Source organism: Sebastes fasciatus, chromosome 5, assembly GCF_043250625.1.
Source record: "Sebastes fasciatus isolate fSebFas1 chromosome 5, fSebFas1.pri, whole genome shotgun sequence".
Taxonomy (NCBI): domain Eukaryota; kingdom Metazoa; phylum Chordata; class Actinopteri; order Perciformes; family Sebastidae; genus Sebastes; species Sebastes fasciatus.
In genome coordinates, this window is record NC_133799.1 from 14,317,257 (window position 1) to 14,439,152 (window position 121,896).

At 41.5% G+C, this 121,896-nt stretch overlaps 1 protein-coding gene across 29 annotated transcripts; it reads left to right on the forward strand.

Annotated features, from left to right (window-relative positions):
- Positions 1-2,810: 2,810 nt before the first annotated feature.
- On the forward strand, positions 2,811-121,600 carry adgrl2a (adhesion G protein-coupled receptor L2a). Of its 29 annotated transcripts, none has more exons than XM_074635184.1 (26): positions 15,775-16,735; positions 37,777-37,963; positions 58,654-58,867; positions 74,388-74,497; positions 81,580-82,380; positions 94,218-94,514; positions 95,314-95,417; positions 95,914-96,099; positions 97,557-97,595; positions 99,621-99,804; positions 101,448-101,570; positions 101,986-102,191; positions 102,838-103,011; positions 104,565-104,774; positions 105,511-105,731; positions 106,353-106,419; positions 110,254-110,345; positions 112,346-112,390; positions 112,666-112,692; positions 113,358-113,526; positions 113,736-113,864; positions 114,594-114,690; positions 116,287-116,415; positions 117,093-117,110; positions 118,310-118,348; positions 119,001-121,600. In XM_074635184.1, the coding sequence occupies exons 2-25, from the start codon at positions 37,888-37,890 to the stop codon at positions 118,345-118,347; spliced, it is 3,756 nt and encodes a 1,251-aa protein (XP_074491285.1). In that variant the 5' UTR covers positions 15,775-16,735; positions 37,777-37,887; the 3' UTR covers position 118,348; positions 119,001-121,600. The 29 variants fall into 29 exon arrangements, with proteins under 29 accessions (XP_074491268.1, XP_074491295.1, XP_074491285.1 ...); XM_074635183.1 differs by having other exon boundaries at positions 118,310-118,362; positions 119,001-119,141; XM_074635182.1 differs by having other exon boundaries at positions 117,093-117,144; positions 119,001-119,090.
- The last annotated feature ends 296 nt before the right edge of the window (positions 121,601-121,896 follow it).

A 121,896-nucleotide genomic window follows, 5' to 3' on the forward strand; every position in this document is an offset into this window, starting at 1 on the left:
CTTAAAGGGAGATTTGTCAAGTATTTAATACTCCTATTAACATGGGAGTGGGCAAATATGCTTGCTTTATGCAAACATATGTATATATTTATTATTAGAAATCAATTAACAACACAAAATAATGACTAATATTATCCAGAAACTCTCACAGGTACTGCATTTAGCATAAAAAATATGCTCAAATCATAACATGGCTAACTGAAGCCCAACCCGCAACAACAGCTGTCAGTGTGTCAGTGTGCTGACAGCGTAGCGTTACTTTGGAGCGTTATTTAACCTCCTTTGCGACGAGCTAATATGACATGGTTGGTACCAATGGATTTCTCCGATTTTTATATATATAGTTTCATATGATGCCAGTATCTTCACTCTAGCTTTATAACTGTGCCCGCTACATCCTCCAAAAGATTGATTGATCGATTGCGTTAATGCATTAAAGAAATTAGTGGCGTTAAAACGAATTTGCGTTAACGGGTTATTATCGCGTTAACTTTGACAGCCCTAGTCAAATTACAATGTTATTTATATCTTCTTTTTCTTCCTGAATCTGTTTTACAATGTTTAAACCACAGCTTTGGCGAGGTTTAGTGTTTGGGATTAAAAGCATAACCAGAGTGCCCCTGTTCAATCAAACTATATCAAACTATATACGGTTACATTGACACTTACAGTGATGAAGCGTGTAGATATTCTGTGCCTTTCTGAAGGTAACTTTGAAAGAACAAAGTCTTGTTGTTGGGATTGCACACGTGACCTTCCCGTTACAGGACAATCTCTCTTGATGGAGAACAGGTTTGCCTGCGGAATTGAAGCAGCAGCTGCTTACACTCCTCGTCCAAAACATCGGTTTGATCGGCTTTTTGTTAAGTCTGGCGCAGTCACACTGATGAATATTTCAATTTGTATTTGGGGACTAAATTCAGCTCTCCTTGTTAAAAATGCATGATTTCATAACAGCTCCATGATAACAACATTAACCCATTCAAACAAAGGCTCACCTTTGCAATTACACCAATCAGGAGTGATATCAAAGGGAGGGCATGCTGATGCTGGTCCATCTGTATTCAGGCTACATCTCCATTTCCTTATCATGTTGATTTCCGGTGATCACACCGGGTTGCCCTTTAAATGTGATATTTATGGCTGTTTGTGAACATCACTTGAGTAGAAAATTGCTGCTGCCTCATCTTAGTGCTCGCCTGTGTGGCAAGGGTAAAAAACTAGTGGAGGTGGTGAAGGCAGACAGATAGAGATGGCGGTCGAGGTGAGTGGTCCTCCATCAGTACCAGGTGATGAGTTTATGCGTCCTCACTCCCCAGAGGCCCCAGGGCCATGACCTCCCATCCATCCCCTTACGCTCTCATTCATTTCACTTTCATAAGCACCAGTAATGACTTCGCTCCAATGAAAGGGAGAGAGAGGAGGCAGAGAGACACTTGTTGGAGAGAAGTGGAATCTTCTTCCTGCTATGGCAATTGGTTGTGCTCTGAGAAAACCCTGCAAGGGGATATATAGCTATTACCGAGGTCACGCAGGACAGGAACAACAATCATTTTCACCTTCTCATGTACACACACTTCTTTATGCAGCTGACACTCAAACAGATTGACACATGCCTAAACGTACACATGCATGCACATAGACCGATAGCACACACAGTCACACGCGCTCACACAGTGGCTGATGGACCGGCGGCTCTGTGCATTGTAATATGCTTTGGAGCCTGTACGGGGATTAGCAGCTCATTTCAGTGGCTGCACAGTTGGCCTTCACAGTCTCCCAGAGGAGGGAGACAGCTGTGCGGGGGTGCTGTTTGGAGAGCGGTTAGCAGTGTGTGTGTGTGTGCTTATGTTGAAGGTGGGGGGGGGGGTGTGCTTATCTGACACCAAGGGGCAAATTTGAGATGGTCCAATACCAGCTTAACCAATACACACCACTGCACTTAACTGCAGCGGGACCGAGCAGCTGACTCCCACCTCTCAGGAGATGTCTTATCATATTGCTCCTCACTTTAAACAAACTACAAGTTCGTGAGGATTTAGAGAGGCTTCAGCCCAGGCATGTGACGAAGCATGAACGCATGTGTTAGAGAGGATTTGCGATGATTAAAAAAAAAGAGACCCTCAGAGATCCGAGTTAATTTTAAAGTCGGGTTCCAGCTAATTCGAAAAGATAAACACAAACATTGGTTTCTTTTTTCAACAAAGTACTCTGGGGCGCACAAGGCCCCGGACTTTGTTGTGATAATTACATGTGAAACCACTAACTTTAATTACATTTTGCCCAGACAAGCTGCTCTGGTGACTTCTGGTGATGGGATCCAGGTGGACCTTGTTATGAAAATGCGAGAAAGGTCTTGAGTGACGAGGGGTCATGTGAAGATGTGCGGTCGTGATCTCGCACAAGCTGGAAAGAAACAGGACGTATCTGCAGACACCTAAACAGACACCTAAACGCAAATAAATATTTAAGTGGAAGTTAGCTCCTCTCTCAGCTGGAGACTGGGTTTCTTGACTTTGGGCTTCTGAAGTGACGAGGTGTGAATTCTGGGATTTGATGACCTGCGCGTGAGTCTCTTTGGCTCTTCCTGCACCCATTCTCTCTGTTTATGCAGCTTTTATTTGTTTTTAAAGCCATGCATTTGAAAAATACTGCTGCAAAACACTTTCCTGATGAGGATTAAAGACAAGTTTAAATTTTACCAACCTCTTTTTTAGCATTTAAGGGCCAGGTTGTCATTGTTGCTATTAGCGTAAATGCTGATCGTATCGACTTTGTTGTTACAGGTTAAGATTTCATGCCTGCTGGTGGGCCGGCTTCCGGAATCCTAAAACGTCAACTGTCAGCTCCAAAGCAAACACCGCCGACTCCAGGACGGAAAGGAAAAAGGAAACAGAGAACAAATCCAGAGTTCAGCGCTCTAAGAAAACCTCCAGCAGGGTAATACACTATGACATGAGACAGGCGCTCACTCCTCTGGTTATTTCCCAGGTGCTTTTAGAGTTTTACAAAAGTGAACAAAAAAGAATAAGATAACACCAACTGATGTCACTTTCTGTAATTTTGCAGACAAAGGAACCTTTTACTGTGTTGTATCCATTCTATTATGTAGGGCACCATGAGCTGATGTTGCATTTACATGAGAAATAGGACTGGTGGTGAGCCTGGGCTCCATCTCAGTTAGTTGTCTCTCTAATCCAATCTAGTGCAATGGTGTTGGCATTGCAGTACCAAGGCTGCAGCAGCAGGGGACTGCTTTGTGAAGAAAGGAAGGGCGTTATAATTTTGAGACCCCCAAACCACGGAGCGGTCATTGGCTTTGCTTTTTTGGCTTCCTCTTACTGTGTCGACATGAGGCGTGGGATCGAGTGGGATTTTGAATTCAAAGGCAAGGTTGGCTTTGAATCACTTGAGATATACAGATGGGAGATAAGACGATCAAATAAAAATACTAAATGTTTTCTCCATTTATTGTGTACTTTGTGCAACAAGAAAGAGGCACAGTTTTGGACTGGTGTAAGCCTATTCAAATAAGACCTTCCTGTGTCTAATATCTCTCAAACTTGGACACAAAAACTTATAAATATTTACTAAGTCCTAAGAGACAAAGTTAAGATACAATTACTCGTTGTCAGATCCCCCCTACCTTCTGCTGAGGTTTTTAATGTTTGGGTGCTGGAGAGGTTTGAGAAGAGTCCCAGCCTCATTGTTCCGAACACAACAGCTGTGACTTAATGAGTCCATTCCCGAGTGCTCACCCTTTGCCCAAGTCTGAGCTGCTTCCACTGCTGCCTCCTCATTGACCACATGACCATTGTCATCAAGGTATTCACTGGGTCTTAATGGTAAGACACACAAGAATGCAGCGGTGGCTGAGCCTTCGCCACCTCGGAGCGATGGTGGGAAAGCTCCTGAACTCAATTCCAACGGCTTATGTTTACCATGACAAACCAGTGACCTATGGGTTCACTCTAGTAATTTGGGGAGAACCTCCCACACACACAAACACAGACATACTCGCCCATCTCTCTCTCTCTCTCGCTGCAGTTCTATTTAATCAGCCTCGCTGTGTTTTGGTCTCTGTATCCTAACAAGGACATCTGACTACATTCTGGTTTACAATCATAGACTGTATATAAGAAGTGCGTAGTCACCATGACGTCACCCATTGGTTTGTTGACTTCGGTTTTGAAGTCTCGAGTTCTGCATTTTGGCCGTCGCCATCTTGGTTTTTGGCAAGGCCTATTGAAAGAGGGTCTTGGGTACAGGTCTTGGGGTATGGGGTTTAACATATGCGCAGTGTAACCGGAGCTGCAACCGTGCGTTGAGATTGGTTCAATTTCAGCGAGTGAAGACCAGATTTTACTGTGCATGTGTTGTACCCCAAAGACATGACGCGTTGAGGACGCATGACATCTCCACTTTCCACCCTCCTTGGTTTTTGGTCATCACCATCTTGGTTTTGTGTCGTTGCCATTTTGGTTTTTGGCTGTCGCCATCTTGGTTTTTTGGAACCAGAAGTGACTTGAGAGGGTGGAGCTAAGTACAACCGAACTGAACAAGACATTTTTAGGTGATCAAAATGTTATAATTAACTTTCATGAACTGAAAACGTGCTGTGAAATGGGTAACACTCTGGTAGTGACCAGTCAATCACGAGGTAGCCACGCCCTAAAGCATACCCTGCTTTATGGTCTATTTGACTCTAAATGGGACCATCATTTTACTAAATGAACATCATGCTGTATTGAAGAAGACTTGAAACTAGCGATTGAGACCCTAAACTCATGTTTACAATGTTTACTGAGGTAATTAAGTGAGAAGTAGGCTCATTTTCTCATAGATTTCTATACAATCAGATTATTTTTGCAGCCAGAGGAGTCGCCTGCTGGCTGTTAGAAAGAATGCAAGTTTAAGGCACTTCCGCATTCGCTTCACTTTTCAGACCCGGAGGTTGCTGCCGGTTTAAAACTGTGTTTGTTTACTTCATTTTGAGAGCTAATAGTGTCTGAAATGGAATTCAACATTCTCCTTCAACACAGACAAATTCTTGGTGCTTTTTCTGTCAACGACATAATAATTTTATCTGAAAAATGCACTCTAACTGAAACTGGGTCCTCTGTGATCTTGGCGGCTGCAGTTTGAAAGGTGAAAAGGAGCAAGATGTAATGTAGTACAAACCTCGCAGCCTGGCAAGGCAAGTTAGGATGTTGCCATAGCAATTGAGGGGAAGCAGCCATAATATTAAAAGTCCATCATTAGACAATTCTTGTGGAACTGTGATTTGACTGGGACTGCTGGAAACAAGCTTTTTATGAATGAATTATTCACACAGATGTGGTGATCATGGTTCATAACGGAGTTTCAAAACAGTCTAACATGACCATAAACCCTGCTTACTGTCTTTTATTCCACATTCACTTCAGCTGAGTTATACTTATGTTGAGGCTAATCGCGTTGAGTCTGTGGTTCCCGTTTATCCTTGAGGAGGGAAAGAGCGCCTGTCAGTCGGCCGCATATGCATACAAAGTGGTGTGCTTCTTTATTAAAGACTATACAAACAAGACTGTATTAAGAGCCGCGAGCAAAGATGGTGCTGAAGAGCCTGGAGATACACACCCTTAACCCCAGGAATAGCACAGCATGGAGCTGGTGTCATTATCGCGGCAGGTCTGAGTTCTTAGTGAAGGCTGACAGCTTTATGATTTGATTCACTTGTGCTGTGAAATAATTAAAAAGGAGGTTAGCATAGGAAACTCTTGAATATGAAAAGAAGACACCTGAAATGGTATTCAGGAATTCTATAGTGTGATGATCTATGGTATATGACATATTTTTGGATTAATAGAAACGAATGGTGAGCCTTGAATCTGTTCTGTTACAGCATGCTTAAACAATATTTATAATTACCATTTAAGACATTTCAATTAACCTTACCATTCTTCTATTACACCATCATTTGAGATCATGCTGTGAATTGAATTCCAGTCATGTGTCCTCCGTATTAGCTGGAGCACAAGTCGGTGTGTTTGACCCTGGACATGAACCTCCGGGAGAAAGAGGTTGTTGAAAACCAGACAGGCCAGATTCCTGATAACCTTATCCCCCCACTCCCCCCACCCGAGGTTGTGCTGGCGAGGTACTCCTCCCTCTGTCTCTTGGACCTGCCATGCAAAGTGAATGACATGATATTAAAGCACTTCCTCATCAAGATTGAAAGGCGTACATTCTTTTTTGCCTTCAAGCAGTCAATTATTTGACAAGTACACATAATGAACAATGCAAGACTAGTCGGAATTTAATCAAAAGGCAGAGACAGGGGCTCAGTGCAGATGGGAAATGATTAACACAGTTAATCAAACATCCCAGCGTTAGGTTAAACATGGCAAGCCTATCCCATCATCTGAAAAAGGGATGGGATCCATCGCACATTTCCATTTTTTCCATTTCCTTTTGCCCGTGGAACATTTATTGCATTTATTATGTTGACCCCTTATTCTGCGTCTTTCATAAAGGTATTTATGTTAGTCCTGACGTCTCTGACTAATTTCCTTTTAATGCAGAAGAATGTGAGGTAGCTAGCTTTGAAGAATTTGACAAATGCTGTCTAATCCAAGTGGTATTTATCTAAAGATTATTTGATTCTCAGAGGGTTGCTATTGAGAACATTTTGTGAAAAATCACCCACACAGAGTTTATAACACAAGCTCTCTGGAGGAATCAAATGAAGGCAAGTCAAAGCACAATAGGTGAGATACTATACAGACACTGAGACATTTCTCTTTGATCCATAGTTTTTCTTTTGCATCATTGACAGAAACTCATAACAAAAAGGGCTTTGTCTGATGTACCAAAAACTGTATCTCATCACTATTTCACACTGGCAGTATTTGACTGTAATTATAAAATAGGTAGCTCAAATCAAGCAATCTGATTCATAGCATTAATATAATACCCACATGGATGCGTAACCTTTGCATTTTCAGTGTCAGTCGGCGTCTGAGAAAAAAAACGTTGGAGTAATGTGTTGTCATGGTTGCTTAGCGACAGGGTCACGGAACAGGATACGGATACAAAGTTAGCGGCTAAAACTTCTATGGAGGAGTGGATTGAGCCGTGCCCATCTCCAAAAAAACAATCCACATGCTAAACGTCATGCAGCGCTACGTAAAGAGGAGGTTCCACAATGTTGCCCCGAATATGCAAGCAAGCAGGAAAGCAGCAGAAATACACTTAACCATTGCCTCTGCAGCACCACTCTGATGCGGGTCTTGACACCAGAGAGATTGTGGCTGTAAGTGGATTGGCAACCGGAGAAAAGTGGAGCAACATCGTCGCCACGCCAAGCTACAAACCTCCACCTAAAAAAAAAAAAAAAGACAAGCCTAGTACAAGCAGTTATTAAAGTCATCCTTCTGACGCTGTACAGTTTTTCAGTGGTTGAGCAATAAATGTCAACATACAATAATGTAAATAAAGGGCCAAATAATGAAATCAATATAACGCTAGCATGTGTTGAAAAAAGACCTAGCTGCTAGTGTACGTTCCATAGCAACTACCTATAGCAACTGCCTCACTATGTGCAGGCAGGAGGGCTTATTTTATTGTGAACATTATTATTTATTTATAAGGCTGTCAAAGTTAACGGGATAATAACGTAAATCGTTTTAACGCCACTCATTTTTTTAACGCATTAATGCAATCAATATTTCGGAGGATGTTGCGAGCTGAGTTTTAAAACTAGAGTGAAGATACTGGTAGCATATGAAACTAAAATACCTAAGGAATCCATTGGAATCTATGTTATACTAGCTTGTCGCAAAGGACACTTGCACTACATTTTGGCGAGGAAAAACTGTCATGGCCATTTTCATCACACTGACACACTGACAGCTGTTGTTGCCTGTTGGGCTTGAGTTTGCCATGTTATGATTTGAGCATATTTTTTAGAGTATTAAATACTTCTCCCTTTAAGGTACATTTTGAACAGATACAAAATGTACGATTAATTTGCAATTAATCACAATTAATCATGGGCAATCATGTAATTAATCATGATTAAATATTTTAATTTATTGACAGTTCTATTTATTAATAAAAAAATATTTGAAATGGAGTGTGTCTATAACTTTCATATTGCCATTTTTGGTTTCGTGTTCGCCGAACAACGCCTCTTAGCTGTGATATAATCACAACATACACATTGTGAGCTATTGCATAATGATATATCATCAAGTACCATACTTGAGTACAAATTGGAAGTACTTTACTTGAGTGTTTTCATTTCATGCTACTTTTTACTCCACTACATTTATTCCACAGCTTTAGTTACTAGTTAAGCTACTTAACAGATTTTACACACAACATATGATCATAAAAAATGACTCACTGTTATAGACATAATGTGTTCTACTGTATGTAAGAGTAGCCTGTATAAAATAGTCCCTTTGGGTAACATCCAACACCTCGACCAACTACAACAATTAATGGCAATTTACAGGTTAATGAATCAGTAATAATAATCCATTGATAGCCCTTTTAATACTTTAATATTGATATTTTGCTACTAATACTTGCATACTTTTACTTAAGGCATCTTTTCATTGCCTTTACATGTAATGAAGTGTTTTTATATTGCAGTATTGACACTATTTCTTATGTAAATCATGTTAATACATCCTCCACCACTACACACTGGTATATTTAATCTGTAAATGAATTAGTGTCTGATAAACTCCTGAGGTAGAACTGTGTGCAGTGTGTTGTTCGGAATATAAAAAGTTGAGAAAAATGAACAAAAATCAATAGAGATTTGTTTTTATTTTGGTCCTCTGCAGTGTTGAATGTGTCTCAGGTGTGCAGTGATGGAACTTCTGTAAATCTTCAAAATATCTCTTAATTTTGCAAACTCGTGGAAAGTCTGGAACAACGACTATTGTTCCTCTCCCACTTTACCATGCAACAATAATTAGCCGTGATTACAAAGTATCTCTTGAGAAATTGGGACAGAACAATTTAGTTCATTGTCCTCAGAAATTGGAGTTGCCCTTCCTTTCCCAGTCTTTTTTTTCTCCCCCTATTGGATTCATCTGTTCTTCAGTACGCCAGGAAGAACACACCACTAATCAAGCAAACTATTTGATTGGCTTGGAAAGATTTCATTCGGACTAATTTGGCTTAATAAACAGTTCTGTCAAATGAATTGGACGAGTGCAATTCCAGACCTATTAAAGGATGTGTATTAAATAATGTGCTTCTGGTATTGGCAGTATTTACATACGACCTTGCACATTTGCAAAAGCTTGTGCCTCCTGAGGCGTGTGGCTGGAAAACACACCTCTAAAAAAGTAATCAGCCCTCAAGAACAAGTTGTTTACTCATATGTGCAAGTTTTGACAAATTGAAAGACCTTCAAAGATTGTTGTTGACTCGGTAATAAGCATCTAGAGCAATAGCCAGCATAAATTTGGCCATTTTAAATGCTTTGGTGAGCAGCCTCAGTATTTAGAACAGTCATGTCTTATGGAAATAAGCTATATGTATTTAAAACTTATAATTGTGTTCCTTTATACTGGCACAAAGCAGTTACTTTTAAATTAGTGGAATTAATCGGAATGCAAAATTGAAGGGAGGAATGTCTGTCCACAATGATGAATGCTTAAGTAAGATTTTGCTTCAATTAAAAATTCAGGCAATTATTCTAAAAGATTATTGACCTCTAAAGGGACTGGTGAGGTCACGTATTTCCCTCTGTCTTTGCAGTGTAGTATTCATCTTCATTAGAGAGAACAATTGAAGGCGTTTTCCTCTTCCTACTGGAGGGTATTAACGCAGACAGATTATCCTCGGCACACTTCACTAATAAAGTTGATTTCTATTATTGTCTGTCCAGGTAAAGGCATTTGAAGCATTGTCTTCTTCACACTGACCTACTCCTCCTCTACATCAGTGCTTTTGAGTCTTTCTTGTCTTTTGAGGCGTAGGAAGGTCATTTTTGTTTTGATTTTGTTTAGTTCCATCAGAAACTCATTATTTAGGGTTCTTTTGAGTTAATGTAGGGCTCTGTTGAAAATGCGTGAACATTAATCATGCTATGAAGCCTTATTTTCGCTAAACTGAAGACATATTTTTTTTTCCTTTTAATGCATTTGATTGATGCATTATTGCAACTGGCGTAACACATCTGGAGTTCTACACTTTCCTGAGCGCTGGGGGAATATTATGGGGATATATTGTTTTTAAATCTGTGGGAGACAATTGAAAAATAACAGCGCAAAAAAAAATGTTAGCTTATTATTTTTAGTGTTCCTTGAAAAATATCGAAGTGAAAAGAACATCACAGATGTTCCCTGTTGCCGAACAACTCGAATTATAATATGTCAACGTGATGGATTATAATTGTGATAACATTGGGCTGGACAGAAAGCCCTGTAGTTTCAAATGTGTTGCAATCACGAATAAATGGATCTTTCTTTCAGCCCAGTCATTTTGAAAGTATACTGAGCATTCGCTTGGTTTACAGTGAAAATGCCACATCTTTTTGTTTGAAAAATACGTCCACATTTACACAACGCAGAGCACGACACGGCAAAGTGAAGCAAATTGGAACCGCTGGCCTCTGCTGAACCTTATTACTTGTGACCATATATCATTTTTTATAGGTCACAAGTGAGGCACATCTGTTTCCACTTGGCTAAGTTTCCATACAAAACAGTCGAATAGAGATTCCTCACCTATATCCTAAGCTTGTTCAAACCAACATGTGTCTCATACATCAAACCTCAGAAGGGAGCAAAAGGCTGTTTTGTACCAGAAAGTCTATTTCTGAAAAGGTTTGATTAGAGAACACAGTTTAGACGACTCTTTAATGTTTACTCCGTGACACTGTTTTCTGAAAAGGATTTGTTTATGTAGTGTGGTCTTTTAACACTCAACTTATTTGACAGTTGTGCAAGCCAGAGCCCAACATGCCCACGCTGGACCTTGCTTTTTTCAAATTTGATCTCAAAGCCCCTCATGTGTTTGACTTCTTTTTAATTGCTTCCTGTCTGCTGGGTCAATTATAAGACCTGGGCCCTCTTAGGGGGGACCGGCTATGGTAGCGTTTTTGGACAGACGGAGTGATTAAATAACTGAAATTTGAGCAGAATGATGAGATCACTCATTGGGACTTGATTTGATAATATTTTACTTGGTGTGCCGCCTCACAAGCGTTCACATGTTGATTTACATTTAGACAGTAGTTGATTGCTTGGGCTGCCTTTCTTAGGTCTGTTTAATGAGAAAAGGGGGAGGGAGACCAATACAATCTGACTCTTTTATCCATTATTGATTTTGGGTCAGATACATCGCCGGTGTAAATACCCTATTGATATTGTATTTAACTCAAAATATGAGCCTTGAGAAAAAACGCTTAACAGATTAACAAGTAGTCAACGAGCAAATTAAAAACACATAAAAACATCTTTTCATTAACATATGGCAATCCATTCATTTTTAATTAACCCCAACAGCAAAGTCAAAGCAAAATAATGTCTGTGTCAACCTGCACTCTGTCTAGTTTCACGTACTTGAGTAAAGCGGATAGAATGAAGGTAATATTCAGCGCTTGTCAAAATCTATATTTAAACGCAAGACAAAGAACAAAACATTAGTAGAGAGCTTTAAATTAGGGCTGTCAAAGTTAACGCGATAATAACGCGTTAATGCAAATTCGTTTTAACGCCACTACTTTCTTTAACGCATTAACGTAATTTGCGATTTTTAGGTTGTAGCGGGCTCAGTTTTAAAGCTAGAGTGAAGATACTGTCATCATATGAAACTAAAAAACCTAAGGAATCCATTGGTACCAACCATGTCATACAAGCTTGTCGCGAAGGAGGTAAAATAACATTCCAAATTTTGGTGAGGAAAAACTGGCATGGCCATTTTCAAAGAGGTCCCTTGACCTCTGACCTCAAGATATGTGAATGAAAACGTGTTCTATGGGTACCCACGAGTCTCCCCTTTACAGACATGCCTACTTTATGATAATCACATGCAGTTTGTGGTAAGTCATAGTCAAGTCAGAACACTGACACACTGACAGCTGTTGTTGCCTGTTGGGCTGCAGTTTGCAGTGTTGATTTGAGCATATTTTTTATGCTAAATGCAGTACCTGTGAGGGTTTCTGGACAATATGTGTCATTGTTTTGTGTTGTTAATTGATTTCCAATGATAAATATATACATACATTTGCATATAGCAAGCATATTTGCCCACTCCCATGTTGATAAGAGTATTAAATACTTGACAAATCTCCCTTTAAGCTACATTTTGAACTGATAAAAAATGTACGATTAATTTGTAATTAATCACGATTAATCATGGGCAATCATGCGATTAATCGTGATTAAATATTTGAATCGATTGACAACCCTATTTATTAATAAAAAACTATTTGAATGACAGATTTTACACACAACATATGATCTTAAAAAATGACTCACTGTTATAGACATACTGTTCTACTGTATGTAAGAGTAGCCTGTATAAAATAGTCCCTTTAGATTACTTTACTTCTTCCTTTAAGTTACATTTTGTGCAGATAAAAATGTGTGATTAATTTGTGATTAATCATGGACAATCATACGATTAATAGCGATAAAATATTTTAATCGATTGGTAGCCCTACATTAAATTCTATATTATTTATTACCACATTAGCCCCAGGTTAAAATTCAACATCATCATACACAACTTACAGAAAAGCTTATTCAAACTTACAAAAATAACATTATACCTAATGACACTGCAGTTTTTTTTTTAATACGCCTATGCAAGTCCTGTTGCTTCCCTAAATAAGCTCTGTGCCCAGTTCAACCAGTGCAGGAACAGGGCCGCTCCTCGAGGTGCTGCAGGAGTCGGGTCAAACCCCCACGCTGCATAGTTGCCCATGGCTACATAAATATTAACCGAGTCTCTCCGCTGTGTAGAGAGGCCTTCTTTGATTATGAGTCTACTCCGAGAGTTTGATATCCAAGGAGACCACTACAGCCAGCTTGACTAAATTGATGAGAGAATACGGAGGGATGTCGGCGTAGTTGTGATGCGGCGGAGTTTCACTTGGTTTTGGAGCAGATCAAGCTGCTGGGTTTCATGCAAACGAAGCGGGGAAAAGAAACATCACTGGTTCGCAGTTCACGTACTTGAAGCTTCACTTTGAACTTTTTGCTCTGGCGGCTGGGAGAGATGTGACAAAAAGAAATGCAGCCTTGTTCTAAAGCTGATTCGCAGCGCTTTGCACAGCACCATTTAGTAAACTGTAAGCTTAAAGGTGCTATTGATAACATTCAGCCACTAGATGTCGCATTCTCCTTCACCCGTTCCATTGCATTTACTTCACAACAAGTCGTTGATAGGCACTTACCGTCAATCTCAGCCATTTATCCGTTATTTCCACACTGGCTACCCAGATAAACCACGTGATACCAACGTCGTTTTGCTATTGGCTCACAAGCTTTGTTAGAAGTGGGAACCAAACGTTAGATACCTTCCACAGAGGTAAACAAAACATTCATTTTGGACCCGCCAACATTTTTTTAAATGATTATTTCACAATCAATTTTTTTCAGGAAAAAGCCATACTTTTATTCTGCACCTTTCTAAAGGCTCTGTGGATGTATTCTTTTTTTTTTCTTTTTTATATTCTTCTACATCAAAATGTTATCAATAAGACCTTTAAATGATGCCGCTGTTAGAGGAGCAGTTCAACACATTTTGATTATGTCGGTCACGTCGATAACACAAGTACACGACACAAGCAAACTCTGTTCGTGTATGTCGAGGTCAAGCCCAGTAAAATGTAACAGAACTTCAAAATAAAGGTCAAAAACACTTAATGAACACATGATTGAGTGATCGAGGTTGGACGTGGCTTTGTTAATTGTGCTCTGAAGCATATAACCTGGCCAAATCTTTGTCCGTCATCTAGCGAGAGGATGATTTGTTGGTGGGGGGATCAGGAACGGTCCTGTGACTGGTCATGTGTGCCTGAAATGTCAATCATGTGCAAATATTTTGGGAAGGAACCAATAAGCATTGTTAGGTGAACAATTGAAGGTTAAGAGGCAGACTCGGAGCCACATGGGAAACGGGGGGGACATGTTTGCTCTCACCATGGATGACTGAGGTCCGTCCAAAGCATCTGCCATCATTTTCAACTGATATAAAAACAGAAAAACCCTGCGGTTACATCTTTACTATCCTGCAAAAACACACTTACATTTTCTTTTTTGTTGGAGTTTATTTTGAAATGCTGTCATAATTCCTGTCCTTGTTTTTCACCTTCTATATGTTTTGTTGGGCTGCGCAGAGGAGCCAGCATTTCTCATGCACCATTTGGTGAGTGATTACGTGCAATATTGTGCCGCTTTTGCAAGATATGATTATATCACAGTTTATCATAAACACTTGCACATAAACAATTTATGAGCAGCCGCTGCGACTCGTCAAAGAAATGACTGCACAGGCTAGGGTCACACACACAAGGTGGCCTATAATTAGCAAAATAATTGTAATTACTGTGCGATTCATACTGATATCTCTGTCTTCACCTGTTTATATTTAATGTGCCTGCGAATTTTACTCTTCAATGATTTTATGCTCATTCAGAAGAATATGGCAATACAAGTCTAATGCCCTCTGTTGACAATCTGAGGAAGCAGATTCAAATGAATTCATGCAAAATGGCAGTTTAAGCTGTTCAACACTGCAGCCATAGAGACACCACATGTGTTTTTAGTCTCGGCTTATAAATAAACATTTCTCCAGATATGGACGCCTGCCACCGGGTGACCTTTTATTACATCTGTTTTCTCTTTTTTGTCCCTTGCAAAAAAAAAAAGAACGCCTGTATTATTATGTAAAATTATGCTTATGAAAACACAAGTCTGCCCCTCCGCTGCGTTCACCTTCACCTGGCGAGCATGACTCAACTCCACATTTCCACATAGTGGGTGAGAGACAGTTTTTATTGAAGCCAGGTGTGTACCCACGTCCTGCCTGATAATGTTTCTGGACTGAATTCCTCAACCAGATCATAACATGCTCCGACTCTTCACCAAATGCAGGAATGTTTTGCTTATTTTTTTTTTTTTTCATATTCTGATTTAAAAGATAGAAAACCCTATAATGAAAATATGAAAAATAGCAGCTTTGTTGAAAATTAGATTTTCGAACTTGGGAGTCAAATATTTTGAGCCTTTACGAGCGGGGAAACTTAAATCATATATTACAAAACTGGGAACGTCCCGTATGGACATCTTGTACTGATCCAACTGTAATCACACTGTGAATATGAATCGTGGACCACCAACGTTAACATACAGTATAACGAGTTAAAGGGGTCAAAGCCGCAGCAGCTTGACAAAAATCCCCTTGACTGCTGAATGGTGTCATGAATCATGTAGAAGAAAAAAAAAATGCAAGGGGGAAAAAAACACACAATTTAAGAGAGAGAGCTTGGCTCCACACACACCAGCAGCAGCAGCGGCTTGACCACTACACTGCCCGGGCCAGTGTGTTATCCTGTGGGGGCCAAATGGGAGTGAGGAGTGGAGTGTAAAAGGGGGGGTATGTCTGTACTTGCATGTTCCCTTTGATGCTCGGTACTATTACAGTAGAATAAGTCCTCTGTCATTGGTTGAATAGGCTGGACTGCCTACTGTGACAGAGCAGTGGGCCTCTCTCATGCTCCCAAAAAGGAAGGCGAAGGCAGTAGTGCGTCTTTTATGCACAGAAAAAAAGGGGACAAAAATGTATTGATAACCTCCTCTTCCTCTCTGAATGACGTATCTCTTGAGCTGCTGGTGCATGATGATAATAAGTTGATGTGATTAGTCTCTCTCTGCCTCACACACACACACACACACATAGAGAGGAACTAGAACTCCAGAGCCAGCGCGGATGTGGACTCCATGTCGTGTTTTGGTGGAGTCCTCCAGCTCCAGCTCAGACGGCTCCTGCAGACGGGCAGCCTGCTCTCCTCTCCTCTCTGCACTGGCGCTGTTTACTGAAAGCCCCGCTCCTCTGCGCTGCTTCCACCAACCGAGAAGTGTCTCAACACAACACTGTGAGCGGGATTCTTCTCCAGAGGCGAGCCGCTGAAACTTACCCACAGAGGAGAGCCGAGAAGAGAGCGACATCGGCGGGTTAAAGTAGAGCAGGACACATCGGTCTTCTCTCTCTCTCTCTCTCTCTCTCTCTCTCCACTCTCTTTTCAACAGACACTGAAAAAGCCCCACACTCTCTGTCCCCTCTCAGTCACTCTCTTGTTGTGGGTCCCTTCTTCTTCTTCTTCTTCTTCTCCTATTCTTCTTGGAGTGAAAAAGGAGAGGAGCTGAGAATAGATGAGACGTTCAGATGTGGTGGTGGTGATGATGATGAGTCAGGACTGAGGCTCCAGAGCAACACCTTGCCATGGAAGAAGTGTGTGTGTCCGGTGCAGCAGGGGAATGTACGGGCTGAGAGTTGGACCTGCAGCCTTGAGAGACATCCAGACAGCAAACCAGCAAGCCAGCTTGTGTCCCAGATAAAGGGGAGCATGCCTCAGACCTGCAAACCTGCAGAGGACTCTCTTATTTCCACAATCTGAAAAAACTTTTTTTTTTATTTTATTTTTATTTTTTACAATTCACCCCCCCCTACTGACTGACTTCATTTCAACCTGTTTGGCTTCACTGCTTTTCCAGAAAAGGTAAGTTTCCTTTTTGACACCTTTGTAAGCCTCATCACCACTTAAATAAATCAGACCCCTAAGCAGCAGCAGCCAGCAGCAGCAAGCAGCAGCAGGCTATTTTGACAAGTTGGTGTGAACTTTTCTTTCATTGCTCAGGCCACTTCACAGCCTTGCATTTTTGCTTTCTACACTTATTTTAAATAATAATAGAAACACATCACTGAAGTGTATTTTAGCTACTTTAAAAAAAAAAGGTCATATTTCATTCAAGGTTTGAAACACTGAATAAAGGCTTTTAAAGAAAGCACTTCCTTTTGTAGTAATTTAAATGGATAATTGAAAAAAAAAGGTTAATCAAAACATAACCAGATGTGGATTGATCTGTTTGGGTTGAATGGAAACTATTAAAAAAAAGAAAAGAAGAAGAAGAAGTGTGGGAGCAGAGCAGTTTGTGTGAACCAGAACATGTAAAGCACCATTTAATTGGAATGTATGCCTCCAGAGTTGAAGTGTAGTTTGTTGGTGGTGCTAGTCATGAGGCTTTTTTTTTTCTTTTTTAAATCCACTGATGGTCTTGTTGGTTTGAATAGGGGATTTATGCTGGAAGCTGTGACCTGAGAAGCGATGTCGGTGTGATTCTTGAGAGCATTAATCCATTCTAATTGGGGCTAGTCTATTTGTCCAAAGAAAGAAAGAAATCAGTCAAGGCTCGCCTACCAGTGTTAATACTTAGTTTTGGCCAAAGCTTGTGATGTAGTAGTGCTACAGGCGTTGGAAATGTCATAGAAATCATTTAAAGGGAGAAATAAAAAATGAAAACATGCAAAAAATTGGGGATATTTGGGTGCTTAGACTTAACTCAAACCCAATTGGCGCAGAGTGGCTGTAAAATTAGATCCTTTTACTGCACATTTATTATTTAGGCCTACCGATTCCGAACGCGTCTTGTCAGCCATGTGTTAAAGAGTAGGCAGCAGCAGGAGCGCACATGCGGTGCGGTGTGTGTGCCTCTCCTGGCCCCGAGAAAGAGAAGCACACCGCGGCCAGCCGCTGATGCATGGCAGCCCGGAGCACAGCAGCAATCTGCAGGGATCGATCAGGGGATTGGGATAAATTTAGCCCCGGTCTTCACATGCCCCCTCAGCTTTTTTTTTGTTTTCGGTTGTCTGGTTTTAAGAGAGGGAGCTACAAATTCCTGCCTGGATTAGAGTGAATGAATGTGTCTCATTGGTCTCAATTGAACACAGTCATCATAGCTGTTCATAAGAATATACAGTAACTTTAAAATGTGAGTTTTTTATACGCATTTAAATCCAGTCCTGATTGAATAGACGCAACCTTTTCCAAGACTATTTCCTTGAAAAGCTGGAAAACAAAAGAATAGTGTGTGTGTGGGGAGGATGAAGTGGCTTTATCTCCCTCGCCATACATAACAAAGTGACATTCAGCTAAATACAAAGGCAGCCTATTTGAGTTTTCAGGAATGTGTAAGAAATAAGCTAATACACGCTTCAATCGGGGCTCCAGGAGAGGAGCTACACACTTCTTATCCAAGCCTCTTTTATTAGGGGGACTCCATTTTCACGTGTTTGTGCATAAAAAAATTTTTTTGGAATTAATGCAAAGTGCAAATTCCAGCTGTTTGGAAGGAGCGCATTAGCATATCAAAGTGGTCAGAGCCTCTTTTACACAATGGAAGGAGTCGTATTTTCTGCCACTGGTTTTGGCTGAGGCTGAGAGGCTTGGGAGTGAGTGTGTGAGCTGGTAACTTGTGTATATCCCTTCTTTCTTGTAAGTAGGTCCGTATGACATCTTGTGTATATCATAATCTCACTTGTATTTGTTTGTGTGAGAGAATATGTACAACTGGGTAATTGTACAGTGACTCACAAAGAGTAACTAGTGTTGGGGAAAAAACATTTGGTTATAGCGGAATAATAGTTGTAAATTCTTAAACATGCATTGGAGAGCATTAATTATTACTTAATACGTAATTGTTTAGTTTGTCAGCGCCTGTGAAAACCGCTGCTCATTGGAAATAACACAAACAACTTGTGAATGCGGTTTAAAGAAGGATCTTCTCAGATGTCTCAGTGTTTGATACCTCCAGCTCGAGCATGCCATTATGAGCGTTTTACCGTAGAGTCCAGCGTGAGAGAGAGAAAGAGAGTACCTTTCTCAGTCTATAGCCTCATTTCAGTGGAAGTGCGTCCGGTTTCAAAGAACTGCAGCTGCTCTTGATCTGCCAGAGCACCAGATTGCCCCTCTTTGCTTGTGCGTTCATCTTCTACTCGCAGATCAATACAGTCCAGCACACTTCTATATGGGTTTTGGGGCAGACGAAGTGCTACGTATCGCTCTATTCTCTTTATGTGACACTCTGTGGCAGCACAGGAGACCCTTAGAAGGCTCAGTGAGTGTGATTGGGTGAGTGAGGGTTGAACGCGTCAAAATTTGTGACATTATACGGACTGTTGCTTCATATTCTGCTGCCATATTTCTTCCCCCCTTCACCAGAACTGCTGCTGAGGTTTTGTGCTATACGAACATCTGACTGGTGCACTAAACAGATCATAACGAACGCGACTTTCATAGCCTTTATTAAGCTGATTTGGTATTGATTTAATTCAATAAGAGTGTGCACACACTGACCAGTTTGCTCACTTTGTTTTTGTGACGCACCCTCTCACAGGCGTGGATATCTGCCTGTTGTCTTTGTCTGTGCAGCGATTGTCAAGTCCATATGACTGATTTAAAGGTTGCACTGTGGCTGAGTGGATTGTCTGCGCTATAGTGTCACTGTATAGGGATGTTGTGCCTTTATTCACCACTTTAGCTACTCCATAGCACAAATGAAAGCAAGTGATTGTCGGAGGTTGTGCGAATGCGTCAGAAATGGCGGATTGCAGGGAGTTAAATCACTTAGATTTACATCCCATTGCTTATTTGGCGTGTGAATTGTGGGTTTGTGTTTTCAGATGCAAGTCCTTGCTGTTGCTAAACCACCTACATGGAGTCATACTGTGCAGATAACTGCTCCCTATTAGAGGGAAGAAACAAGGCTGTAAAAGAAAGCTATGGCCAATTTGATATAACGCGCAGGCCTTTGGTGGGCCAAGAAACCTCCCCTTTCATGACTGATTTTATTTTACGATTGGCAATCAGTAAAACGCTGTGCGCCAGCGTGTTCCCCTCCCTGCCATTTTGTGAAACATTTGTTTCCACTTGCCAAAGGCCTCTGGTGCGGCGGGGGATTCGGTGCCCCTGAAATGGCAGGTGAAACTTTCTGCTTGCCTAAATAATTTCCTAGCAGAACATTACACAGCAAGGACATAGGCGGCGGAACGTAAGGGTCAATTCAGACTCCGGTGACAAGTAACAACACGGATATTAGCCGGTGGCTCTCGCTCAGCTCTCTGTGTGTGTACTGGTTAAGTGGCAGCCTCTCTGAGCCTATCTGGCATCTCTGTTTTTGTACTTCTCTGAAAAGGCGTTTAGAAGAAAAGAAAGTGCAAAGTGCAAAAACTGGGTCGTAAAATAACTGTCCTCTGGTCATAAAGCGATAGGGTGCGACACATTGGCCTGGTTTCTGATCGGAGCTTGTGTGGTTTGCATCATGTTGGGTGCCGGATAAGATATGCTGTGTGCTATTAGCAGGGTGTGTATAGGTCACTCCCAATACGTGTGTCAATATTGCAAATTTACCACCATAGTGGGATTTTTAAAATTATTTTACAGATAAAAACTAGAGCAGTCACATGAGTTACTATAATTTTTTATTACTTGGATTTTTTTTAAGATAATAAGGAAATTACAAACACAATTATTTTCTTAATTATATTTCGTACATGATAGTTATTTTTTTGCTCTCATTTAATTTTTTTAGATTTATTCTTTTTATAATTAAGACAATTAAGACTTGTCTAATATAGACAACACACACACACACACACACACACACACACACACACACACACACAATGACCCTGTCTCACTCTTTGTGCTCTGTGAACAGGACGTGTCCTTATCTGTGCACAGCTGCAACACTATTTGGGAAAATATTCAATTTCTGTGTGACAGAGGAGAACCTGGGAGGCAAGGCTCTGAGCAAACAGCAGTTATTGCGGCTCTGCCTCAGCAGCCGAGAGCAAGGCCTGGCTGGGAGAGAGGGGGGATCTGCGGACGTCTGCCAGGGGAAGGAGTAATGTCTCGGCTGGATTATAGGAGAGCGGAGCACTTCCACACTTAAAAGCCCCTTTTTTCCAACAAGACAGGGCTGTTATTTAAGGGATGGTGTGTGTAAACACACCAGAGTAATATATTTCCTCTATATAGGCTGCTGTTGTCCTTGACAATTGTGACTCGATGTAAGTGAGATAAGTTTTACTCCTTGTGCCTTTTTATTATTTCCAAGAATAATTTTATGTTTGGCTGTGGGCGTTCTTTAGTATATTCAGACTGACATTGTTTCAGTGAAGTGCAAAAGTGGTAAGCAGTGTTCAACATTAGAATATCATTTTACTTTTGTTCAAATTACTTTTTTATTTATGTTTTTTTTTTTTTTTTTACGGGTGCTGTACTTAAGCTGTAGCTGTGGCGGTCTATCAAATAATTTACATACCTTTTATGTTGAGTTAAATATTATTTAGCAATTAAGTAGACTAAAATACTCTCCCAGAATGCCGGATGCAAAAGGAGGAAGTAGCAACGACCAATAAAAACTATTTAAAAAAAAGCACCAATAGGATATCTTCCAATGGGTGACATTGGAGCGAAGAGCGGGTTGTGATTCGCTAGTTCCTCTTATGTGTGTGAATACTGATGTACTGAGAGCGCTTTAATTCAGGACGCTACCGTAAGCGCTCACATATATTGAAGTTTGTATGTTGGAAAGCGGTCTTCAAAGCAACGTTGATTTTGAACGATCAAATACGCCAAACAGTAGTCAAACTGTGAGAAAAACACATGAGACATGCGAGTAAATGCACTCCAAAGCTCAGTGTGTGCTGGCTACTTTGCAGTTGAAATCCTGCCAGATGCATATAACATCTAATGTTTGCGCTTACTTTTTAAAGTGCATGCATCGCCGCATATTTTGCTCTATATGCTTATTTTGTTACGTGGTTTGGTTTGAAAGTCTGAGTCTTTTGATAAATGATATTTTATTGTACAGTATTTAGTTGGGGGAAGTGTGGAAAGCTTTGTTCTTGCAATGGGAGCTGCCAAGTCAGATGGAGTTGAGCGTCTGGTCTGGGAGTTTCAGAGGAATATCACAGGCATGGTAACTTGCTAAAAACTAAGCTAATCAACAAAATAATTGTCTGCTCAATTGCTACCATGCCAGAGACATCAAACACAGCCGTGGTTGAAAAAAAAAAACAATCAAATTATCTCTTAATGATTGCTCACGCTGACAGACGAGCGCTTTAGAGTTGGTTTGTGTTCGCGGGCGACATATGTGAGGAAGCATGAACTTTGAGGTCGCTCGCTCGTAAATCCTGTGTACATGCTCGTAATCTGCATAGATATCCATCATCACCTGTAATGAAAACAATTTTATCTTGTTATGTGGTTTTTGGCGTTGAAACAGAGAGAGCTGTATTAGTCTATTAATTTCCTGCAGTGAATCATGAATCCTGCTGCTTTTATCCTCGCAGCACCCTCCATGTGTGGTCCACAAACATTTTTTCTGTTTCCTCTATAGACTAAAGTTTGGCCCCTATGTCTGCTCTCTCCTCTCTCTCTCTCTCTCTCTCTCCCTCCCTCCCTCTCTCCCTCCCTCCCTCCCTCTCTCTCTCTTTCTCTGTCTTTCTCTCTCTGCGTAGATAATGTCTCTGCAAATGATTTAACCGCCCTCGTTGAGGCTCCTTCCAGTAATTGAACAAGCAGAGACTGGGTGCTTTACAGGAAAACAATAGTCATATTATCTCAGATCTCCACCACTCTGAGATTCAACAAAACACTACCTTGGATTGGACCTTGCCGACTACTTCGAGGGTCTGAATTGAAGAAAGGAACAAGGTTTGCTTTCTCTCCATTCACACAAAAGAAAAAAAAAAAAAAAGATGCCATTCATTTTCCGTAGGCGCGCGATATATATATATATTGAAAGTGTCGCATGATTGGAATGCATGTCTTGCAAGATGCACCTGAGGGGTAAAGTGCAGCCTTGGGTGGCACTTGGTTGACTTAAGAAGCATGCGCACGAGAGAGGCTTGGTAATAATTCATCAGAAATGTGTTGCAAACAGTGACAATGCTTGTAGCATTAATTAGAACAAAAATGTGTGCTAATTATGTTATTAGAATTATTAGATAATTTTAAATAAACACATTTATGCAGAATTTACACACAGCTATTATTATTATAATATTCTGATTATTAATATTATTATGCTTCAGACAAATCCCTTTACATGAGAATATGGCCTATGTTTCAGGGTGATTGCTCCAGGTTGGAATTCGTTTTGTTTTTGGCAGAGCAGGGGGAGCTTTGATTGTGTTGCTGTGGAGCAGAATTGACCTTGTGTGTCAGAATGAGGTTTTTCTACGCCTTGTTTCATACAGAGCACTCTTAGACTGAAATGGCCTTAGGAGGAGCTGCTCTTGACAGAGATGCATTGTTTCAGGCAGCCAATAAACCACTGCATTGAGTGGCTACATCTGTGAACCTCATCTTGACTACAGTGCGGGGCTAGCAACAACACGGCAACTGTCACAGCTGCACCTGCTGCTGCTGTCTCAGTACAGAGCCTCCCTCTCTGTCGAGCCATAGAGCCGCATCACTCTCCGCTCCGTGACAAGCCAGAGGCGATGGTCTCTGCTTGGGTCAACTGGAGAGGAGCTTCTTGGGAAAACATGTGAAAACAGGGGGGACGAAATGTCAGTCCCGAAAAGAGATGTTAAAATAAAAATTTGTGCCCCGAGGGCCAGGATTTGGTTCAGTTGGAGCTTGGGTATAGAACTCTTGTCTGTGAAACATGGTGGGGTTTAAGAGCGCTGGCTGAGTAAAACCTGACCACCACCTCTTGAGTGTTCATTCTCCAGCGCATTTGTCCAGCTACAGTAGCAGTCTGGGGTTTGACATGACAGCAATGTCTCTACCTAATACTGTAAATGATGAATAGAGATAAATGGAGCTGACTCTTGTGTACACACACGCCGCCATGCTCGTGTATTGAGGCCATTCAGAAGATGATCTGATCAGCTAAGAAGAGATTCAGGAGCATTAAAGGCTTTTAAATTTCATATGTGCTCATATTTGCTACGCTGCAGTTAGAAGTCACAATACTGGAATTACCAAACCTCCATTTTTGCGCACACTTTATTTGGTTCAGTGAAAAAAAACTGTTGGATCATGATGCTGTCTAAGGGAGGGGGAACAATGCCGAGAGGATTTTTCAGCCAGCAGAAGTGATGCAACATGTCCACTTTCCTGCCAAATTGAACTTAGGAGTGTGAAAAGCAATGCAGAGACACGAGGAGGGGGGCAGACGTGAATGCAGATAGTGTGGGATTAACACAGGGGAAGATTGAGCGACAGTGGCCGGTGACGTCTCTTTACAGCTTTGCTTGTACAGCTGTGCCAGGCCTGGCGTTCACTGCTGCCTGTTGGATCCAACTCCTCCTCCACCGCCGGGGGGTTAGGTAATCAACATCTTAAATACTGCAGATAAGTTGAGCTGTGTGTGTGTGTGTGTGTAGATGGAGACATCAAATTATTCATGTATTTATAATGAAAATTGGAAAAGCTTAATATTGACACCTCAGTGTGTGTATGTATGATTTGATCTTTTTGGCATTTGCACAGGAAAAATACATATACAGGCTGCCCTAATAATTCATCGTGCCTCCTTCTAAATGAGGTGTGAGGCGGCTCTGCTGGTGTGAATTCTGCCATAAATCACACGTACCCTGACTGCTTTATCCATTAGACCGACCTGTTTGTCTAATTCTGCTACTCAGTTCCCCAGCAAACTGGATTTAGTAATTAAGACGAGTGTGAGAATTGCAGCTTTTACTTGACACCTGGTATGTTAGCGCTGGGCGCGAGACACATAAATGTGGAGAAACAAGAAAAAATGGCCACGAAATGACAATCCGGTTGAGTTTAAGCTGCACTTTAGATTCCGCTAAATCAGGGCAAATGTCATGGTTATTATTTTTAGCCACTTTTTGAATCGCTGGTCACCTTTTATTTAACGTAAGCAATGGTAATAATTTAAAAGATATTCAGGGTATCATAATTGCGTCGCTGTCCTATGAAGTTTGTTTTCAGCTTTGTGACGATGCATTTCTTAGGTAGACAAATTATATTTTTAAATGGTTTATTTAGCTGAAAAAGTCTATAAAGGAAAACTTCAGTTCATCCGAAAAAGTCAAAATCCCCAAATTTTTAGATTTCTTTAGACAGCAAGATTTTAATTTTTTTTTATCTCATCAGTGTTCGTCAAAGTATTTTTTATAATAAATTAAGGTGTTTAATCAGCCCCGTAATGCCGTGACCCGTCTACTGAGCGGTAGACGAAGTTCTTGGATTCACTCGGACTGCGGAAATGTAATTGCAACTTGTTTAACAAAAAGTCATGTTCCAGGTTTTACAGACTGTTTTATGTAGCTGGTTGCAACTTCATAAAACCAGTCTATAAACCTTGAAATTACTTTTTGAAGAACCTTCCTTATGTGGAGATGGATGACACCGATTGGCAGACATTGCCTAATAAATCCAATGCCGAAAAGCTAAAATCGGCAAACTAATATAACATTTTTAATCTTGATCTACAATATACGTGTCTCTATGCTCTCATAAGAAACCTCAAATAGGAGCATTAAGACAAACATGTTTTTTTTTTTCTTCCCCTATGAATCACCCAATGATAAAATCAAAGCAAGGTTAAGTGATGACCAGACAGAAAGCTCTGAGCAAGCTGCACACATTCTCAAGTAGTGCATCTGTGCCCGGCAACACATGATTCATTTTTAGCTTCAGCATCAGCAGCTGAACCAATGTGATGAGTGCTATTCTGTAGTAGTTGATGGAAATAGGAGAAAAGCAGTGTAAAGAGGACAGTCAAATGGGGGGGGGGGGGGGGGGCAGAGACGGGTGCATTTTTGTCGTTGCAAAAAGTGGAGCCAGTGGCATTTCCGTCATTCATCAGGCCGAGTTGATTACTAGTGAGTCTGGAGTGAGCTGACAGGATGCGGCTCCTGCAGCCATTACCATCAGAAATAGGTCCGGCAGGCCCGGGGGTAGGCGTGGAGCGGCAGCTCCAAGAGGCCGAGACCTGCCTAAAGGATGGAGAAGTTTCATGGTTTGCTCGATCACATCCATACGGTATAGAGGTGAAGATGTTAAGATATTTCGCGTGACTCTAACAGATCTGCCGACGATGAACCCCGGGAACTTTTGCTCTGTAAATGGTAGTGTTGAAATGCAGCTACCAGAAACTGAAGCCGAGTCTAACAATCAGCGAGAGACTGTGAACGCTGCAGACACTGCAACGCCTACTCACTTTACCGCGAGGGCCAAAAAAGCGATCTTTCATTCCCTCACCTGAAAAGGCTCGTGGGCTCCTGTGCATAATGGAAGCAGTGTAGCGGAGGGAGGGGTGTGCAGTGCACACATCACCCGCGGGACAATATTCTAGAGATCACTGCCACGACTCTCTCTCTCTCAGCTGCATAACTTGGTATTTAACAGAAGTTAAACATTTTGTGCCAAGACAGAAATGTGTAATGAAGCTTCCATAACGCGATTCATACAACTGGAGCATGCAGCGATAGCCCCCAAACAAAAGTGCTAATTGACGCTGAGGATATTTTGGTGTATAAAAACATAGAAGGATGACAGAGATGGAAAATATTCACAGGACAGGGCTGAATATTTATTAGCTAGACGAGAATATCTCCTTTGAAGTTACAGTGAATCACTGCTTTTAACCTGTGGTTGTTATTCACAAGCTTTCTTTTTTGTTAAGTCACATTTTAGTAGAGTTTGTGGAATGCAAATCAAGACGTTGCTTTTAAAGCGTTATGTTTTTCTATTTTAATTCAGTAAATTATTAATGTATGCATTTGTGTTTCAGAGTCTCGTAAAACACATAGGATGCTCCCCGTAGTTCGAAGTGTTGATCGGCTTTTCATGTATCTTGAAATCGAACCTGCCCTGGTTGACAGTAAAGTATAAACATGTTTTTATAATTGAGCATCAAGCAAACACAGTCTTATCACACTTAACTAGCTGGTGCTTTTCCGTGTTTTGCGATGACAGGTTTTCTAAAACGCAGCTGAAAAGGGCGGCGATGGCAAAAGGTCCAACTCTAACTATGTGTGTGAATTCAAGGAAGTGTCTTACAAGGCATCAGATTGCACTGTAATTTAACAAGACTATATTAATTATGTAAAATGCAAAACTCATTAGAAAGTGCATCTCCTTCTCATGTGTCTCTTTTATGTTGTATCAGATCACTACAGCGTATACACAAAGACATTAGTTGTTGGTTATGTTAACAGGAAGAGGTCAAGGAAAGGTACTTTATGATATTATCTTGAAGCTCTTTTTGGCAAATAAAACATCATCTTTCATCCTCACGGCTCTGAATTCGTGCAAACCGCCTCACAGAGGCGCTTGTTGTTGTTCAGAGGAGACTTTTCCTCCTCAGCAAGAGCCCTTGTCGAAGCGCGGCGTTACCTTCTCTCCCAACGTGGGACTCTGTTATCACACTCACTTCATATTCATAGTGAGTCTTATTCTCCTGTCATTATTTTGTGTAACTTAGAGCTGTAGCAATTACACTTCAGTGGATTACCTATGCAGAGATACAGAGATTAGAATCTCTGCTTCGTTCTACCTCCGGCGCGGCGGTTCAAAGGTGCGACCCCGCGCCGCAATCCGCTATCGTTTGGCGGAGCACGAAATTGGTCAACCTTTCAGAGTTTGTTTGGGAATTTGAATCCCTTTGGTATTCAAAACAGGAGGGCCTTATGACAGGGAGATAATTTCCTAGTGAATGTTTTATCGCCGTCTGCTTGACAGTCTCCTGTATCTGTGTGCTCCCTCTCTCCTTGTGTCTTTAGATTCCCTGACTTTGGTCCAGCTATTCAGAGAGAGAAAAGAAAAGAACAAAAAAAGAAAACCCTGTTTGTCGTCCGCCCCCCCTCCTTGTTATCACAAAAGAGCAAACACATATTAAACATACACAAGGTGCAGGAGCAGTGATTGCTGTATCTGCTGTCCTACTGTGGGTGGCAGAGGACGATAGCATAAGCCACACACCCATTTACATATTTTTCTTTAATCATGGCAAGCCTGAATCATGGTCAGCTGGAATGAAGCGGGGCATATTTTTGAAAAGAGGTATTTCTGACTCGAACAAACCGTTATATTTTTTAGCCTACTGTCTGTTTTTACCATCTTTCTCCTGTAGTATGCCATGTGTTTAGATTCGGGCAAAGCTTTCACTCTCTTCTACTGAATGGAAGCCAAGAAATGTTTGCTTGATGACATCTCTCACATCCAAATTGAAGTTGAAACTTATTTAAAAATCTACTCTTAGTCCTAAAGAGGCTGATCCATTGTACAGAAAGGAGTGAGATCCTATAGCACCTTAGTTATTAAAAAGGGGGTGGGGGGGTTGAATGAATGAGCCAATCTGAGCTTGTTTGCATCACAATCCCCGACTCAGTGCTGATGTTATGCTAATGAACACTGAGGAGAAGGCTCAGCCCCAAAACTGTCCGCTCTCTGTCACAGCTGAAAGTGGGGAGAGGGCAAGGAGTAGTGACACTGGAGCCGCACGAGGAAATCTAACGACGCAGCCCGAAAACTCAACACAAATTACTCTATTTTGTCACGTTGCTGTGTATAAATGTGGTATTAGATCCTTTTTTAAAAAGACCATTTTTCGTTTCATGTTATTGTGCAGCCGAGCGTGTGAAGCGATCATTTCTAAATGCCTTTTTAGACATTTTCTCCGTCTGGAAAAACCCCACAAAAACAAAGGCCAATGCACCGTCATCAGGTTGAACAAGCACCATTACCTGTCAGGGCAGTATACTGATTGAGGATTTAAGGGCTGCATTCAGGAAAAGACTACACCCACTTCTTTTGTCTGCGCTTCCTGACGAGACACAGAGCTATACCTTGTTTTAGGTTGACATACGCCGCCCCCCCCCCCCCCCCCCCCCCTCACCCCCGTCTCACAAAGGCATTCATGCCATCTTTTTAGATTGAAAATAGATACGGCAGCGCTGGGGTAGAAATGTGCTAAGATGAAGTACATCCACTCCACTGCTAAAATATGTTGTGTAGTATTGCTATGAGGGTAAGGTCTGTGTGCTGTTTTCTATTTTAGTGAGGACTGAGATTATGTGGTGTCCCTTTTTTTTGGCCCTGTTTGTCCTTCCTCTGGGCCACAGAAAGGTTAAAAGCCTCAATTAGACGCTGAGCCAAGGTCGGCCACGTTATGCACAATGCCTCCAATCTGAAAGAATTAGCATCCTTCAAAAATCAAAACACCGCTTTCCAAGCGGCTGCAATTTAAGCATTTTCCGAGCGATTTTAGAAATATTCAAAGTCTTTTTCGATGCTTTTTTTTTTTAGCAAATGTGTGCTGAGAGAAAAATATATTCCGGGGTGCTCAAGTGCAATGATGAGGTGAATCCAGGTAAAAGCTAGCATTAAGCCATTGTTAAATATACCAGTCACACAGGAGGAGCTGTAGCTCAACAAGCACAGCAAACAAAGAGGAGAAGGATTTTGGGAGCTTTTAGATGTGGATTGTGCAAAATAGACTCAATATCAGGATCGCACATTCACTGTAAGCCAATGATTTACTTAATGACACATCTTTCATTCAAGGTGCAGTTGAAACATATTCCCCCAGTCTTTTTGGTCCCAGAGATAATTGCTCAGTTTCTCATTGCTGAAACGAGTAAAGACGTGGATAAATGGCTTATTCTCCTTCTCGCTCCGCTCCCATTTTAAACGTGTCTCTCACAAGTCATCTTCTCCGTTACCTTCTTGGTGTTTTTTGTTGCTGCCCACTACCTTAAAAATTCATCATCCTGTTTAATAACGCCTCGCGATCACAGTGCATTATTGATAGCGAGGTCCTTAATAGGAGGATGGAGCAGGGGGTTTTTAACCATTCAGCTGCTCATTTTGAAAAGCCGGGTGGGGGGGCACAAAAGCTGCTTACTGGTGCGTATCCGAGTAAATACAGCACATTATTATCATAGACTAAAACCAGTCCCTGTTGATCCAAAAGGGCTCGGCCCCCTTCTCTGCAAACAAACATGTTGTTTCAGATGAGTGGAAACGCTAAAAATAAATAAGTGACACAAGCTGCCGAACTTAATGACAGTTTGTCAACGAACGTGACCACAATGAGCAAATGTCTGACCTCAGCTGTTTATTTGTTAGTTCAAACAACATGAATGACTCGGGACTCTTTTACCGGCCGACACTCGTTAGTTCTGTGTGCAGTTGTTCATGTTTTTGCTCGACTTTGCTCGGCCACATTGTGTTATTTTTGCATGAGCGCAACGATGATCGTACTCGGGCTGAAAATTGAGAAGATGAGTTTGGGAGAGCGTCTGGGCCAACTGCCGAGCTCGGTTGTTATAAATAATACCTGATCTGTTTTGACTAATTTAACCATGGCAAACTGGATCACACAGCAAACGCTTCTTTCCCGGTGTCCTAATGTGCTCTCCGACCAACGGCCCTGCAAAGTATTTATGTGCACGTACTAATTGGATTGGGTTTCTTGGACAGGAGAGTATACGCTACATATTGCATGCGCTCTGTGTATTCCAAGGTGAACCGTGCCGTGTCAAGGACTTATTGGACTTGATTGGCAGGTGCTATCACCATGAGATGCCCATATAATGGCAGGGCTCCCATTCCTGACCTTCCTATTTATCTAGCTGTATTAATGTCAGCCTATTAATTCCTAAGCGGAGGAACATTTGGCAAAGACACCGTTTAACGGCCCTGGCTGAATCATTCTTATCGCAACAGACCTGAAAGGAATAGTTTCGTGCTATCAGCAAGTGGAAATGACATTTTGAAATTTCATTTGAGATAATCCACTTCACTTCCCAGTAAAACATCAAAATTACACCTAAAAACGTATGGAACCTGTATTAAAACTTTGTTACCGTGGCAAATCATCTGGCTATAATCCGTGTGGACAGACAGGTGTAGGTATCTTTCAGCGCTAATAGGATTTTTGTTGCATTGCTAAAGTGATTATGAGGCTACGGATTTAATATATATTCAAGCAGAGGGCAAAGTAGCACTCAGCGCCTAGGGATACAGTTAAAAACATGTGAGACCTATAAAAAAACACATTATTTATAAATGAGGGAATACTCACTGATAAACGTGGCTTTCTCAAATTTAAAACTACACCTGAAATATATTTTTTTTTTCCATCTCATTGTTCTTGACAATGCTTCCATTTTTTTGTCTCCATAAATGTATTGATGAGTCAGAGTGTTCCAACGTTTGGCTCATGATTGCTTTATTTAGTAGCCATATGTCCTGACCAGTGGGGAGTACTCTAATCGATTAATTGAGTGGCTCATAAAAATGATCAATGGTGCAGACACTAAGAGCTATGAGCATGACAAGCGCCACGCTTATGTCACACGCTCCGGCTCTCTTGCATGCTACTGTATTTTCTGTGGAAGTGCAGCGGCTTGCATAAGAGCTGGGTAATGACTCATTTAATCCAAACGTTATGATCCACATATTCAAAAAAACAATTGTTTTTATGTACTCTAATATGATGAAATGGGTTAGGTAATATCTGAGAATGACAAGTAACTGTCAGCCTGCAACACAGTGTAAGTACAAGGGATGCCCGTCTTAATCAGATATCTCTGGCCATAATATGTTTGAACTATCTGAGATATTATTTTTTGCTTATGGTATTCTGATAAAAAGTTATATAACAGCTTTAAAGGTGCTCTATATAATACCCAGAGCATTAATATAGCAGCAAACTATTTGCTGTCTAAAGATATAGAGGAGTTACCTCTACCTGAGCAGAGATTGAAGTCACTCTCCCTCTGTGTGTGTTGTAATCGGAGCTTCTCTGTGCTTTGTTGACTTAGCTAGGCTGGCCTCGCGTGCTTTTAGTGCATGTCGTGCATGTCGTGCATGTGAGTGTGCCCCATTGGCTAGCTCACAGATCCTTCTTCGCACTGATGTAATACGGCGGTTACAGCTGATAACGCCGTCCCAACCGACGGCGTCGTTGCAGAAGCGTAGCAAGTAAAGCAAGTAAAGGAGTAAAGTCAAGAGGGCACACACAGTAGGTTCTTCTCATTTATTATACAGAATTCAGACTAGCGCCACCTGCTGGTATGGAGAGTTATTCCCTCTCACGCAGGCGGAGAACGTACGTGGTAGTTTGCCGTTGGCTGTAGTCTGTATTCTGTATAATATTGTGTGTTTGGCCAAGACACAGGCGATGTGAGGTGACGCAACAGTCGTCCTTCATTGCCGCTATATTTCTTTGACCCCCCCCTCATACTTTGCTTTGTTTCCCCCTTCTCCCTCTTTACCTCCCCCCCTCCCTCCCACAACTAGCTGAGCAGTCCCGTTGTGCAGCATGCGTGTTGACCTGGTATTTCCCTGGCTGAGCTCCCGTCAGGGTCAGGGCCTGCGTTTGGGGCGCCAGCAGTCACACAGTGTTTGGTTGGGTGTCATTCAGCTCCTCTGGCCCTGTGCTGCTCTCAATCATTCCCTCAGCAGAGGGGTCAGCCTCTGATTCCTCCCTGCCCCACATCTGACTCAGTGGGGCGCCAGACTCATCCGATCACCAGCCCAATCTCTCCCCCTCCGGAGTGCGAATTTTCTGATTTACGCTTGCAAATTGTACATCTTCAGCAGTGTCAAAGCAGGAACACAATCTCTTTTGGGAATATATTTCCTCCACGGCTGAGGCTGAGTGTTCTGTGACTGAGCCCTGTGTCCCCAGGTAGTTCAGTTTTTCCCTCAAAGTGGGTAAGAGAAACAGAGATAAGAGGAGTCTTATAGTATGTATGAATTCATGTATGAGGATGCTGTTGGGAAAACCCAATAGAAACCAAATGTGTTCCCTCCATTCAACATGTGGTGGTCCGTTGGTTCTGATTTCCATTTCAGTGAATCTCCGGCCCCATATTTCCCTTCCTTTGCATCCCTGTGATGTTCCGTGACAATTAACATCCCGACTCTTTCTTGAGGTTTGTTGAAAGCTCAGGGGCTAATTCGAGGGTCAAGCAAGACTTGCAAGCTGTCAATCTCTCATTGTAACTCGACCCCCCCTCCCCCATTCAGGTTCTTTATTCTTGGTCCCCCCTCCATTCTCCCAGACCTCGTTTTATAGAATAGCCCAACTCTTCTTCTATTCTCCTGTGGCCCTCTAACAGCTAGAGAGGGACAACCAGGAGCTTTGTCTAAGGAGCCCGGCATTCTTTGACATCTGCCTCTTGTTTTCAGACCCCCGCCGCATTCAAATTTCAAACTGTCCTTTTCAATCAGCCCCCCTCCCCTCCCATCTAATAACCCCCTTCCTCCCGGTTACTAAGCCTTTTATTTTTTTCGTTCTTAAGAGGGCCAACTGGGATCCTGCAATTCACAATTTTGTCACTCAGTTGTCGATTATAAAGCATTCTGTTGTATTGTGAATATATCAAGCACACATATGTTTGAAGCCTCTGGGCCCATACCCCCGTGGCTTCTCCATTTCTCAGAGTACTTAAACACATGTCTGCAATGACTTCATATTTAGCCAAAACAGCGCATTGCCTGTTGACATTTTAGCAATCTGTGCTTAACAATCACAGAAAATTGCCTTCATCGCTTGTCTGGTGCATTAGAAGCAGCCGCGTTGATCATGATGCTCTTCATCATCTGTCTATCCCCCCTCCCCGTATAAACTCCTAACCCCAGCACAGCACACGTTGCCGATGCTAAAACCCGCTCCGAAATCACACCCAAGTCGAGGGCTATTTAAGAAAACAGCCAAGGTGCGATCTCCGTCGGATTCTGTTTCAAGGCGGAGCGAGAAAAGAAACCCCCAGCTGAGAGGGGAGACCTCAGCACGTTTAATGAGAACGGCAGTCTCCCTTCTAGTCTGCGCCTTTGGTGTCTCAGCATGTTAAACACTCACAGCATGATGCAAAATATATTAAAGTATAGGACTGTTATCATCGATTTACAGAACACCCATCCCCATGTACTAGGGATCTACATCTGCATCGTTTTTTTCGTAGCGGGGGGTCTCGGCTGCCTCGGAGGCAAAACTGCGTAAAGGCATTTTGTCTTTGTCTCCACGTTCTGACACAGGAGGTCTGTTGAGCACGCCGCCTCTTTTTTACACTAAGCAATGATGACAGGGGAGCAAGAATAATCATATTGATTCAACGCTGTTATCTCAGGCAGAGACTTATAATAGTTTGTTTACATATGTAAACACAAGCACCCGCAGCCACCAAAGACACACAAATATAGTGAAATGCATGCTTTTTTACCTGTTTCAGATGTAATTCATGTTTACTCAGGTATTTCATTTGCAAAACAGAGGAATAAAACACTACCTTGTGTTGATCGTTTTGGGGTTAAGAAGGCAATGTGGTATGACAGAAGACAAGTTTTGGGTTAATCTGTATTGGGACAATCAGTGTGTGCACGTGCACACTCTTATCATTTACAACCAGAGTAAGGTAACTAATTATTGCAACTACCATATAAAGACCATAACCAGGTTATCTATCTGGTGTCAAGGTCGTAAGCCAAGCAGGCATAGCATCAGTCTTTGAAATTGCACTTGGCAGGTATATCCCATAGTGTCTGTGTTTTGATTCTGCGCACGTACCACAGAGGTCATGGAGTGAACCACATGCAAAGTGGGACTACATTTGATAAAAGAATGACAAGGCTAGGCATGGTGGGAAAATAAAACTAATATTTCTGAGTGACAGTGAAGCGAATTTAATGCTACAACTAACACCTCAAGTGATAGTTCCTGATGTGGGAATCTGCTTTGTAAAAACGTGATGCTAAAAACAATTATCACCAAAGATGTCGCTCCATTTTCCTGTTATATTACTATTTCCTGTTGGTCTTTATATGAAGTTAGATACCAAACAACTCATGTAAACTTACTAGGGAAACCGGGCCATCGTGATCCACGTAAACACCTTAGACAAACTGTTACTTTAAAGGTTCTCGATACAATATTAAGAGCGTGTGTATGACTGATTTAATGAGACAGAAATAAGACAGAAGTGTTAATAATCTGTAAAATACTACAGCTTTTTTACTGTTGATGTACAGAGCAGTAATCTTGGATGTTGAGGTCGTGGTCGGTGAGGCTCGTCCGACTTTCCGAGTCGTAAAATCCCATTTCAGGGGGCGTTCCAGTTCAAATTTCGGACTGGGAACTTCAAATGGAATGCAGCATTTTAGTGCATGTGAGCTCACGGCCTTCGCTCTGCACTGCTCTCATACGGAGGTTACAGCTGATAACGCCGTCCCCAGTTGCGGAAGTGTAGCACCCACCCTCCCGTTTCCACCCAAGTTAACACTGTTAGCTCTGTCAGCCGTTGTTTCACTGTTAGTGTTGTTAACACTGTTAGCGTTGTTAACACTGTTAGCTACGAGCCGCCGGCTCAGCCGTCACCATGTTGAGAGCTCTGCGGAGGCAACAGAAAATGCTCCCAATCCCAATTTAGCACATTTAAGCTGAGTAAATTATTTTGTGCATGACAATATAATGACTGACTGGGATTATTATCACTCGCATGTAAATGAGTGCGTGATCTAAGTGTTGTCTGTCTCACTAAGTGGACAAAACAGTAAGACTGTGTGCACGGATGAAGCCCCTTAAGCCTATATGCTCACTATGTTCAGCTTTATAGTGGAGCCAATCTGCTTAAGGCCTCGTTATACTGTATGGACCTCGAGTGTAGGCTGATTAGTCGTAGCCTGATAGACTTAATTGGTGCCACATGCTCTGATCATCTAAAAGACATGGGTAAGCGTTTTGTTGCAATCCAATATGTTTGGTCTCCGTGATCAACTTTCATTTGTCAAGTCTCATGACTGCATATTATTCCATAGAAACTAAATACACTGTGGCTGCATGTGCTCTGCTCCTGTTAACCTCTTATAAATGGCTCTAAAATTAGAGGTCTCAGGTGAGACGTAATGTCATACTAGATGAGCTGATTATGGCAGGCTTAATTATAACTTTGTTGGCTAATGTGTGCGCTCCGCATGTTTTCTCCGTGATGAATTATTACCCTGTCTGAGATCTCAGACAAAATAGATCAAAGACTCCTCAGGCCGCGGATATTCTCCAGAGTGGAGGAACCAGCCGAAGCTGACTGTACGTGACAAACAGAATTCCTCACCGTCTTTTCAGTTCTCTTGTTAGCTGCTCGCATGACGGATAACACTCTGTCCCTTGAATCTTAACAAACAACTGCAGGGCTGTACACACACACACACACACAAGAAAATGGCATGTTGTTTTTGAATGTACTAAAAAAGAAGAGAAAAAAAAAAACAGTTTCTAATGGGGTCCTGTGTGCCTTGTTGCCAGAGTGATGCCATATCCCATGGTGAATGTGCTAATGGTTCATGGGAGTGAGAGGACCGAGCTTAGCCCAGCAGTGTAAACACACAGACAAAAGGGAGCCGTTAGGAGTGTGAAACGCATGCCTGGGCGCGCAGGTAGGCATTAGGTTTCACCCTACGCAGCTCCAGCACTGTATCCATGACAGGGAGGAGGCCATTTGCTTTTGTAGCGAAAGAGAGCAAAAACAAACATTCAAACAGACTTAGTACTGGAGGGACAGGTATGGATGAGCTGGGGAGAGAGGAATTCTGGTTTGTAGAGATGTGAGGCAGAGGGAGGGGGTGGCAGGGAAGAGGCTGCTGGGGAGATAAGGTGGTTTGTGGTCAGTCACAACAAAGAGAAATGACCATTTGCTCGGTAGTGTTTCTTTATTTGTTTGTTTGGCTGGGGCGCGGGGGTGGAAAGAGTCACAAAGCATCAGTCAAGTAGAAGTACTGGTTACATTTGAACCTCTGCTGAAGTAGAAGTGAAGTACCAGTAGTAGGAAATTCGACTTAAAAACACTATATTGTAGCCGATTAAACCGTGGATGCTTAATTAGCCATGTAGATGTTCTAAAAATAACTAATACAAATAAAATCTTGATCAAACAAGACATAGCATACATTCACCTCTATTATAAAATATATTTTTTTCCATTTAGACACCAACCAAGCTAATGCAAACCAATATGACTGTAGCAGCAGGATGAAAAGCTTTTTGGCTAATGTTCACCAAGCTATTACCATGGATATTTTTAGCATTTAATGTTACTGTCAGTTAATTTAACATTTCCGCCAAGTGGTTGTAGAGTTTTGACTTCGTGTCAATTTACAGTCGGTCAGTTCCTCCTGATGCAACTCTTCTGGAGAGTCGGCAGAATTTTTTTACCATAGGGCTGATTTGAACTTTCACTCTGCGGGAAGCTTTTGTTCCACAATACAGTGAAGTCAATCCACATCACTTTAAAATCCCTACTGATATGTCCCTTTGTGTTGTAGGGAAATAAAAATCTTACATAATTTAGATTTAAAAATGCTAAAAAATTTATAAATATGTTATTTTACTATACTATAATTTGACACATCCCTGATAAGGTTAGCATCATGAGGAGATGGACCTTATCTGTTTGATGACAGCGCTGGTCCCGCCCCTTCCCGCCTGCGAAATGGTTAGCATTCAGCAGCCATTAAGTAATTTCCCTTCTCAGGATTATTGACTTTCTGGGCTTATTTCAGTGGCTTTGCGTGGGTTTGTAGCATTTCACAGCTTAAGGTTTGTCACATTTCTGCAGTGGAATGTAAATGCAGCATCAAGTGCCTTGTGGCAAGAGTGTGACAGGGTGAATTCCTCTGTGAAATCACACAGGGACAGAGCTCTCACCACGTTGGAATAAATTTCATCCCTGAACTGAACATCTCTCTTGGTCTCTGCTCCACAGGTGCGAGGATCAATGATGAGCATCTCTGAGACCGGTTGGCTTGGACTTTTTTAATCAGAACCCTTTTTAGTCACGACACAAACCTGCCACAAACCATCAACACCGGGCGCCATGGCATGCTCCCTGCTGAATCTACACACCTTCTGCTGGTTTCTCATCACACTAGCCCAAGTACACTCCACAGAGGGTAAGTACATATGTTGTGTTTGTGTTCTCTGAAAACATATGGATTTGTTCTCATGCCAGTATAGCATCCTTTGAATGAGGCTCAATGACAGCCAGTGCTAGAAAATATTGTTTGGCTATTGTCTTATTTAGGAAGATAGCATGAGCAGTGAAATTGTGACTCCAGCCAAAGCTGCTCCTCAGAGTGCAGACGGTGCTCGTGTAAGTAATGCAGCTCTGAGGACAGTGGGCACAGGCGGATGGGGGATAATCTTGAGTGGTTTCATTAGTTGGTAAATTGTGATTTGTCTGAGATTTTCTGCTTGAAAGCGTCAGTTGTTCCCAGTGGCATCAGAGCTGGATCCATTTGTAAATTCCTCGCTAAAATGTTCTGTCTCGTGGCAGACACACACAGATTTCACACCTCGAAAAATATAAAGCCCGAATGTGTTTTAATCATAGTGCGTTTAGCTTTCATTAAATCACTCTCAGCTGTCTCGTAATTACAAGATTTATGCATCCAAACCATATCTCATAAACTGTATCCTGTACATGTTAGTGTTTAATCATGTGAATGGAGGTGCATTGCTTCAGATGTTAGAAAAATGGATTTTGATTAAACTAAAGTTGGCATCTTTTGCAGTGCAATTTATCAAAAGAGCCACTGCAGATTGGGCTCGTTGGTGCCAACTGTTGAAGCTCCAGCCAACTGTTCACTATACCTGCTTTACTGATTTTCAAAACACTCAATAATGTAGGATTATTGAATCGAGTTTGGAAGGTATTGATTTATCGAGATGCTTGATACGCTGTAGCGAGTCACACTGCACTGATTTAAGTTACCATATGTGTTTTTCATATATCATCTCGCTTGGTTTTGATCTTTCATGTAAGAAGTGCGTGGTGTGTGTGGTCTCTCTAGGCTTCAGTAGATTGAGGAAATGCAGAAAGTCACAGAAAATCACTTAAATGGCTATGCATAATGTGTACTCCATATACTATATTTTGGCGCACTGACATATCGTTTCACAAATGTCATGTAAAGATAAAATTTTTCAATTTCAAGGCCTAGGTATATAGAATTAAACATATTCAGGGGACAGGAAAGATAGTCACTACCCCGGAGAGTTTCTGTCCCCGGTTGCGGGGATTCTGGGTTCACCAGGCCCTCCGTAGAACTCAGCTGGTAGTGTTTGAAAGGTGGGAAGCCAGGTAGGGATCTTGGCGTTACACTACTAACTCCTAATGGTCAGGATGTATGGTTTGGCTTGGCTTGACTCAACTCACTTTTGGTACCAGGTTTTTTTCTGTATTTCGTTTTGCACTGTGGATAGTACCCGCTCAGTGTATGTGGGATTCTTAGCTGATCGCCATAGCGATGCCACCTGATAGTGCTGTGACATCATCTTCAACGCGACACTCACTGGATCCTTTCATTGGCAACCAAACAGAGGAACGTCTGCACTTCTTCAATTGTGTGGGGTAGTGTAACGTTACACAGTTAAATGTTACATAGTTTAATGTCACATAGTTTAACGTTGCAAAGTTTAACGTTGCAAAGCTTAACGTTGCATAGTTTAACGTTGCATAATTTATTGTTGCGTAGTTTAACGTTGTGTAGTTTAACGTTGCGTAGTTTAATGTTGCGTAGTTTAACGTTGTATATTTAACGTCAGGTAGTTAAACGTCACGTAGTTTAACATCACGTAGTTTAACATCACGTAGTTAGACTTCACGTAGTTTACCGTCACCTAGTTTAACGTCATTAATTAAAACGCTGTAGTTTTGTGGGCTGCCATTTTTAAAAAATAAGGGTCAAGTTCATATTAAAATTGCGATGGCTAATTGGCGGTAGCTTAACTGCCTATTCTCTCTCACCAATCAGTGGTCTGCAGTGTTTTAACTCCACCTTCTAGTATCAGCTCAGCTCGCTTGGAACCTCCACCGAGGTGGTACCAAATAAAGTACCAGGTACTATCCACAACTCTTGCTAATGGAAAACCAAAAAAGAACGGTTCCAAGCAAGTCGTGTTGAGTAGAGCCGTGAGGTACCATGCATTGGAAATGTGCCATTGGTAGGATACATTTTATGAGACTTGCTGACAGGTGACATGTGATTCGGAGGTGACACTCCCCAGGCAAACAGAACGAGTAAGCAGTGACCGTAGATTAGATTCAACTTTATTGTCATTGCACAAAGTACAGGTACAGGTAGTGCATGAGGAAATCAGGAGAAAGAAGGAGTAAACATACCAAAGTAATAAACCCATTTACTGATGACATTTGTTATTCACCTTTCTGCCTCTTGTTGGTTCCCCTCCGCCCTCACCTCCCTCCCATTTCACATCCCAACCGCAGAGATCAGTCCAGAAACAGTTCATTACAAACAATATCCCCAAGTAAACATGCTTCATTAAACTGCGTCTACCCCTAATATCTTTTTAATGCATTTTTATAATTGAATTAAATGGGTTACTGCAATGCTGTAAATAGTCTTAAGTTTGGTTCTTTTTCCCCTCGTTTTTTGTGTTTGAAGGAAGAGATACTCACAGCCAAGATTGAAACCGTAGCTGTGGGGGATAGTGTTCCTCTCTGACCTCCTTCTATACAATACATGTCTCATCCTCCACATTTTACTGCATCGGTTCCACAACTACACACGACTGTATTATCTGCATTGGCTCAGCTGACTCGCTGTCATTCCAGGCCTTTCATCTCCCATTTCCCTTATTTTATTCACGACTGAAAAATTGCTTGTATGCATCCACGACCCCAGCAGCCTACTCGGTGACATTAGTTTCTACAATTGATTTGGCTTATTATTTCAATTATGCTATATATATATAAATAGTATACTGTATATGCCATAGTGCTATACATATCAAAGGAGCCCTAGGGCTTAGAACATTTGAACCTAATGATATGGATATAGAATTAACCATGCTATACTGGAGATATCATTTGTTTGTTTTTTTCCATCGCTATTGTGAACCGCGTCTCTTTAAGTGCACTATTGTTTACAGTCATGGCACAACTGCTAAAATTCTGATAATTATTTTGTTATCATACAGTAGTTTCATACACTGTGATTGTTTTACGATCTTGGAGCATACATTTAAGCCAGTGCCCTTGTTGTATGTCCGTAAACCAACAAAAGCCCAGGAGGGCCTTGTAGTGACATAGATACTGTAATCAAAATCAATATCAGTATGGACATAATGATAATAAGAGATTAAATATCATCTGGGGTTTTCGTCATAACATACAACCCAAACATTTTCCCAGTTTTAAAGGGTCTGCAAGATTTCCCAGATCGGAGGAAAACAACCAATCAGAGCCGAGCTGGAGCCTGAAAATGAGAAAGTGTGTGACCCGGCAGCCATGTTGAGATCAGTTGAGGAAATACCAAACACCGCCCACCAACCAGAGCAAACTTTCTAATTTTACAGCTAAATAGTACACTACAAGATGTTTCTAAAAACATCTGAGGCAAGAAATAGGCATTACAGTAACAGAATATTGATTCATATTTTCTATCTCTCTGAAATGACCTGTGATTGGCCAAAGTCTCCCATCACGGGCTAGATTTTTTAAAGCCTGAAAACATCGCCATGAGGAGGTGCAGAAGTCTAGTTTTCTCTCAGAACACTTGAATTACAATATGCTAAAAGCCTATATGGAATTTTTGCCCAGTGATGCCAAAAACATTCTGCCTACTGCAGGTTTAAGAGGCACCGATTTTAATTAATTTTACTCATCACATGGTGCACTATCCAGGCTGTTAAAACAATTGCATCATGTCTTCTGTGGCTCTGGAGGGAGATTTGCAAAGTCTGATGATGCCATCAGGGGTTATCCTGGCTAGGGCTTGAGACGTTTTCTTTTCATGAAACTTGACATTTTAAGTCTGCATTACAAACTGTGTGTGTGGAGTTTGAATGACATGGGTATTTAACAGGCAGGGAGGGTGTCTAACAAAAGATATTAATGAGTTGCATCAGGGAAGGGGTTGGAACCAGTTTCTTTGGAGCTTTGTTAGGGAATAAAAGACCAGACATCTTGGCCTTTGCTGCATCGATTTTAACTTTTTTTTAAAATCTGTGTCCTGCAAGCTACTTTATGAAAAAGTGAAAAACGGAAATTCTGGACTCCCCCTTTAAGTCATTAAACAGCATTCATTTATTAAGTAGTTTTAAACACAGATGAGGACTTTAAGGTAGGCGAGAGAGGTCAGGAAGTACCAGACATCTCTTTCTATCACTTTAATCAGTATGCTTTACTCCGACCTGCTTTGATATTGTTTTGCATCAACACCGGTTTGCCCTCAGGCATTCATGGTGATCTTTTTTGAAGCTGCAGGTTTATTTCCTTTTGTCCTACCGGTGTCCTCTGTGGATGTCACCATAGCAACCCCACCAAAAATGAGATGAAGGTGTAATTTATGAAGTAATAATGTTTTTTTTGCAAAAATGTAAAAAAAAAAGAAAAAGAAACGTGGCGATTCCACCTTGCAATACATGGTTAAATTGGCTCACATGTCTTCCGAAAATAATTTAGTCAAGTCTGGTGGGGTTGGAGGGATTTGTCTGTATCAGCGACAGAATAACAATTCACACCTAGCTCAGCCACACGCTCTCTTCAAAGGCTTCCCCCGAAGATTGTTAGAATTACGGTGAGACAGAATTAGAGAGCCAGAGCAAGGATTCTGTGTCGAGAGGCAGGGAGGGCAACGTTTGCAACATGCCAGACAGAGTGCCAAGAATAAACCAGCAGAAAATGTGTCAGCGATCAGAAAAATATGATCAGCTTCCTTATCATGCGGCTTTACAGTGTGCAAACTGCTTTATAGGAGTACAATAAAAGCAAAGTAATGTTAAGTAGGTCATGGGGACTTTATGTAACAGTGATTCAACGACAATTGTTCTCCCTAGATTGCATGTTGTCATTCCATCGCTATGGGGCTTATGGTGGTTATGTCTGTGAGGTTGAGGGTACATAAAGAGTTGGCCATGATATAAAAGCTGCGTTTCAGTGGCAGAACTTGTTTGAACAAGTCTGACACAGAGAATTTCTGTTCCCTCCGTACACCCTGAAACCACACTATTGTTTCTCCTCAAAAGCTGGAAATGTTTGAAGTACTTGAGATTTCTCAAGGGCAACAGGGAAGGGCACCTTTAAAAGTCCTCTTTTTGTACCATGTGAAAGGAAAAAGAGGAGAGACTTAAAGCCTTCATCTCAAAGTGAATGGAGTGAAATAGACAATCGAGGTGTTCTGAAATGTAATTACTGGAAGTAAAAGCCCTGGGCTTATTGTGAGACCGAACCTACAAGAACAGGATCCAGCACCTCCCAGTGCTGTGCCACCACCCATTTGCTCCTGTTAGCCTTTTCTTGTAACCATGAAAGCATATTTATAGTACTCTCTGAAAATGGTCATTCCTTCATTTTTTTTTTTTACCTTTCCTGCGCTCATTCCACAGTTAACTGTATTACGGCAGGCTGATAGTGGACACGGAAAGCAGATTAGTATCTAGCAAGTAAATCCCATCAGGTGAACATCCAGATATCATAAGCCTATTATTCAGAGGCAAAGATACTGCATCTGTGCTGACCAATAATCTGCTTCTAGCTCTCTCCACTAGGGGGCCTCTTTCTCAGCAGCTTTGCTTGTGCATCTTAAAAAGAAAAAAATTAAAATAGTATCCATCAGTGTGTGGAACCGCGGGCAGTAGGCCTGTTCTTTTGAAGTACTAATTTGTGCCAGAGTTGTGTCCGTGGTACCCCGCTGGGCGCCACACTCCTGTTCCCTGACCACTTAATTTGGTATTTGAGGTACTTTGAAAAGGCTGGCCCTTAGCTAATTTGTTAAAAGAAACAAATAATTTCTTAGGTAATTACAATATGAAACGCTTATTTGCCTATTAAGCTAGGTTTGTACAGCTTTCATATTGGAGACGGCACTAAAACAGTTAAGGCTAAAAGGGTGAGTCTTTCCTTTGTCTCGTGTGTCTTTAGTCAACAACTTCTGTCGGTTTTGTCTTTCCACCTCCCGCTTGATGTCATCCTGGTTGTTTGCGGCGGCAGACTGTGGAATCTGGCTCCCCGTGGAGCCAAGCAGGCGTGGGGCCTGTGTACGAAGGCCCGCCATGCTGTCACGTCTCTTTCATCGCCAGCCAGGCTTGGCCAATAAGGAGATAAGGAGACAATGACTGGGAGAGCAAGCAGTGGCAAGGTGTAACCACAGCCCCTGGGTCTCCTCCCTGCCGAGCACTTCAAATCCTCATTAGGATTTTCAGCAAAGGAAGGAGGGATTTTCTGGATTAGGGCTTTGTCACCGGTGGCTCCAGGTTGGTGTTTGTCATGCAAGAGCATGGCGGAGCTCTTGACATGTTGCCACCCTCCTCCCTCCCACCCAAACACAGGCCCTCCCTTCACCTGGCTAGGCAGTTAAAAGATGTTCCACTAACCCAGAAAGCATGGAGCTCATAATTATTGCCCTTGCCAAATGTTTTTACCGCCATCCTGGTGGCCTATGTTCGGTGTGTGGGTTTTGGGCTGCTGCATCAGCATTCTTCTTAATGGTTATTTATGCAGAGATAACCTTGGGAAGCATCATTAGTTTGTTGTGTGCTGTCGCCGTCCATAACTCATGCTGGGAACTCGGCCATGACACCGATGCAGCAGTTCAGACAGGAGACCCGACGCCTTGTTTCTACTCCAATTGCTCTCCTCCGTGTGTTAGTTATAGCGGGGACACTGTAAATGGTATTTTATGAGGCTATTTATCCCTTAACTTCTCACTTATCTCAAGGTTCCTGAGTTGTGTTGTTTTTCTCTCTTGCAAGGATGTGGCCATTTGTTTAATTAAGTCATGAGTCTTGCAGACTTCTCACACAAAACAACAGTGTTTCACGACATGGCGCTCAACCTCTAACATGGTCCTTAATTGGGTTTCAGACTTGTCTGGGAGAGTGGTTCAGCGTGACAGAGCCTCCGACTTAGTGTGAAACCTACCTTCTCCCATCATTCTCGGTGCTGATCTTTGTGGATAATGGGCATTCACACGGGTCTCACGAGGCCCTCGCTGGGTGGGATCGCAGGCACCCTAGATTAGTCACCTACCCACATGTCCCTATCTGCCTTGTCTTTTACCGTCATGCTTTGTCTCACTTTGTTCCCGCTCAGGTAGAAACATGTGGGCCCCTAACAAGTATATCCCAAACAATCTACAAAATATGTTCTGATAACCCATCCAGTCTCCTCTCTGAATCCCAAATACAGAACCTTATCAATCTCCAGTGCAGTGGTCTATAACCAAAGACCCATTATTCATGGAACATTTATTGTGTTGTGCTTTTGTTGGTTGTGTCTGATCGGACCGTAGCAGATGTGACTAGCAGTATGTGGGCATCTTTGTATGAGCAGGCTTCAATTTGTCAGAGATATGCCTCCAGTTTTAAAGTTTCTGTTTTCTCCTGTCTTCTATATTTGTTGCTTGTTGTGGCAGAATAAAAATGTGTCTTTAACTTTAGCTCCAGGAACAGATTTTAACGGTTGTGGTATATGTGGCACAAAAGGCGTGTGTATTGAGACAATACCACAGTCTCTTTAGTTAGTCTAGAGCCTGTGTAGTGGACATCAAGGACTGCAGACAGACCTCACGCAAGGACTGCTCGTGAAGTCTGGAAGGGGCAGATGAGGAGAATGTTTTTGATTATCCAGTCTAGATGGTATTTCAAACAGGAACCAGCATGTTCACCTTCGCGCCAGACAAATGAGCCAGCTCAGCTGGTCAAAGGGCAAAATGTAGCTTGGTTTCCTGTTTGCTACTGTAATACTGTGGAATTTTAAGGTGATTAGTCTGCAGCGTTCAGGTCACATGGAGTGCAGCATTGCAATATTCACTTGTTACCTACATAGACCTCAGCTTTTTCTGTGAATTCGAGACTGGTGCCAACTGTTATCATGAACTATGCCTTACCGGGCATGCTGTGTCATATACTGTGAATTACATGCTTTTATCAATATGTGCAATTTAGTCCCTCTGCACCGTCTGATTTGAGCAACCGAGGGGTGAATGCATTGAAGTGGTTTTATCAGAACTGCTATTTATGGAGCCATTGACTCATGCCTGTGCGTTTTCCGTCCCATATCAGCTGAAATACCCAATGTAAACAACAACAATCTGCAGGTATTCAAGCGGTATGTAATCACGTTTTCATTGTGAGGGTGCTGTTGAAAGGCATGTTCACTGAAGCACAGGGAAAGTGTGGTTATGGTTTGGATGCCACGCAATGAAAAACTGATAACTGAACTAGTAATGACAGATTCTCTTATAAGAACATAATACATCCGGAGGCTTAAGATCTCACAGATTTGAACAGTTCACGCTCGAGAGTCAGATGCAAGATATCCCTGTTTGCCCTTAGTGGAATCCTCTTTGTCCTCTTGCTTTCAGTCTTGATTTAGAGCAGCTATAAATCCTGAAGAGGCTCCTGTAAACGAGGGGTGGTGAAACTACGCCCATAAATATAAAGGATTTAGAACCAGCGCCTTTTGAAGGAACTCTGAGTGCCCATTTATGAAGCTTGTTAACTTGCAGAGTTTCACTGGTATTTTCCCCTTTTGCTCAAACTTCTTATAGCCTTTTCTTTGCAGTAAAGAATGTCCAAAAGCTGCTTTACCAAAGCCAGGCTGCTAAAATATGCCGCGAGACAATAATTAAGTTGTTTAAACTCATTGAACCTTTTGTCGGTCATAATTTAGAGAAGTCATGGAGTGTGAGTTTATCAAACATAACACACGTCGGGTGCTGTGGTAGATCACTTCGACTTGACCGCGGGAGACTCGGCTTTTGACCTTCTGAGTCATAATGACCCCTGAGTGCGTCCATATGTCAAGGGCTTGGGCCTCTGCTCTTAAGCCCCCCTCTCAAGTAAATAATGGGCTGAAGAAAATAGTCGTCAAAGACAGAGTTCCCCCGTGGAGACGTTACAAATCAATATCAAATGATATGTCGTTTTGAATCAACCCCTCTTAGTATATAAGTTGTCTTTTATAATACTGACTCAGCCCAGCTGGACCATTGCCTTTTGCTTAATAGTTACTCTTGTATTCTAATTTCCATCACACACACGCAACCCCCCACAAGCCCCCAAATTATTTTAAATGGCCAACAAGCAATAATTAAGGCCGATAAGCATGAGAGACATCTGATAAATCCTTAAATGAGAACTTCAAAGTGCCCCCGCTGTGACATGTGAGGGCTGGAAACAGATGGAGAAGTGAAGCAGGCTTATAGTCTGTGGACTTGATTCAAACGAGGTTAATCCAAATCTGAAAGTTTCTAATAAAAAAATGTTGGGGGGAACCTTCTTTTGAATGTTATAACAATCAGTACACTGAAGGGGAAAAATGCATATGAGATGGAAGGTCATCAAGATAATATCCAGCCTCTGGATTATAATGAATAGCAGCCAATAAATCCTTGATGAATTGAAACAAGAGTAAAATTAAATTTTCGCTTGGCCAGCTTTCTCTCCCAAGTATTATGAGATGGAATCCTTGAACCGCAGGAAATCTAAAGATAATAGTCCCTTGATTAAAAGAAAAAACTTATTCTTTCATCAAAAAAAATAAATACCATTGTTTCCTTTGTGTTGCATTTGTCTGAGAAGTACCCTGTAGCTGTGCAGGATATGTGCATAACCTTGAGTGAGTCCTGTGAGGAGACAAAAGCCTAGGAGGCCAGTGTATCCGAGTTAAGTAGGATTGTGTCACATAACAATCCACCTAACCTAGGAGTCTGCGGTGTAGTCTGAATAAGAGCTGCATAAAGAATTCAGCTGGAGCAGCAGTCGTGTCATCAGGGCATGACTACCCGGTTGGTCAGGGAATTTAAATGCCAGGTGGGGGTCAGTTGAAGCACTGGCTGAATAATGTGGCACAAATGCATACACATGAGTCCCGGGAAGAGGGACCACTGCTGTGGTCTGCTTGAGGAAGTGCACTTTGGGAATGCAAACCAAGCAGATGGACCCTTCTCATTTGTGTGTACTGCCACTGGTGACCCATTGGGAAATGCTTCCTTATTGAATCGAGGAGCATCAAACGCTTCATTGGAGCAGAGAAGGAAGTCTGGGCTACCCGATGTATCTCAGTCCACTTTTTTTTCCATCATTTGTAATGGAAACTGTGGAAATAATAGCAAATTCAGTCTGAAAAAAAAAAAAAAAGGAGAACATATGACTCACATCCTTATCACCTTTAAACTCTGGGTCATTTGATATCTTCTGAAATTGTGTCACTGATAAGGCTGAGTAATGAGGTCCAAAGAGCTCGCTGCTGCTAAAAGGCACCGTGACTCTTAGCAGGGACTGCATTATATCAATTCTCCTCAGGAGTGACTCATCGGATCAGTCCACTACTAATCGAACAAAACACATTTTAAAGCGCTATCAGCTCACTTTCAATTTGCGCCATTTCAAGTGTAAGGTTAAATTCTATATCATTTCTTAATTTAGTGAAGGATTTTTCGAATTGAACCTAATTTACCTCCACACCGCCATAATAAAATTGGCACAAAGCCTCGACCTATCCTTGGTAATCTTTAAAATGCATTGTAATTTAGGGCTGAAATCTACCCATTTGTTAAGGACGAAATTTACTGTTTGATGGTCATCGCAGCCATTTCATTACCAGAAGATGTCCTTGCGTTTTTGTGTGACCTAAAAAAAAGCACTCCCCCCTCTCTCTCTCTCTCTCTCTCTCTCTCTCTCTCTCTCTCTCTCTCTCTCTCTCTCTCTCTCTCTCTCTCTCTCTCTCTCTCTCTCTCTCTCTCTCTCTCTCTCTTACACACACACACACACAAACACACCCGCCGCCTGGCCCCAGGGCTATCCGATATTAGACAGTGAGATGACATTGTGTGCTTGTGCGAGTGCAGTCAGCCGACATGTGCAGATGATGTGAAGTCAATAATGCATTATGAAAAAAAAAAGGGGGATTTATGACCTTGATGAGCCCATAGAGCTTAATTAGGCCTTAAGGTTGATTTACATACAAGTGTACATGGAATTTGATGAGGCTGTGTTTTCCTGCTGGTGCGGTGCATTTTCATTTTGTCTGGCGGCGGCATCACTTGATGCCTTGTGATTTGTTCAAATTCTTCCGGATTAGAAAGAAAAAAACATAAACCTTTCTTGGCTACCAGACTTTGCTGGTGTCCATGTTTTTGTTTTTTTCTGAACACAGTAAAATCATCAAGTACTAAGCTACGGGATCATATTTTTTTTTCTTTCTGTGCAGTGATGGCATTTCCTGTACAGGCTTATGCGTCTACAAGTGCTGGTTGAGAAAGAGGAATAGTAGAGTGTCTGACAGGGTAAATTTCCGCTTAAAGAAGCCCACTTTAACACCAAAAGGTGTGGGGGGAAAGGAATCTTTTTTTCATGCCGTCTATTCAGAGAGAAATGACAAGATCTTTTTCAGAGTCATGTACCTATATCAAAGATGCTCCTGATAGCCCCCCTGCTGTTGCTATGGAAGTAGCGGAGATGTAAATGAACTGGAGTGAATTGGATGGTGGAGAATACAAATGAGGTTGGAATGCTCGTTCCCCTGCTGCTCTTTGCCTCTTCGTCTTCTCCCAATATCTCTCTCTGCTCCTGTCTCCCTCTCTCTCTGCAAGTAGGCTTCAAAGACCCAACATTAACTAGTATTCCACATATTTTGAAACTATGTAATGTGATATATGGGGTGTTTTGTTTTTTAAAGGCTTCAGATCAATTTTTCTTTTCAAATATATATTTTTAGGGTGGGGGGAAAAAAACGATACAGCATGGTACCGCAATATTTTGCGTGAAAAAATTGTATCGAAACATGGACGTCAAGTATCGATCTTTTCTCATACGAACTATTAACCTCTTGACAATCAAGGTTCTTTATTTGTCATTTGTCAATTCCAGCAAAGCAGTCATTGGCAATGAAAATCTTCTTCGTCTCAGGTTCCTTCAACAATGCTCATAAAATATGTATATATAAAAAGGGAAATCACACAAGTAAATGTAAAAGCAAAATGATAACCTATGGCATGAAATACTGCAGTTAAAATAAATATAAACATAAGTAAATATAAAATAGTAATGTAAATTTGTAATTTTGTAGAAGACAATGAGAAATACTAAAAATATATACAGAGATGTAAACAGGAATGTTGTATCTATAGAGAAGTAGTAATCATATATATGTAAATATACACAGAGGAGTAACAGTTTGTAAAACAGTGTGTTAAGTATATAAGGTGAATAAAGGTAAAGTGGGAATGTTAAAGTGGTAAATCCTGGCCACTTTTCTGTCTTTCAAACGTTGTATTGGGCTCAGTCTTAAAGCTAGTGAATACACTGGTCTCGCATGAAACTGGAAAAACCTAAGGAATCCATTGGTACCAACCATGTTATGGTAGCTTGTTAGGAACAACGCTAAATAACGCTCCTACATTTTGGCGAGGAAAAACTGGCATGGCCATTTTCAAAGGGGTCCCTTGACCTCTGACCTCAAGATATGCGAATGAAAACTGAGATGAACAGAGTGAAAACTATCTTATTAGATAAAACAGATGTTGCATAACGTGCAGTTGGAAAAAGGTAATAAATTACAGTATATGTTATCGTAATACTCAGCATATCGCAAAATGTTTAAAATCACAATAAGATCGTATCGTGACTTAAGTATTGTGATACTATATTTGTATCGTTGGGCCTCTGGTGATTCCCACCCCTAATGGCTTTGTGCAAATTCCTTTTTTTCCCCCAGTCTGGCACTGTGCACCGTGCTGATGGATGGATGAAATAAGAACAGGAAAATCAATGTTTTTTCCCCTACAGAATAACTTTGGCTTCTTGCTGATCATCTCCGATATAAATATGAGCTAAGATGTCGTGTCAGTGTAATCCCTGCCGCATAAGTCATAGTTTCAACATCGGTTGTCAAAGAGTTTAATAATCTACAGATGTTATGGGCTGAATTACAAGGGGAGAAAAAACCTCTACATAAGTGACTGTCGTTTGCTGTTAGCCGTGCCCAAAAAAGTGACATCAGCTTTCAACACACAAAGTGGAGAAAAAAAAATAGAAACACTGTCTTGAGTTGAAGTTAATGTTAAGAAATTCAAAAGAATAATATCTGTCAAAGCAGTAGTGTAATTCTTTTTTTCAGAATGGCCACACAAAGTCAGCGGTCTACCTCGTACCCTGCTGTTTGCGGGATATATGCAATATTTTCTTTCTTCCCCTCCTCTGTGTGGACCTGACTTCTTAAGAATACATGCTGTTGTAAAGGATATCTCTGGATTATAGAATCAGCACTGTTGGAAGAGTCTTGACTTAAAGGTTTCTTTTCCTTCACAGACTTCCTTTGCTTGTACCATAGAGAGGAACGAGGGAGGAGGGAGTGGGGGGGTGGCAAGCTAGACTCAAGCTGCGTTTCCTGTGGCTCCAAGCTAATGCTGTAGGCCACACTTTTCTTTCACCCCAAATCCCCCCAGCAAGCGACCTTGTCGGCTCAGGAGTGCAGAATAATGGCGGGGCCGAGCAGAAATGCTAGCTCATTTACAAGCAGCTGTTTAGCTCTCATCAAAAACAGCGAGGAAAATCAAAGGGCTGCGTTAACGGCAGACGACAAGCATCGCGGAGCGTCCCCGTCACATTTCTCATCGGCTCTCGACAGAAAAAATTATCTGGTTTCGCATCAAAATAATCTGGAGACCTCTTTTGTGCTCTGGCCACAATGATGGCAGCGTGAGTGGCTGAATAGGTCTTTTGATCAGTCTCCGCTTTGCCCCTGGACTAACTCTGGAAGCATGTGTAACTCAAGTTACAAAGGGTCATTTTAATATGAAAACCTTTTACTGGAAGCAAGATAGTCCTGATGAAAAGCAGAATAGTTCCTCTGTCATTTATGCTGCATAATCAGCACCAGGCAATAATGGAATACTTTTATTTAATTGGGAAAGTTTGTTGCCCTCATTAAACGTACAACTGTTTTCAGAAGCTGAATTTCAGCTGTGTATGCTCTACACGCTTTTTATGTCTGTAGTATGTTTGTCCCTTTTGGGTTTGATCATAATGTGTCTAGTTTCATGGGACTACATGGGAGAAGGTCCCTACATGGCTGATGAAGATCCTAATGACTCCTCGTTTGTGTGAAATAGGAAGACATTTTGTTCATTACCTCTGCTTCACTGACACTCATATCCTACCAGATGGTCACTTTCCAATTGATTTGGCTCATCTGTGGAGAAAAAAAAAATGAATTAAAACATTACAGCACCAAAGAGACGGCGCATAATGGGTCCACTTTACATACGGGAGTTTCTCGCAGCTCTTCAGCTGCAGATTCTGTATGGGCCTAATGTAATCGCAAAGGTTACACATGGTAGTAAATGCCAGTCCGGGACACTTTAAACAGAGGTTCCTCTTTGGTGTAATAAAGCGCTATAACCCATGGAAATAGAGGTCCTGTGCACCAATCAATGTCAATTACTAGCATGTGATAACAGCATGTACAATAAGCACGTGTTAAAAGGTTGAGTGATCATGGGCTTTAAAGAAATCGGACAGCTGTTTTCTAGTGCAATGGTTCCCAACCTGGGGTCCGGGCCCCCATCAGGGGGGCGCCAAAGATCACAGGGGGTGCACCACGATTTGTCTGCTCTGAGGTTGTCAAATTAGATTTGCTCATGTATAACTAAAATCACAATAGCCCTTTTAAAAGAATAATTTATACAAAAGTCTGTATATAAAACTTTTTCAATATATATATTTGTTTGCTTCTTAGCAGGCCACGTTCTGTTTAAACCCGGAATCTGTGCACAGTTGCAGATAAAGATCAGGCTACACTAATATTATTAGTATTATACTATTTGTAGAGATATATTCCAGTGCGTAGGATTGTTTCCGACTCATGGGATCCAAACATTTCCAAGAAAAAGATAGATGTAATCATTTCCAAAATTCACATGTTTTATTAGGGTTGTCAATTAATTCAAATATTTAATCGCGATTAATCACAATTTTTGTATCTGTTCAAAATGGACCTTAAAGGGAGATTTTTCAAGTATTTAATTCTCTTATCAACATGGGAGTGGGTAAATATGCTTGTTTTATGCAAATGTATTTATATATTTCTCATTGGAAATCAATTAACAACACAAAATACTGACAAATATTGACCAGAAACCCTCACAGGTACTGCATTTAACATAAACAAATATGGCCAAATCATAACATGGCAAACTCAAGCCCAACAGGCAACAACAGCTGTGCTGACTTGACTATGACTTATTACCATAAATTACATTTATTTAACCACAATTATTATATTACATTTACTATTATAGTGTATTAACTTAGTCCGTTTGGAACCATTGTTCTAGTGGACAAAACAACAATTGGCTCTAATTGAAATTTCAATGTGTTTGTTTGGGTGGCAGAATATGCCAGTATTTTTCTTCTGTGGGTGGAAAGAAAGAATAGGGCTCCGACTGCTTTGCTATTATTGTGCAATGGCACCGATCATTGCTCTGCTCAATGCCTGCTACATAGCTGAAGAGGAATTGAAATGCTTTTCTAGTGGTGTTGGTGGTGGTGGGTGGGATGGGTGACCAGAATGCCTGATTAGTGTCAGCATGACCATGATAAGAATCTGACCAGTAAATGTCTCTGCTGCACCGTGTCGCCATGGTCACAAGATTGAGCTTTCCACGTAATATTCCATTGGTTATGCCTTGATCCTTTAATTAGTGCAGAGAATGCAACTAAAACTCTCCATTTTTCAGCGTTCGATTGACAAGCATCTCTCTCTCCAGCCCCTTGTCATTGGTTTTGGATGCGCTATCACAGAGTGAAAGTACATCAAAGCTAGTGAAATAACATCTCATATTTCGAGGAGGTGTCTGAAGTATGTGCTACCTGTGAAGAGGAGAGTGTGCTGAGTTTCCCCCCTTTGAGTCTGAAACAGTGTCTCTATGTGTGTGACAACCTAAGACGCACACAAGTAAAAAAAAAAAAAAAAAATTCCTCTCAGTTGCAGTCACGTGGTTCTGTTTTTGCACCCGTGCACCAGTGGCGTGCGCTATGTGTGGCGTCATTTGATTTGCTCTGCAGCCTTTTCCCAATTGTAGAAAGCTCAGGAGTAAAAACACAATATAGCAAATAGTGCTTCAATAAAACTGTTGAGATGTTTCTTCGGTGTAATTTTGGAAGACTTATCAGGAAGAGTGAGTGTTAATATATTAACACACGACACATATTGATATTCTTGACATGGTCGACTGTCACCATATGGAAAGTAAATAATTTTCATATCATGCATTCCCTGAATAATTATGCTAATGACCCCATGAGCAAAATAATGATTACTTTTCTGGCTCATTTGAATAATGACTTTATTTAGTTAAGTGAGATAGTAAGCATTGGATTTGTGCTTATGTTAGATTCACTGTGATCACATTATTCTGTTGTAAGTTGTGATGCATTTTCGTACCTGAACATGATTGATGGTGTTGTCGTGTCTTCATAACACCTGTATAAAAACTGAGGAGGAGGATTCATTTGAAGTAGTCAAATAAAACCCTCAATTATACGGTACAATACAAAATAACCTTTATAAAACAATTATAGCAGGAGCAGATTTGTCGGTATCGCATAATTCTCTATATGAACATTGTAGTTGAAAATTATTTCCCTGGATCGCACCACCACAGAGTGAAGAAAGATATTTTCAGGGGAATCATAAAAAAAAAAAATTAAATAATTGTACACAACATTATAGAAAACACCCAAACATTGTGGACTTCATTTAGACACATTGTAGACTTGCACCTATTGTTATCTGGACTGAGTGTCCTGTCCCCGTATGGATTCTTCTGTGTCACTCATCTCCCCATGTACCAAAAATACCATCTGACACCAGGGTGAAAAGTAGTTCAGCCTCGGGCCTAATCAATGGAGAGAGGCTTTTGGAGGTTGTTTACGAGCGTGCTTTTGGTCTGTGATGCACAAACCCAGCTGGCGAGTAAAGTGTGCTCAGAGGACGGCAATTTTGTTTGATTTCCAGAGATTTGAACACGAAAATGTACCGTTATTACGGGGGCCTGTCATCAGCATGGTTGAAAAGTTGCTCAGTGCATTTCAGTGGGAGTCTGTGTGAGCACACATTTATCTCCTCGTTGCTCCGGTCTCTGTTTTCCTACTTAAGCAGAGAGAGACTGCATCGGTTCTAAATCATAAAACCAGAAGCAGAGATTGTAAAGGCTTTGCATGGGGATTTAAGTGTTCTAACAGTGTTCCTGGGACACGGAGCATCAGTGGGTTTGGCCGTGGATTTGGAGATCAAACTCTTGGTCTTGCATATGGCCAAAGAACCAGTTCATTTCCAGCCACAAAATAGGCCAGTGCATGGTAATGTATCCCACCCAGCCATATGTAACTGCTGCCCAATTGATCCATGTGAAGTCTGTTTGACCTCTATAGTAAGACAAGCTAGGATTCAGTCCATTTAATAGAAAGAAAGAAGAAGATACTCATATACACTGTATGAGTATATATATGCATGGACGGGTGTGTCTTTTTATTATAAATCTGCCATTTTTTATGTCATGTTTTGAGTAGCACAATTATAATGTGGCATTGACTGATGTTTTACATAGGTTCTTATAGTTACTACACATTGTATTGCTGCTGACTTGTGATGGAGCCGTGCTGAAGTGCATTGACACGACCTCAAGATTGGCTGTCAAGTCCCGCTCCTGACATGCCTGTGTTTTCATTTTTTCCCCACTTGGTCTTTTTTTTCCCTCTCAAGCCAACATCTCTGATAAATTGTTTATCACCTTAAGCGTTTCTTTTTGACTCCAGAGAGAAAAGGGGGGTCTGCAAAAAAAAAAAAAAATGAAATATGGCTGAAACCTATCATATTTGAAAGCCTTTACTTTTCCATGCCTATTGGTCACATGAGAAAGTTTGCTGTCAGAAAGAGCAAGTAGAGGAAAAAAGATCCTTCCCTGATGATCGTATGCTCCCAAACAAATAAAGTCTTATAGAGGTTAGATAGGCAAGCTGCCCTCCTCCATACAGATATATCCTTTGTTTACCCGCGGCTCCGTAGAAGGACTTTCACCTGATTGGTGCACAAACGGAGGATCAGGCAATACAAACTGACATTTATCTTCCTTTGTAAAATACCACAGTAGTAGTATTTCCTGGCGAGGGACACAATGCAGGATGCTAATCTCCTGCCATTATAGCATATCATTTAATCAGACTAAGATAATTATGTTGGTAGTTAATTGATGAAGGATCCAATAGGGTAAAATGAACCAGGTCAATTTAGCAGAGCTGAAGTCTGTGGCTTTAAGTAAACCGTTGCCACACAAAGAACATCTCACACGATGACTCATGAAAAGAACGAGAAAAAGTGCTTTGTAATTATAAACAACTGCACCTATGGATCGGTCCGACTTCTTCCAGGTGCCAAACAAATTAGTGCACGAGAAGTAGTAACGACACTCTTGTTTTCTTCTTTCTCCTGTGACTGTGAACTAAACCTCATTAGGGAAATAGAGGCTTTGGGAACACTAACAACATAGTCATCAACCAAGTTGCAGGTAGCAGCAACACCATTATTTAAAAGGTTCAAAGAGGTGACAGAGTCAGCACTGCGTGCGAGGAGGCTGCGGTTATTATTCAGTGCCGTCAGTGGTTTAGTCAAAGTCCACAGAGGGGCAGCTGGCAATCTTTTTAAGCTCGATGCCACTCTCCTTCCTCTAATACTTGACATGTAACAGCCGTAGGAAGCTGCTCTGACCAAAAAAATATTCCACATTTGGATTGCTATAGTTTAGTCCACTTTTAGTTTAAGTGTGGCTTTTGGCATTGTTCACATTTGTAGAGCAGAAAGCCACACCAATGATTTATTTTCTATGGCCCTGTTCAGACCTGGCATTAACATGCGTCCTGAGAGATCCGATGACAAGTGGACAGCTTTAAGTACGCCTATTCACACCTGGCATTAGAATGCGTCTCCACATGCGTCTTGAGTGACCACTTGTGATCCAATCTCACTTCCCTGCTCTATATGCAAATATACACGTAGTAAACACATGGATAATACTGCAGACGTTGTGACGTAATATTACAGGAATGTCCGTAGTAATATCCTACATATTCGTGAATTTGGGTAAGTTTTATTGACATCAAAATAAAAGGTTATTGCACCGGGCGGTCGCCGTGGACCTCCGCACGCACCGCTGCCTTTGCCAGGCAACAGCTGGGCACAGAGCTTCAGAGAGGCGGGGATGAGAGAGGGGAGGGGGGAAGCAAGTGGGCGGGTATCGGCTCCGTGCAAAACAACAAACAAAAACACCGACAATATAATAATAATGCACTTTGAGTGCCTAGTCTGATAGATATGTAGCTTATAAATAAGATATATTTTAATAAAAGACAGTTGTATTGACAGAATACAGTAGAGCACAGATGCTGTTTCCATGCTGCGAGGCAGATGACCGCTCGCGCTTGCCTGTTTATTCACTTGAGGAGCGCAGAGACCCGCAGATCCCAGCGGGACGTCAGTCGAGAAGGCGGTCCTTAATGTGGCCCAGGACACATTCACGTACACACTGCTTAAAAAACTGTGGCCATATGTGGCCCAGAGCACCTCTGAACATGGTCTTAACGATCGGATCTCAATGCGTCCTCAATGCGTCTTGAGTGCGTTCACACCTGTACTTAGAGCTGCCCACTTGTGATCGGATCACTGAGGACGCATGTTAATACCAGGTCTGAACAGGGCCTGTTTTTCCTTCCCCCACACCCTCCCTGACACACACACACAACTTCCTCTCAATAGCCCGACCTTCGATTGTCAGCACTGCAAAGTGGATTAAATTACACTCATGTTGTACAGATGCTTGTTGTACTTTTTCATTTTAGGTAGAAAAGTGAGCTTTGCAAGTAAACCACAAGTCTCCAATGATAGACTGTGTTGCCATACTGAAATGAGACACATGACAGCAGTATGACAAAGGGAAAACTGTGGTGGCAGACTGTTTAATAAATAAAAAAAGCATTACAAAATAAATTCTTAATGAAGTTATATATATATTTGTACCAGCTGTTGTGATGGTACAAATATATATATAACTTCATTAAGAATTTATTTTGTAATGCTTTTTTTATTTATTAAACAGTTATTGTATCAGTGTGCTTACTGTACATGGAGGGCGTAAGGGTTCACAATGCTCCAGACATTTTGGCCGACAAACTAGACTTTAATGACAATTATCGATTTTTCTCCAAGACCAGTTAGGCACGGGGATGACATACTAACACCATTAGCCCACTGGTGCGGTTGAGATCTGAAATGTTCACTCAATATACTGATGTATGTCAGTCTAGTAGTCCAATCCAAAGTTCACTATCCACATATCAGCGTGATACATATCAGCGTGATTCATCTCGCTGAACAGTCCTTTTGGATATAAAGGAATGAACATGCACAAAAAGCTGCTTTTATGTATATCCAGCACATCCAGCTCTGATATCCTGTGTCTCCTGCCTTTCATGCCGTCTTCCTCTGTGTCAGCTCAGCTACACATCTCCCTTCGATTTGCACTGATAGAGCTCTTTCTCTCTCTTTCTCTTCCTCCCTCAGGGTTTAGTCGAGCTGCCCTGCCATTTGGCTTAGTACGGAGAGAGCTGTCTTGTGAGGGTTACCCCATCGATCTGCGGTGTCCAGGAAGTGATGTCATAATGATCGAAAGTGCCAACTATGGCCGAACGGACGACAAGATCTGCGACGCCGACCCTTTCCAGATGGAGAACGTCAACTGCTACCTTCCAGATGCCTACAAGATCATGTCACAGAGGTAAGACTGCAGACATCTCTGTGCAGCACCAAAACAAATGATCACAAAATGAGGTATCTGCCAAAGTTACAGGGCCCTTAGAAAATAATTGACAGGGCTCAACAGTAACGGTTGCCTAGTTGCCCTGAGCAACCACATATGGACCACTGTCAAGCATTTCATTTTGTCTGGTTGTCCCTGTTGGCATCCATTTTTCCTGCGCTTAAAAAAATCCTCTGCATCCCTTTGCCTTTGGAGTAAAATCTTCCGCCAAGGAGAATAACACGGCTGCCGTCGGATTGATTTACTCCATAGAATATAGCAAAAGTGAATGCAAGTGTGGAGTAAAAAAAAAAAAAAAGAATAGGCAAGAGTAGGCTGTCAGCATCAATAACCTACAAGACGTTAATGTTAGCACCTACGGAGGCAGCTGAACCCGAACAAAAGAGAATTAGAAACTTCACCAGAACTCGAGAGGTGAAGCTGATAAATAGAAGAGAGCAGATTTAAAAAAAAAAAAGAAAGAAACCAGAGTCAGAAAACAAAGCAATTTAATAGACACCCAAATTCACTTCTCAAAATATGAACATAACAAATTAACCTTTCAACAACATTCACACAAACAAAGGGCTCTTTTCAGTCATTCCTGATTTGACACGACTGACAAACTGCAGATCTGATCCGGCATGCAGGAGGTAATTATTCTGTCTATTGTAATTTACTCTGTTGAATACATTACCTTGCAAATGTGCTTTCTAGATTAAGTATGCTAACATTAGTCTATCACTGTTAGCTTTGGTTTGCCTTTGTGAAGCTCAGCCACTTGCTCTTAGCAAAATCCATTTAATGTGTACCTGTGTGTGTGTGAGGGGAGTTGCAGAGTAAACGGTGTGTGTGTGTGTGTGTGTGTGTGTGTGTCTGTAACACAAAGAGATAAAGCGGAAAAAATAAGTTTGTGTTATGTAAAATATGTGCAGCCATTTTTTTTGGCATTAAGTAAATATGTTGTCAATCCAATTATAAATGATTATAATACAGCAACCATTCTCTCAACGTTGGCCACCAGAAACTGATGGCCGTTTGCCAGCCACTCAAACGTCCCCGCTGACTCTTGATATAAAAAGTTGACTTATTGTGGTGATGTTGAAAGGATAGTTGGCCATCTACTATAGCTTTTATAGATTAGGACATCAGACAATAGGGATGGGTATAGTTAGGATTTTATCGATACAGCTACTCTTATTTATACCCCTTATCGGTTCGGTTCTTTATTGATACTCTTATCAGTTGTTTTTCATTACTAAATAATTGCTTTTTAATATATTATTTAAAAAAAAAAAAAAATTCAGAATGTATTTATATTTTAAATATAACTTAATGTTGTTTCCAGAGCAGAAACAGTGATGTTTACAACAGCAGCTTATCAATACTACAGTCTTTAATAATTTAGCACCGGTGCCTATTTAATACCTTGTTTCGTTACCTATCCCAATCAAACACTGAGGATACATATTAGGTATTGTCTTGTTTAATGCAAAACATATAACATTTTTTTTTAATAAACATTAACTATTTGGGTTCCAGATGCAGTATCATTATTTACCTATATCTGGCAGTACAAAATGTGCTTCATTCGGAGCATTTCCTTTTGGTGGAAAGTATATTTACTCAAATACGGTAGATAAGTACAATTTTACTCCACTACAATTCAGTATTAAGTATTTTACTTTTTCCTACACTACAATTATTTAATAACTTTAATTTGTTTTCTTATTTATATTTTACTTACAAAGCATATGATCAGTTTATAAAAAATATTGATAAACTACCCAGCAGTGTATGCAGTAGGGGTGTAAGAAAATATTGATACACTTGAGTATCATGATATTATGTTTTGTAATACTGTGTCAATTCTCAAAAACTCTAAACCTGATTTTAAATTAATTAAAATTTAAATTAATAATTTACATGCAAAGATTTGTGGCTCAAATTGCACAAAAAGTAGTGCTATGATGATGGATGTTACAGGGACTGTTATTAATGCAGATCCCACTATTCTGATTGCATAAAAAAATTAACTACTTTTCTACTCAGATTTTATGCATATTGTGGTGTGTTCTTTATACTATGACAGTTTTCTTAAAATCTGATTTAAAAAAAATCTCAATATATCGCCTTGCTTACAGTATTGCAATATATCGCAATGTATTGAATTGTAACCCCTGTATCATGATGCGTATCGTATCGCCAGATTCTTGTCAAAACACAGCCCTGGTATAAAAAAGTAAAAACTTGGGTAACACTTTCTAAGACGCCCATAACTATAATGCATTATTAAAATACCTATAATGAGTTATAATCTCCTAATAGCACTGTATAATTATAGTCATTATAAAATGCTTTATAATGATGTGTTATGAGTGTTGTTAAAAAGCATATATTTATAAGTGCTTATAACTACAATTATACAGTGCTATAAGCAAATAATCTGCTTATAGCACTGTATATTTATAGTCATTATAAAATGCTTTATGCTTATTGATATAAATTAATATTTATGAGTGCTTATAACTAGAATCATACAATGCTAAGCAGATAATAATGCATTATAAGTATGTTTAAATGTATTATAGACTTGAGTGTCACAGAACATGTTACCAAAACTTGCTGCTTACGTGTTGATGCATAAATTATAATAATAATAAATAATATTTTATAATATAATGTAATAATTATAAAAAGTAATCAGCATAATGACTACTTTTAAATGTGATACTTCAAGTACATTATGTTGATTAAACTTCTGTACTTAAACTTCAGTAAAATGTTGATTGTAAGTACTTTTATAGCATTATTTTGCTACTTTTACTTAAGTAAATGCTCTAAATACTTCTTCCACCGGTGGCATTCCCTTTAATTTAACTTTAAGATACTGCTCTTCTGTGTTGGCCTTTTGGTAAATCCTGTTGGTCAGATTAAGGGCAGGCTCTTGGCAGGCCCGACTTACAGATTGATCACTGGCATGTCCCACATTTTAAAGCCCCTGTCTCTGTAGCTATCACTCATGTGCAAAGACGCGTGATTTATTTTGGAAAACATATCCACGGAGGTGCACGGACTTGTGCAACTCAGTAGGGTTCCACTGGTAACACTGTATACATGAGACCAGTTGTCACATAGGGATGCCATCTGAGCCAAAGTGCACAGGATGGAATGACATATGAGTGCCACAGAGAGAGAAATTGGACGGTATGAGACCGTCAGCAACTCTGGCGAGCCGCCTCGGGAAATAAAAAAATAATGAAATAAAACAGTAGAGCCCTTGTATTCAGGGGGTTTATTGTCAAGCCCTATTTGATGAAGTCAGATAGCTGACTCACATTGTCTGTCTTGAAAGGCTGCAGCCCGCCTGCTCCCCGCTTGTGGCCTTGTGTATTACTCTGCCCTCAGCCTCGCTCGAACAAAAACAGCCCACTGAAGCACAAATACTGACCCAGCAGGAGCCACCTGACAACAAATCCCAAACAGTCTCATAGAAAGAAAGCGTCTGCAGAGGACTCCGGTTCATTCCACATATGCATATCCTGAGAGTGCCAGAGGCCGTAGTTCAGATGTTATTTTAAATGTGTTTTTAGCATTTCAATGTCACTGCTGAGCTATTGTACTCAGAGAAATATGTGTTCGAAGAAAAAGTCGTGTGATACAAAGGGTCTGTCAGGTGCGTGGGTTCAAAAATCACACAAAAAGAAAACCTCACAAGAGTTCACATCTGATACCGCAAGGAAGAAAAATCCAAACGACATCAACTGATATAAAAAAGTGACTGGCATATATTTACATAAGGTGGCAAACACAGATCATTTCTTTGTCAGTGTGAAAGTTCTTGTGAGATATATCACCACAGAAAGTGTGAGAGCAGATTTATGTGAAATGAAGCCAGATTAATTCCTATGTAGGTCTATATATCATAAGAGCAGCGTTTGCGTAATCAGGGCAGAAAACAGTCTGCTGTCATGAAAATAGATTCAAGGACAGCTTGACAAACGCCCAAGATTGCATATGGGACTAATTAGTGATTTTATATCTCTTGTCCGTTTATTTACGGGAATTGACTAAAATAGGAAGCAAATGTAATGCCTCTGCTGCCAAAAATAATAATCCTCAAACGAGAAATGTGGTGGACCTTTTTTTTTTTGCCTATTTGGAATGCAATGTTTGTTTCAAGGTCCTTCACTTCTCCACAAGTCAAAAGTCTGGTCGGCGCTCTGGCTCCTGCTGAGGCTAGCCCAGCCGAAATGTTCCATATGTGGGGCAACCCACCGCACACACACTGTGCGTATGTGGAAAAAATAGTATTTCCTACTGTACCGTCTCCATCAAGAAAGGACCGAAGAGCCAAAATTATTTGTTGCCATAATTACCCTGGCCTGCTAATTTAAGTGTGTGGGACAAATCACATTAGCACTTGTGTGGAAAACTGTGTTCACTTTTAAAACATCCGAAATTAATGCGGCCCTGAAGTGTGGAGAATTGGATTGAGGCTTCACTGAGTTTGATAGATCCTGTTGGCACTCTGAGTTGTTTTTATATCTGGCTGGCATATTATATTCATGAGCACAATGATTTTTAGGAAAATAGCCTTAGGACGGTTGTGGCTCAATTAGAACATTCAGCTGCAAGCAATTAGTCGACTCAAGTGGGTGATAATCTGTGCAGGAATTTTTCACGTGGACACCTCCCCAGCAGATGTGAAACTGCATGGCAGTACAGTTTGAAATAATTAATTCATTGATAATAATATTCGGCGAGGTGATTTTTTTATGTCCTCCTTTTCAGGGTTTTCATTTCTTAATAATTACATTTCCTCATCTGCACTGATGATAATGATAATGATAATGACTGCAACCACAACACATCTTGGAGATTAAAACTGTAATTTAAAATTGTATTATTTGGTAATACGTCTAGTTGTACATGCACTAACCATCTGGTGCTTATTGATTTAAATCTGACCGGCAGTCCTTATCGCAGTAGCTTGAGGAGTAGTAAAGATGACAATGACACATCTTGACTAATCATCGTCACAAAAAGGACATATTAAGATATGCAGTATGAATAAGTGGCTTACATCTATTGATTTCTCCCTGACTAATGAGCTTCATCGCGAGTATTCGATAACAAGGTCATTGATTGCAGTAATATAACATGGCTGGGTCCTGTCATGCCGGTGGATCACGGGTTTTCCAAGCAGCATGTCACTGATGAGAGTGATCAAAGCCGATAACTCTCTAACAGACAATGTGAAATTCATTAGTGGGATTAGAAGACAGCTAGTTGGTTAATCATTATCATTAAAATGATCATTACCATTCACCATTGAAAGGTTTTATTTTGCAATGATATCATCACCCGGAATGTCACCGATTTTTACAAACATTATTAAGTTAATAGGGTTGTTAACAGCCGACTTGTAATGTTGAAATGACCCGGTAATATCAGCATGCGATTGTCAATAAACGCGAGGCAGCTTTGGCGACTAAATGATGCTGCTTACACTATTTATATCAGTGACAGGGCTGCTTGCGAGGCTCTCCGAGGAGCTCCATCGCTGCCGCCTGACAGCACACCGCCTTGTTCTTCCTCTCTGTTAGTGTTTATTTAAAGCGCAGCAGATTAAGATTTCATAAAGATCCAGATTAAGCTTGGGGTGTACACAAATTCATGAGCCATGAAACTGCTCTCTGCTCTCAAGACTCTATTGGTGGTGGTGATGATGTGCTGAATTTAAAAGTGCATAAACTGTCATCAATATCCATCAGTGATCCTCAGTAGCCAAACAACTGCTTGTACCAATAAATAAATAATAATAAATATATATCACTTACAGAATAAAATAATACAAATTTTTTTTTTTTTGCATATTAAAATATGGGGTAATGGAATTTGATAGACTTACTGACAAACATGCTATATCTTGTTATGTTACTTACTATATATTTCTTACATGACAGTGTATACTGTCAACAGTCATACCATTTTTTTTTACCATGGTTGCGATCACTTTAACATTTCTGGATGTACCATTGTGCATAGTTTGCTTTATGGTCTTATTAGATTTTTATAGGATGTTTGCATCAATGTGACGATGTACTTAGATTTGTATTTGCCCAAAACAAACATGCCCATCCAGTTATTTTATCCATAAACTCATTCGGGTTTCCAGACAATTTACGTTATCATGATATAAATCACAATGTAAAATTACACCTCCCTATTTGACAATATTAATAGCATTAATAAGGGCTGCCCCCTCTTAGTCAATGAGACGACTAATCAGTCGTTGTGGTTTTAGTCCACTAAGATTTCTTGAGTCGATTAGTCGTTATTTATGATTTTTCATGCTGAATGACTTAAATTATGAGCACATCTCTGGTAAACACAAGATTTAAAGTGGTGCTTTTGTGTGATTCTTTGTGGAGAAACTCAGTTTCACAGATCCGTCGATTAAATCAACTAATCGATTACTCAACAAGATTGTATTATTTTTAGTCGACTAAGAATGTTTTTGGTCGTGGACAGCCCTAATATTAAATATGTCTGTGAGTTGCAATTTTTCCACCGATGTTTTTTAAATTATACCCTTTAAAATTTACAATCTGCAAATATTAATCGCTCATGATACATACAGTTTGATGAATCAGACATCTAAAATCACTATTAAATGTCTTTAACAGCATTGCATTCTGCTTGTGTTTTAAAAGGTCACATACAGGGCTAAAAATGGACTATGACCTGCCCCAAACTGCATGTGATTATCATAAAGTGGGCATGTCTGTAAAGGGGAAACTCGTGGGTACCCAGAGAATACATTTTCATTCACATATCTTGAGGTCAGAGGTCAAGGGACCCCTTTGAAAATGGCCATGCCAGTTTTTCCACACCAAAATTTTGCGCAAGTTTGGAGCGTTATTTAACCTCCTTCCCGCTAGTATGACATGGTTGGTACCAATGGATTCTTTAGGTTTTCTAGTTTCATATGATGCCAGTATTTCCACTCTAGCTTTAAAATTGAGCCCGCTACAACCTCCGAAAGATTGACTGTGTTAATGTGTTAAAAAATTAGTAGCGTTAAAACGGATTTGCGTTAACACATTATTATCACGTTAACTTTGATAGCCCTAAATATAAGCTTATAAGAATATGAAATGGAAAATACGTGTTTGCAGAAGTATTCACCTTCTCCATTTCACTTTTTAATAGATGCACCTTTAGCAATAATTACAGTCTGGACTCTGCACTTCTTCTCCGTTCTTCTTTGTTAAATAGCTCAAGCTCTGTCGGGTTACACGGGGATCGTGAGTGAACGGCCTTTGTCGAGTCCAGCTACAGGTTCTTGATCTGGACCCAGACTCGGCCACTCCAGGACATTCACATTGTTGTTTTTCAAGCCATTCCTGTGTGGCTCTGGCTTTACGTGTGGGTGTGCTAGCATTGCACTCTGCCATCTTATAAAGGTCACATTTAGACCTGCAGAATGTCACAATGGCTTTTTCCATTGACTTTAGTGGTATGGCAATATACCTTTGCTGGTCTAAAAATCAATAGGTGAGATGGACGGATGTGAGTCAGACAGCCTTCCTCCCTGTAAGTCTGTAAGAGCCTGGAATCCCCCCGTTGAGCACCATTGGCAACTCCAGTAAATATAGCATAAACACAAGCATATGACAGTAATTACAAGTTTCTGGGATGCCTTAGCCGGATATTGGGTCAGATCTGAAGTTGAAAGCAGGATGCTAATGGTTAATTTCTAACGACCTATTTCCTGAAACATTATTGGGCCACCCCCTTAGTAAAATGCTCTGAATATCTGCTGTTATTGGAGGTCATTATACATCCAGTGTGTGTGTTTGTTGTGTGTCCTGCTTGCAACAGATTGTTTCTTTCTCTGCCATTTTGTGGCCCTGGAAATGATTTAATTTTCAATGGTCTGTCTGCCATCAACAGACTTGCCTCTTGAGAGATATGTCTGCCTTGATAATTGTGCCATGAACCTCATCAACATTTCAGATGAAATGGAGCTAGACGGGTCACTTCGAGTTTAAGAGACGCTAATTTGATTGAAATTCAAACTGGGAGCACCAGGAAGTAGATTGTGCCTTTTTCTGTAATGTGCTCCCCTCACTCATGTCGCTTTCCTCCTCCAGTTACACGCCGATTGTTTTCGCTGCTGATGCTATTTTTTATATTCTGAATTACAAATGGCTGCTTAGGCTTCCTGAACGCTATGGAGTGTTGAGGGATAGAAAATAGAGCAATGGGGACAAAACAATCTGGGATTCGACAATCAAGGAGAATCTTGCACTTAGTCTAAACTGGCCGAGTCACATGAGCAGCACATGACGCGTCACTTCATGAGATGACGGTCTGTACTGGTTCAGTTTAAAAGCAGTGCATTCAAAGCCATAAAGACTATTCACAATGATTTTTGTCCTTAAAATTTTGATGAATGCTATCAACCCTTGACTTGGTAGGTCAAGCCTTTTGTCTACTAAATTATATTTAGCTTGACTGATACTGGATTTTTGGGGTCAAAACTGACAATTTGAGAGTTTTAAAAATGAAATGGTTACATGTTGATATTGGCCAACTCTGACCGTGATGTGCGCTGAGCATTTTACAGTTAAAATAAAAACATGTGTGTGTTCTCTAGTGGGCAAACTAGGTAAAGGTGATGGTGTTCCTATTTACCTAAAACATTTCTTTGGCATTTCTGTACTGGAAGTTTTTTTGTTTCTCAGCTGACATTATATAATAATATATTTGTGATAAGCTAATATTGGCCAGTGTGTCTACTTCACTAAATACAGTATGTTTGTACATTTCATTAAAATAGTGTGTGTGGGGGGGGGGGGTGCATATAAATAAATTGTAAATGAAATAGGGCTGGACAATATGACGAAATATACCGTCAAAACAATATAAAAATGTCTATTGTAGAGAGAGATGTTCCGATACTATTTTTTCCTTCCCGATTCCGATACCTTGAACATAAATAAATGAAGCTAGGAATAAATAACAATAGCGTATTCTCTTAGCTATCTCCTCAGTGAACAGCCTGTATGCTAATTTGTCCTGCAGGGTGCAATATTCACACACCCTACTAGGGTGCTTAAAACAGAAGAACTTACATACTGTACATATCGCCGTTTTACTCGTTGGATATTTAACTGTGAAATGTTGCCAAATGGCTGATATTTTCCTCGCTCTGACTACCGTGACCATTACACTCTCTACTAGCACCATGCTGTTGTTATTTGCTATCAACACGTGACAAACTACCTGCAATCAGTTCTTCTCCGCTGCTCTAAAACAGTAGTTGCCAGTGGCAGCCTGGATAAATCCAGGGCGACAGCACAGTGAAGGCTACTGTTTCAGAGCAGTGAAGAAAAACTGATTTCCAGTTAAACAAGTTTTTGTTCTGGGTTAATAGATTATTGTATATGGTTTTATATATTTTTCTATATTGTTTCTATCATTAACAGGCTGGGCATATATTTATTTCTTTTTTCTCTATAGGCTAATTTCACTTAATCTGTTATGTTAAGAAATTAGAAAATACTTTTCATTTGTCAAGTATTTAATTCACACAGGAGTATACAATGATAGGCTTTACCTTGTGTTTTTTCATATAGACTATTTATTTATAAAATTACCAGAAAACATGCTATATCGTGATATATATGGTTATCAAGTTATGAAATGACCTATATTGTGATAGAAGACTTTGGCCATATCGCCCAATAAATGAAAAAAACTTCAAGCTTAAATTGACACAGGTTAGAGTAGTACGTCTAAGCAAAGCCCGGTTGCAAGCAGCATTGATTAAAATGACATTTTCTCTGTTCTTGGAGATGGTTTAGTGAAAAACAGGTCTAGATTATAGTCTTTTATGGTTTATGCAGGCTTTAGACCTAAGTCACATCTTTCACTACGTTTGTTAGTGGAAATAGAGTCTTTTATACTCAAGTCAATTTATTATTCATTTAGCACATTAACCTCATGTCCAATTATTCCTCTGACATGCTTTATGATGGCAGTGGTAAAGGTTAAATTGCATGTGGATACATGGTATCAGGAGTGCTATCAGTTACACCTTGTTGGCATCTTATCGCGCCCCTTCCCGCTGTCAGCGGGGAGTGCTCATTTTTAAAGGAGATTTGCATCAAATTCAAGCAGCATTTTCTGTGACACTCTAATTGTACTGATGTCTGCCTCTCCCAAAAGGTCAGAGATGTGATGGGATTACATTTGGAATACTTCAGTGTGATTAACAGGCTGGTCGGGGAAATGGAGGCAATCAAGGCGGAGAGTAGCTCCATCCTGCCTTTATTTTAGTTTTACTTCAAGAAAAAAACATATAATATATACTATTTTTGACACTGACAATTCTGACTATTGTTTATTTTAAGATAAATATATTACAAAGTAATACATTTTAAGGATTTTAGCCAATGTGGAATTTAAACCTTTAGTCATATTCAGGGTGTGGAGCTCTGGAAACCAAACTTTCAATTTGTACTTGTTAACCTTTGTTAAATGATGTCACGGATGCTATAGACATAGTTGTACCAATTTGTTAAAATAAATAAAATACATAAGGCATTGTATTAGAGCTGCAACAATTAATTGATTCATTGATTAGTTGTCAACTATTAAATGAATCGCCAACTATTTTGATAATGAATTAATCAGTTTTAGTAATTTTTAATGAAAACAATTAAAAATACTCTGATTCCCGCTCCTTAAATGTGAAAATATTCTGGTTTCTTTACTCCTCTATGACAGTAAACTGAATATATTTTAGTTGTGGACAAAATAAGACATTTGAGGACGTCATCTTGGGCTTTGGGAAACGCTGATCAACATTTTTCACCATTTTCTGACATTGTATAGACCAAACAACTAATTGATTAATCAAGAATATAAATATCGTCAATTTAATCAACAAAGAAAATAATCCTTAGTTGTAGCCCTACGTTTTATATTTTCTTAATATAAACTAATACAGAAATATTACCAAACAACTGGGGAATGTCGCTCCTACAAAAGGCATCTTTACCTTATACAGATCCCCTTTTCCATACGGCTAATTATTCTCTGGCATTAAAAGATGAAATCAATTAGTACTCTTTTCCCATTGAGCAGTCAAGGTATTTATAGAAATAGAATGTCTCACTCTGGAGGAAAGTGGAGGAACACTTCCTTTTGACTTAATATTCATTATGTACATGATTAATTACTATATAGCCTCAGACTATCAAAAGATAGTCAGAGATATCATATTTTACATGTATTTAATTAGTGTGCACTTTGAGACCTGTGCCCTGGCAGGCCCAAATGCTGAACTTTTTATGGGGGGGTGGATTTCAATTACATGCTCCCTCTCAAATGGAGGGCTAGGACTATGCATAGGAGAAGTCATTAGGGCTTTCCCAATTGGTCTCAGGAGATGGCCCAAGGTTTCACAGATGAGACGGTATCAGTCACACAATCCCATAGAACGGGACGCTCCTGTTCCACCGCTCTAAAATTAGGGCAATATATCAGAGAGAGCTATCAACACTTATGTCAACATTGTTTCAAAAGAAATATGGGGTGTTTTTTTCCCCAGTGCTTATGTCCTGTTGTTTAATACATTTGCCTGAGAAACGATGGCAGGTCTGTGTCTCATTAGTGTCATGAATTTTATTTTTGATATCATTCTGTTTCATATGCCTAATATAAACCAGGCAGTCGTTTCCCGGTCTCATTGGAATCTGTTAGATAAAGCACTGTAATTTATATTGCTCCTGCATGATATGCTTATGCATGAGCAAGGAGAGAGAATCATCAAAGTGACCATATAATATATGGAAAGTGCTGCAGAGTCATGAAATATTACCCACAAAAAACAAGCGGCGCATTATGGGCCCAGCATGGGGTGCGTGTTTTAATTCCAAAACAGTAATTCATGGAATTCATTTCCATAAAAACAAATACAATATGCTGATATTCTCATCTGTTATTATCACACATGAGGGTCATTAATAAAGTGGGATGGCCCTTGAGACCTTCAGTAAACACAGATGCACACAGATATAGACACAAATATGTGGCTCTGTGATACAATACACTGCTTTATCAAAAATAAAAAAAATAAATATCCTTTTATTTCTTTTGGTGAAATTAAAAAAATGTTCTCTATCAAATGTATTTTGAAAAAAAAAAATGTGTGAAGTATTTTAATTGGCATACATGCTGATTGGGGAGAAATAGAACAGGAGGAAGAGGGAGATGAATTGCTTTTGTTCTTGAAAAAAACGTAATGGCTAATTTCGTTCCCTGCCGTTATTATGATTTAGTGTTTTTTTTAATTTTTTTATTTGAACACAGGAGCCTTTTGTTTAAGCTGCTGTATCATTTTTTTGTGCTGTAAACCATCATACATGGTATGCAGCTAAAATGTGGTTGTTTTCAATCTGAAAGCTAAACAATTTTCCTGCCTCTGTTCAGTGCTATACATCCCAACAGTAAGCTACTCTCCACTGTTCCACTGCGCTGCCTAATATTATATTAATAACATTTGGGCACAGAGCGGTGATTACCTCAGCGGCCCAAAGCAAAGGCAAAAACCCAAAGCACAATACAATGCAACCCCGTAATACATTTTCCAATGATCTGCAGCAAATGGGCGCACTGGTCTGTGATAAGAAGAAACAAATATTATCTCTGGTCCCTGCTAAATCAGCAGGACAGAGTTATTGATCCGGCTCCTCACGTTGCCAATAGAATCTCAAGTCCCCTTGGTAGCAGAGATGGCCTGCTGGGGGTATAGATGTCATTATCATGATTTCAGTACAACGAAAGGGCGGTCACCTGCAATTCCCCGGGCTTCAGAGCACACCACAGCCTCAATTAGAATGTCCGCTCTCCAGATGTTAAAGGCACTGACTGAAATTAACTTTTGACACTGCTTCACATGGCTTCTGAAATGAAAAACTAAATGTATATATGTGATAGGTATTAAAACCCTAAAGGTCCTCCATGTCTAATAATCATGTAAAGGTAAAAGAAAATTCACACATTTTGCTAAACACAGAACTCATTTTGATTTTTGATTTTTTTTTTAGATGCCTTAATTAGTATCTTGGTATTTCTGCTCTTCCGGGATGGAGAATTATGGAGAGTGCAGTAGAAATCATTAATGAGACCTTTGATGGCATTTTGGGTGCAAATTCAAGAGCCTCATCTAGCTACTCAGCATGTAGACCCATTCAGAGAAGGAGCACGCTCCAATCAATAAGTCGGGACATTTGAGTGAAACACACACTTTGTTTATCCCGTGCGAAAGCGCCCCACTAAACACACATGTGGGGGGGTCAAACTCCAAAATCACATGAGGTCCCCCGTGCAATTGTAGTCTTTATCTCTTATCCAGCGATATTTGTTGCATTGATTTCTGTTGTTCATGTACGTTTAATTTAATGCCACATTTAATTGTACTCACAGAGGTCTAATTGCAAGAGAACAGTTATGTGTATAACAACACACACACACACACACACACACACACACACGCACACACACACACACACACGCACACACACACACTAGCAGTGTAAGAAAATATAAAAAAATACAGAATATCACAATGTTATATTTTGTGATACAATTTTTAATTAATAGTTTACATGCAAAGATTAACTCAGTCAAGACTTTATTTCATTTGCAAAGAGATGCTCCCTCTCACTGTATGTGTCCTCTCAAAGCAGTGCTATGATGTTGGATGTTGTAGGGAGTTTGATAAATGCAAACTGTTCTGATTGCATAAAAATTATATGAATAAAAAATTTAAATATATGGTGATGTGTTCTTTATACTGTGACAGTTTTCCTAAAATTAGATTTAAAAAATCGCAATATATCGCCTTTCTTACAGTATCGCAATATATGACAATATATTGAATCAGAACCCCTGTATCATGATACGTATCGTTTCGCCAGATTCTTGCCACTGCATAGCCTTAACACACACACACACACACACACACACACACACACACACACACACACACACACACACACACACACACACACACACACACAGTAGACAGCTCTGATTTGATTTGATCGAAACCAGCAGTGACAAAGTTAAAAAACAGACGGAGCACAAAACTGTGTGTAACTTGCGAGATTCATTCAGAAAACCAGGAATATAATACACCGTTGGCCAGTTATTGACTAGACAGGTAATATTACATTATGGCGAGGGGGAGGAAAATGTTGCAGAGACTTTTTATATTCTTTCATTGTCCTATACACATTCAGACAGATTATCCAAGCTCTTGAAAAAGACACAGAATAGCACAGTTCACAAAGGACCTCTTTTACATCGTACAGGTAGAGGAGTAGACCCAATAGACGAGCACTGAGTGAAAAGCAATGGAGCTGGACCTTTAGCTAACAGACTAAATAGCATTGCTACGTGGTAACGGCAGTATTTCTTTTTGGGGGAATTTGAATATTTCCCAGCCTGACTATAAGATCACGTGTTTTGTTGTATACAGTGTTTTAAAGAGGACCTTTTATGCTTTCAGGTGCATACTAGTATTTTGTTGTTTACATGCTGTAATGTTCAAAAAATGGAATGGAATAATTTGCCCAATTAACTTAAATCAATTACTTCTTTCAATGATTTCAAGACTTCTTTGCTGACTTATCTTACATCTACTTGTTCTTGTTTTGATTGCATTTGCCTTTGTTTTCAGTTTATGAACTCAGTATTTTGACATAATGTTATTTTATTATTATTTTCATCATTATTTTCATGTTCATTATTTTCATGTTATGTTGGTGTGGTTTGGGATGGGATGGAGGGAGAGGAAAATGAAAACGAGATGGTGCATCTCAAGGGGTTTATCCTCTCATAAATTTTGAAATGAAATTAAATGCTTTACTTTTCTCATACCGGCTGTATTGCAGCACCTCTTTTCACCCTCTGTCTAAAACGCTCTGTTTGAGCTCTGATTGTGCTCTGATTGGTCAGCTGGCCAACTTTGTTGTGATTGGTCAACTGAACCAAACTCTTCAGACTCCGCTGCAGCTCCGCTCTATCTAGCTTTGTTTGAGGGCGTGCCAAACTAGCCACTAAGCAGGTATTATGCAAATATGTTTCTTGGTGACATCACTACGTTACAGAAGAAAAGGCGGGACTGAAAGCAAGGCGTTTCAGGCAGTTCAGGAGCAGTGTTTCTGTGGGGGACAGTAACTCCCTTTGGTGCGGACTTTGGGCTTTCTAATTTTGCAGACCTTTTACGTGAAAAAGAAACTATATAACACACTAAAGGGAATGGGAAAAGGCACAAAAGCATAATAGGTCCTCTTTAAATTTTGTGCGTTTAATTCTTTTGACTATTTATTTTGTCTGAAAAGACTAGCATGGATGTATTTTAAAGCACCGTTGCTAAGTTTGTTTCCGTTTCTTTGTTTTTCTTCCCTGTCAGATGCAACAACCGGACCCAGTGCATTGTGATCACGGGTTCAGATGTCTTCCCTGACCCCTGCCCAGGGACCTACAAGTACCTGGAGGTCCAGTATGAGTGTGTGCCCTACAGTAAGTTTGACCCTTCTGTCATGAATTGATAACTCTCCCTCCTCTCCTTCCTCGCCCCCCCACACACTCCCATCCTCCTCTTCTCTGCCCTCTCACTCTCTCTTCTATATCATACCATAATCTTGTCTCATTCCTTCCTCCTGCCTTGTCCAGACAGTCTGCCCTCTTTGTGTGCAACACCTTCCAGCACCATTTTCCTCTGTCTCTTCTTCCATCTGTGTCACACCATGAACTTTTCATGAAATATGACCTGCAAACCCTTTGGTCCTCCTTTCTGTACTGCCTTTATTATTGATGTGCTCGCCATGTTTCCAGCCGATCGACGAGCCTGGTTATGAGGTAGCAGAATAGAGGGAGGGGGGTAGAGGATGTCATGCTGACTCTCCACGATGGCAAGCGAGTGTTTCATTACTCAAGTCTTGCACGGAGAAGTCTATCAGGCGCAAAGCACAGCTCACCTTGATGGCTTAATATACATCCATACAACAGGTGTTGAAATATGTTAACAGATGTTTCATTATGTAACAGAACAGAATGGCTCCACTCGTAAGTCAACAAGGTAATATTTCATCTAAAGAGATAGTGTTAACATTTTGTCTGCTGCTTGGATGCTAAAATATTCATTGCTCCCAAACAATCTTTAGATTGCCCTTTGTCCTTTAAGCTGCTGTTCATTTTGCAATTTGTGAAGGAAATTCCCCCAGGTAACCTTTACAAACTGATTAATGACAAAGATTTAGATGAATTGCCAGAATCACTAATCAGGTGGAACTGAAATAATTAGAGTGGGAGTGATGGGAAGATAGTATTTGGCAGCTCTTGTAGATTCAAATGAGTGTTTTGTACACGCTGTTGTCTTTAGATGTGTTTCACTTTTGATTCGACTCAAAAGGGAAGTTTAGCTCAACTATAAATAATGCCTCTTTATTCTACAGCCCTTCTTATATTCAACACATTTCTTCTGCATTGCTCATTACCAGTATAGCTGTCCAAGCTGTTCCCCTCAGTGTTGAATCAGAATGCATTAGTGAACATCATTAGATGGTGAAACTCATTACAACTTAAAGGTTAACCTCTCCAGGGCTTTGAGGACCTGTAATTAAAAATGGAATAAGCAATAATGAGTATTTGAGTCCACCTTATTGAGCAAAGCCAAATCCTGCAGCTTTTACCTTAAACGCCTAACTGCTTGTTTTTTTTGTGCTTTTGTTTTTTTTACTCGCCTCATAGTTAAGTGAAGTATTGATCCCATGTCTTGCTGTGTTACCTCAAACCTTAATAGTGGGATTAGCCTCAAGGTGCACTCATGTCCACCCACTGTTATGATTGTCTTTTTCCTCCTTCTTGCACCGAGGAAACAAGTCAAGGCTGACGTAGCGTGGTGAAAAATAAACTTCTGCCCAAGGACTCTCAGTCCTGGCAAAGTATATCTAACAAAAACAGGTCCTCACTTTCACTCCAAGCAGTTTCAAACATGCATGTCTGTAGCCCCATCTTTTTGCTTCTCAAGGTCCATGCCCAACCAGAATAGGACCAAGAACACAGAATGTATCCTATCGCAACTGCCCCGGTAAGTGCTTAGTGTTCTCCCAGTCTGATCCAGTCCGCACAAGCCCAGTCCAGCCTTTCCCACTCAAGTCCTGTTGTAAACTGTGATAGATCGTGATTTATAGGCAAGTTCCGTGTTATGTTTTTTCCCTCTTCTGTCTCCTCTTCCCAAAAAATAAAATCCATATACCCTAGATCATTTTCTAGAGTCAGACTAACGCAGAGCAAGGCAGTCATAGGGGAAGATTTACTGAGCTTTTCCACACCGCAGCAAACCCTCACTACAGTTTTCAGATGGGCTAGCAAAGACCTTAGTACAGTTTTCTAGTTTTCACATGGAATAGATCATATGCCAAATGCCAAGATTTTGTGATTAAAAACATTGCAGTGGTTCAAGAGCTTAGGATCCCCTGGATTTGCTGGGATACAAGACTTGAGAAGTTGTTTTTGCAAGACAAAGTATTAAATCCCCATTAAGCTGATCAACGACTGGACAAGTGTCCTCATTTTGACTCGTAACTGCTGCCCCTCAAAATCCGCCTGTGCCATGAAATAAAACCAGCAGTTTAATAACAAAATATGATATAAACAGTTGTTTTCCGTCTCCATCACTGACTGAAAGTAATGTACTTAATTAATTTGTTCTATTGTCTGAGCCTTTGCATAATCACACAAGCAATTTGGGATTTCCCACTTCTTGTGCAATTGCCCTTTGCAACAAGTTGACTACATTTCCACCATTCCCATCCTTTTTGGCTTCATAATTTGGTTCTTGTCATGAACTGCCCTCATTAGCAACATTATCTTCATGTTCCAGCCAAGGATGTAAATTTTGCCTTCACCTGGCACTGAGTCACCCTCTGAATTGGCTCTAGTAATTGCTTGAATCAGGCAACATAAAAGCAGAGACATTTCTTCATTAAGACTGCTCTGTGCGAGCTATTTTTGAAAAATGCCGGGAAAAAGAAATTCCATCCCTATTCTACCCTTGCAAAAAAATGTTGAGTCGCTGCCAGTGGGCATAAACAGTCCTCAATGCTAATATTTCCATTTTCATCCCATTGTAATGCCAGTAAACCCCCAGCTCCATGTGACAGGGATGGCCAGATTATGAGAAGTGAAGTTAAGCTGTAACAGCATGATTCTTGGGTCCCCTTTGGTGTTTTCGTTTTTGTGTTCAGTCTGTTTTATTCAGTGTAGCTTACATGATAATTTAAATTAAACTGGAGCCACTAGCGGAGTCTGCAATTGACAGCAGACATCCATTCTTATCCAGTTAGAGCACCTGGTTATTAATAGTCATTATAATTTGATTAGTAATAGTTAATAGATTTCCCTAGAAAGTCTGTAATGTCTAGTGGAGAAAGTTTTTGGGGTCTCTGGGGTTAGTGTGGGTTGGCATGTGTCTCATGTTTGTTTGTTTTAATGTTGCTGTATTAAAAGTGACTGACTCTCTTCCCTTCCCCTGTGCAATCTGCAGGAAACCTCCTCGGCTATCTGACTCACTCTCTTCATCCACTGACTGATTTCTGATCACACTGATTGCTATTTCTATTTTTTTTTTACATTTCTACTAACGTCATCAGGTCTTCCGTCATGTGTTCTCCTTTCCTTTCCAGGTTTCCTTCACGCCATCTCTCTCTCTCTCTGTCCTCTCCTCGCCTCCTCTGTTTTACGTGGCTGAGGCGGCTTCTGAGAACTCAACTGTTGTTAATTTGTTTGCTTCCTATCTGTGTTTGATCTCTTAGTTAGCTGCATCACACTTGAATTTCTTCTGCAGAATGGCGTGCATTCATTTACGGATCCTTCTGAATCTCTTGTTTCCACCGTTTTGTTTTTTTCTGCCACTGAAGCCTAAGTCAGACTACAACAATTACAACAGATTCAAACTGTAATATGAACCTGCACTAATTGGAGCTGGATGGTTGCAGGATTCAAAGGGAACCTAGTTTATGATTGCTCACATTGTCCCACGGTGCAAACTGGGCCCAAAATGTGCACATTTAGTATTTCAACATTGATCGTCGCGGGCCCGCTGTGGTTGAGCCTTTGTATTGTGAAGCCATCCGAGACTGAAATCTGAGAAAGACAAAAACCAATAGAAGTGTAGATCAAGGGCAAAAGAACTGGCGCATGCAGTCTACTCTGTATTTGAGAGATGAACATCTCCATCAGTAAAACATTGCTGTGTTGTTGAAAGAATACATTTCAAATTAAATCATATTTAATAGTGATGTGTCTGAATTAGTCCATATTAATAGACATTTTCTTAAGAAGTTTAATAATAATGAAATGAAGTAAACTACATTTCTCAGTTAAATGTGAACTGTAGCTTCAGTGCCAGGCAATAAGAAGTGGTTAAGCATTTTTATGCCTTCACGCCGACGACAGCTGTGGCCGGAGGCATTATTTTTTTGGGTTGTTCGTCTGTCCATCCTTTCGTCCGTCCCTCCGTCCCTCCGTCCGACCCATTCTTGTGAATGCGATATCTCAGGAACGCCTTAAGGGCATTTTTTCAAATTTGGCACAAACATCTACTTGGACTCAAGGATGAACTGATTAGATTTTGATGGTCAGAGGTCACTGTGACCTCATGTCAGACCCATTTTTGTGATATCTCAGGAATGCCTTTAGTTAATTTCTTCAGATTTGTAACAAACGTCCACTTGGACTCAAGGATGAACTGATTTTGGAAGTCAAAGGTCAAGGTCACTGTGACCCTACAAAACAGTTTTTTTGGCCATAACACAAGAATTAATTTGCTAATTGAATATTTTTTCTGTGATGCCCATCTTTGTCCCCTCACATCTGGTCAACAACCTGAAGTGTCCCATTTGGGAACAACATGACTTGAACAGTCTTGTAGTCTGACCTAGGCTTTAGACTAACCTGAGAAAAATGTCTTTTCTGAAGTATTTTTGTAAATTTGTTATTAATATGTTTTTAAAAGTCTTAAGTCTTGTTGTGCTAACGCATATGGCATTCTTTTTTTTTTACTTTTTAAGTCTCATGATATGTTTTATAATCAGCCATTAATATCTCAGATGAATGGACTGGGTAATGCTTTTTAGCACAGGTGCCTTGTTTGAATGTGCACATGTTGGCTAATTTTATAGCAGACAGAGGAAAGCACAAAATAACAAATGACTAGCAGTGTTGTACTGTAATTAAATACACGTTTCAAATAACGTAATTTATATTACTGTATGTTGCTCCAGTGACTTACAATGATTACCTGCTTCCTTAATAAGGCCACAGTTAGTTTGTTTTCTGTGTACATGTGGCTTCATAATTGTACAAGTGGTAAAGTATGATTAGAGTGTTACGCCAAGACTTTTGTTGGTATTAGTCATAGACTGTGTATAAAGATTGATGACGCGTCTCCACTTCCTCCCACCAAATTGACACATGTTCTATTACACAGACTCGTGATGGTTATAGAAAGTTAAAGTTACACCTCCTCTCTCTCTTGTACAATTCCCGAGCTCCTGGCTGTGTGACTACTTCACTCAGAGCAGCTGTCAATCATGACGTCTCACCCCCTTTTTATACCATCAAATAACTAATTAAAACCAAACATATCAGAAAAATGAACACTTGAACATACACCAGCGTGATAAAAACTACCTAAAATGACAAAAAAAAAAACAGGGGAAAAACGTATTTACAAATAATAAATAATTATAAATGTACGTGTACTTTGACTTTTTACTTTGGCCCATGTCCCATCAACTAACATGGATGAAGTGGGATTTATGACTTATACTGCAGCCAGCCATCAGGGGGCGATCGAGATCAGCTTCACTTTTGGGGACTTGTCATGTCGTCCATCTTTATATACAGTCTATGGAATTAGTCAGGTGCTACATTGTCTAGAATGCTAAGATGACATCTTAATTGTATTCAAATATACATGTATTTCAAAGATATAACAAAGAGTTTTCTACTACTCTGTATACTTTATTTAAAAAAAAAAAATTAAAGGACAAGTGACACTTTTTCTTTATTTACGTTATTTTCTATCTGGATTTCAGAATTACCTGCGTATGTATCAAACAAAAATCAAAGCTGTTTTATTTGTGAATATCACAAGTTATGCCATTTGCAATAGCGCATACTTGCAGGTAGTCTTTCAAAGATAAAATCCATCCACCACTGTGCCATAAACCAATTGTGATCCTTTTTGATGTTCTAATTTAACCCCTTTTCTAGGACCTTGATGGCTGTACATCACCTTTCTAACAACTTTCTTTCTTTCTCTGAATAGGCCTGCCCGTCTTTGTCCATGTCTCATAACATGTGTTTCTGCATATGTAATCATAGCGATGACAGTTAATTCATATTAATCTTTTTTCTTCCCCTTGCACCCCTTTCATTCTCTCTTCCAACGCTTAAAATAGAAGTGGAGCAAAAAGGTAAATAACAGACACGATCCAAACCCTAGCTCCTTGTTTTGTGGCATCTGGTTGTAAACTACCTATTTTCCCATGGTGGCCCCAACAAACCCATCGCAGGCGTTATCTTCAGAACCCCCCCCAAACTGTAATGTTAACGGCCAGTGTAGAGCAACAGGGGAAGTGAGGCTGGCCATAAAGAAAGACACCACACAAGCAGCCAAAAAGATGTAAATGGGGGCGTATTGGCTGCAGTCCATAGGGGCTTCCTCTCCTCATTCTCCCTGGGTGCTTTTGCTACTTAGCAGAATCTCATATTGCCTGGCTTCCAAACCCTTTTCCATAGCATGCCATGGTAACAGTGTTTCTTGGCCCTTTTTTTCAAGCTATTGCTTTCTACTGTCCCGCCCCTTCCCCCTTTCTCACTCTTCTCCCCATTATTCTCACCTGACCACTTGCTGCTCTTTTCTCTGTTGATTCTTATGCCTCCTATGCCTCAGAGCACCAACCAAAACACCTCAAGAGACCCTTACTGAAAGTTTTTTAAATTTTAATGGCTGTGACATTTGCACCACTTCGTAATGACAAGCCTCTCAGGTATATACCGTAGAATAGGTGGTGGTGGTGTAACCGAGACACGTCTAAGTGCACACAAACATTTTGCAGACTGTGCTGACTCCTGCTCTCTCATAACCTCTCCCGTCTGTTGCCAAGTGACTTTAGTTGGCTGCATTTTTTTTTATTGTTTTGTTTACAGGACCAATTGTTTCGTTCCGTTTTGTTTCTGTTCTATTTCCCCTCATTTGTGTTCTACTCCCAACAGTAAATGTCTATGAGGCCAAGCTTCTTTTTCTTTCAGACTACTTTATATATTTAAACATTATGCTTAATAACATTCCTATCTCCTTTTTTTCTTTCTATGCACAAAACCAAAATCCTTATTCTGCTTGTGAATATTGGCTATAGATGTTAGTCGGCCACTCTTTAATGCGTGTCTGTCCCCACTCCTCGTGGACAACCTGTAAAACAAAATGAAGATGTTAGAGATAATATGGCTATTACATGTAGTTTTGTGTGGTTTTATTTCTCACCTGTTAACCTGTGTGTCTGTTTCTTATTCTACTCTTCTCCCATTGCTAGTTTTTCTTTGTCCTGGGACTCTGAAAGCTGTCGGTGATCCTTCCTTTCTATTTGAAGCGGAGCAACAAGCCGGCGCCTGGTGCAAAGACCCGCTGCAAGCTGCCGACAAAATCTACTTCATGCCTTGGACTCCTTATAGGACAGACACTCTCATTGAGTATTCCTCCCTGGACGACTTCCAAAACGCCCGACAGACCATCACCTACAAGCTGCCCCACCGGGTGGACGGGACTGGATTTGTGGTCTACGACGGGGCCGTGTTTTTCAACAAGGAGCGTACCCGCAACATTGTCAAGTTTGACCTGCGGACTCGAATCAAAAGTGGCGAGGCGATCATCAATAACGCCAACTACCACGACACGTCGCCTTACAAGTGGGGCGGCAAAACAGACATTGACCTGGCGGTAGACGAGAACGGGCTGTGGGTGATCTACGCCACCGAGCAGAACAACGGCATGATCGTGATCAGCCAGTTGAACCCCTACACGCTACGATTCGAGGCTACCTGGGACACCACCTATGATAAGCGCTCAGCCTCCAATGCCTTCATGGTTTGTGGAGTACTCTATGTGGTCCGCTCCACCTATGAAGACAATGAAAGCGAGGTCAGCAAGAGCCTGATCGATTACATTTACAATACCAAACAGAACCGTGGGGAATACGTTGACATCCACTTTCCCAACCAGTACCAGTACATTGCAGCTGTGGATTACAATCCGCGAGATAACCAGCTCTATGTGTGGAATAATTTTTACATCCTGAGATACAACCTGGAGTTCGGCCCACCGGATCCAGCACATGGTAAGAACCCAGCCCCCGACCCCTAATCATTTCTTTTCCAGACAATATTGTTAAACTGCATTGCTGAAACTGTAATTCTAGTTGCTGTCAAGTTCGCTTTGATATTCCTCTGGTATTCCCCCATCTATGTATCAAGTGTCACAGCTGACTGATTTTTAATTTAGAATCTAATATGTGCTAGATATGTTACGGAAGCTTTGGAGTGTAGGAAAGCATCTCGGGGGGTGAAGTGAGTGGGGCTCTGTGGTAAACAACACCTCGAAGCCAGTTACCATATCATAAGGGATCAGTATCTAGGGGATTTGGGGAGGTTTACCATCCGGGCGTTCCCTGAGTCTCTGGTGCTAAGGCTCAAGGGACCCCTGCTAGCATATCCCTTTTTCTAGAGAGAGTATGACAGGGAGAGAGATATACTTTCACCTCTGGAAACATACATGCCCGGACAGGTGCAAAGTCTGGCCCGGGGCAAGGTTAGATCATTCCCCAAGTGATGCTGAAACTCCAAATCTCCATCGGCCATTAGAAAAAAAAAAGTAGGTAGAGTGTGAGGATTCAAGGTTCTGTCTAAGAGAGAAAGAGACGGTAGACACAAGGGAGTAGGATCAATCATCCAGGGTCACATCAGCAGCGTATGTTTTTAATTTAGCTGTCAAGAGCTGAGGGGAAGCTAGCCGATAGTCCTTACCCTGAGAATATAATAACAGTAATTATCCTAATCCCCTCCACAACCAGAGTCCTAAGTCCACGTAATGCTCAACGCAGTCGGTGATGAGCCACGGAGGTCAAGCAACTTTTCCACAGATTATCCGAGAGCTCAATATTTATTAACGTGTTTGCTCGTCCACTTTTTGTATCGATAGGACATGGGCTGGGGCTGATAAATCAGGTTCAGCCAGTGGAACAGCATCAATCTAGCCAGACCAAGGCTGTAACAAAGAGCCTAGTCCAGGTTGGAAAGCTAAATTAAGATGCAGAGTAGAATACTGCAACAATCATGTGGAACAAGATAAAAAAAAAATGTTTTATTTTCTTATTATTTTTCCAACTCTGAATAACATGTTTGAAGTTCCTCCGCTGCCAATAAGACAGACACGAGGACGATTTTTTTAATTAAATATTTGCATATCACAAGTAAATTTGGAGCAATTGAGGAAGACGCTGCAGCCAAAAGGTGTTCCTTATTTTAGTCATGCACAAAACATAATGTCACACAGAGAGAATAGAAATGAGCTGATTCTAAGCGACACCTAGCATTCGCAGACAGCTGCAATAAAAGTGTTCACCTTTTTCTGCTATCTAATAAAGTAAATTGGAGCATGTCTTCACATGCCATCATGTGTTTATATACAGTAAAGTGATTATGAAGCAGTCAAGCAACGGCCTCCACAACAGCCTTTATATTCAGCTAAGCTGTTATGGATTCTTGGAATAATCTGTGCATAGGCGGGCTGCATGCTCAATTGATTTATTCATTTGCTGAATGGACACTGATTACTGATAGAGAAATCAGAGGCTTTAACAGGATCCGCCCTGAAATAAGACTACATACTGGTTATTGCATGTTTGTGTGTGTGAGAGAGAAACATACTTTACGTAAAAGTGTTTCTTCACACAGTCAGACCTCCCAAGCACCCAAAGGAACCCACTTCCCTTCGTGTAGATTATGTTTAGAAACACTCACCACCTGACTGTACTGTATTTGCTCCTCAGGGCTTTTGCGTTCACACGTCTTTATTTTAAACGCCAACGAGGACTCTCGCCTTGACAAATGAGACGTGAGCCCGGCCCTGCCGCAGACTAATGTATGTTGAGTCGCAGTCGATGAGTGCGAGGCAGAATGGTCCAGGATGATCATCAAGATGTCAATAAACTTGTCCTCCCACATGGCTGATGTTGACACATAAATGATGGCACTTTTTTTTCTGGCTGTCACTAGATGCCCTCTCTGTGATATCTTGATGCTCGTTTCAGCGCCTGCCTCACTGAGCACTGAAACAAGCTATCAGAATTTTTAGAGTGTTAAAAGTTGAAGGTACGTGTTTTGAGCAGCACTAGGCTAAAAACAAAATAAAAAACGAAAAGAACATTTCAGCTTTGCTCAAATCATGGCAAGCACATGCAAAAACTGTTGTTTGTACAACAGAGCATGGGTGATTATTAATGTAGATGCTAGAGCTGGGCTAATTGTTTACAAAAAAAACACAGATTTTTCTTCTTCAAGAGAATCTCAAAGCATGTACACTGTCCACTGCACATCCCACTTCCTTTTTCCCCTGAATTTCTCAAGTGCACAAACAACTCTGTTACATGATTCGCTCCGTCATGGAATGCAATCACATCAAAGTGATGTTGGGACCCTGTGTGGCAGACAGTTGAGTTCTTGTCGAGTCCAATAACGTCGCTCGTGTCGAGGCGAGATCATCTCTTGTAGGATTACGGGGGAGTGGATGGGGTCACGTCCAACATGCGGCTCCACTGGAAGTGGACATTAAATGGGTCAGTAAGTCCCACTCTTGGCTTTGACCAGCAGCGCCATATAATCCACTCATTTAACCATGGCTCCATGCCTGTTTTCCTCTTTGCATATAAGAGCTCATAAAAACACATATTCCTTTGTCGCATCTTGTAAGCGAGATGATTAAATTGATTTAAATGAGGTATTCCCAGAGAAAACTCATTATGCACCCATTTCTATGGGCCGTTTATTCATGCCAAGCTCTGGTATTTGGCCTCAAACCACTGAGTAAGCATATCAAAATCTATTTCTTACCAGGAGGATGCACAAACAGACTCCATTCACCGCCTCAATGGGACACAGGTGAGCCTCGGAAACCTTTTATTTATCCCCCGTTGCAAAATTAGATTCCGAATCACTTCCGTATAAAAGCCCCCGGCGCTGCAGTTAACACCCACACAAATCAAGACCTCCTCTTTAATTGTTGAAAACGTCAATACATTTGCATACAATTTCAATCTTTGCCGCAACCCTGAAATTATGCATTTGCGAGCGGGGATCGTAAGGAAGAGAATGACCCAATTTGTTTGAAATTATAAGGTAGGGCTCGCTGACGCGACTTGCCAATTAGCTTACACAACTCTGCATGTGGTCAAAACAATGCCCTGTAGTTTGTGTTACGAAAGTGCTTTGCAATGCAAAAAAACGCTCAGCTGTTACAGATGCTCGTGAGTCATGTGCATTAGCAGTCACCCCAGAGAGCCTACCTCTTATAGTCTGATGAATATACGGCTCACTAATAAGCACTGCTATGATTCATTCCTGTCTTCTGCGGTGCTTACATAGAGGTCAACCTGTGCATGGCAACATTTAGAGAGAAAGCAGAGAAAACGGAGAGAGGAGGAGGAGAGAGGTATAGATGCTTTAAACGTCAACATCAAGCTCTCACTGCCATCTGATGCGCTCGGGTAAAATGGCAGAGACTTCTTCCTCCTACATGCTCACCAGTGGCGCAGGGATCAGGATGTGTTAAAAACGGCCAATTTGTTTGTTTGTCTTGACAACAACCCCCTGTCAGCTGCCCAAGTGGACACAGCGGTGTGAAAGGAGGCTGTATTGATGTGGAAAATCACCCTTTTTGCTTTTGTTTTTCTGTCCTGTCATATTCCTCGTTGTTTCTCTCTCTGTCTGCATCCATCTTATTGTCTCTCTCTTTCATTATCTCTCCATCGCGTTCAGTCTTGCTGTTTCTGTCCGTCTCTCTCTTTTCACTCTCTGTCACTTCATGATTTTTTCTTTTACCCTTCTTCAGCCTGCAGACTCCCACTGCTTTTTCCTCCTCCACGATCATCCATGAACTGTGCCTTAAATCTGGTTATTTGCATTTTATGTGCGTGCGTGTCTACACATATATGCGTCTGCTTGGCTTCTCTCTCCTGAAGTCAGGCTAAAGACTGCTCAAATCATGCCCGACAAGAGCAGTGCACACTAAATGAAAGGATTTAAGTAAATCCAGAAGCTGTGCCTTCTGGGAAACTGTACACACACACACACACACACACAACAAGACAAAGACGGCCTTCACGCACATGAAGATCAGGGATCACACACTACCCAGTGGTGTCATTCAGAAATATTGGTCCACTGGGGAAACAGTTTATAACAGTTAGGGCTGTGTATTGGCAAGAATCTGGCGATACGATACGTATCATGATACAGGGGTTACGGATCAATATATTGCGATATACTGCAATACTGTAAGCAAGGTGATATCTTGCGATTTTAAAAGTCTAATTTTAGGAAAACTGTCATAGTGTAAAGAACACACCACCATCGGAGTAAAAAAAAGTTTTTTCGATATGTTCTTACAGCCTTTATAACAGTGTTTAGATTTTAGTGACAATATTCCGTTGAACAATGTAGCATGAAGCTGATTTTGCCTCAGTTAGGATTGATCCAGATCCTGCCAGTACTGGTAAACTACCTATTTGAGTGAAAGTTGTTGTTATAAGCACCTTCTCGCTGGTTCTAGGGCTGTGTATTTGCAAGAATCTGACGATACGTATCACGATACGGGGGTTGCGGATTCAATATATTGCGATATATTGCGATACTGCAATATAATATAATATTGCATTTATAACAGTCCCTGTAACATCCAACATCATAGCAGTACTTTGAGAGAACGCATATATCTGTTAATGAAATAAAGTATTGACCTAGTTAATCTTTGCATGTAAACTATTAGTTTAAAATCAATAGAGTGTTTTTGAGAATCGATACAGTATCACAAAACATAATATCCCAATATTCGATATTTTCAATATTTCCTTACACCCCTGACTGGTTCTTTCTCACGTTTATTCCTGTTGACCCTAAACTCCTGTTGGCTGTTGTCAGGATCACACTGATGTTGACTGACTACACAAGCCCGGCCAGCCAGGACCCCAGACCAAATCAAACACCTCACTGTCCACAACAATCTGCAGAAAACAGCCCAGAATTTGTGCAAAAATCCACTTAAGTGACCTGTAGCCTTAATTCAACAAGTCCCTCATGTTGTTATAGCACTTAAAAGCCTCCCTAAATCCCAGAATCTTGTCCATCTTACTGATAATGTTTTGTTCTGTGTAAGCTGGGAGGGATTTCTGGGATGTTAGGGCACTATTGGGGAGTGTATCTTTAGCTAAAGGTCTCCTGTTTTACTGCCGGACTACAGGATCTCCCTATATGCCAGCGTCCATTCTTTATTCCTCCCATGTAGCTTTTTTATGACACACTGTGAGGTTATTCCGTCTACATCGTGACCCACTGGTCTCATTCTTGGTTACGATGTAAGGGTGAGTTTAACTGGGGCGATAAAAAAAAGGGGGGGAAATCCCACGACGGGGATTTACAGTCTTGTTCACAACGTCTCCGATATTACATCGTGGGATAATACCTAACCACCCAGTGTTTGGTGGCAGTTCAGCGCATGAGGTCAGGAGGTCACCTGTTTTGTCTGAAATCTGATCACGATCTCTGCCGCTCCTCGTCAGAACACGAGGGCCAGTTGTTGCCAGACAGGGGAGGAACATTTCTCCCCTTATCCGAAAAGCACACCTCAAGATCATGTTTTCTCGTATTCCCAAGCTGCTAGTTACCACTCCTCCTGGAAAGTCTGATGTACAACTACTGTACACAGCGCGGCCAAGTGATCCTCGCTGACAGCGTACAAGTATGTGGGCAACAGCAAACCCGGGGTTATGATTTAGAATGTCACTAAGAGTTGTTTTACATAAAAGAGAGAGAGGAGGGGGGGTGTGATTATGGTTACACTGAGCCCTATAGCCAAGGGGATCCACAGTCTCTTGTTTGATTACAGTCTGACTGTGAAACAAGGCGTATTAAAAGAATTATTACTCAGACATCACAATGGTCCCCCATCACTCCCTGACACACGCCTTTGAGGAGATTTATTTCACACAAGCCTGATTATTGTGTCTGTTTCTCTAATCTGTGTGTACGCGTGCTTTCACACAGCTGTGTTAACGCGCGCATGCTTATGTATCTGCATGTGTGTGTGTATACGAACACCTTCCGAAATAGACATCCTCCCGCGAGCACGACATTAAATATCAGTCTGCTCGGCACACTTAGAGTTAATGCTTGAAATTTGAGGCACGTACAGTACAGAGAAAGCTGCAAGGAGGGGGAAAAAAATCAGGCTGTAGTCTGGCAGCTGCTGTGTCTGTTCTCTATACTTTGGTGTCATTCTGTGTGTGAGGGTGTATATGAATGTGTACATGTGTTTATAAGCTTGTCTGTGCATGTGTGTGTGTGTGTGTGTGTGTGGGAGTGCGCTCTGCCTGCCTGACTGTCTTTGTCCATATGAATCAATGTGTTTGCATTGTGTGAAAGAGAAATATTGGAGACAGCAATAAATAACATAATCCAGCTATTAGGTTTTGTTCCCTTAGACATGGACGCATACTGTACACACCCTCACATGGACATGACTCGTGGGAAATTATACGAATTTTCACTCCGCTTTCTTCATATTTACTACCGGCACACAAGCAATCACACGCCGCGTTCCCCTTCCACGGCTACAAACGCAGCGCAGAGTGAAAGACGTGTAATCCAATTTCCTTTGTGTATTATTGTTATTATTGGTAGATATCAGAATGCATCACAAACGTATTATAAATCATCACACTATTTCGTACTTAAGAACAGCCTCCCATTTCCATATGAACTCCGAGGCGAGGCTGCATCCAGAGAGGACTGAGTGCATGTTTGAAACTGAGATGTTTCAGCAGCAGCATTAGCAGAGGAAATAATTTACACTTTTTTTTTTTTTTTTCGCAGTTCAACACCTTATTTCAATTAACCTACGCTCCGTGCCGAATGACTTGAAAGCTGATGGGTTATTCATTTATTTCCCATCAACTAGATTCTCTTGGTCCCCTGAGCGTGGCCCCCCCCTTCTGATGGCAGGAACAGACTTTGAATTGTTTGACTTGTTAACTTATGCTCTTCCTCTTCCATTAGGAGGTGATTTCCACCCAGGATTTCACAGTGTACAAAAGACATGATTCTTTTACCTTAGCGAGGAGTAAGTCTCCTACAAGATGGGAACAAAGAGGTAAATCTCCTAAGCAGCCTCGCTTCACATCATTATGAGATTATTCCATGACAGAGCAGGGGAGAGCAAGTGAGATCTAATAATATTCTTTTAACTTCTTTCTTTACGTGGCAAATTAGCTGAAACGAATGCTAAACGTGTGTTCCCTTACCTTCTTTTCCCCTCCCTCGCAAGATAAACAGCACCTGGTAATGTGTATGAAACATTACCCTGATGAACAACCATGCGGTGCCTACTGAAAGTGAGGCCATTAAGCATAATATAAAAGACACACACGCTGTCGGTTTTCATTTGTCACCCCGGCATGACTACTGAGTCCTGGTAAACTCTCATCTGGGCTGCGTGCGTGTGCGAGCGTGGGTGTTGTGTGTGCGTTGCTTACGCGTATATGCATATGCTCTGACAACACTCGGCAAGCCGTGCTCCCCTCGCCTTTCCCTCTCCTGGATTCCCGTCTCATTGTCTGTCATCAATCCCAGACCTATAACCCCAGCGGTAATAACAGAACCGCCGAGATACATTGAAGTGCAACAATGTGTGGGCGTCGAATCGCACAAAAGAGGTTATGAATAAGTCTGTCCCGACTATTGGCGGTACTTTGGAGAATATCACTCCACGCGCTCGCACTCTGTGACAGCTAATTGAAGGTTCCCCTTGGGCTGAGTGCAGCACAGAGACATAATAATCAAGGATCCTGTCCCGGGTTTCGCTGTATAGCCCAAACATGGGATTTGCTTCTTTTGTCATAATCAAAGGAGTATTGCACGGGGAAAGGCACAGTGGGAAAAGAGAAATATTTGGTCCATGCTATGAATCTCAAAAGGTATGGAAAAGGCTGCAGCAGCACTACCAACAGATCAATACCCATCCCTCACAGTGGCTGCTTATAAACTTATCCACTTAGACATCTCTGTGAAGAAGTGACTGCCTGAGAGGAGTGTCCGTTTTAATACCTACGGGTTAATTCCACCCTGCTCTCATTTGGATCAAATTAAACCAAGCCGTGCCATAAAGGTAATAAGATTATAGTGTTGCTGGCAGGATTACGGGCCGACACGCATATGTACACAGGAACAGTGGTCAGAGAGGCTGCATTGTTTATGCACGAGTCTCCCTGGGAAGTATAGCCGGCGTTCACATTAGCCTCTTTCTCACACAGGAAAGAGGATTAGTTTGCATCATAGACATGACATGAAACTCCCAACAGGATTATTTTAGCCCTTTTACTCGTGTCCATTTCATAATACTTCTTGTTAATGAAGCTCTTTAATGTATGGCTGTAGTCTATGACGGTGCTCGCTGAGAAAAACATTTTTTTTTTTTGCAATGCCAGCACAGTTTTTCTGCCTCGTGCAGCTCAGACGTTGGCTCAGCAAATCCACCACTTTCCCTTCCAGTTTGCTATGGGGGTGATCACGCTCCAATGGAACGCTTTAGTAGAGCCAAACGCATTATTCCTAGCCTTGTTTTAACCAAGCCTAACGTTAATTGCCCCCGCTGATAGCAGGTAGCAACCAAATAAATAAAAACTTCAAAGACGTCTAATTGTACATGTTGTAACTAGAGCACGGAGCTCGACATCCCGGCGAGCCGTGACAAGCCGCCCTCTCAAGTGAGTGAGGGGTGTAGACAAGATACAGTTGTTAGTTGACATGCTAAAGGAATGTGCTTGGATTACAGCAGATGCCTCTTTGATTTATCGGCTGTAGTCGCGAGCCTTTTATCTTAAATCATGCTGTCGAGCGGCGATTCATTTTCATTTTATTTCTGTCTTGCATTCTAAACTCCCCATCCACGCAGACTGGGATCTTATCTCATCATCTTTCATACTTTTGGAAATGAGAAACCTATAAAAGGGCCCCCACAGTTTCTTGGGAAGTTTGCCAAGCGAGCCAGACCCAGATGTTTAAAAAGCAACTATGATAATTATTTACACACTATGTCGGCACACACTCGTTTTCTTTGGACCGAGCTGCAGTACTACATGCTTTAAAGCAGCAGTGGGTAGAATTGGAGCAAATACGATTTAAAAAAAAGTTATTTTTATAAAACGGTCACTATATCCTGACAGTAGTGCATGAGACAGGTAATCTGAAAAAAAATCATGTGGCTCTGTGTCCTCCAGTGCTCCTAATGGCATCTGCAAGATTTCACAGACCGGAGGAAAACAACCAATCAGCGCTGATCTGGAGTCTGACGTCCAGCTGCCATCTATGAGCAGCTGTCAATCACTTGCAAACTCCCACCAAACGGTCAAACTAGGCAGCGCCTAGTTTTTTCTATTCAGTTTTTCTATTCTGTTACTGTAATGCCTATTTCTCGCCTCAGATGTTTTCAGAATCATCTTGTAGTGAACTGTTTAGCTGTAAAATGAGAAAGTTTGTGACCAAGTTGAGGAAATACCAAGCACCGCCCACCAGCCGGAGCAAACTTTCTCATTTTACTTCTAAACAGTTCACTACAAGATGATTCTGAAAACATCTGAAGCAAGAAATAGACATTACAGTAACAGAATATTGATTCATATTTCATCAGTGCTGCCTAGTTTTACCGTTTGATCGGAGTTTGCGAGTGATTGACAGCTGCCTCCGTTGAATGAACAGCCAATAGGAACGCTCTCTCTCTGAAATGACCTGTGATTGGCTCCTGTCATGGGATAGATTTTTTAAAGCCTGAAAACAGAGCCAAGAGGAGGTGCATAAGTGTAGTTTTCTCTCAGAGCATTTGAATTACAATATACAGAACGGTTATTATGGAATTTTTGCCCAATGATCCCAAAAAATATTCTGCCTATTGCAGGTTTAACTGGAAATTTTCAAAGCTTTTTTTTTTGTAACTATTGCTTTCACCTCTGTGAGACTTCTCGTGAAAAAACAAGGGTTATAGCAATAAATGGGTATTGGTGCAGAATAGAGACAGACACATCTCCCAGCCAGCTAAATGCTGGTGCTGAAAGGACACTAAGCACAGGTTGTCTCTCAACCGCTGTGACAGGCCGTGCAGCCGAGAATTTCACTGTGTTGAGTAAAAGGATGCAGGTAGGGGAGGAGGGACGGGAGCAGAGGAGGCTGAGGTGAAGCCAGCCATCCAAATCTGCCTTCATGTCAGTGTCAAAACAGCCAGTCAGCTATGTACACCTTCATGTGTGTGAGTGTGTGTGTGTGTGCGTGTAGCTCTAAAGCCGACAGGAGGGAGCACACAGAGTCATCTCCTCTGGTCAATAGAGCCTAATTCGCCACAGGTAGCAGCCAGCCTCAAAGGTGATTTCCCTTCAGCTCAACTGTGCTGAAGCCTCTCATCCACACCGTGGGGCCTATGGTGATAGTAGTGGTAGTGTGTGTGTGTATGTGTGTTTGGGGTGGGGGTGGGGGGGGGGTGTGGGGGGGTGGGGGGGGGGGGGGTGCTATCAGCAAGACCCATTATCCAATGGAGGCAATAGATATGGAGGTGTTGCTGCCTGGGGTCTGGCTGCCTCTCTTCCAATCCGCTGGAAGACAGAAACTGTCTTCTGCTTCTCCTGCGCGGCCCCATTGTTTCTGAATCTTCCTGTCATCGTCTTCTATTTTTCCACCACCATCCCCCTCTCTCTCTCTCGCTCTCTCTTCTTTTCCCCTGTCCTGCCCTGCTCCCTTTCACTCTCTGTCGCTCCGTCTCTTCGATGTTTTTCGCTATCGGTTTGTACTACCGACTGTGCTCAGCTCAAGCACTGTAACAGCACCTCTTCACATTCTCTGCATGCTCTACAGGCAGCCTAATGGAGGAAATCAAAGTACTCAAATGCGATTAGATTCAGCGTGCACGTTGCATTCCAATCAGAGCTCTTTTGACTGATTTAGTTTATCCCTTTTAAATTCAACCAACACATATTTTTCAGAGGGGGGTCATCGTGTTTTCTTTTTGTACTCGGAGATGTGGAGCAGATTTCTATCAAATAGTTATCAACATTTCATCTATGAAATGTAATTACACTTTTTCTGGTGTGAAAAATGTCTTCGCAGTTTTTTCTCCCCCTTAGTGGCTCATGTTAAATGTAAGGAGTGCACTATTTTCTCCTTTCCCGGGACTGAAACATATTGTTTTTGCCCGAGGCGTTGCATGAGTTACTGCACACCTGCTTTATCAAGAGTAGGAGTTGTAGCAAAGAAACAACTGTAAAAACGAATGTTCAGGCACCGTGGCTACATATACAGGTTCCGTGTTAGTGAAATTTAATCAGCCATGCCACAAAATCTCCCAGGAAAGTATGATTGCCAGGCAGGAGGATGTTACTGTAATTATTGTCTTGTTCGCAGCAGACTGAGTGCCTTGGATAAGCCATAGTCGAAGGGAATGCAAATACGCTTGTTGCACAAAGCACTTAGCAGCAATTTACACAACAGGATACTTGGATGTATAAGCATATTGCATTGTTGGACATGTTGAGAGAAAAAAAAATTAGGAATGTTAAGGTTTAATGGTACATGAGGGCATCTGCACAACAGGAGGTCAAGGTTGGAAGTATTCTTAGCAAAATGCTTCATATAGTCCACATTATACGTCTCCCAGGGGTGCTACACTAATTAGCTGACCTCACACTGCAACCGCAGGTCAAACTACAATTTGGTTTTGTATTTCTATATTTTAATCCACTGCATCGTGTTTTCGTAAAGACCGATAATAAATGTGTGTCCTACTCCATAAATCATGGAGGGCGGTCATGTTTTCCTCGTACCATCACATAACTCCACTAAACATAATACCTCTGTGTCTTCGCAGCTCCGCCACTGTCAGAAGTCACCACGGCCCCTCAGCCTCAGAAAACTACAACCACCACCACAACAACCACGGCGCACTGGGGTGTGGCCAACACCACCACCACAACAGGGCTCAAGGAGGGCAGCAGGGGAGCGCCCAAGCCGCCTCCTGTGATTCTGCAGACTACTTCCCCTCCGCCCCTGGAGTCCTTCCCTCTACCCGAGCGCTTCTGCGAGGTCGTCGAGAAAAGAGACATAAAGTGGCCTCAGACCCAGAGGGGCATGCTCGTGGAGCGACCTTGCCCCAAGGGAACGCGAGGTAAACAGGGCTCCTTCGCTCTCACCTCAGGCCTCAGCGCGCTCGCTGCTTTCAATATGACCCCGAGGCGTCCCGAGAGAACATCCCAGAGTTTGTTAGATGTGTCAGATAATCTTGCATACAACTTTTTTTTTATTATCTATAGAGAGCATCGGTTTGAAGTAGGTGTTCAGGGAATCAGTGGAATGTAATGGTGTTAGGTGTTAGCTGCGCCATTCCAGGTCGAAACATGATTTAGCAAATCTGTGACGGCTGCGTTGCAGAGGAGCCGGCTCAGCTGTTCCTCCTGCAGCTCGCATGGAGACGTGCATCCCTCATTTGATTGTGTGTGAAATCGTGTTAGCGCTCAGAGTTCATCAGGCGCAGGGATAATTAGGACGGAGGGGGGGAAAAAAGTGCTGCCACTTGGTAGCAAAAACAAGAGCGAGCTTTTGAAAATATCCTCTGGAATTGTTTTTGCAGAAACAAAATTGATGGCTTCACATGTTTGGAGTATCCAATAATTTCAGTTTAATTTGTCCTTTGACAGCATTCAAACAGTCTCAGAGTAGCACAGTGAAAAAACTAAATATCCTGCAGGGCCTATATTTCTGTGCACAAACAAGCAGACATTCTCCGGTTTCATATTTGAATGAAATGAGGGAATTTGCATGTTTGTAAATTTCTTGTTTACGTGCCGTTTCCTTATTTTATCTGCGTCCTTGTCTTTCGTTGTTGCCCTGTAAAGGACTTCCCTGGGAAAATGAATTTGATTTGACTTGATTGAACTTGACTATTCTGTTCTTGTTTTCCCTGCCAGGCACAGCCTCTTATTTATGTGTCCTCTCCACTGGGGCCTGGCACCCAAAGGGCCCTGATCTCAGCAACTGTACGTCCCACTGGGTCAACCAAGTAGCCCAAAAGGTTTGTATGCGCTCTGCCTCGCTGTTTTGCTTCTAAGTGGAATGTGTCTCTTAAAAACACAGAGGGGGGGTGGACAAAATAATGGATGTGCATCCTTGTTACGAAGAGATTGGCTTGAAAGCTGCATTTATCAGGTATATAAGGGGTCTGGAAATGAGGACTTTGATATGTGTGTCTTTAGAAAACAACAAATTGCAGGTGAATTAGTTAAAACAATTGCAAAATCATGTGTCAAAGAAAATTATAACAAATAATTAAAATTAAGGTATAGAATAAACTGTACATATTTGTAGCAGCAAGCAGCTCTCTGTGTACCTGTTTTTTTTAATTTTCCACACAATAAAAACTGCCACCATGGCAACTTCTCCTAAGTGAAGAAAACACTAAATCCCCCTTTTCATAACTAGCATTTCAAGGGCTGTGAAGAAGAGAAACCATCCAAGTCCATGTCTTATTGCATTCTTGTGAACATTAGTCACTCTCTCCCCTCCTGCAGATCCGCAGCGGTGAGAACGCGGCTAATTTGGCCAACGAGTTAGCCAAGCACACCAAAGGCCCCATCTTCGCCGGGGACGTCAGCTCCTCGGTGCGCCTGATGGAGCAGCTGGTGGACATCCTGGACGCTCAGCTGCAGGAGCTCAGACCCAGCGAGAAGGATTCTGCAGGGCGGAGCTTCAACAAGGTAACCGCATCCACCAGAAAAGAAATCACAATATTTAACATGAATACTGAAATCCTTTTCTCACCAATTCTCTCTCTGCATCACTCTGCCATGACAAGTTAATGATAATGAAAATGCAGAAGGGATTACAGTGTTCCCCAACATAATGCAATAGTATGTTCAGTAGTTGTTATTTTTTGTCACATGTAGCCTGCCGTTCTTTCTCTTTCTTTTCAAGTTCAGGAAAGCTGAGAGACAGACATGACAAAAACAAAAAAGCAGTTATGTTATTTTAGGCTCTGGCATGTATCAGAGATACAGATATCAGAGATGTATTCATGGCAGTGTTTGTTTGAGAAGAAAATACATCATGTGATAAATGTGAGCTAGAGCACGTTTATACTTGGACCTCCAGATAAGCAGGTCGGCGGTACATGAGATGGGGAGTGGCTGGATCAGTCATTCACTAGTTACTTTGTGTATCGACCTCTCAGTCAGGGCCTTGTTTTTACAACAACCCGACACTCCCAACACGTCAAATACCACCAACTGGGCAGTGCCCCTCGGCATCGGTAACCGACACACGGAGGCAAACTTTAGCGACAGTATGTGACAACCCGGGCTTTCAACTAACTCCAATGTAAACCCAACCGCGGTTATTTTGTCACATCATCCGTCACGTGACTCGTTGTTATCGTCAGTCCTGTGAGTCGCGAGTTAAGTGACTCGTTAGTATTGCCGGTTCTGTGAGTCGCGGGAGTCCTTAGTGACGTGAGTCGTTAGTATCCTGAGTCACGTGAGTTGTTAGTATCGTCAGTCCCGTGAGTCGTTAGTATCGTCAGTCCCTGAGTCGCTTGAGTCGTTAGTCATGTGAGTCGTTATTATCGTCAGTCCCTGAGTCGTGTGAGTTTTTAGTCACGTGAATCGTTGGAGTCGTTAGTATCATCTTTTCCTGAGTCAGATGAGTTGCTAGTCATGTGAGTCGTTAGTATCGTCAGTCCTGTGAGTCACGTGAGTTGCTAGTCACGTGAGTCATTAGGCAGACAACAGTCACTTGAGTCGTTAAGCAGATGCTAGTCACGTGATTTGTTAGTCAGTATTGTCAGTCCCTGAGTCATGTGAGTCGCTAGTCATGTAAGTCGTTAGGCAGATGCTAGTGACGTGAGTTGTTAGTGAAGTTAAAGGCACACCCTTCCTAACCCTAACTAAGTGGTTGTGTTTCCTAAACCTAACTTCCTTTGAAAACGGAAGTTTATTTTGAAAGGACACCATTCATGTAATGAGCGTATATTGACACGTCCAAAAGCAACGCAAGAGGGGTACCCCGTGCGTTGGTCTCCGATGCCGAGGGGCACTGACCAAGCGGCACTATTTGAGGAGTTTGGAGTGAGAATGTGTTGTCAACAAAGCTCTTTATGAACGTGTGCAAATTATGTCTCTATTTTTTATCTGTTCTTTTTCTTTTCTAATAAAAAAAGCTTCAAAAACGAGAAAGGACATGCAGGGCATACATGAAGGTACTGGAGCAAAGCCTCTGCCCACTCTGCCTGCTGCCGTCCCCTCCTCTATTCCTGTGCTACTGTATATTCGCCCCGGCCCAAGTTCAGCAGCATGTACCCTCTGCACTGTCATGTCCTCCCTCCTCCCTGTGCTTCCTGCTTTTTTTGAGTAATTGCCTTACACACAGACACAATCGCACCCAAAGTGCTTTCTAAAGTCAAAGAGAAGTCATGTCCAATTACCGAGGTGGCTTCTTTACATGGATGTGTCTCTGTGTTTTTTTCCCTCCCCTCTATGCGTTTGACAGCGATGGTGTATTTTGTTTTTCATTCTGTTTTTTCCCCTATTGTATGTTTTCTAAGTGTTTACTCGAGATTGCACGTCTGGATGCATAACACCACAACTCAAACAAACATCCTGCTCTTACATCCCTCTCATTATTCATTTGCTGAAGGATTTGCTGCTTTGTTACTTCTTCTTTTTTTTTTTTTTTTGCTTTTATACGAGAGCTCCATTCAGTATAAAACCCTCCTGGATGTTGCATCAAACGCAGTTCGCTTGTGGTTTATTGTGGAAGCAGAGTGGAGGTTTCTGGCATAACTTCACTTCCAAGGTGCTTGGAGAAGGATTTATTCAAATCTTTTTTTTTCAAGGACCGTCACCTGACCTTTCACTGCATTTAAAGTAAAAATGGTTGTACTTGTTTCACGAGGACACATGGATTTTAGGTCACAAAAGTCTTTTGTTTCATAAATTAAAGTTGCAAATCTCAGCTCTATCTGGTTAATAGGGTTAGCTGGGTCAAAGCATTTTTTTTCCTTGGGTTGGGTTCATACATCAAAGTATTTTGGCCATATATATCCCTCAACCATTAGGGGGATCGGTGTCCTCCACCTGCCAACAAAGTCACCCCCCTCAATCCAAACCTCTCCTTCGGGAGGGTATTAAAATGGATCGAGCTAATTAGCCAGTCAACAGCCGTGCGCTCATAAAAAGAAAGCAGGGAAAGGGAAAAATACACGTATGAAGTCGCACCACCTCTCCGAAAACGTCTCATCATCATTTGTTTTTTAATGTCACAGCATGTAGATTTGGAATCAGATGCCGCATCGATGTAAACGACGGCACTTATTTGACTAATGACGGCATGAGAGGATTTGGGGCAGAGCTCGTTGAGTCAGCGGTATCTGACATCTGCCATACTTGACGCAACATCACTATAGCTGCCCCCCAACCTTTCCGCCAGCCGTCGCCGCCATCGATTACCAGATTAGACACATTGATTTGATTATTTCCTGCAGAAAACTCAAAGCGGCGTCTGGATCCCACGCCCAATTTATCCGCTGTCTGTTCAGGTGGCAGAAAAGTGTGAGGCTGGAAAAATGTTGGCGTGAAGGATACAATTCAATTAAACTATTTGACATACATTTTGATTTATTTTGTACACTATCCCTGTCCTTTTTAAAGTGCTTTTTTAGGGTGTACAGTAACGTATTTGCACTTGAGGACAAGTTAACTGCAAGTTACAAGCTAAAGAAAAATGATGTTTCTACATGCCGAACACTTTAAAATTAGAGCATTTTGATTGAGGACATCATTTGGCACTTTGACTTTAACCAGGCCATTCCTTAATATCCTTCTATTGGACAGACCTGATAGGCTCAATAGACTGTGACTCTCATTGTCTGCCCCGATGCAGCGTCCTTGAAAAAGAAACTGAATCCGCACCATCTCCAGTGATGCTCCCGCTCTTCTCTTTCTCCTTCATGATCAATACAAAAAAATATGTCTTTCTTATTCTGTAAATGTCTGTAATTAATCTTGTCATATATATATATATATATACAACCAAAAACTAAATATCCTTTCATCACATTCATTTTAATCCTCACAGAAGTGATGCTTCAGCGCAGCATTTCATCCATTTCACTGTCTGCATGTCACTGCTTACAGTCTGCTTGCAAACAAATTATATTTTTCTGAGTCACTCAAGTAGCTTTGTTTTTGTTTGTGTGTGTATTTGTTTGTCTGCTCCGACGCAGGCCATTGTGGACACGGTAGATAATCTCCTGCGACCGGAGGCCTTGAAGTCCTGGCAGGACATGAACAGCACGGAGCAAACGCACGCCGCCACCATGTTACTGGATACCCTGGAGGAGGGGGCCTTCGTCCTCGCCGACAACCTCATGGAGCCTGCCATTGTCAAAGTTCCTGCAGACAATATAAGTAAGTAAAACGAGAGTTTGTGGTAAGCAAATGACACGACTCTTTGATTGATGCAAGCTCAGTTAATTTGATTACTTCCAATTCATTGAGAGGGTAACTCCTGTGATGGGAAAACAAGGCCGCCACATAAAAAAGGACTTTGTTTTCATAATAAGCGTTTAAACCTCGGGGGGGAAAGAGAAACAACGCATATTAGGTTTAACGAGTCGCTTACTGACAAAGTGATGAATATCGGACAATTAAATAGACTGGATTCTCTGATTGCGCACGCTTAGTTTATAAATGTATGCGTCTAGACCTTGTAACTCTATACATTAATGTGAACATTAGCCTGCTGTGGAGTCAGAAGAAGTACATAGTTAGTCCTCAGCCTTCCTCTCATTTTCTTCTGCTGTTAGACCATATAAGGAAGGCCTCTCCTTAGCTGTTTCTGTTTCTCTGCAGTGTTTTATTCATATTAGTCTCACAGGAATGAAATGATCACTTTGTGATTGACGCTTTTATTGTGCCGCTCACTGTCACAGAGATGTAGTGTTTGAGTGATTGATATATCCTTTGGTCTGTGCCAACATTTCAGTTTGTGTAGAAATTAGGGCTGTCAATCGATTTAAAATATTTAAGCGAGATTAATCACATGATTGTCCATAGTTAATCGTGATTAAGCGCACATTTTTTATCTGTTCAAAATGTACCTTAAAAAGAGATTTGTCAAGTATTTAATACTCTTATCAACATGGGAGTGGGCAAATATGCTTGCTTTATGCAAATCTATATATATATTTATTGGATATCAATTAACTTCACAAAACAATGACAAATATTGTCCAGAAAACCTCACAGGTACTGCATTTAGCATAAGAAATATGCTCAAATCATAACATGGCAAACTCAAGCCCAACAGGAAACAACAGCTGTCAGTGTGCTGACTTGACTATGACTTGCCCCAAACTGCATGTGATTATCATAAAGTGGTCATGTCTGTAAAGGAGAGACTCGTGGGTACCCATAGAACCCATTTTCATTCACATATCTTGAGGTCAGAGGTCAAGGCACCCCTTTGAAATTGGCCTTGCTAGTTTTTCCTCACCAAAATTTAGGGTACCTTTGGAACATTATTTAGATTCCTTCGCGACAAGCTAGTATGACATGGTTGATACCAATGGATTCCTTATGTTTAGTTTCATATGATGCCAGTATCTTCAATCTAGCTTTAAAACATCTGAAAGATGGATTTCGTTAATGCAGTAAAGAAATGAGTGGCGTTAAAATGAATTTGCGTTATCGCGTTAACTTTGACAGCCCTAGTAGAAATGTCAGGAAGAAAGCTTTGGCATCAATAGATTGATTGATTGCTAGTAATGAATGATATTTCTATATTATATGAAGCCATAAAACAGATTTTATACATGAAATTAGGCATTCTACTTATAGGCTTAGACTTATAGGCTACTCAAATAATTAGCAGGCCTGTATTTAATAGTGGTGCACGTTTTTTTTACGGTTCGGTTTTGCATCCCTAGGATCAATGTTCTCCGCTGTTTTGTTTTCATGCCCTTGTGTCGAAGCCAAACAGACGACATAATGACCAATATCCTGTCACCTTTCACCTCTGACCCGTCCTCTGCTCTTTCTGCTCCTGGCAGTCCTGGATGTGTACGTACTCAGCACCGACGGCCAGGTCCAGGATTTCAAATTTCCGCAATCCAGCAAGGGCGGTATCTCAATCCAGCTGTCGGCCAACACTGTCAAGCTCAACAGTCGGAATGGTAAGCTCTCTTAAATATACCAAATGAATAAAAGAGAAACTTCAAGATATTTTCTGCTTACTCTGAGAGAAATGAGGTGTGTATTGAATGTGTGTGACTTTTTCTCCCATTCTTGTTTCTGTGAAAAGGTGAAGAGTTTGTATTAGTGTAGGAGCACAACAAAGGAGCCCTGAGATTTTGGCTGAAAAATGAGAGGATTTGAAAAAGCTTTCTTTCTCTATCTCTAACTCATCTTTTACTCACTCTTGCAGTTCTTTTGTTGAATATTTTAAATGGTATTACATCGGAATAAATTGGAGTGTTTAAATATTTTTTAGTCCTCTTTCTCACCACATCTTTTTTTCCTTCATACATTGTCTAAATTGTTCTGGAAGATTTTTTTTTCATCCTCTGATGTCTTTCTCACTTTCTCCAGGAGTTGCCAAACTGGTTTTCGTGCTCTACAAAAACCTGGGCCAGTTCCTCAGCGCGGAGAACGCCACCATCAAGCTGGCCAACGAGGCTTACGGCCGCAACGTGTCGGTGGCCGTCAACTCCGACATCATCGCTGCCTCAATCAACAAGGAGTCCAGCCGCGTATTCATTAACGACCCGGTGATTTTCACCCTGGAGCACATTGATGTGAGTCTCCCCGCTGGAGTGAATGGAGAGGTCATATTAAAAAACACCAGGAGGGAACATCCAGTGCAGACAGAGATCTGCAATTTGAATTGTAAATGTCTGGCTAGGTCAGTCGGCAGTTTATTTAAGTCATTGAACATCAAATTAAAGGAGTCTTTAGAACCTAAGTGAATTCTTAATGAAAACTAATTCTTTAATCAACATTGGGATATAAATGATACCCATTTTCTTTTATAGTGGGGGAAATTAACTCCTAGATTAGCCGTACAATCTAGGATGAAATTACTGGAGCACCAATTATCTTTCGTCTTTTAAAGTTGTCACTAGAGTTCCCAGAGGGCCATGCGTGACTCCATTCTTTATCAGAGAAATTGTGCAATTCCAAAAGACATGCCGTCAAACAATTATGCTCCTCTGTTATTAAGGCCCCAACTACGCTTCGGTTGATTTGGCAAGCATGTGCCAAATGATATACAACATATGAATTGCTTCATGAGAGCTGTGAAGTGAGAAATCCTCATCCATATCAGCACGGGAAAAAATACTTTGTATGAGTAGGGGGTAAATGGCCTCTGCGTTCTACATGTACTTCAATTTCAGGCAGTCAATTATTTGGACACTTAACCATATCTCTTGTTATCTGCAGATGGAGCACTACTTCAACTCCAATTGCTCCTTCTGGAATTACTCTGAGAGGAGTATGATGGGCTACTGGTCCACCCAAGGCTGCAAACTCCTGGACTCCAATAAAACGCACACCACCTGCTCCTGCAGCCATCTCACCAACTTCGCCATCCTCATGGCGCACCGTGAAACCTCAGTATGTCACGTCCATTTTTTTATATCCTCGAGCATTCTTTCAAACTCACCTGTAGTCTTTAAGACTTTTTCCTGTTTCACAAGCAAACCCCAAATATCCTCATTTCTTTCGTTTAAATAGCAATCCAGAGGTTCAGAGAGAAGACAAGTGCATACTGTTGTTGCAGTCACACTACTGCTTTTTTCATTAGTGGCTTAATTTTGTAAAACACATCACATTCTCCGCCTCAGCAGACTAATTTAGAGGCATTTCCTAAAAATTATAAAACTCTTACAAAAAGGTCCTACATGTACACTTTATTCAAATGTAAAAAAAGAGGACTTATAATGCATATTTTCAGGTGCATTGTTTTTTGGGGTTTCTACTAGAACAAGTTTACATGTTTACCACCCGAACCACTCTGCTCCAACTTCACTCTAACTGGCTTTGTCTGAGGGCGTGCCAAACTAGCTGGTAGGCAGGTATTATGCAAATGTGTTACTTGGTGACATCACCATGTTACGGAAGAACAGGCGGGACTTTCAGGCGTTTCAGGCAGCTCCGGAGCAGTGTTTCTGGGGGGGGAGAGTAACTCTCTTTGGTGTGGACTTTGTAACTTTGCAGACCTTTTACATACACAAAAAACTATATAACACGCTAAAAGGAAAGGGGAAAAACACAAAAACATAATACGTCCACTTTAAATAGCAATCTTACAAGATCATAGTAATGACAATGAGTTTCAGAGAGAAGATGTGTATGCTGTTGTTGCAGTCATTCTACTGCTTTCTTCATTAGTGGCTTAATTTTGTAAAACACACATGTCATTCTCCACCTCAGCAAACTAGAGGTATTTCTGAAAAAACTACAAAACCCCCTACGCTTACAAATAGGTCCTACAGGAATCCTACAGGAATCCTACAGACAAGTGTGTTCTTTTTATTAAAATGTAAAGACATAAAGTGATGTCCTTTAGCTCAGTGGTTACCACTTTAACACGTTAACACTTTCAGTTTGCGATTCCCTGAAATGAAGCAATGTCCACTTGTGACCCTCCATCCCAGATAATGGCCTCAGTATAAACATGAGTTGTGACCAGTTCAGCCAGACAGTGATTTTAGAGGCCTGAAGAGGTGAACGTATCCAATACTTCACAAGAAAAAAAAATAGAGAAAAGTCAGAATAAAATAAACATGATTTTGTTTGTGCCCCCTCAGATATATCTTTGGTCCCCTTTGGGATCGGCAACTTGTTCTGTACAAACAGCAGCAGGAGGCCTTTGCTCTCTTGTCAGTCTCGGTGGTAGAAGATTTATGGGACTGGGAGATCACAGGGGGATAAGCACTTTTGTTCCTTTTTTTTCTTTTTCAAGCACAAATGACCATTTTAAGGGAACCAAGATTACTTTCCCCAGTTGTTCTCATTCAATATAATTTATAAAGGAAGTTAAGTGCTTCTAATTAGGTCACACGATTTGAGACATAAAATATTTCCTCACAGAGTTGAAAGAAGTTTCCATCTTTCTTTTCACAGACATCTTTTGTAATTCGCCGTTTATCTTTTATTTCTTCCAGGTGAACGACAGAGTGCACGAGCTGCTCCTGACCGTCATCACCCGAGTCGGGATCGTGGTGTCCCTCGTCTGCCTCACCATTAGCATCTTCACCTTCTGCTTCTTCCGGGGCCTGCAGAGCGATCGCAACACCATCCACAAGAACCTGTGCATCAATCTCTTCATCGCCGAGTTAATATTCCTAATTGGTATCGATATGACGGAACCTAGGGTAAGCTGAAGCGATCGCAACCCATTGATTTGGGTTTGATTCATTCTATCTCTCTCACTTTATCTCCTTTCGGCCCCCCAAAAACAAAACAAAAGAGCCTTTCAGAGTGAAATGGATGAGACGTTAAGCATTGTTTGTTTCTAACCTTCTTTGCTTGTCCCCGACATGACACGAGTGGGACAGCACCATTAATATAGATTACTAAGAGGCCATGTCTTCCACTTGACAGCTCTTTTTTCCTCTTTCACTTAAAGCCACCATTGCCATGTCTGACCCTGCATTCATACCACTTTTATCTTTTCTTTTTCACCTACATTTTCTCTAGAAACACAAAAACGCTTTTTTTTTCCCTTCTGCATACAGCTGAGCTGTATGATTAAATCTACTAACTCTAACCTTACAATACTAATGGTATTTAAATTTCTGCCGTGCTGATGGAGAGCTAAACCTGTGCATAGTCAGAGCCCATGTGGTGAATGAATATTCATTACTTTTTTCATCAATTTCATTGAATGGGTCGAGGCAGCAGCGCTCTTTTCAGCGGGTTTTAATAAAAGATGGGGTATGTGATATACAATTTTCAATAAAGAAAGTGCTATGGATGGAGAGTCCTCTTGTCATGTTAAATCATTTTCTACAAGTTCATCTCAAAACTCTTTCCATTTTATAGAAATTGTGTTTATTCTTGATTTTCCTTGAATACTTATTCTGTGATTGTCTTATTGTTCTCACTCAGATTGGATGCGCCATCATCGCGGGGATCCTCCACTTCTTCTTCCTGGCCTCCTTCTCCTGGATGTGTCTCGAGGGCGTCCAGCTGTACCTCATGCTCGTGGAGGTCTTTGAGAGCGAATACTCGCGGAAAAAGTACTACTACGTGTCTGGTTACCTCTTCCCCGCCATCGTGGTCGGCGTCTCCGCAGCCATCGACTACAGGAGCTACGGGACCAAGAAAGCGTGAGTGCAGCTTTCTGAACAAATCCTTGGAAACGCAGGGCAGACACGCTGAATGCTACGCCGCACCGTGCTTACCTGCTGTGACTGTATGTGGCGGCTTTTGAAAAGAAATATACTCATCATTTCTGCCAGGGCTTTATGTGCATCCATCCCCGGAGACTACACCGAAACATTTGATCTCCTTTTGCCAGGGATGGGCAGCTGTTCAATTTTTTATGTCATTTGAAAGTGGCTGAGAGACTCAACACTGTGGTTTCAGAGGGGGGGGCGCAGCTACATTAATGCCTTTCTGCTTAAAGACCCTCCTGTGACCTCTTGTTTGTAAATGCTCTCTTAAAGAGAAGAGCACTGTGCCGAAAAAGCCTTTTACGTAGATTAATGGCCGTATCGCCGCTAAGACCCAGCTATCAAGAGAGGCTACGTGGGGTCTTCCCTCTGTTTTAACCTGTGAAAGGAGCGTTTGAAAGCGCTCCAAGTTAAATATTGACTAGAAATTACACACTCAATGTCATCATCCCAAGTGACTAAAAATTTATTTATTTCCACTAATATTTGGAGCATGAAGACGACGCCGATATTATTTTTGCAGCGTGTGCTGAAGTGTGTGTTTCTTTGTCACAGGTGCTGGCTAAGTGTGGACAATCACTTCATATGGAGTTTTATAGGACCTGTCACCTTTATCATCATGGTAAGCTGTTTTTTATTTTCCTTTGAATGCTGCGACTGACAGAGTGAGGAAGGGACTGAGATGAAGGAGAGAGATAAAGGAAGTGAGATGGTTGAACTGAAGGGGAAAGTCAGCAGGATTTTTTTTTTTTTTTTTGCTCCTCGGTGATGACAGGTTAATTTTGCGCCAAAGACAGATTTTCGAGGCATCCGACAGTTCTCTCCCCTGACAAGGATCAGGATTTGTTAGGCGACTTTAAACTCGCGTTCACACGATTGCCATGAAGTCTAACGTTACAGGCTCACCTTTCGGTTAACGGCCTTCCGGTTAACACACAAAAAAAAGATGAGAAACGGCCTCAAGGTGTGCATTTTAAAGCACATGCTGCATACTTTTTTCCTCCTCTGCGTCAGCCTCCTTGCGTGTTTGTCCGCCTCCGGTAAATAGCAGACGGACTGTTGGGGAGAAGAGGGAAAGCAAAGGCACCTCTCTGTTTGGTCAAGGACCGTCAGGGGTGAAGGACATATAGCATATCATAATGACATATGTCCCATTGAGCCATGCAATTATTTACTGGTCATGACATTATTATCTCCCGCTCCATCAGAGAGGCTCAGAAGAATGAGACCTCAGGGAGTCTTCCCTCCCTGCACAAAAAAAAAAAAAGAAATAGCAGGTGGTATTCCTCAGATATATATCCTCTCAGCCCACCGCGCCATGTATTGCTTTGCCCTCATGCACACCAAGGGATGAGGGAGCTCTGCAAACTTGTCTGGCTGCTGTGCAGGGAGGACGGGTGGTATTTGTTCAGCACCGTGTTCATTATCCAGCATAATGGCTGGTACTGTATCTACAGATGCGGTGACCTCTGTTGAACATCAAACTGACACTGAAAATATACCGGAGAGAGGGGGCACCCATGTCAAATTCCAGCAAGTCTCTGCAAACAGACCGGCAGACCGCTAGCAGCTTTCAAAGGAAAGACATAGTACAGCTCTTTGTCTGTGTGGTAACAGAATAGATAAAAGATGAGTCCGCTCGCTGGACTGCATTTCACAGTTTTCTCAGAAAGAGACACTCGAAGTCGCATTTAGAAAAATGGAGGAAGCGCGCAGACCCGACGGAAAGCCTGTGTTGGATTGAAATGCCTGTTTCTTTTTTGTTTGCATTGATTTTTATTTTTTTTTTCTCTCACTTTGAATGTGTGAGCTTATAATTGAGGGAGCATTGTATTAAAACAAACACATTTCTCCATGTCTCAGCAAATGCTCCGTCAGCCACACAGGAATATGTTTCCTTTCCCCTTAAATTGGGCCCTCATTGTTTTCCGATCGCGCGTTGCTTCCATAATGATTTGCATGAAAGATGCGTCCGCGCTGGAAATGATGATCGGGATCCCGGCGGTGATGACCGGAGAGATAGAATCATGACCCTGTGAGGGGCTAATGTATTGTAGCAGAGCTAATGTGTGACAGGAATGAGGGTTTTTGCAGCAGCGCATCGCACACTGCTCCTCTGATTCTGTGCAACAATTGACTCAAAAAGACAAAGTGCTGTGGAAAGGGGCATCTCGGGGGAGCGTGCAGGAGCAAGGTTTGCCTACACCATCCGTGACCCTGGTTTCTCTACAAATTGGCTTTGTCCTTGTCAATGAGGGAGAGGCAGAGGAGGAGAAAAGGCACACGAGCGAGAGAAAACAGTGCTGCTTTGGCTCCTGTCTGTATCCCCACCCCGCCACCCTAGCCATGTTTGTGCCAAACAACATTGGTTTTGACCTAGGGTGGTCATGCTTTTTCCTCATCCTTTTGTTTCTTCTCCCTTTTTTCTTGCTCTTCCTGTGTTTTTATTTTTTCGCTCCTGGCTGAAACAGGCCCTGAATACCGACTGAAAACAAAAGCTAGTGGAAGGCATTTAGATCCTTGTTCTTTGGCAGAGGTTGCCCTGTCTCTGGGCACAGGGGGTATTAGCTCCATGAAAAGGGAACATGGAAGTAATGAGTGGTGGGGGGAAGCCATTAGTATGCTTGAGATAGCTTCAACACAAGGCCTCTTGGATCATGACACGTCGGGAGCAGTTCTTATCATCTGGACAGCTCCATCTGCACCTTTAATATTTTATCCCCAGCAGTTCATTTAGAGTTCAGTGTGTACACACACAGTCCACTTCAGCTTTAAAAAAAAAAAAAAAAAAAAGCTTTCTCCTCAGTCCCAGTGTGGCGAGGTGCTTCTGCATGGCTTGCAGTGATGATTCAGAGACAGAGTGAAGGATAGAAGGCAGCTTCGCTCTAGCAAAGAGGGGATCCCCCAGGAAGGGCTGCGAAAGCATGTCGGTGGGGGTGGGAACATGTGCCGTGCTGCTAGGTTACTTTAAAGCACTGTGTCCCTCTCCTCTGTCTCATTGGATCCATGTCACCACTCCAGGCTGTGTGAAAGGGTTTTTCAAAAGTCCTCGCCCTCCCGTCCCTCCTCCCCCCCTCCCCCACCGCCTGACTCATGCAGGCGGCTGATAGAAATAATGGCTGATAGCTGCGAAACAAAACATAGTTTCAGTGCCGTCTGCGATATAAAAGAGGGTTCGCGATCCAGGATTTTTTTTCTCTCTTTTTTTCCCCCCTCCTATCCGTCCCTCTCCTTTTACTGCCTGGGTTATTGTGAGCGGCTCCGTGAGTTGATTGCATGTGGAGGGGGTGATGTATTGATCACAGGCAGTCTTTTGATAGCAGCGTGCACCAGAACACGGACAATTTCTGTTCAAGAGTTGAATGGCCGTGGTCTGAGTCCAGCTCGCAAAGGTCATTCATTTATTTCATGCCCTCACACTGGCAGCGATACAGCTCCTTTTTTTCCTCTCCCGCCACAACGTTTCGCCGTTCTAAAGATAACACTAAAATGCCCCGTTTTAAGGCTCACCTGGAAAAAAAAAACGCTCCGGTTATTGAAAATGTGTTCATTTGTTTCTTGGTGTTGCTGTATTTTTGTGCGTTTCTGATCCTTTGATGCACTATTGGAGACACACATTTCTATTTCTATTTCTTAGATATTCCTTGACATTATTTATACATGCATGGCTTCGCAGTACAAACTGCTTCCACTACTGTGAGTGCATGTACATGCTGTGTCCGGGACCTGGAATAAATGTTTTTGAAGTAAATTATTTGGAGCTCGCTTCCTCGCTGGCCCGTCCAGCCTTTGTGTCTCTAAATCACACTATTGATTTTGAAGGTAGCGAATAAAAGCGCTCCGAAACGCGGCACATAGTATCCTTGTCTCAACCTGATATGTGCCACTGGCTTCCTTAAGATTTAATACATTGAAACAAGCAAGCATCTCCCTCTCCCCTTCCTGTTCCCTCCTTCCTCTCTCTCTCTCTTTTCATCTGTCCACACGCAAGAATCGAACAAAATATACCATGTTCCCTCAAGCCTTTTGTAGCTGCTTACACCTTATAATATTTCACTATGTGCATAAAATGATATGCAGTTGTTTTGTACAACAAGAGGCTCTCTTATTTCTCCTGCTACGTTTCATTCCCTCCTGACTTTGCCAGACTGCTGCTGTGTTTCTCTCTTTCCTTTTTTTTTTTCTACTGTGATGGATTTTAATGCATTTCCATGCTCTTATTGATATAGAATGACACTAAATTTGGCGCCAGTCGGCCCCACGTCTGAGCTCGGCTGGAACGATAGATGTTTATTGGATTAGTCTGTGGACATGCAGAGATTTGAAGGCTCTCCTCTTTTAATACTTATAGACAAATTAACAGTTTCTTCTCTCTCTCTCTCTCTCTCTGTGTGTCTGCTGTATCTTGCGTCATACATCTTCATGTATTAATGCTGCCATTACTCTGTTTTGACAGCTCAATCTCATCTTCCTGCTCCTCACTATGTACAAAATGGTGAAGCACTCCACCACCCTGAAACCAGACTCCAGCCGACTGGAGAATATAAAGTAAGTAAAGGGTCACACGCTGAACCCCCGCATTCTCCTGCTTATCAGCAATTTAACACTGGTGCTGTTATGCCACTGCCCCCAGGAAAACTAAGGGTCTTTTACTCTTGAGGTAATGATTTTTTTTTTCTTTCTTTTTTTACTTAATAATGTTTCATGGGAAAATGCATTACCTCCCCAACCTCCAAGCCAAATTCCAGCGCTGGACTAGCAAATGACGTTAGAATACATTTATTTTTCAGTCTGAAATTATCCAGATCAGATGGATCCACCAGAGGAATTCATTATTTTGACTCTAGAGATTTCAAATGTTGCACAGATTTTTAATGAGACTTTTGGCATGACTTAGCTGTCATGATGACTACACAGACTTTGTGAGTCGTCTTTGTTGTTTTGCTCCAAGCCACTAGCCGCAGCATTGCACGGGCATGACACACACACACACACACACACACATCACTCTACGGCTGCAGCTTAACTATGCGCTGCTCGCTCTGCTAGGGCGGGGTACAGTGGAACGGCTACCATGTGTGTTTGCCGCTGGAACATGTCAAACCTCTTTTTTATAGATCCCAGCGTCTAATCCCAGAAAAGAAAAAAATTCCTTCCCTACATAACCGCAACCACCCGACCACCACCCCACCCCGCCATCCCTCTTAAAGTTAAGGCTTTCTGAGTCGCCACAACGTTTATGACGTGTTTCGCTTTTAGAAGGAAAATCATGTTTTTTCTGAAGCACTAATTGTTTTGTTTTGTTTTTTAGCACTTCTGTGAAAACAATATTTATTGCTGTTTACTGCAGGGTGAATTTCAGGGCCTTTTCCATTTAGAGTTATATGTTTTTTTGCTGCTCGCAGTAACACAGCCCCATGTCGGTTTGCACCATTATATTTCAACTTCCACCACTCTGGAGCAGGAGCAGCAGCGTTGCTATTTCCATCCACTGTTTGTTATTTTTCATTTTTCCTTAATGAACGTGTGCGACATTACAGCACTGCGGTAAAACTGCAATCAGGGAGAAAAGATCTTATTTAGACTTCTGGGTTTATTTGAGATAGACTACTCCCCTATCAAGCAAACCACAACGCATTTACTCAACATGGTGTGCATTTGTACTTGGATTTTAGAAATGTTAAGCTTGTTTATACTGCAAAAATACGTTGTGTATTAAAGCTTAAGTGGGTAGGAAAAGAGGAAATATAATTAAAAAAGTATTTTTTGTAAAACAGTTACTATATCCAGGCAGTAGTGCATGAGACAGGTAATCTGAAAAATGTGCCTCTGTGTCCTCCGGTGCTCCTAACAGCATCTGCAAGATTTCACAGACAGGAGGAAAACAACCAATCAGAGCCGAGCTGGAGTCTGCCGTCCAGCTGCCGTCTCTGAGCAGCTGTCAATCACTCGCAAACTCCGACCAAACGGTCAAATTAGGCAGCGCTGATCAAACATGAATCAATATTCTGTTACTGTAATGCCTATTTCTTGCCTCCAAATGTTTTCAGAAACATCTTGTAGTGTACTGTTTAGCTGTAAAATTAAATAGTTTGTGACCTGGCAGCCATGTTGAGATCAGTTAAGGAAATACCAAGCACCGCCCACCAGCTGGAGCACAGCCAATAGGAACGCTCTCTCTGAAATTACCTGTGATTGGCCAACGTCTCCCGTCACGGGCTAGATTTTCTAAAGCCTGAAAACAGAGCCATGAGGAGGTGCAGAAGTCTAGTTTTCTCTCAAAGCACTTGAATAACAATATGCTGAAAGGTTATTATAGAATTTTTGCCCAATGATGCCAAAAATATACTGCCTACTGCCACTTTAAGCTTCTTTATACTGCAGAAATACGTTGTGTATTAACAGCTGTTTCCTTGTGGTCTTTTTCTTTGTGTCAGTTTAGCACCAGTGTCATTGCATGTTGCATGTGACGGCAAGGTTAACGCACCCCCTCTCCTTTCTCTCCTCCTATCACTCTCCCGCTCTCTCTGTCCTGCGATCCGCACCAGTAATTATCGCGTTTGTGACGGCTACTATAATACCGATTTGCCTAGGTAAGCTTCCACTATATACCTCAGATAATTTCACCCACACAACACCACCCACGCATACAATAGCATACATGCAAATTCCACCACAGACACTCTCTTCACTTTTATAATTGAATCATCAACAGAAAAAACATGCAAACACTCTGTCAGATTATTAACTTCTCGTGCTTTCCCTTGGATCAAAGTTGAAGCTATCTGACTCAAATGCCGACTAACCCCCGCTGTTGTGCGCTCTGATCTAATTGTGTTTCTCTCTTCCTGCTTATCATGCTCTCTAGCTATGAAGATAATAAACGGTTTATCAAGTAAGGACACGTTGCCCAGAAGTCTCCTCCTCAGCTTGTAGTTTATCCTCCTCTCCTCTTTCCTTTTCTGTCTTTTCTTTTTCTTTCTTTCGCCGGTTCATCCTCTCCCGACCTGCAGCTACTCATCCACCGTCCTTGTGACTGTTCACTCTCACCGTGTCCATCATCTTGAAATCCAGTCTCGTTGTTGTTGTGTGTTTGAGCGCTGACCTGTGACCGCTGCTGGTGTCTGAAGGCTCCGCAGGACCTTCACACACGAGGCGGGGAATCTCCTTTTTTTCCCCTTGACCTCTTTCCACATCTGCCTGGTTCTCCAGCTCTGATAACACACTCACTAGATAAATATTTAGGTGCTGTTCGGTACGTTCTAACACATAAAAAGTTATTTACAGAAAACCAGATCAAGTTTTTTTGCTTCCTTCTTGTCTGTTTGACAGCAGGAACTGCATTGGAGAGTGTGTGAGGATGGAGGACAGTTGTGAGGATGGCGTTAGGTGTCGTTTGTCATCTTATTGTTTTCTTCTCACCTGGTTTACAGCTTTTTTCCCCTAGTTTTTCATAGTTCTGGTGATTGCAAATCCCACTCATCATCCTGTCAGATCACTAAACGCCTCTCATGCTGGATTCGTCCTCTCCTTGTGTTTGTTTTTTTTGCCGTCCTTCAGATCCTGGGTCATGGGTGCCTTCGCTTTGCTGTGTCTGCTGGGTCTCACGTGGTCCTTCGGCCTCTTCTTCATCAACGAGGCCTCGATCGTCATGGCATACCTCTTCACCATATTCAACACCTTCCAAGGAATGTTTATCTTCATCTTCCACTGCCTTCTCCAGAAAAAAGTGAGTCACTCTTCATTTTCCGCAGCGCTCAAAGACATTTTTTCTTTCAAGGTGAAACGCTGAATTTGAACAGACCTTTTGCACCAGAATTCACACAGCACCACATGCTGATATAAAGAGCAAACACTGCTTGCTTCAAGATCTTGGCTAAGTCGTATGTAAAGTCAACAATGTACTGTAGGTAAACACTCGGCTGTTTGCTCACGCAGGTCCGCAAAGAGTACAGCAAGTGCTTCCGCCACACGTACTGCTGCGGAGGGCTGCCGACCGAGAGCTCGCACAGCTCTGCAAAGACTTCCACCACGCGGACCAGCGCACGCTACTCTTCTGGTACACAGGTAGACCCAGCAGCTTCATACAAAGACTCACCGAGCATCACAACACAGAAGGACGCAATGTTTTCCTGCACACACTCTCACCATACAGCTCATTTACATTGTTGTGAAGTTCAAACAATTGCTCATGAGGATGTACTTTCATCATGAGCAAAAAAAAAGAAATAAATGCACATGATGCATTTTATCTTCAGAGGTAGATCAAGTGACACAAACATGATGCCACATGTTACGAGCAGCATCTGCTGTACTGCATGAGTGCCTTTCTTCTGTTCTGCCCCCTTTAAGCACTTGCTTTTATCTGTTTTCTCACTAACGTCATGTGCATGGGAAATAGTAGTGCACTCTTTAAAGAGCGTTGCAAGCACATTTTACTGCGGGGAAAGCCGAAATTGCAAAAAAGAAAAACATATTTGCTTTTTCCTTATCTTATTAATAGTCCTTATTAGACAATACCTCCAGATGTGCTTATAGAGAAACATCCCTATTATGCTTTAACCTCCAGCCCTGTTCAAGGTTCTTGTGACTGGAGCTGAAGCCGTTCAAAAGTTGACGTTAATTCGTTCTGAAAGACACATGCAGAGAAAGTGAGCACCCTTGCCTCGCTGCGTACTAGTGTGCGCGTGAGGAGCGGTGAAGTCAGTAGTATGTACATAGAAAATAAATGAGTTGATCTGAAAGGTGAGCGGGCTTGTTTAAAGTCCTAATGACTGTCCCTTGTTGACCTGACAGAGTCGTATCAGGAGAATGTGGAATGACACCGTAAGAAAGCAATCTGAGTCCTCCTTTATCTCAGGTGACATCAACAGCACCTCCACCCTTAACCAAGGTCAGTTCACACCTCATTTCTCTCCACATGCACACCTATGCACACATTTCATCACCCAGCTAAAAATACCTCAATGATCTCACGCGTCCGCCGTGGAGGAATCCTAATCATAATGAATGCCTTCAGCTTGAAAAAGACAGAGCGGTAAAAAAAGATGTAGGCCTTTAGTCTAGTCTCCCTGTTCTGCCAACGAAGGGATTACAAAAATCCATCCTCAAATAGTCTGTGCGCCATCATTCTGGCTGCTAACGTCAGTCTCAAATTGGGGCAAGGCTAGAAGAGCGTTTTTTTAATTTAAGTGCTGGCTGTCCAGAGTTCATAACAAGGCTCCTCGGGGGAAAACGTAGACGAAACTAAAAACAGAGAGGAACATTTTTTTTTATTTCAGTAAAATCTTAACACGCAGAGAGAGGCCATTTGTTGCCTGGCATGTAAGGTGACCTCTGTTACTTTACAGGGGGATTTATGAGGGAGGGAGGAAAAAAAAAAAAGCTGTCATTTATTATTTAGCTTGAGCACAAACATGATGATGAGAAGATGATGTTCAACTCTGACTGACCTGGAGTGCTTAGTGTGATGTTAGGCTCTCTACCGCCTCTGAAATGGCTTTCCAAGCATGCCAGGGAAGAGAGGGGTTTACACCGAGGTGGTTTAACTCTTCTACCCTCCTCCTCCTCTGACTCCTGTCGCCGCCGCTCTCTGCCTGCTCTTTCTTTTTTGCTATCACTTCACACGAGGTAAAACATTACACCTACTGTCGGGCTCTGAAGCACATTTTTGACCCGCCTATACAACCGCAACAATATAGAAGTAGGACTCTTTTTTTTTTTCCCTTCCTGGAGTTAATGTAAAGGTTGGATATTGATCACTCCGGGGTGTAGGAGCCTAGTTACCCAGGAGAGTCAGTGCACTAAAGGAGGGCTCTATCTCCTGGAAGCACTTCCCTGTCATTAAAAACATCCCTGGAGACTTCCCAACATGACAGATGGCATTTAACACAGGTGATAAATGGCAGAGGAAATACCTCAGATCCTTAAAACACATCGCAAGCTGGGAAAAAAATGAGGTTTGGACGGAAATTTTAGTCTAAATAAAGATTTTGATATGAAAACTTGGAAGGATTCTGCTCTTTGTCTTAGGGGAGATTAAATATTTGGACCTGGTTCAAACGGCGAAACCTTTGCCCAAGGTTTGGGCTATTTTTGAAAACTAATATTTTCTCAAAAAATAATAAGTAGATATGACTTTGTGAAAATGCAGTAATGAGCACAATGGGTTTATAAATGAATGGATTACACATAAGAAATGATCTTGAAAGTTGAAAAAAGTTTTTAAATGTGAGGAAGACTTGAATGTTTTTTGGCTCAGACAGCAGTATAGCTGGTTTCTTGCTTTTCCCCCCGTTGCTTCTCAAACTTTAATCTGCATTCTCGAATTCAAAATAAACACCCTAGTTTCAGATTTTCTCAGACGCCCCGGTTGACACCACACGCCTCAAACTTATTGAAAATTTCATTTCTTTTCTCCATGAAGCTTTACAATCACTGTCGGCCGACTGCGCCAAACCTTAACTCCTCTTCTGTCTCGCCACTCCAGGAATGACCGGGAATTATCTACTAACAAATCCTCTTCTTCGACCACAAGGCACTAACAACCCTTATAACACCTTACTGGCCGAGACGGTCGTGTGTAACACCCCCACGGCTCCAGTGTTTAACTCGCCAGGTGTGCTTCCTTAATACTTTCACCTGCATTCAGGCTTTTTCTTCTTCTCTCTTTCTTCCTTTCCCTCTTTGTCTCTTTAGTTGAGTGTACGGCAGGCCAAATGAAAAGCAGGATGTTCTGCAGTATCGCCTTTCCCTCTGAATCATTGTCTCCCAAATACCCGATACAGTACATATTGTGTGCGCACATGTTTTCATGCAGAGCGGAGATTTTTGTGGCTCGTCTCGACCCACCCTCTGTGTTCTCGTATTTCTCTTATCCAAACTCTGAACGGGACAGAATGATTAAGATGGGGAAGAGATACTACACGTTCTGCCGTGAGATAATGTAAACAGTGGTGTAGACCTGAAGCTTTAGTATAAACTGTATGTTTATTAAGATTTATGCTCCTGAATTTGTCAGGTGATTTGACATTCTTTGTGTGCTTTAGAGGGAGCTTTCCCCTTAAAACGTGTTAAAGCAAAATCTGTTAATGCAGATCGACTTAATGCAACTTTTGCATTGCGTCGTCTGTGTATAGATATATTTAGCAATAGATAAAAATCACTATATCTCAATTGCACATGGCATTTAAGCGTACATCATACTGTGCTGCGATTATGTGTGCTGTTCTATTTTTGAAACTGAAATGGCATCTTTTGTCATGTTTTGTGCTTCTCCCCTGTGCTTCCCTCTAGTGACCTACAGAGAGACAAGTATGGGAGTAAAACTTAACTTTGCCTATCAAATGTAAATTTTTTTCAGCATGCTTATTATAAACAACCAAAACCCCCCCTGGCACAATCACTTGGTTTACTTTTAGGCCATTAACACACACTCAGTGAGCAAGTGGTTCACAAAATTATCCACCCCAAATTCTACTCCGATCTGACAAGAAACAAAAGATTTATCTCAGAGAAATCTCCGACATCTGACAGCTCTATCGCAAATTGCTCTGCTTCTCTCTCTCTTCTGCTTAATTTGTGATTTTAAGCGACCCAAAAAATGTGCTGCTTTTTTTCTGGCAGAAAGGAGCATTTATCAGAGAGGTTTTCTTTCTTTTTTTCTTTCTTTTCTTTTCTCCCAAAATGTCTGTGCTCCTGTGGCATTCAGCGGTCTCGGTGTCCAGTAGTATTCCCCTCACACCTTTCCAGACTGCAGCACCTGTCTGGACACTAAATTGCCTCCTAGCAGGCACAAACACATGGATGTCATGGCAGCAGCTGTTTAATTTCCCCCTTATTCTCTTCTTTTTTTCACAGAACTTTCTTGTCATTTCCCCTAATTTCCAATAGCATGCCTCCTACAATCACAATTACTCCCTTTTTTTTTTGGACAAAGACAAAATATATCCCATTAGTCTTCATCTTAATGTTTTTACATCTGTTGTTCTTCCAGGAGGCACGTTCGCCTCAGCAGAGCACATTTTTCCTCTATCTCCTCTCTCAATCATGGCATAGCTAATATTTATCCTATTTCTCTGCTGTTTTCCATGACCTCCATGTGTAGAGAAATTCCTAACATGACTGCGTCTGACCTCTGCAGCGGCTGTGTTATTCTTGAGCTGTTCTGCTAGCGACCGGGGTCTCACTGGGAACTGTCACTGTGACGGATGCCAAGCGCCGGGCTGCGGGCGAGCTCTGACCTTTGCCAGCTCTGGGTACACAAGCTGCCAACTAATGGACAGAAAGTGTACCAACATAAGCACAAAAATAAAGGAAAAAAACATCTACAAAACAGTAGCTGTTGGCTAATTCCTAAAAGTAAAAAGCTATTTAATGCTTGTTTGTTTCATTTGCTGAACCCTTGCTCTCGCTAAGTTGCAGTTAAGACTTTTCTTTTACGTTTTGTTGTTCTTTTTGAGTGATTCTTCTTCATGTTACAATAAATCATTTTACTTTCTTTTGTACATCAGCTGCTCTTAGACCAGATAGCCTGAGCAGACAGACATGATGTGAGTTGTCCAAAGTGAGTCTTTTCACCTGCTGTGTGTGGTGATGGTGGAGTGCTGCTTGTGGGCTCCCCTTGTAGTGAGAACAAAGATGGCTGTCCCATGTTGATACATGACTACTTCCCCTTCTCTGTCCGTGTCATCTTTTCCCATCTCTGTCCTTTTTCTTTCCCTTCGGCACATCCAACCTATTAGTTGCTAGACAACCTGTAAGTGTCGTAGCTTTGCCCGTTTGTGGCTTCATACTTGTGGACATCTACTTTTTGCCCGGTGTGTTGTGATGGTGATTACTGTTCCAGTTTGTTCCTTAATGTTGTTTGGGATCTTTTTCATTGCTTTGTCACTGTTGTGGCAGCACAACTAAAAACGCACAATGCTCCGCTTATTATGAAGCCATTTAAAAAAAAAAAAAAAAGGGAAAGTCCAAATGTATATGTGAGAAAGTAAAATGATTTTCTCATTGCAGATGATGCATGCGTATATATTGTCTGTTAAGGATTGTGCCTAACTAACGGATTTACGGCATGGCTTAATTTGACTTGAGTTTTCTATGTGAAACTGCATCCTGAACAGCATTAAACCTTTGCTCCTTTCTGTATGATGGTTATCGATGTTGACTAATGTGAAATATCCTCACATGTCCCTCTCTTTGCAGGGCACTCACTGAACAATGTGGTGAGGGATACAAGTGCAATGGATACACTACCGCTAAATGGTAACTTTAACAATAGCTACTCGCTCCGCAATGGGGACTTTGGCGACAGTGTGCAGGTAGTTGACTGCGGCCTCAGTCTGGACGACGCTGCCTTCGAGAAAATGATCATCTCCGAGCTTGTACACAACAACCTGCGTGCCTGTAACAAAATCCACCATCAGCAACAGCAGCAGCAGCACCACAGTTTACACCACCCGCCCCACCACCAGCCGCCACCGCAGTACCACCATCACCACCACACGGAGCGGGCTCCGCCCAAGGTGACGGTGGTAGGCGGCGGCAGCAGCAGCGAAGACGACGCCATCGTGGCCGACGCATCGTCTTTGGTGCACGTGGGCGACGCGGTGGGCCTCGAGCTGCACCACCAGCAGGAGCTGGAGGCGCCGCTCATCCCCCAGCGGACTCACTCGCTTCTGTACGCGCCCCAGAAGAAAGTGAGAACCGATGGGGGAGTGGAAACCTTTGTCAGCCAGCTGACACCCACCGACCCCGACGACAGTCTGCAGTCCCCAAACAGAGACTCCTTGTACACTAGTATGCCTAATCTGAGGGACTCTCCGTTGCCCGAGAGCAGCCCCGACGTGGTGGAGGACCTGTCGCCCTGCAAGGGGAGTGAGAACGAGGACGTTTACTACAAGAGCATGCCTAACTTAGGGTCCGGCCACCAGCTCCAGGCCTATTACCAGATAGGCCGAGGGGGCAGCGATGGCTACATTATTCCCATTACTAAAGATGGCTGCATCCCTGAAGGTGATGTACGGGAAGGACAGATGCAGCTAGTGACGAGCCTTTAAACGTAGGCTACTTAAATCATCCCCAAACCTCTTCCTGCCCTTTTTGCAGCCCTGACCTCTTGGAGGACACACAAGTGAAGGGAAGTTTTATTTTTGAGGAGATCCGAGGAGCGCCGTCAAACACATTTACAAATCCTCCTCCTCCTCCAGCTGCATTGCGATCTCCTTCCTCTCCCCTCCCCCCCCGAGACACGCCACTCTTCCTCCCCTTTCCCTGCAGACCAACAGACTTGGTGCACAGCGATGGCCGTGCAAAGTTTTAATGAGACTGTACATAAAATGCAGAGTCAAATTTCAATTTTAAGAGACAAGCCAACTATGTATTTAAATGTGCTGCTGCTGTTGAATAATTGAGAAAAATTTAAGGTACGAAAATAGAAAAAAAAGACAAAAAAAATAAACATTACTGGCTACATCATATCAGCAATTTCCCGGTCAAAAGGTTGTACATACACTCCCCAACATCCTCGTTGAAGCCTGTTTTTTTTATTTTTATTGTAAACAAAACACCCCTGGACCAGGACGTGGACTCTTGTTTGTAAAATGTTCCCGATCAGACTGTTAGAAAAGGAATATAAAGTCCTGGTCGCTCTCCGTCACCATGAAGTTTGGATTGTATAACCACTAGCAATCAAGCCCCTGGCCTTATATTTTCTCAACTGTACATTGAACTGTTGTCAAGGAAAATGGCTAAAATATATATTTTGTTGTATTGCTAGTGTAAAATAAAAAATCATGGGAAACCGTAAATATGAAGAAACCTTTTAATTGCAAAATTTTAACGTTTGAGAAACTATTGTGTAGAAGTTGCACATATGTTATACAGTGTGTTTATGGTTCCAACACTTCATTCATGGTAGTGCGTTTAAAGGCTTATGAAAAGAAAGGAGGATTCAACAAATTACAAAGATGCATTATCACTTTTTTTCCACTTGTGAACAGTGTTTTTCGCTTAATGAGTTCCATTGATATCGCCCATTGAAATATGTCTATTTGATTTTTGCCAAAGTGGCATTACTTCAGTAGGATGGGAATGCAAAAACCCAGTTAAAGTGATTCATGCATTGCACATTTTTTTGTGTAATTCTGAATGAAATAGATCTTTTTAATGGCAGAGTAATGGGCAACTGAAATGAAACCGACTTTTGACAATAAAGTTTCTATCATAAATGTAGTTCTTCCGCCTGAGTTTGGACATTTTATTTATTAAAATCTTTCCAAAAAATAAAAAAATGGGAAATGTGTGAATATTTTCCAGCACTGGTATACATGCTGTACTGTAGCTCATGTTTTTTATGTAAACATGTTACCAAGGGGCTCATCACTTAAGACTGATGTAAAGTTCAACACTTGTATAACAAATAAAATAAATGTGAGATTTTTTGTCAAATGCCAGTTGCTTTTTAATGCTTTGTGTTTTTGGTACTATTTGAAAAAAAACAGGTTAAATTATTTTGCTATGGACAAAAATACACTTTTGACTCAGGTTATAAGTAAGTCCCGAGCACCTTGAAAAGATAAAATTGGTGGATTTGTTTTCTGGGAGGGGGTGGGGAGTTATTTGCTTTTTTTTGTTCTGCTTTTTTCTTCAATGGCTGCAGAGTAGAGAGAGAGCTCATTTCACCGTATGTGTTAGAGAAGCCAAATCTTTCCATGTGATTCAAAGATGAGAAACTCAGGTAGGAAAATTGCATTGTAAATGTTCCTCTGTGTGGTTGTAACACTAATAAAGGTTCAAAAATGACACTGGTTCACAGCATTGTCCACTTAGTATATTATTGAATCCTGGCACCATTAAAAAGCCCCGGCGCTTCAGACATCTTGTAAGATGTTGGCTTTAATGCCGTGTGGGAGTGGAAATGTGTCCACGGACCTAACGAGGTCAATGTTACACTTGGCTGCGGTTGTAGAAATATATTACACATAATATGTCCGAGTATGACACATATTTGCTCTAATTAATGTGCTGTTGAAGCCCGCAGTCAGCTCCTGTACGGTTTATGCCTCAGGTAATGCTAATTTACGAAGCATTTTAATAAAAC

Coding starts and splice junctions, on each gene's coding strand:
- adgrl2a (XM_074635167.1), top strand. CDS start 37,888: ATGGCATGCTCCCTGCTGAATCTACACACCTTCTGCTGGTTTCTCATC. Junction 82,381..94,217: donor CCCACCGGATCCAGCACATG/GTAAGAACCCAG, acceptor GTGTCTTCGCAG/CTCCGCCACTGTCAGAAGTC. Junction 112,693..113,357: donor GATAATAAACGGTTTATCAA/GTAAGGACACGT, acceptor GCCGTCCTTCAG/ATCCTGGGTCATGGGTGCCT.